The following is a 132,215-nucleotide window of genomic DNA, read 5'->3' as shown; positions in this document are numbered from 1 at the left end:
TTGCGCATATGAATCCTCCTGTAGTTCCTCCCCTTCATGTTGTCCCACCCCCTGACTCCGAATAGTGTTTAGCGTGTGCTCCAGCATGTAAATGACTGGAATCGTCATGCTGATAATGGCATTGTCAGCGCTAAACATATTTGTCGCCATGTCGAAACTGTGCAGAAGGGTGCATAGGTCCTTGATCTGAGACCACTCCATCAGGGTGATCTGCCCCACCTCTGCATCTCGTTGGCCCAGGCTATACGTCATGACGTATTGCACCAGGGCTCTGCGGTGCTGCCACAGTCGCTGTAACATGTGGAGAGTTGAATTCCAGCGTGTCGCCACATCGCATTTCAGGCGATGAACCGGCAGGCCGAAAGACTTCTGGAGCGATGCAAGTCGCTCAGCTGCGGCGCTTGAACGGCGGAAGTGAGCAGACAGTTTTCGTGCCCTGTTCAGAAGGCCATCTAGGCCGGGATAGTGTGTTAAAAATTGCTGCACGACAAGGTTCAACACGTGAGCCATACAAGGTACGTGTGTCACCTTGCCCAGGCGAAGGGCCGCACCCAGGTTTGCAGCATTGTCGCACACGGCCTTACCAGGCTGCAGGTTGAGTGGAGACAACCATTTATTAAACTCGGACCGCAGAGCTGACCACAACTCCTCAGCTGTGTGACTCTTATTACCAAGACATGTCAAGCTAAAGACCGCCTGATGCCGTTGCGCTCTGCTGCCAGCATAGTAATGAGGGGTGCGTGATTCCTGCTGCGCAGTGAGAACGCTGGTGGCCTGACCAGGCAGGCTTGGGGCGGAGGTGGAGGACCCAGATGAGGTGGAGGATGCAGAAGCAGTGGCGGAACTTGGACAGACAGAGGATTGACACACAAGTCGTGGGGACGGCAAGACTTGTGCAGCAGACCCTTCACCATCTATCACCATAGTTACCCAGTGCCCAGTCAGCGACATGTAACGTCCCTGTCCATGCTTACTGGTCCAAGTATCGGTGGTGAAATGCACCCGTTCACACACAGAGTTTCTCAAGGAAGCGGTGATGTTGTGTGCGACATGCTGGTGTAGCGCGGGCACACCTTTCTTAGAGAAGTAGTGGCGACTAGGCATCTGGTACTGGGGCACAGCGACAGACATAAGGTCTCTAAAATCCTGTGTGTCCACTAGGCGGAAAGGCAGCATTTCGGTAGCCAACAGCTTACAGAGGGATAGAGTCAACCTCTTAGCTTTGTCATGGGTCGGAGGAAGTGGCCTTTTATTTGACCACATCTGAGGGACAGAGATCTGGCTGCTGTGTGTAGACGGTGTTGAGTAGGGTGTCCCTGGAAAAATGCAGGTTTGTGAGGAAAGTGCAGGCGGAGACATGATGTTGCCTTCATCCAACGTTGGTGCTATCGATGTCTGAGAGAGCTGTACACACTCACTTGTTTCCCCTTCCAAACCAACTGACGACCTTACAAGCAAACTGCCTGTTGCGGTTACAGTGGTGGAAGTTTTGCGTGGAAAAACAGGTGTGACAGCTGTCCCCACAGTCCTAGAAGATGAAGAGCGCGCGGATGCACTGGAAGGGGCGGGCGGTGGATGGTTCGCTCCGCTAGGCCGCATTGCAGCACGGTGAGCTTCCCACCGGGACTTATGATATTTAGTCATGTGACGATTCATGGAAGAAGTTGTCAAACTGCTGAGGTTTTGACCTCTACTAACAGAATCATGACAAATGTTACATATCACATGAGTTGGGCGAGCTTTTTCGATGTGAAAAAAGGACCAGGCTAGGCAAGGCTTAGAGGCCAGGCGACCTGTTGATCCACCCCGAATAATGCTCATAGGCAGAGTGGTGGCTGAGGATGCAGTTGTAGACGTGCTACCAGTGCTCCGACTCTGTCCAGGAAGGCGCAAGGTAACTTCGTCGTCGGTTGCATCCTCCTCCACCGCCTCTGTTGACCTCCTCGAGTGCCTGACTGGGGGTTGACAGTAGGTGGGATCTAGAACGTCATCATCAATTGTTGTGTTTGCACTCCCCTCCCCCTCAGACCGAGCCTCTTCTTGCCCTGACCGAATATTTAAGTTGTCATCCCAATCGGGTATCTGCGTCTCATCTTCATCAGTATGTTCCTCATTGTCTATAACCACAGGTGTTACAGTTTGTGACAAAGGGTCAACATTATGCTCAGAAACTTGGTCCTCACGGCCTGAATCAGAGTCACAAGGGTTCTGGGCATCACTGCAGACCATTTCCTGTTCTGTACTCACTGTAGCTTGGGAGCAGACCTCTGATTCCCAGGCTATAGTGTGACTGAACAGCTCTGCAGACTCAGCCATCTCAGTTCCACCATACTGTGCAGGGCTGATGGAGACTTCAGAGCTGGGAGAAATCAAGTGTGATTGGGATGACAACTCAGAGGACTGGTGTTTTTTGGATGCGGTACTTGAAGTGGCTGAGAGGGCACTTGTTGGACCACTTGAGATCCATTCAAGCATTTTCCTTTTTTGCCCATCATCTACCTTTGTTCCTCTTGTTCGTGTCCGTAAAAAAGGGAGCACATCGGATTGTCCACAATAAGTAGTAGACATCTTACTTTTGCTAGTAGATGGTCTATCTGCAGCAGATGATAATGGAGCTTTGCCACCTTCCCCACTGACAAAACCTTTTTTGCCTTTTCCACCACGCCTCTTCCCCTTTCCACCAGCATCTGTCATTTTGCCACTCATGTTGATTGCGACAAGATTGTGGACTGAAAATGTGGTAGTAAAAATTGAGAGGTGGTGTAGATTGCAGTGGTGGTCTAGCTTTATTAACAGCAGAATAATAAAGAATAAATATCCCTGACAATGTAACTTAGTTATAATTAGTTGGAGTGTGCAACGCAGGCAGACGTGCTGCAAATGTCTTGGCACTAGTGGGACTATAGCAAAGTCCAATAGCCACGTATAGGATGCCACTAGGTACACTGAGTGTGTGCTAGTATAATGGCTTAGTTATAATTAGTTGGAGTGTGCAACGCAGGCAGATGCGCTCTGCAAATGTCTTGGCACTAGTGGGACTATAGCAAAGTCCAATAGCCACGTATAGGATGCCACTAGGTACACTGAGTGTGTGCTAGTATAATGGCTTAGTTATAATTAGTTGGAGTGTGCAACGCAGGCAGATGCGCTCTGCAAATGTCTTGGCACTAGTGGGACTATAGCAAAGTCCAATAGCCACGTATAGGATGCCACTAGGTACACTGAGTGTGTGCTAGTATAATGGCTTAGTTATAATTAGTTGGAGTGTGCAACGCAGGCAGATGCGCTCTGCAAATGTCTTGGCACTAGTGGGACTATAGCAAAGTCCAATAGCCACGTATAGGATGCCACTAGGTACACTGAGTGTGTGCTAGTATAATGGCTTAGTTATAATTAGTTGGAGTTTGCAACGCAGGCAGATGCGCTCTGCAAATGTCTTGGCACTAGTGGGACTATAGCAAAGTCCAATAGCCACGTATAGGATGCCACTAGGTACACTGAGTGTGTGCTAGTATAATGGCTTAGTTATAATTAGTTGGAGTGTGCAACGCAGGCAGATGCGCTCTGCAAATGTCTTGGCACTAGTGGGACTATAGCAAAGTCCAATAGCCACGTATAGGATGCCACTAGGTACACTGAGTGTGTGCTAGAATAATGGCTTAGTTATAATTAGTTGGAGTGTGCAACGCAGGCAGATGCGCTCTGCAAATGTCTTGGCACTAGTGGGACTATAGCAAAGTCCAATAGCCACGTATAGGATGCCACTAGGTACACTAAGTGTTTGCTAGTATAATGGCTTAGTTATAATTAGTTGGAGTGTGCAACGCAGGCAGATGCGCTCTGCAAATGTCTTGGCACTAGTGGGACTATAGCAAAGTCCAATAGCCACGTATAGGATGCCACTAGGTACACTGAGTGTGTGCTAGTATAATGGCTTAGTTATAATTAGTTGGAGTGTGCAACGCAGGCAGATGCGCTCTGCAAATGTCTTGGCACTAGTGGGACTATAGCAAAGTCCAATAGCCACGTATAGGATGCCACTAGGTACACTAAGTGTTTGCTAGTATAATGGCTTAGTTATAATTAGTTGGAGTGTGCAACGCAGGCAGATGCGCTCTGCAAATGTCTTGGCACTAGTGGGACTATAGCAAAGTCCAATAGCCACGTATAGGATGCCACTAGGTACACTGAGTGTGTGCTAGTATAATGGCTTAGTTATAATTAGTTGGAGTCTGCAACGCAGGCAGATGCGCTCTGCAAATGTCTTGGCACTAGTGGGACTATAGCAAAGTCCAATAGCCACGTATAGGATGCCACTAGGTACACTAAGTGTTTGCTAGTATAATGGCTTAGTTATAATTAGTTGGAGTGTGCAACGCAGGCAGATGCGCTCTGCAAATGTCTTGGCAGTAGTGGGACTATAGCAAAGTCCAATAGCCACGTATAGGATGCCACTAGGTACACTGAGTGTGTGCTAGTATAATGGCTTAGTTATAATTAGTTGGAGTGTGCAACGCAGGCAGATGCGCTCTGCAAATGTCTTGGCACTAGTGGGACTATAGCAAAGTCCAATAGCCACGTATAGAATGCCACTAGGTACACTAAGTGTTTGCTAGTATAATGGCTTAGTTATAATTAGTTGGAGTGTGCAACGCAGGCAGATGCGCTCTGCAAATGTCTTGGCACTAGTGGGACTATAGCAAAGTCCAATAGCCACGTATAGGATGCCACTAGGTACACTGAGTGTGTGCTAGTATAATGGCTTAGTTATAATTAGTTGGAGTGTGCAACGCAGGCAGATGCGCTCTGCAAATGTCTTGGCACTAGTGGGACTATAGCAAAGTCCAATAGCCACGTATAGGATGCCACTAGGTACACTAAGTGTTTGCTAGTATAATGGCTTAGTTATAATTAGTTGGAGTGTGCAACGCAGGCAGATGCGCTCTGCAAATGTCTTGGCACTAGTGGGACTACAGCAAAGTCCAATAGCCACGTATAGGATGCCACTAGGTACACTGAGTGTGTGCTAGTATAATGGCTTAGTTATAATTAGTTGGAGTGTGGAACGCAGGCAGATGCGCTCTGCAAATGTCTTGGCACTAGTGGGACTATAGCAAAGTCCAATAGCCACGTATAGGATGCCACTAGGTACACTGAGTGTGTGCTAGTATAATGGCTTAGTTATAATTAGTTGGAGTGTGCAACGCAGGCAGATGCGTTCTGCAAATGTCTTGGCACTAGTGGGACTAAAGCAAAGTCCAATAGCCACGTATAGGATGCCACTAGGTACACTAAGTGTTTGCTAGTATAATGGCTTAGTTATAATTAGTTGGAGTGTGCAACGCAGGCAGATGCGCTCTGCAAATGTCTTGGCACTAGTGGGACTATAGCAAAGTCCAATAGCCACGTATAGGATGCCACTAGGTACACTGAGTGTTTGCTAGTATAATGGCTTAGTTATAATTAGTTGGAGTGTGCAACGCAGGCAGATGCGCTCTGCAAATGTCTTGGCACTAGTGGGACTATAGCAAAGTCCAATAGCCACGTATAGGATGCCACTAGGTACACTGAGTGTTTGCTAGTATAATGGCTTAGTTATAATTAGTTGGAGTGTGCAACGCAGGCAGATGCGCTCTGCAAATGTCTTGGCACTAGTGGGACTATAGCAAAGTCCAATAGCCACGTATAGGATGCCACTAGGTACACTGAGTGTTTGCTAGTATAATGGCTTAGTTATAATTAGTTGTAGTGTGCAATGCAGGCAGACGTGCTCTGCAAATGTCTTTGCACTAGTGGGACTATAGCAAAGTCCAATAGCCACAGATAGGATGCCACTAGGTACACTGAGTGTTTGCTAGTATAATGGCTTAGTTATAATTAGTTGGAGTGTGCAACGCAGGCAGATGCGCTCTGCAAATGTCTTGGCACTAGTGCGACTATAGCAAAGTCCAATAGCCACGTATAGGATGCCACTAGGTACACTGAGTGTGTGCTAGTATAATGGCTTAGTTATAATTAGTTGGAGTCTGCAACGCAGGGAGATGCGCTCTGCAAATGTCTTGGCACTAGTGGGACTATAGCAAAGTCCAATAGCCACGTATAGGATGCCACTAGGTACACTAAGTGTTTGCTAGTATAATGGCTTAGTTATAATTAGTTGGAGTGTGCAACGCAGGCAGATGCGCTCTGCAAATGTCTTGGCAGTAGTGGGACTATAGCAAAGTCCAATAGCCACGTATAGGATGCCACTAGGTACACTGAGTGTGTGCTAGTATAATGGCTTAGTTATAATTAGTTGGAGTGTGCAACGCAGGCAGATGCGCTCTGCAAATGTTTTGGCACTAGTGGGACTATAGCAAAGTCCAATAGCCACGTATAGGATACCACTAGGTACACTAAGTGTTTGCTAGTATAATGGCTTAGTTATAATTAGTTGGAGTGTGCAACGCAGGCAGATGCGCTCTGCAAATGTCTTGGCACTAGTGGGACTATAGCAAAGTCCAATAGCCACGTATAGGATGCCACTAGGTACACTGAGTGTGTGCTAGTATAATGGCTTAGTTATAATTAGTTGGAGTGTGCAACGCAGGCAGATGCGCTCTGCAAATGTCTTGGCACTAGTGGGACTATAGCAAAGTCCAATAGCCACGTATAGGATGCCACTAGGTACACTAAGTGTTTGCTAGTATAATGGCTTAGTTATAATTAGTTGGAGTGTGCAACGCAGGCAGATGCGCTCTGCAAATGTCTTGGCACTAGTGGGACTATAGCAAAGTCCAATAGCCACGTATAGGATGCCACTAGGTACACTGAGTGTGTGCTAGTATAATGGCTTAGTTATAATTAGTTGGAGTGTGGAACGCAGGCAGATGCGCTCTGCAAATGTCTTGGCACTAGTGGGACTATAGCAAAGTCCAATAGCCACGTATAGGATGCCACTAGGTACACTGAGTGTGTGCTAGTATAATGGCTTAGTTATAATTAGTTGGAGTGTGCAACGCAGGCAGATGCGTTCTGCAAATGTCTTGGCACTAGTGGGACTAAAGCAAAGTCCAATAGCCACGTATAGGATGCCACTAGGTACACTAAGTGTTTGCTAGTATAATGGCTTAGTTATAATTAGTTGGAGTGTGCAACGCAGGCAGATGCGCTCTGCAAATGTCTTGGCACTAGTGGGACTATAGCAAAGTCCAATAGCCACGTATAGGATGCCACTAGGTACACTGAGTGTTTGCTAGTATAATGGCTTAGTTATAATTAGTTGGAGTGTGCAACGCAGGCAGATGCGCTCTGCAAATGTCTTGGCACTAGTGGGACTATAGCAAAGTCCAATAGCCACGTATAGGATGCCACTAGGTACACTGAGTGTTTGCTAGTATAATGGCTTAGTTATAATTAGTTGGAGTGTGCAACGCAGGCAGATGCGCTCTGCAAATGTCTTGGCACTAGTGGGACTATAGCAAAGTCCAATAGCCATGTATAGGATGCCACTAGGTACACTGAGTGTTTGCTAGTATAATGGCTTAGTTATAATTAGTTGTAGTGTGCAATGCAGGCAGACGTGCTCTGCAAATGTCTTTGCACTAGTGGGACTATAGCAAAGTCCAATAGCCACAGATAGGATGCCACTAGGTACACTGAGTGTTTGCTAGTATAATGGCTTAGTTATGAGTTGGAGTGTGCAGAGGACAAGAGGGTACAGTGGCAGGATTGTGGTGCTCTGGGTAGAGGAATGGAAGCCTGCCTTTCTATTCCCTCCTAATGGTGAAATGCAGGGAGGAAATCCCTGACCTTGGCTGCACAGACGCTGGCGCTGTTTTCAGGACCTGTCACCTTAACTCTGACCCTGCCGGTTTGAGCCCTTAAAAGGACTGCTATAAAGTGCTCTCCCTATGCTGTCTAACGCTGTGTATGCAGCGCATACAGCTGTATCAGCGATAGGACTCAAGACGGAGCTGCGACAGTGATGTCTGACACCAAAGACGCAGAAGGCAGATAATGGCGTCCGTGAAGAAAATGTCCGGTTTTATAATGCAGGGACATGTGACATGCAGATCCTATCACACATGCCGTTGCTTCTCTGGCTCAAAGTCCACTTAGCTGTGTGTGTGTCTGTGATTGGCTGACATGCTGGCCCGCCCCACAAGACGCGCGCGCTTAGGGAAGGAAGACAAGAAAAAAAAAAAAAAAATGGCGATCGCCATTATAGAAACAGCAGTGATCTGAAGGCGCTGTTCACGCACACTATACACTGAAATGTGATAATAGTTTGATTCACAGAGTGACTTACACTATTACAGCAGAAACCAAGCTATGATTTAGCTGTTTTTTGGCTGCTAGAACCGTTCTCGAACGTTTCTAGAACTATCGAGCTTTTGCAAAAAGCTCGAGTTCTAGTTCGATCTAGAACATGCCCCAAAATCACTCGAGCCTAGAACTGGAGAACCACGAACCACGAACCGCGCTCAACTCTAGTCAGCAGTGGCTGATAGTGTCAGAGTTCTCGTCATTAATTTTTTCTCCTAAAACCTGTGTTAGCTTCTTAGTGCGTCCGTGCTTGCATTTAAAAACCGCACGTGTGTGCCTGTCGGTGGCAGCGTACAGGTGCACTTGTGTGCGTTTTTACCAAACTATTATATAACGCACAAGTGTAGTGTATAATACACATCAGTCAGCAGTGGCTGATAGTGTCAGAGTTCTCGTCATTAATTTTTTCTCCTAAAACCTGTGTTAGGTTCTTAGTGCGTCCATGCTTGCATTTAAAAACCGCACGTGTGTGCCTGTCGGTGGCAGCGTACAGGTGCACTTGTGTGCGTTTCTCCCAAACTATTATATAAAGCACAAGTGTAGTGTATAATACACGTCAGTCAGCAGTGGCTGATAGTGTCAGAGTTCTCGTCATTAATTTTTTCTCCTAAAACCTGTGTTAGGTTCTTAGTGCGTCCGTGCTTGCATTTAAAAACCGCACGTGTGTGCCTGTCGGTGGCAGCGTACAGGTGCACTTGTGTGCGTTTTTACCAAACTATTATATAACGCACAAGTGTAGTGTATAATACACGTCAGTCAGCAGTGGCTGATAGTGTCAGAGTTCTCGTCATTAATTTTTTCTCCTAAAACCTGTGTTAGGTTCTTAGTGCGTCCGTGCTTGCATTTAAAAACCGCACGTGTGTGCCTGTCGGTGGCAGCGTACAGGTGCACGATTTGCACAAACTTTGATATAACGCCCAAGTCTAGTGAATACACGTCAGCACAGCATTGCAAAATGCGCAAGGGCGTTGGCAAGGAAGTGGACGTGATGGTGGTGCAGGCAGAGGCCGAGGTCGTGGGCAAGCTCTAATTTTGCCACAACAAAGGGCCACATCTAGTCGCTCGCACGTCCTGTCCCAAATTCTTGGGGACCGCAGCAGTACACCGCTCTTGAACCAAGACCAGTGTCAACAGGTTGTTAGTTGGATAGCGGATAATGCTTCCAGTCAGATTGGCACCACCACAAACACTCTGTCTTCCACACGGTCAAGTGTCAGTAGCCGTGATACTGCACCGCACATTTCAGAACCTGATCCTCCTTCCTACCACAAGGCTGAGTACACATCCTCGGACATTAATGATCCCACACTTGGACACTCGGAAGAGCTGTTCACGTTTCCATTCGCACATTCTGGCCTCTCGCCAGCTCATGTTGCAGTGGGTCATGAGGAGATCGTATGTACAGATGGCCAAATATTTGAGCAGCCACATTCTCACGAAGTTGGCAACGTGTCTCAACAAGGGGTGGACGATGATGAGACACAATTTCCAGGAAGTCAGGAGGAGGAGCAGGGTGCGGAAGAGGAAGACGACGTGGTGGATGATCCAGTAACTGACCCAACCTGGCAGGAGGATATGCAGAGCAAGGACAGCAGTGCACAGGGGGAGGGAGGTGTAGCATCCCAACAGGCAGTAAGAAGCAGGGTGGTGGCTCCAGGCAGAAGTCAGGCAACCGTTCCCCGGAACAACAACACGACACAAGGTGCCTGTACAAATGTTAGGTCTTCCCGAGTCTGGCAGTTTTTTAAGTTGGATCCAGATGATTCTAAAAAGGCCATTTGCAACACCTGCCGTGCCAGCATCAGCAGGGGTACCAAAACTAGCAGCCTGACCACCACCAGCATGATCAGGCACATGTCAGCCAAGCACCCGACTTTGTGGGAAGTACAACAGAGTCGAGGAGCAGTGCTTGCTAATGTCACTGCTACGTCTTCGCTGGTTGTGCATGCGAGCCAATCCCCTGTCCATGCTGCCTGCGAACAAGCCTCCTCCGGTCCTGCACCTGCAGTTGCCTACGCAGAAATAACACCATCATCAAGCACGTCCTTGTCCCAGCGCAGCGTTCAGTTATCCATTCAGCAAACCTTTGAACGCAGGCGCAAATACACTGCCAACACCCCACATGCCACAGTTCTAAATGCTAACATTTCGCGACTGCTTGCGCTGGAAATGTTGCCTTTTAGGCTGGTGGAGACAGAAGCATTCCGCGACCTGATGGCGGCAGCTGTCCCACGTTACTCGGTCCCCAGCCGCCACTATTTCTCCCGGTGTGCCGTCCCCGCGTTGCATAACCACGTGTCACAAAACATCACACGTGCCCTGAACAACGCTGTTTCACCCAAAGTCCACCTAACCACAGACACGTGGACAAGTGCTTGTGGGCAAGGCCGCTACATCTCGTTGACGGCACACTGGGTTAATATTGTGGAAGCTGGGACCCAGTCTGAGCGAGGGACGGAACACGTCCTTCCCACACCAAGGTTTGCAGGCCCTACCTCAGTCAGTGTTTCACCCACACTCTACAGCTCCGGAATGTCATGCTCTTCAGCCTCCTCCTCCTCCTGCGCATCCTCATCCACTGTACCCTCCACACCAGTCCCAAGCTGGAAGCACTGCAGCACTGCCTCGGCGAAGCGGCAACAGGCTGTGCTGAAGCTAATCTGCATAGGTGACAAACCCCACAATGCAGAAGAGCTGTGGACAGCTCTGAAACAGCAGGCAGATCACTGGCTCACACCTCTGAACCTAAAGCCAGGAAAGGTCATGTGTGACAATGGCCGGAACCTGGTGGCGGCTTTGAGGCGAGGCCAGCTGACACATGTTCCATGCGTGGCCCATGTGCTCAACCTCGTGGTTCAGCGGTTTATAAAGTCATACCCAGAGCTGTCTGATCTGCTGGTAAAAGTTCGCCGCCTGTCTGCACATTTTCGAAAGTCACCTACTGCTTCAGCCGGCCTTGCCGGCTTTCAGCGCAGTTTGCATCTTCCGGCTCACAGACTGGTGTGTGATGTCCCCACGCGTTGGAATTCAACTCTGCACATGTTGGTCAGGATATGTGAGCAGAAGAGGGCAGTTGTTGAGTACCTGCATCACCTAAACCGTTGGGAAATGGGTCAAACTCCACACATAACACCTGAGGAGTGGAGATGGATGTCCGACCTATGTACCATCCTCCAAAACTTTGAGGACTCCACCAACATGGTGAGTGGTGATGACGCCAATATTAGCGTCACCATACCGCTACTCTGCCTTCTAAAACGGTCTCTGCTCAAAACCAAACATGATGCATTGCAGGCGGAGCGCGATGAGTTGCAGCAAGAAACAGTAGTGGGTGTGGGTGATAACACACAGCCCAGCCTCGTCTCATCACAACGTGCAGTGGAGGACTATGACGAGGAGGAGGATGAAGACATGGAGCAAATCTCCGGCCAAATTGAGGATATCACATGCACACCAGTCATATCCTCGGTTCAGCGTGGCTGGCCAGAGGACAGGGTAGATGAGGAGGAGGAGGAGGAGGAGGAGGAGGAAGACAGCATGTTCAGTCAATGTGTTGGTCAGGCTACTGAAGTCCTGGCTGTTAAGAGTCTGGCGCACATGGCTGACTTTATGGTAAGCTGCCTGTCTCGTGACCCTCGCGTTAAGAACATCTTGGCCGACAATCATTACTGGTTGGTAACACTGTTAGACCCACGCTACAAGGAAAACTTTATGTCTCTTATTCCCGAGGCGGAGAGGTCAACCAAAATGCAGCAGTTCCGGAAGGCCATAGTCACGGAAGTAGGCAAAGCATTCCCCTCACAAAACGCTAGCGGCATAGGTCAGGAATCAGTGGACAACCAAGGCGTACAGCCGAGAGAGGCACAAGTCCAATCTGCCAGAGGTAGGGGAACAGTCTTTAAGATGTGGGACAGTTTTCTCAGCCCCTCATGTACCACAGCCCCTGAGGTGCGGGGTAGTGCCACAAGAAATCCTAAGTTTGCCCAGATGCTCAAGGAGTACCTTGCAGATCGAACAACTGTACTCCGACATTCCTCTGTGCCTTACAATTATTGGGTATCCAAGGTGGACACGTGGCATAAATTGGCTCTCTACGCCTTGGAAGTCCTGGCCTGCCCTGCCGCTAGCGTTTTGTCAGAGCGTGTTTTTAGTGCCGCAGGTGGAATCATTACAGATAAACGCACCCGCCTGTCAACTGAAAATGCTGACAGGCTGACTCTGATCAAGATGAACAAGGGTTGGATTGGGCCAGACTTCACCACACCACCAGCAAATGAGAGCGGAATTTAAAGTTTGTAACGGGAATTTGCCATGTACCTCCAGTCACCCATGGGTACACACTTCTGGACTTTGGATAATCGCTGGACTGCTCCTCCTTCTCCTCATGTGCCACCATGATGACCGTTACAAGAGTTAGGCCTTTGTTTCAGGTATACCCCCAGTGGTAAATTTTTTCGCCCATTCTTTGCAGAATGGACATTACAACGACAGGAGATCCGCTCATTTGCAATGGGAACAATGTTTTGAGGCCCTCATGCACGTCTCTATCCAGGGACAACGTGGAGCCTCCCAATTTTTGGCTGCCCTGCCAAAGGGCTATACTATAATACACCCACTTCCTGACAATGGACACTTAATGTTTTGAGGCCCTCATGCACGTCTCTATCCAGGGACAACGTGGAGCCTCCCAATTTTTGGCTGCCCTGCCAAAGGGCTATACTATAATACACCCACTTCCTGACAATGGACACTTAATGTTTTGAGGCCCTCATGCACGTCTCTATCCAGGGACAATGTGGAGCCTCCCAATTTTTGGCTGCCCTGCCAAAGGGCTATACTACAAAAGACCCACTTCCTTCCAATAGGCACTTCAGGTTTACAGGCCCTCATGCACGTCTCTATCCAGGGACAACGTGGAGCCTCCCAATTTTTGGCTGCCCTGCCAAAGGGCTATACTATAATACACCCACTTCCTGACAATGGACACTTAATGTTTTGAGGCCCTCATGCACGTCTCTATCCAGGGACAACGTGGAGCCTCCCAATTTTTGGCTGCCCTGCCAAAGGGCTATACTATAATACACCCACTTCCTGACAATGGACACTTAATGTTTTGAGGCCCTCATGCACGTCTCTATCCAGGGACAACGTGGAGCCTCCCAATTTTTGGCTGTCCTGCCAAAGGGCTATACTATAATACACCCACTTCCTGGCAATAAACACTTAATGTTTTGAGGCCCTCATGCACGTCTCTATCCAGGGACAACGTGGAGCCTCCCAATTTTTGGCTGCCCTGCCTAAGGGCTATACTACAATAGACCCACTTCCTTACAATGGGCACTTCAGGTTTACAGGCCATCATGCACGTCTGTATGCAGGGGCATTGGTGAACCTCACAATTTTGCACTGCCCTGGCAAAGGAAAATACTACAAAGACTCAGTTCCTCTAAATGGGCACATTAGACTCAGAGGCCTTTATGTACGTCTCTTCTCAGGGACATCGGAGTGCCACACAATGTTTTACGTAAAATCTTTCATGTATTGATCTCAAAAAGTAACATACATTAGCTCTATCTCACTATTGGGTATGTGCCCTTAACATTTCCGCCATGAAAATTCATTTTGGTGTCATTTTGGAAAGTTTTCTGGTGAGTACGTAAAAATGGCGTAAAACGCGGACAAAATTGTTCACAGCTGTGACTTTTGAGTGATAAATGCTTCAAGGGGTCTTCCCCATGCTGTTGGCATGTCATTTGAGCACTCTTCTGAGACTTTTGTGCCATTTTTAGGGTTTCTACATGCTGCCGGTGGTCATTTCACAAAAATACTCGGGTCTCCCATAGGATAACATTGGGCTCGTTGCTCGGGACAAGTACACGAGTATCTTGGGAGGCTCGGCCCGAGCTTCGAGCACCCAAGCTTTTTAGTACTCGCTCATCACTAATGCCTACACTTTCCTAGAAGTCCAATGCACTATCCATTGCGCCACAGAGCCTGAAACTGAAAAAAATTGTTTGGAACTTCAGTGTGGCTAAAACTAATAAGAGAAAGAATAGTAAAAATGGAAATCACTCTAAAAGCAATCTTTCAAGATTTGAGAGCAGATTTTCACAAAATATTTACATTTTAGTAAAGACAAAAATTTCAAGCCAATTTTCTGAACATATCTTATGGCATACATTATGATTTCAGGAGGCAAATAAACTTTTTTGAAAAATATTTCCTTTTTTTTCAATTCCACTTTTAAAGAATACTGAAGATAATGGATAAAGGTTTAAATTCTTTAGATACAAAACTCTTCTCCAATTAAAACAAGCCTCCAATCTTTGAATCTTTATCTTATCTAGACATTTACATTCGCCACTTTGTGCTAAAGAGTGTTTTTTAGCAGCTTCCTCTACATTCTTTTCTTTGATCATTTTAAAATCTGATTTACATTTGGAAATTCAGGTATTCTAAAATATGACATCAAGATGTTCAGTAATTTTAGAACCAGCAGAGAAAAACTCAGCGTTAGCATTTTCTCGACTCTCTCTGTGTTCTAGACACACATAACAAATCTACATGAAGAATGAATTTTAAAACAGGATGGAAAAGCAGCATTTTAAAAGTTCACAAAACTGGGTTGCCTTCTTAGTCTTCTCTAGAAAGGGGAGCCCTAGCGATTTTTGAATTCTACAAAAATGCTCTAAAGGATAATAATAAATCATATATTAGATCATTTCTTACTCTTTATTATCTTATGGGTATTATATAGGACTTTCGCATCAGACACCAAACAAAATCTGACTCTGGCGGGACTCGAACCCACAACCTTTGAATGCCTACACTTTTCTAGAAGTCCAATGCGCTATCCATTGCGCCACAGAGCCTGAAACTGAAAAAAATTGTTTGGAACTTCAGTGTGGCTAAAACTAATAAGAGAAAGAATAGTAAAAATGGAAATCACTGTAAAAGCAATCTTTCAAGATTTGAGAGCAGATTTTCACAAAATATTTACATTTTAGTAAAGACAAAAATTTCAAGCCAATTTTCTGGACATATCTTATGGCATACATTATGATTTCAGGAGGCAAATAAACTTTTTTGGAAAATATTTCCGTTTTTTTCAATTCCACTTTTAAAGAATACTGAAGATAATGGATAAAGGTTTAAATTCTTTAGATACAAAACTCTTCTCCAATTGAAACAAGCCTCCAATCTTTGAATCTTTATCTTATCTAGACATTTACATTTGCCACTTTGTGCTAAAGAGTGTTTTTTTAGCAGCTTCCTCTACATTCTTTTCTTTGATCATTTTAAAATCTGATTTACATTTGGAAATTCAAGTATTCTAAAATATAACATCAAGATGTTCAATAATTTTAGAACCAGCAGAGAAAAACTCAGCGTTAGCATTTTCTCGACTCTCTCTGTGTTCTAGACACACATAACAAATCTACATGAAGAATGAATTTCAAAACAGGATGGAAAAGCAGCATTTTAAAAGTTCACAAAACTGGGTTTCCTTCTTAGTCTTTTCTAGAAAGGGGAGCCCTAGCGATTTTTGAATTCTAAAAAAATGCTCTAAAGGATAATAATAAATCATATCTTAGATCATTTCTTACTCTTTATTATCTTATGGGTATTATATAGGACTTTCGCATCAGACACCAAACAAAAGCTGACTCTGGCGGGACTCGAACCCACAACCTTTGAATGCCTACACTTTCCTAGAAGTCCAATGCGCTATCCATTGCGCCACAGAGCCTGAAACTGAAAAAAATTGTTTGGAACTTCAGTGTGGCTAAAACTAATTAGAGAAAGAATAGTAAAAATGGAAATCACTCTAAAAGCAATCTTTCAAGATTTGAGAGGAGATTTTCACAAAATATTTACATTTTAGTAAAGACAAAAATTTCAAGCCAATTTTCTGGACATATCTTATGGCATACATTATGATTTCAGGAGGCAAATAAACTTTTTTGGAAAATATTTCCGTTTTTTTCAATTCCACTTTTAAAGAATACTGAAGATATTGGATAAAGGTTTAAATTCTTTAGATACAAAACTCTTCTCCAATTAAAACAAGCCTCCAATCTTTGAATCTTTATCTTATCTAGACATTTACATTCGCCACTTTGTGCTAAAGAGTGTTTTTTTAGCAGCTTCCTCTACATTCTTTGATCATTTTAAAATCTGATTTACATTTGGAAATTCAGGTATTCTAAAATATAACATCAAGATGTTCAATAATTTTAGAACCAGCAGAGAAAAACTCAGCGTTAGCATTTTCTCGACTCTCTCTGTGTTCTAGACACACATAACAAATCTACATGAAGAATGAATTTCAAAACAGGATGGAAAAGCAGCATTTTAAAAGTTCACAAAAATGGGTTGCCTTCTTAGTCTTTTCTAGAAAGGGGAGCCCTAGCGATTTTTGAATTCTACAAAAATGCTCTAAAGGATAATAATAAATCATATATTAGATCATTTCTTACTCTTTATTATCTTATGGGTATTATATAGGACTTGTTTATATTATATTAGGAGCTTGTTTTAATTGGAGAAGAGTTTTGTATCTAAAGAATTTAAACCTTTATCCATTATCTTCAGTATTCTTTAAAAGTGGAATTGAAAAAAACGGAAATATTTTCCAAAAAAGTTTATTTGCCTCCTGAAATCATAATGTATGCCATAAGATATGTCCAGAAAATTGGCTTGAAATTTTTGTCTTTACTAAAATGTAAATATTTTGTGAAAATCTGCTCTCAAATCTTGAAAGATTGCTTTTAGAGTGATTTCCATTTTTACTATTCTTTCTCTTATTAGTTTTAGCCACACTGAAGTTCCAAACATTTTTTTTTCAGTTTCAGGCTCTGTGGCGCAATGGATAGTGCATTGGACTTCTAGGAAAGTGTAGGCATTCAAAGGTTTGGAACCAGCAGAGAAAAACTCAGCATTAGCATTTTCTCGACTCTCTCTGTGTTCTAGACACACATAACAAATCTACATGAAGAATGAATTTCAAAACAGGATGGAAAAGCAGCATTTTAAAAGTTCACAAAACTGGGTTGCCTTCTTAGTCTTTTCTAGAAAGGGGAGCCCTAGCGATTTTTGAATTCTACAAAAATGCTCTAAAGGATAATAATAAATCATATATTAGATCATTTCTTACTCTTTATTATCTTATGGGTATTATATAGGACTTTCGCATCAGACACCAAACAAAAGCTGACTCTGGCGGGACCCGAACCCACAACCTTTGAATGCCTACACTTTCCTAGAAGTCCAATGCGCTATCCATTGCGCCACAGAGCCTGAAACTGAAAAAAATTGTTTGGAACTTCAGTGTGGCTAAAACTAATAAGAGAAAGAATAGTAAAAATGGAAATCACTCTAAAAGCAATCTTTCAAGATTTGAGAGCAGATTTTCACAAAATATTTACATTTTAGTAAAGACAAAAATTTCAAGCCAATTTTCTGGACATATCTTATGGCATACATTATGATTTCAGGAGGCAAATAAACTTTTTTGGAAAATATTTCCGTTTTTTTCAATTCCACTTTTAAAGAATACTGAAGATAATGGATAAAGGTTTAAATTCTTTAGATACAAAACTGTTCTCCAATTAAAACAAGCCTCCAGTCTTTGAATCTTTATCTTATCTAGACATTTACATTCGCCACTTTGTGCTAAATTTGGGTTTTTTTAGCAGCTTCCTCTACATTCTTTTCTTTGATCATTTTAAAATCTGATTTACATTTGGAAATTCAGGTATTCTAAAATATAACATCAAGATGTTCAATAATTTTAGAACCAGCAGAGAAAAACTCAGCGTTAGCATTTTCTCGACTCTCTCTGTGTTCTAGACACACATAACAAATCTACATGAAGAATGAATTTCAAGGATGGAAAAGCAGCATTTTAAAAGTTCACAAAACTGGGTTGCCTTCTTAGTCTTTTCTAGAAAGGGGAGCCCTAGCAATTTTTGAATTCTACAAAAATGCTCTAAAGGATAATAATAAATCATATATTAGATCATTTCTACTCTTTATTATCTTATGGGTATTATATAGGACTTTCGCATCAGACACCAAACAAAAGCTGACTCTGGCGGGACTCGAACCCACAACCTTTGAATGCCTACACTTTCCTAGAAGTCCAATGCGCTATCCATTGCGCCACAGAGCCTGAAACTGAAAAAAGTTGTTTGGAACTTCAGTGTGGCTAAAACTAATAAGAGAAAGAATAGTAAAAATGGAAATCACTCTAAAAGCAATCTTTCAAGATTTGAGAGGAGATTTTCACAAAATATTTACATTTTAATAAAGACAAAAATTTCAAGCCAATTTTCTGGACATATCTTATGGCATACATTATGATTTCAGGAGGCAAATAAACTTTTTTGGAAAATATTTCCGGTTTTTTCAATTCCACTTTTAAAGAATACTGAAGATAATGGATAAAGGTTTAAATTCTTTAGATACAAAACTCTTCTCCAATTAAAACAAGCCTCCAATCTTTGAATCTTTATCTTATCTAGACATTTACATTCGCCACTTTGTGCTAAAGAGTGTTTTTTTAGCAGCTTCTTCTACATTCTTTTCTTTGATCATTTTAAAATCTGATTTACATTTAGAAATTCAGGTATTCTAAAATATAACATCAAGATGTTCAATAATTTTAGAACCGGCAGAGAAAAACTCAGCGTTAGCATTTTCTTGACTCTCTCTGTGTTCTAGACACACATAACAAATCTACATGAAGAATGAATTTCAAAGCAGGATGGAAAAGCAGCATTTTAAAAGTTCACAAAACTGGGTTGCCTTCTTAGTCTTTTCTAGAAAGGGGAGCCCTAGCGATTTTTGAATTCTACAAAAATGCTCTAAAGGATAATAATAAATCATATATTAAATCATTTCTTACTCTTTATTATCTTATGGGTATTATATAGGACTTGTTTATATTATATTAGGAGCTTGTTTTAATTGGAGAAGAATTTTGTATCTAAAGAATTTAAACCTTTATCCATTATCTTCAGTATTCTTTAAAAGTGGAATTGAAAAAAACGGAAATATTTTCCAAAAAAGTTTATTTGCCTCCTGAAATCATAATGTATGCCATAAGATATGTCCAGAAAATTGGCTTGAAATTTTTGTCTTTACTAAAATGTAAATATTTTGTGAAAATCTGCTCTCAAATCTTGAAAGATTGCTTTTAGAGTGATTTCTATTTTTACTATTCTTTCTCTTATTAGTTTTAGCCACACTGAAGTTCCAAACATTTTTTTTTCAGTTTCAGGCTCTGTGGCGCAATGGATAGCGCATTAGACTTCTAGGAAAGTGTAGGCATTCAAAGGTTTAGAACCAGCAGAGAAAAACTCAGCATTAGCATTTTCTCGACTCTCTCTGTGTTCTAGACACACATAACAAATCTACATGAAGAATGAATTTCAAAACAGGAGGGAAAAGCAGCATTTTAAAAGTTCACAAAACTGGGTTGCCTTCTTAGTCTTTTCTAGAAAGTTGAGCCCTAGCGATTTTTGAATTCCACAAAAATGCTCTAAAGGATAATAATAAATCATATATTAGATCATTTCTTACTCTTTATTATCTTATGGGTATTATATAGGACTTTCGCATCAGACACCAAACAAAAGCTGACTCTGGCGGGACTCGAACCCACAACCTTTGAATGCCTACACTTTCCTAGAAGTCCAATGCGCTATCCATTGCGCCACAGAGCCAGAAACTGAAAAAAATTGCTTGGAACTTCAGTGTGGCTAAAACTAATAAGAGAAAGAATAGTAAAAATGGAAATCACTCTAAAAGCAATCTTTCAAGATTTGAGAGCAGATTTTCACAAAATATTTACATTTTAGTAAAGACAAAAATTTTAAGCCAAGTTTCTGGACATATCTTATGGCATACATTATGATTTCAGGAGGCAAATAAACTTTTTTGGAAAATATTTCCGTTTTTTTCAATTCCACTTTTAAAGAATACTGAAGATAATGGATAAAGGTTTAAATTCTTTAGATACAAAACTCTTCTCCAATTAAAACAAGCCTCCAATCTTTGAATCTTTATCTTATCTAGACATTTACATTCGCCACTTTGCGCTAAAGAGTGTTTTTTTAGCAGCTTCCTCTACATTCTTTTCTTTGCTCATTTTAAAATCTGATTTACATTTGGAAATTCAGGTATTCTAAAATATAACATCAAGATGTTCAATAATTTTAGAACCAGCAGAGAAAAACTCAGCGTTAGCATTTTCTCGACTCTCTCTGTGTTCTAGACACACATAACAAATCTACATGAAGAATGAATTTCAAAACAGGATGGAAAAGCAGCATTTTAAAAGTTCACAAAACTGGGTTGCCTTCTTAGTCTTTTCTAGAAAGGGGAGCCGTAGCGATTTTTGAATTCTACAAAAATGCTCTAAAGGATAATAATAAATCATATATTAGATCATTTCTTACTCTTTATTATCTTATGGGTATTATATAGGACTTTCGCATCAGACACCAAACAAAAGCTGACTCTGGCGGGACTCGAACCCACAACCTTTGAATGCCTACACTTTCCTAGAAGTCCAATGCGCTATCCATTGCGCCACAGAGCCTGAAACTGAAAAAAATTGTTTGGAACTTCAGTGTGGCCAAAACTAATAAGAGAAAGAATAGTAAAAATGGAAATCACTCTAAAAGCAATCTTTCAAGATTTGAGAGCAGATTTTCACAAAATATTTACATTTTAGTAAAGACAAAAATTTCAAGCCAAGTTTCTGGACATATCTTATGGCATACATTATGATTTCAGGAGGCAAATAAACTTTTTTGGAAAATATTTCCGTTTTTTTCAATTCTACTTTTAAAGAATACTGAAGATAATGGATAAAGGTTTAAATTCTTTAGATACAAAACTCTTCTCCAATTAAAACAAGCCTCCAATCTTTGAATCTTTATCTTATCTAGACATTTACATTCGCCACTTTGTGCTAAAGAGTGTTTTTTTAGCAGCTTCTTCTACATTCTTTTCTTTGATCATTTTAAAATCTGATTTACATTTAGAAATTCAGGTATTCTAAAATATAACATCAAGATGTTTAATAATTTTAGAACCAGCAGAGAAAAACTCAGCGTTAGCATTTTCTCGACTCTCTCTGTGTTCTAGACACACATAACAAATCTACATGAAGAATGAATTTCAAAGCAGGATGGAAAAGCAGCATTTTAAAAGTTCACAAAACTGGGTTGCCTTCTTAGTCTTTTCTAGAAAGGGTAGCCCTAGCGATTTTTGAATTCTACAAAAATGCTCTAAAGGATAATAATAAATCATATATTAAATCATTTCTTACTCTTTATTATCTTATGGGTATTATATAGGACTTGTTTATATTATATTAGGAGCTTGTTTTAATTGGAGAAGAGTTTTGTATCTAAAGAATTTAAACCTTTATCCATTATCTTCAGTATTCTTTAAAAGTGGAATTGAAAAAAACGGAAATATTTTCCAAAAAAGTTTATTTGCCTCCTGAAATCATAATGTATGCCATAAGATATGTCCAGAAAATTGGCTTGAAATTTTTGTCTTTACTAAAATGTAAATATTTTGTGAAAATCTGCTCTCAAATCTTGAAAGATTGCTTTTAGAGTGATTTCTATTTTTACTATTCTTTCTCTTATTAGTTTTAGCCACACTGAAGTTCCAAACATTTTTTTTCAGTTTCAGGCTCTGTGGCGCAATGGATAGCGCATTAGACTTCTAGGAAAGTGTAGGCATTCAAAGGTTTAGAACCAGCAGAGAAAAACTCAGCATTAGCATTTTCTCGACTCTCTCTGTGTTCTAGACACACATAACAAATCTACATGAAGAATGAATTTCAAAACAGGATGGAAAAGAAGCATTTTAAAAGTTCACAAAACTGGGTTGCCTTCTTAGTCTTTTCTAGAAAGTTGAGCCCTAGCGATTTTTGAATTCCACAAAAATGCTCTAAAGGATAATAATAAATCATATATTAGATCATTTCTTACTCTTTATTATCTTATGGGTATTATATAGGACTTTCGCATCAGACACCAAACAAAAGCTGACTCTGGCGGGACTCGAACCCACAACCTTTGAATGCCTACACTTTCCTAGAAGTCCAATGCGCTATCTATTGCGCCACAGAGCCAGAAACTGAAAAAAATTGTTTGGAACTTCAGTGTGGCTAAAACTAATAAGAGAAAGAATAGTAAAAATGGAAATCACTCTAAAAACAATCTTTCAAGATTTGAGAGCAGATTTTCACAAAATATTTACATTTTAGTAAAGACAAAAATTTCAAGCCAAGTTTCTGGACATATCTTATGGCATACATTATTATTATTATTATTATTTATTATTATAGCGCCATTTATTCCATGGCGCTTTACAAGTGAAAGAGGGTATACGTACAACAATCATTAACAGTACAAGACAGACTGGTATAGGAGGAGAGAGAACCCTGCCCGCGAGGGCTCACAGTCTACAGGGAATGGGTGATGGTACAATAGGTGAGGACAGAGCTGGTTGCGCAGTGGTCTACTGGGCTGAGGGCTATTGTAGGTTGTAGGCTTGTTGGAAGAGGTGGGTCTTGAGGTTCCTCTTGAAGCTTTCCACGGTAGGGGAGAGTCTGATGATTTCAGGAGGCAAATAAACTTTTTTGGAAAATATTTCTGTTTTTTTCAATTCCACTTTTAAAGAATACTGAAGATAATGGATAAAGGTTTAAATTCTTTAGATACAAAACTCTTCTCCAATTAAAAGAAGCCTCCAATCTTTGAATCTTTATCTTATCTAGACATTTACATTCACCACTTTGCGCTAAAGAGTGTTTTTTTAGCAGCTTCCTCTACATTCTTTTCTTTGATCATTTTAAAATCTGATTTACATTTGGAAATTCAGGTATTCTAAAATATAACATCAAGATGTTCAATAATTTTAGAACCAGCAGAGAAAAACTCAGCGTTAGCATTTTCTCGACTCTCTCTGTGTTCTAGACACACATAACAAATCTACATGAAGAATGAATTTCAAAACAGGATGGAAAAGCAGCATTTTAAAAGTTCACAAAACTGGGTTGCCTTCTTAGTCTTTTCTAGAAAGGGGAGCCCTAGTGATTTTTGAATTCTACAAAAATGCTCTAAAGAATAATAATAAATCATATATTAGATCATTTCTTACTCTTTATTATCTTATGGGTATTATATAGGACTTTCGCATCAGACACCAAACAAAAGCTGACTCTGGCGGGACTCGAACCCACAACCTTTGAATGACTACACATTCCTAGAAGTCCAATGCGCTATCCATTGCGCCACAGAGCCTGAAACTGAAAAAAATTGTTTGGAACTTCAGTGTGGCTAAAACTAATAAGAGAAAGAATAGTAAAAATGGAAATCACTCTAAAAGCAATCTTTCAAGATTTGAGAGCAGATTTTCACAAAATATTTACATTTTAGTAAAGACAAAAATTTCAAGCCAAGTTTCTGGACATATCTTATGGCATACATTATGATTTCAGGAGGCAAATAAACTTTTTTGGAAAATATTTCTGTTTTTTTCAATTCCACTTTTAAAGAATACTGAAGATAATGGATAAAGGTTTAAATTCTTTAGATACAAAACTCTTCTCCAATTAAAACAAGCCTCCAATCTTTGAATCTTTATCTTATCTAGACATTTACATTCGCCACTTTGTGCTAAAGAGTGTTTTTTTAGCAGCTTCCTCTACATTCTTTTCTTTGATCATTTTAAAATCTGATTTACATTTGGAAATTCAGGTATTCTAAAATATAACATCAAGATGTTCAATAATTTTAGAACCAGCAGAGAAAAACTCAGCGTTAGCATTTTCTCGACTCTCTCTGTGTTCTAGACACACATAACAAATCTACATGAAGAATGAATTTCAAAACAGGATGGAAAAGCAGCATTTTAAAAGTTCACAAAACTGGGTTGCCTTCTTAGTCTTTTCTAGAAAGGGGAGCCCTAGTGATTTTTGAATTCTACAAAAATGCTCTAAAGGATAATAATAAATCATATATTAGATAATTTCTTAATATTTATTATCTTATGGGTATTATATAGGATTTTCGCATCAGACACCAAACAAAAGCTGACTCTGGCAGGACTCGAACCCACAATCTTTGAATGCCTACACTTTCCTAGAATTCCAATGCGCTATCCATTGCGCCACAGAGCCTGAAACTGAAAAGAAATGTTTGGAACTTCAGTGTGGCTAAAACTAATAAGAGAAAGAATAGTAAAAATGGAAATCACTCTAAAAGCAATCTTTCAAGATTTGAGAGCAGATTTTCACAAAATATTTACATTTTAGTAAAGACAAAAATTTCAAGCCAATTTTCTGGACATATCTTATGGCATACATTATGATTTCAGGAGGCAAATACATTTTTTGGAAAATATTTCCGTTTTTTTCAATTCCACTTTTAAAGAATACTGAAGATAATGGATAAAGGTTTAAATTCTTTAGATACAAAACTCTTCTCCAATTAAAACAAGCCTCCAATCTTTGAATCTTTATCTTATCTAGACATTTACATTCGCCACTTTGTGCTAAAGAGTGTTTTTTTAGCAGCTTCCTCTACATTCTTTTCTTTGATCATTTTAAAATCTGATTTACATTTGGAAATTCAGGTATTCTAAAATATAACATCAAGATGTTCAATAATTTTAGAACCAGCAGAGAAAAACTCAGCATTAGCATTTTCTCGACTCTCTCTGTGTTCTAGACACACATAACAAATCTACATGAAGAATGAATTTCAAAACAGGATGGAAAAGCAGCATTTTAAAAGTTCACAAAACTGGGTTTCCTTCTTAGTCTTTTCTAGAAAGGGGAGCCCTAGCGATTTTTGAATTCTGCAAAAATGCTCTAAAGGATAATAATAAATCATATATTAGATCATTTCTTATTCTTTATTATCTTATGGGTATTATATAGGACTTTCGCATCAGACACCAAACAAAAGCTGACTCTGGCGGGACTCGAACCCACAACCTTTGAATGCCTACACTTTCCTAGAAGTCCAATGTGCTATCCATTGCGCCACAGAGCCTGAAACTGAAAAAAATTGTTTGGAACTTCAGTGTGGCTAAAACTAATAAGAGAAAGAATAGTAAAAATGGAAATCACTCTAAAAGCAATCTTTCAAGATTTGAGAGCAGATTTTCACAAAATATTTACATTTTAGTAAAGACAAAAATTTCAAGCCAATTTTCTGGACATATCTTATGGCATACATTATGATTTCAGGAGGCAAATAAACTTTTTTGGAAAATATTTCCGTTTTTTTCAATTCCACTTTTAAAGAATACTGAAGATAATGGATAAAGGTTTAAATTCTTTAGATACAAAACTCTTCTTCAATTAAAACAAGCCTCCAATCTTTGAATCTTTATCTTATCTAGACATTTACATTCGCCACTTTGTGCTAAAGAGTGTTTTTTTAGCAGCTTCCTCTACATTCTTTTCTTTGATCATTTTAAAATCTGATTTACATTTGGAAATTCAGGTATTCTAAAATATAACATCAAGATGTTCAATAATTTTAGAACCAGCAGAGAAAAACTCAGCGTTAGCATTTTCTCGACTCTCTCTGTGTTCTAGACACACATAATAAATCTACATGAAGAATGAATTTCAAAACAGGATGGAAAAGCAGCATTTTAAAAGTTCACAAAACTGGGTTTCCTTCTTAGTCTTTTCTAGAAAGGGGAGCCCTAGCGATTTTTGAATTCTACAAAAATGCTCTAAAGGATAATAATAAATCATATATTAGATCATTTCTTATTCTTTATTATCTTATGGGTATTATATAGGACTTTCGCATCAGACACCAAACAAAAGCTGACTCTGGCGGGACTTGAACCCACAACCTTTGAATGCCTACACTTTCCTAGAAGTCCAATGTGCTATCCATTGCGCCACAGAGCCTGAAACTGAAAAAAATTGTTTGGAACTTCAGTGTGGCTAAAACTAATAAGAGAAAGAATAGTAAAAATGGAAATCACTCTAAAAGCAATCTTTCAAGATTTGAGAGCAGATTTTCACAAAATATTTACATTTTAGTAAAGACAAAAATTTCAAGCCAATTTTCTGGACATATCTTATGGCATACATTATGATTTCAGGAGGCAAATAAACTTTTTTGGAAAATATTTCCGTTTTTTTCAATTCCACTTTTAAAGAATACTGAAGATAATGGATAAAGGTTTAAATTCTTTAGATACAAAACTCTTCTTCAATTAAAACAAGCCTCCAATCTTTGAATCTTTATCTTATCTAGACATTTACATTCGCCACTTTGTGCTAAAGAGTGTTTTTTTAGCAGCTTCCTCTACATTCTTTTCTTTGATCATTTTAAAATCTGATTTACATTTGGAAATTCAGGTATTCTAAAATATAACATCAAGATGTTCAATAATTTTAGAACCAGCAGAGAAAAACTCAGCGTTAGCATTTTCTCGACTCTCTCTGTGTTCTAGACACATAACAAATCTACATGAAGAATGAATTTCAAAACAGGATGGAAAAGCAGCATTTTAAAAGTTCACAAAACTGGGTTGCCTTCTTAGTCTTTTCTAGAAAGGGGAGCCCTAGCGATTTTTGAATTCTACAAAAATGCTCTAAAGGATAATAATAAATCATATATTAGATCATTTCTTACTCTTTATTATCTTATGGGTATTATATAGGACTTTCGCATCGGACACCAAACAAAAGCTGACTCTGGCGGGACTCGAACCCACAACCTTTGAATACCTACACTTTCCTAGAAGTCCAATGCGCTATCCATTGCGCCACAGAGCCTGAAACTGAAAAAAATTGTTTGGAACTTCAGTGTGGCTAAAACTAATAAGAGAAAGAATAGTAAAAATGGAAATCACTCTAAAAGCAATCTTTCAAGATTTGAGAGCAGATTTTCACAAAATATTTACATTTTAGTAAAGACAAAAATTTCAAGCCAATTTTCTGGACATATCTTATGGCATACATTATGATTTCAGGAGGCAAATAAACTTTTTTGGAAAATATTTCCGTTTTTTTCAATTCCACTTTTAAAGAATACTGAAGATAATGGATAAAGGTTTAAATTCTTTAGATACAAAACTCTTCTCCAATTAAAACAAGCCTCCAATCTTTGAATCTTTATCTTATCTAGACATTTACATTCGCCACTTTGTGCTAAAGAGTGTTTTTTTAGCAGCTTCCTCTACATTCTTTTCTTTGATCATTTTAAAATCTGATTTACATTTGGAAATTCAGGTATTCTAAAATATAACATCAAGATGTTCAATAATTTTAGAACCAGCAGAGAAAAACTCAGCGTTAGCATTTTCTCGACTCTCTCTGTGTTCTAGACACACATAACAAATCTACATGAAGAATGAATTTCACAACAGGATGGAAAAGCAGTATTTTAAAAGTTCACAAAACTGGGTTGCCTTCTTAGTCTTTTCTAGAAAGGGGAGCCGTAGCGATTTTTGAATTCTACAAAAATGCTCTAAAGGATAATAATAAATCATATATTAGATCATTTCTTACTCTTTATTATCTTATGGGTATTATATAGGACTTTCGCATCAGACACCAAACAAAAGCTGACTCTGGCGGGACTCGAACCCACAACCTTTGAATGCCTACACTTTCCTAGAAGTCCAATGCGCTATCCATTGCGCCACAGAGCCTGAAACTGAAAAAAATTGTTTGGAACTTCAGTGTGGCTAAAACTAATAAGAGAAAGAATAGTAAAAATGGAAATCACTCTAAAAGCAATCTTTCAAGATTTGAGAGCAGATTTTCACAAAATATTTACATTTTAGTAAAGACAAAAATTTCAAGCCAAGTTTCTGGACATATCTTATGGCATACATTATGATTTCAGGAGGCAAATAAACTTTTTTGGAAAATATTTCCGTTTTTTTCAATTCCACTTTTAAAGAATACTGAAGATAATGGATAAAGGTTTAAATTCTTTAGATACAAAACTCTTCTCCAATTAAAACAAGCCTCCAATCTTTGAATCTTTATCTTATCTAGACATTTACATTCGCCACTTTGTGCTAAAGAGTGTTTTTTTAGCAGCTTCTTCTACATTCTTTTCTTTGATCATTTTAAAATCTGATTTACATTTAGAAATTCAGGTATTCTAAAATATAACATCAAGATGTTCAATAATTTTAGAACCAGCAGAGAAAAACTCAGCGTTAGCATTTTCTCGACTCTCTCTGTGTTCTAGACACACATAACAAATCTACATGAAGAATGAATTTCAAAGCAGGATGGAAAAGCAGCATTTTAAAAGTTCACAAAACTGGGTTGCCTTCTTAGTCTTTTCTAGAAAGGGGAGCCCTAGCGATTTTTGAATTCTACAAAAATGCTCTAAAGGATAATAATAAATCATATATTAAATCATTTCTTACTCTTTATTATCTTATGGGTATTATATAGGACTTGTTTATATTATATTAGGAGCTTGTTTTAATTGGAGAAGAGTTTTGTATCTAAAGAATTTAAACCTTTATCCATTATCTTCAGTATTCTTTAAAAGTGGAATTGAAAAAAACGGAAATATTTTCCAAAAAAGTTTATTTGCCAACTGAAATCATAATGTATGCCATAAGATATGTACAGAAAATTGGCTTGAAATTTTTGTCTTTACTAAAATGTAAATATTTTGTGAAAATCTGCTCTCAAATCTTGAAAGATTGCTTTTAGAGTGATTTCTATTTTTACTATTCTTTCTCTTATTAGTTTTAGCCACACTGAAGTTCCAAACATTTTTTTTCAGTTTCAGGCTCTGTGGCGCAATGGATAGTGCATTAGACTTCTAGGAAAGTGTAGGCATTCAAAGGTTTAGAACCAGCAGAGAAAAACTCAGCATTAGCATTTTCTCGACTCTCTCTGTGTTCTAGACACACATAACAAATCTACATGAAGAATGAATTTCAAAACAGGATGGAAAAGAAGCATTTTAAAAGTTCACAAAACTGGGTTGCCTTCTTAGTCTTTTCTAGAAAGTTGAGCCCTAGCGATTTTTGAATTCCACAGAAATGCTCTAAAGGATAATAATAAATCATATATTAGATCATTTCTTACTCTTTATTATCTTATGGGTATTATATAGGACTTTCGCATCAGACACCAAACAAAAGCTGACTCTGGCGGGACTCGAACCCACAACCTTTGAATGCCTACACTTTCCTAGAAGTCCAATGCGCTATCCATTGCGCCACAGAGCCAGAAACTGAAAAAAATTGTTTGGAACTTCAGTGTGGCTAAAACTAATAAGAGAAAGAATAGTAAAAATGGAAATCACTCTAAAAGCAATCTTTCAAGATTTGAGAGCAGATTTTCACAAAATATTTACATTTTAATAAAGACAAAAATTTCAAGCCAAGTTTCTGGACATATCTTATGGCATACATTATGATTTCAGGAGGCAAATAAACTTTTTTGGAAAATATTTCTGTTTTTTTCAATTCCACTTTTAAAGAATACTGAAGATAATGGATAAAGGTTTAAATTCTTTAGATACAAAACTCTTCTCCAATTAAAACAAGCCTCCAATCTTTGAATCTTTATCTTATCTAGACATTTACATTCGCCACTTTGTGCTAAAGAGTGTTTTTTTAGCAGCTTCCTCTACATTCTTTTCTTTGATCATTTTAAAATCTGATTTACATTTGGAAATTCAGGTATTCTAAAATATAACATCAAGATGTTCAATAATTTTAGAACCAGCAGAGAAAAACTCAGCATTAGCATTTTCTCGACTCTCTCTGTGTTCTAGACACACATAACAAATCTACATGAAGAATGAATTTCAAAACAGGATGGAAAAGCAGCATTTTAAAAGTTCACAAAACTGGGTTGCCTTCTTAGTCTGTTCTAGAAAGGGGAGCCCTAGTGATTTTTGAATTCTACAAAAATGCTCTAAAGGATAATAATAAATCATATATTAGATCATTTCTTAATCTTTATTATCTTATGGGTATTATATAGGATTTTCGCATCAGACACCAAACAAAAGCTGACTCTGGCAGGACTCGAACCCACAATCTTTGAATGCCTACACTTTCCTAGAATTCCAATGCGCTATCCATTGCGCCACAGAGCCTGAAACTGAAAAGAAATGTTTGGAACTTCAGTGTGGCTAAAACTAATAAGAGAAAGAATAGTAAAAATGGAAATCACTCTAAAAGCAATCTTTCAAGATTTGAGAGCAGATTTTCACAAAATATTTACATTTTAGTAAAGACAAAAATTTCAAGCCAATTTTCTGGACATATCTTATGGCATACATTATGATTTCAGGAGGCAAATACATTTTTTGGAAAATATTTCCGTTTTTTTCAATTCCACTTTTAAAGAATACTGAAGATAATGGATAAATGTTTAAATTCTTTAGATACAAAACTCTTCTCCAATTAAAACAAGCCTCCAATCTTTGAATCTTTATCTTATCTAGACATTTACATTCGCCACTTTGTGCTAAAGAGTGTTTTTTTAGCAGCTTCCTCTACATTCTTTTCTTTGATCATTTTAAAATCTGATTTACATTTGGAAATTCAGGTATTCTAAAATATAACATCAAGATGTTCAATAATTTTAGAACCAGCAGATAAAAACTCAGCGTTAGCATTTTCTCGACTCTCTCTGTGTTCTAGACACACATAACAAATCTACATGAAGAATGAATTTCAAAACAGGATGGAAAAGCAGCATTTTAAAAGTTCACAAAACTGGGTTTCCTTCTTAGTCTTTTCTAGAAAGGGGAGCCCTAGCGATTTTTGAATTCTACAAAAATGCTCTAAAGGATAATAATAAATCATATATTAGATCATTTCTTACTCTTTATTATCTTATGGGTATTATATAGGACGTTCGCATCGGACACCAAACAAAAGCTGACTCTGGCGGGACTCGAACCCACAACCTTTGAATACCTACACTTTCCTAGAAGTCCAATGCGCTTATCCATTGCGCCACAGAGCCTGAAACTGAAAAAAATTGTTTGGAACTTCAGTGTGGCTAAAACTAATAAGAGAAAGAATAGTAAAAATGGAAATCACTCTAAAAGCAATCTTTCAAGATTTGAGAGCAGATTTTCACAAAATATTTACATTTTAGTAAAGACAAAAATTTCAAGCCAATTTTCTGGACATATCTTATGGCATACATTATGATTTCAGGAGGCAAATAAACTTTTTTGGAAAATATTTCCGTTTTTTTCAATTCCACTTTTAAAGAATACTGAAGATAATGGATAAAGGTTTAAATTCTTTAGATACAAAACTCTTCTCCAATTAAAACAAGCCTCCAATCTTTGAATCTTTATCTTATCTAGACATTTACATTCGCCACTTTGTGCTAAAGAGTGTTTTTTTAGCAGCTTCCTCTACATTCTTTTCTTTGATCATTTTAAAATCTGATTTACATTTGGAAATTCAGGTATTCTAAAATATAACATCAAGATGTTCAATAATTTTAGAACCAGCAGAGAAAAACTCAGCGTTAGCATTTTCTCGACGCTCTCTGTGTTCTAGACACACATAACAAATCTACATGAAGAATGAATTTCACAACAGGATGGAAAAGCAGTATTTTAAAAGTTCACAAAACTGGGTTGCCTTCTTAGTCTTTTCTAGAAAGGGGAGCCGTAGCGATTTTTTAATTCTACAAAAATGCTCTAAAGGATAATAATAAATCATATATTAGATCATTTCTTACTCTTTATTATCTTATGGGTATTATATAGGACTTTCGCATCAGACACCAAACAAAAGCTGACTCTGGCGGGACTCGAACCCACAACCTTTGAATGTCTACACTTTCCTAGAAGTCCAATGCGCTATCCATTGCGCCACAGAGCCTGAAACTGAAAAAAATTGTTTGGAACTTCAGTGTGGCTAAAACTAATAAGAGAAAGAATAGTAAAAATGGAAATCACTCTAAAAGCAATCTTTCAAGATTTGAGAGCAGATTTTCACAAAATATTTACATTTTAGTAAAGACAAAAATTTCAAGCCAAGTTTCTGGACATATCTTATGGCATACATTATGATTTCAGGAGGCAAATAAACTTTTTTGGAAAATATTTCCGTTTTTTTCAATTCCACTTTTAAAGAATACTGAAAATAATGGATAAAGGTTTAAATTCTTTAGATACAAAACTCTTCTCCAATTAAAACAAGCCTCCAATCTTTGAATCTTTATCTTATCTAGACATTTACATTCGCCACTTTGTGCTAAAGAGTGTTTTTTTAGCAGCTTCTTCTACATTCTTTTCTTTGATCATTTTAAAATCTGATTTACATTTAGAAATTCAGGTATTCTAAAATATAACATCAAGATGTTCAATAATTTTAGAACCAGCAGAGAAAAACTCAGCGTTAGCATTTTCTCGACTCTCTCTGTGTTCTAGACACACATAACAAATCTACATGAAGAATGAATTTCAAAGCAGGATGGAAAAGCAGCATTTTAAAAGTTCACAAAACTGGGTTGCCTTCTTAGTCTTTTCTAGAAAGGGGAGCCCTAGCGATTTTTGAATTCTACAAAAATGCTCTAAAGGATAATAATAAATCATATATTAAATCATTTCTTACTCTTTATTATCTTATGGGTATTATATAGGACTTGTTTATATTATATTAGGAGCTTGTTTTAATTGGAGAAGAGTTTTGTATCTAAAGAATTTAAACCTTTATCCATTATCTTCAGTATTCTTTAAAAGTGGAATTGAAAAAAACGGAAATATTTTCCAAAAAAGTTTATTTGCCTCCTGAAATCATAATGTATGCCATAAGATATGTCCAGAAAATTGGCTTGAAATTTTTGTCTTTACTAAAATGTAAATATTTTGTGAAAATCTGCTCTCAAATCTTGAAAGATTGCTTTTAGAGTGATTTCTATTTTTACTATTCTTTCTCTTATTAGTTTTAGCCACACTGAAGTTCCAAACATTTTTTTTTCAGTTTCAGGCTCTGTGGCGCAATGGATAGCGCATTAGACTTCTAGGAAAGTGTAGGCATTCAAAGGTTTAGAACCAGCAGAGAAAAACTCAGCATTAGCATTTTCTCGACTCTCTCTGTGTTCTAGACACACATAACAAATCTACATGAAGAATGAATTTCAAAACAGGATGGAAAAGCAGCATTTTAAAAGTTCACAAAACTGGGTTGCCTTCTTAGTCTTTTCTAGAAAGGGGAGCCCTAGTGATTTTTGAATTCTACAAAAATGCTCTAAAGGATAATAATAAATCATATATTAGATCATTTCTTAATCTTTATTATCTTATGGGTATTATATAGGATTTTCGCATCAGACACCAAACAAAAGCTGACTCTGGCAGGACTCGAACCCACAATCTTTGAATGCCTACACTTTCCTAGAATTCCAATGCGCTATCCATTGCGCCACAGAGCCTGAAACTGAAAAAAAATGTTTGGAACTTCAGTGTGGCTAAAACTAATAAGAGAAAGAATAGTAAAAATGGAAATCACTCTAAAAGCAATCTTTCAAGATTTGAGAGCAGATTTTCACAAAATATTTACATTTTAGTAAATACAAAAATTTCAAGCCAATTTTCTGGACATATCTTATGGCATACATTATGATTTCAGTAGGCAAATACATTTTTTGGAAAATATTTCCGTTTTTTTCAATTCCAATTTTAAAGAATACTGAAGATAATGGATAAAGGTTTAAATTCTTTAGATACAAAACTCTTCTCCAATTAAAACAAGCCTCCAATCTTTGAATCTTTATCTTATCTAGACATTTACATTCGCCACTTTGTGCTAAAGAGTGTTTTTTTAGCAGCTTCCTCTACATTCTTTTCTTTGATCATTTTAAAATCTGATTTACATTTGGAAATTCAGGTATTCGAAAATATAACATCAAGATGTTCAATACATTTAGAACCAGCAGAGAAAAACTCAGCGTTAGCATTTTCTCAACTCTCTCTGTGTTCTAGACACACATAACAAATCTACATGAAGAATGAATTTCAAAACAGGATGGAAAAGCAGCATTTTAAAAGTTCACAAAACTGGGTTGCCTTCTTAGTCTTTTCTAGAAAGGGGAGCCGTAGCGATTTTGGAATTCTACAAAAATGCTCTAAAGGATAATAATAAATCATATATTAGATCATTTCTTAATCTTTATTATCTTATGGGTATTTATATAGGATTTTCGCATCAGACACCAAACAAAAGCTGACTCTGGCAGGACTCGAACCCACAATCTTTGAATGCCTACACTTTCCTAGAATTCCAATGCGCTATCCATTGCGCCACAGAGCCTGAAACTGAAAAGAAATGTTTGGAACTTCAGTGTGGCTAAAACTAATAAGAGAAAGAATAGTAAAAATGGAAATCACTCTAAAAGCAATCTTTCAAGATTTGAGAGCAGATTTTCACAAAATATTTACATTTTAGTAAAGACAAAAATTTCAAGCCAAGTTTCTGGACATATCTTATGGCATACATTATGATTTCAGGAGGCAAATAAACTTTTTTGGAAAATATTTCCGTTTTTTTCAATTCCACTTTTAAAGAATACTGAAGATAATGGATAAAGGTTTAAATTCTTTAGATACAAAACTCTTTTCCAATTAAAACAAGCCTCCAATCTTTGAATCTTTATCTTATCTAGACATTTACATTCGCCACTTTGTGCTAAAGAGTGTTTTTTTAGCAGCTTCCTCTACATTCTTTTCTTTGATCATTTTAAAATCTGATTTACATTTGGAAATTCAGGTATTCTAAAATATAACATCAAGATGTTCAATAATTTTAGAACCAGCAGAGAAAAACTCAGCGTTAGCATTTTCTCGACTCTCTCTGTGTTCTAGACACACATAACAAATCTACATGAAGAATGAATTTCAAAACAGGATGGAAAAGCAGCATTTTAAAAGTTCACAAAACTGGGTTGCCTTCTTAGTCTTTTCTAGAAAGGGGAGCCCTAGTGATTTTTGAATTCTACAAAAATGCTCTAAAGGATAATAATAAATCATATATTAGATCATTTCTTAATCTTTATTATCTTATGGGTATTATATAGGATTTTCGCATCAGACACCAAACAAAAGCTGACTCTGGCAGGACTCGAACCCACAATCTTTGAATGCCTACACTTTCCTAGAATTCCAATGCGCTATTCATTGCGCCACAGAGCCTGAAACTGAAAAGAAATGTTTGGAACTTCAGTGTGGCTAAAACTAATAAGAGAAAGAATAGTAAAAATGGAAATCACTCTAAAAGCAATCTTTCAAGATTTGAGAGCAGATTTTCACAAAATATTTACATTTTAGTAAAGACAAAAATTTCAAGCCAATTTTCTGGACATATCTTATGGCATACATTATGATTTCAGGAGGCAAATACATTTTTTGGAAAATATTTCCGTTTTTTTCAATTCCACTTTTAAAGAATACTGAAGATAATGGATAAAGGTTTAAATTCTTTAGATACAAAACTCTTCTCCAATTAAAACAAGCCTCCAATCTTTGAATCTTTATCTTATCTAGACATTTACATTCGCCACTTTGTGCTAAAGAGTGTTTTTTTAGCAGCTTCCTCTACATTCTTTTCTTTGATCATTTTAAAATCTGATTTACATTTGGAAATTCAGGTATTCTAAAATATAACATCAAGATGTTCAATAATTTTAGAACCAGCAGAGAAAAACTCAGCGTTACCATTTTCTCGACTCTCTCTGTGTTCTAGACACACATAACAAATCTACATGAAGAATGAATTTCAAAACAGGATGGAAAAGCAGCATTTTAAAAGTTCACAAAACTGGGTTGCCTTCTTAGTCTTTTCTAGAAAGGGGAGCCCTAGCGATTTTTGAATTCTACAAAAATGCTCTAAAGGATAATAATAAATCATATATTAGATCATTTCTTATTCTTTATTATCTTATGGGTATTATATAGGACTTTCGCATCAGACACCAAACAAAAGCTGACTCTGGCGGGACTCGAACCCACAACCTTTGAATGCCTACACTTTCCTAGAAGTCCAATGTGCTTTCCATTGCGCCACAGAGCCTGAAACTGAAAAAAATTGTTTGGAACTTCAGTGTGGCTAAAACTAATAAGAGAAAGAATAGTAAAAATGGAAATCACTCTAAATGCAATCTTTCAAGATTTGAGAGCAGATTTTCACAAAATATTTACATTTTAGTAAAGACAAAAATTTCAAGCCAATTTTCTGGACATATCTTATGGCATACATTATGATTTCAGGAGGCAAATAAACTTTTTTGGAAAATATTTCCGTTTTTTTCAATTCCACTTTTAAAGAATACTGAAGATAATGGATAAAGGTTTAAATTCTTTAGATACAAAACTCTTCTCCAATTAAAACAAGCCTCCAATCTTTGAATCTTTATCTTATCTAGACATTTACATTCGCCACTTTGTGCTAAAGAGTGTTTTTTTAGCAGCTTCCTCTACATTCTTTTCTTTGATCATTTTAAAATCTGATTTACATTTGGAAATTCAGGTATTCTAAAATATAACATCAAGATGTTCAATAATTTTAGAACCAGCAGAGAAAAACTCAGCGTTAGCATTTTCTCGACTCTCTCTGTGTTCTAGACACACATAACAAATCTACATGAAGAATGAATTTCAAAACAGGATGGAAAAGCAGCATTTTAAAAGTTCACAAAACTGGGTTGCCTTCTTAGTCTTTTCTAGAAAGGGGAGCCCTAGCGATTTTTGAATTCTACAAAAATGCTCTAAAGGATAATAATAAATCATATATTAGATCATTTCTTACTCTTTATTATCTTATGGGTATTATATAGGACTTTCGCATCAGACACCAAACAAAAGCTGACTCTGGCGGGACTCGAACCCACAACCTTTGAATACCTACACTTTCCTAGAAGTCCAATGCGCTATCCATTGCGCCACAGAGCCTGAAACTGAAAAAAATTGTTTGGAACTTCAGTGTGGCTAAAACTAATAAGAGAAAGAATAGTAAAAATGGAAATCACTCTAAAAGCAATCTTTCAAGATTTGAGAGCAGATTTTCACAAAATATTTACATTTTAGTAAAGACAAAAATTTCAAGCCAATTTTCTGGACATATCTTATGGCATACATTATGATTTCAGGAGGCAAATAAACTTTTTTGGAAAATATTTCCGTTTTTTTCAATTCCACTTTTAAAGAATACTGAAGATAATGGATAAAGGTTTAAATTCTTTAGATACAAAACTCTTCTCCAATTAAAACAAGCCTCCAATCTTTGAATCTTTATCTTATCTAGACATTTACATTCGCCACTTTGTGCTAAAGAGTGTTTTTTTAGCAGCTTCCTCTACATTCTTTTCTTTGATCATTTTAAAATCTGATTTACATTTGGAAATTCAGGTATTCTAAAATATAACATCAAGATGTTCAATAATTTTAGAACCAGCAGAGAAAAACTCAGCGTTAGCATTTTCTTGACTCTCTCTGTGTTCTAGACACACATAACAAATCTACATGAAGAATGAATTTCAAAACAGGATGGAAAAGCAGCATTTTAAAAGTTCACAAAACTGGGTTTCCTTCTTAGTCTTTTCTAGAAAGGGGAGCCCTAGCGATTTTTGAATTCTACAAAAATGCTCTAAAGGATAATAATAAATCATATATTAGATCATTTCTTATTCTTTATTATCTTACGGGTATTATATAGGACTTTCGCATCAGACACCAAACAAAAGCTGACTCTGGCGGGACTCGAACCCACAACCTTTGAATGCCTACACTTTCCTAGAAGTCCAATGTGCTATCCATTGCGCCACAGAGCCTGAAACTGAAAAAAATTGTTTGGAACTTCAGTGTGGCTAAAACTAATAAGAGAAAGAATAGTAAAAATGGAAATCACTCTAAAAGCAATCTTTCAAGATTTGAGAGCAGATTTTCACAAAATATTTACATTTTAGTAAAGACAAAAATTTCAAGCCAATTTTCTGGACATATCTTATGGCATACATTATGATTTCAGGAGGCAAATAAACTTTTTTGGAAAATATTTCCGTTTTTTTCAATTCCACTTTTAAAGAATACTGAAGATAATGGATAAAGGTTTAAATTCTTTAGATACAAAACTCTTCTCCAATTAAAACAAGCCTCCAATCTTTGAATCTTTATCTTATCTAGACATTTACATTCGCCACTTTGTGCTAAAGAGTGTTTTTTTAGCAGCTTCCTCTACATTCTTTTCTTTGATCATTTTAAAATCTGATTTACATTTGGAAATTCAGGTATTCTAAAATATAACATCAAGATGTTCAATAATTTTAGAACCAGCAGAGAAAAACTCAGCGTTAGCATTTTCTCGACTCTCTCTGTGTTCTAGACACACATAACAAATCTACATGAAGAATGAATTTCAAAACAGGATGGAAAAGCAGCATTTTAAAAGTTCACAAAACTGGGTTGCCTTCTTAGTCTTTTCTAGAAAGGGGAGCCCTAGCGATTTTTGAATTCTACAAAAATGCTCTAAAGGATAATAATAAATCATATATTAGATCATTTCTTACTCTTTATTATCTTATGGGTATTATATAGGACTTTCGCATCAGACACCAAACAAAAGCTGACTCTGGCGGGACTCGAACCCACAACCTTTGAATACCTACACTTTCCTAGAAGTCCAATGCGCTATCCATTGCGCCACAGAGCCTGAAACTGAAAAAAATTGTTTGGAACTTCAGTGTGGCTAAAACTAATAAGAGAAAGAATAGTAAAAATGGAAATCACTCTAAAAGCAATCTTTCAAGATTTGAGAGCAGATTTTCACAAAATATTTACATTTTAGTAAAGACAAAAATTTCAAGCCAATTTTCTGGACATATCTTATGGCATACATTATGATTTCAGGAGGCAAATAAACTTTTTTGGAAAATATTTCCGTTTTTTTCAATTCCACTTTTAAAGAATACTGAAGATAATGGATAAAGGTTTAAATTCTTTAGATACAAAACTCTTCTCCAATTAAAACAAGCCTCCAATCTTTGAATCTTTATCTTATCTAGACATTTACATTCGCCACTTTGTGCTAAAGAGTGTTTTTTTAGCAGCTTCCTCTACATTCTTTTCTTTGATCATTTTAAAATCTGATTTACATTTGGAAATTTAGGTATTCTAAAATATAACATCAAGATGTTCAATAATTTTAGAACCAGCAGAGAAAAACTCAGCGTTAGCATTTTCTTGACTCTCTCTGTGTTCTAGACACACATAACAAATCTACATGAAGAATGAATTTCAAAACAGGATGGAAAAGCAGCATTTTAAAAGTTCACAAAACTGGGTTTCCTTCTTAGTCTTTTCTAGAAAGGGGAGCCCTAGCGATTTTTGAATTCTACAAAAATGCTCTAAAGGATAATAATAAATCATATATTAGATCATTTCTTATTCTTTATTATCTTATGGGTATTATATAGGACTTTCGCATCAGACACCAAACAAAAGCTGACTCTGGCGGGACTCGAACCCACAACCTTTGAATGCCTACACTTTCCTAGAAGTACAATGTGCTATCCATTGCGCCACAGAGCCTGAAACTGAAAAAAATTGTTTGGAACTTCAGTGTGGCTAAAACTAATAAGAGAAAGAATAGTAAAAATGGAAATCACTCTAAAAGCAATCTTTCAAGATTTGAGAGCAGATTTTCACAAAATATTTACATTTTAGTAAAGACAAAAATTTCAAGCCAATTTTCTGGACATATCTTATGGCATACATTATGATTTCAGGAGGCAAATAAACTTTTTTGGAAAATATTTCCGTTTTTTTCAATTCCACTTTTAAAGAATACTGAAGATAATGGATAAAGGTTTAAATTCTTTAGATACAAAACTCTTCTCCAATTAAAACAAGCCTCCAATCTTTGAATCTTTATCTTATCTAGACATTTACATTCGCCACTTTGTGCTAAAGAGTGTTTTTTTAGCAGCTTCCTCTACATTCTTTTCTTTGATCATTTTAAAATCTGATTTACATTTGGAAATTCAGGTATTCTAAAATATAACATCAATATGTTCAATAATTTTAGAACCAGCAGAGAAAAACTCAGCGTTAGCATTTTCTCGACTCTCTCTGTGTTCTAGACACACATAACAAATCTACATGAAGAATGAATTTCAAAACAGGATGGAAAAGCAGCATTTTAAAAGTTCACAAAACTGGGTTGCCTTCTTAGTCTTTTCTAGAAAGGGGAGCCCTAGCGATTTTTGAATTCTACAAAAATGCTCTAAAGGATAATAATAAATCATATATTAGATCATTTCTTACTCTTTATTATCTTATGGGTATTATATAGGACTTTCGCATCAGACACCAAACAAAAGCTGACTCTGGCGGGACTCGAACCCACAACCTTTGAATACCTACACTTTCCTAGAAGTCCAATGCGCTATCCTTTGCGCCACAGAGCCTGAAACTGAAAAAAATTGTTTGGAACTTCAGTGTGGCTAAAACTAATAAGAGAAAGAATAGTAAAAATGGAAATCACTCTAAAAGCAATCTTTCAAGATTTGAGAGCAGATTTTCACAAAATATTTACATTTTAGTAAAGACAAAAATTTCAAGCCAATTTTCTGGACATATCTTATGGCATACATTATGATTTCAGGAGGCAAATAAACTTTTTTGGAAAATATTTCCGTTTTTTTCAATTCCACTTTTAAAGAATACTGAAGATAATGGATAAAGGTTTAAATTCTTTAGATACAAAACTCTTCTCCAATTAAAACAAGCCTCCAATCTTTGAATCTTTATCTTATCTAGACATTTACATTCGCCACTTTGTGCTAAAGAGTGTTTTTTTAGCAGCTTCCTCTACATTCTTTTCTTTGATCATTTTAAAATCTGATTTACATTTGGAAATTCAGGTATTCTAAAATATAACATCAAGATGTTCAATAATTTTAGAACCAGCAGAGAAAAACTCAGCGTTAGCATTTTCTCGACTCTCTCTGTGTTCTAGACACACATAACAAATCTACATGAAGAATGAATTTCAAAACAGGATGGAAAAGCAGCATTTTAAAAGTTCACAAAACTGGGTTGCCTTCTTAGTCTTTTCTAGAAAGGGGAGCCCTAGCGATTTTTGAATTCTAGAAAAATGCTCTAAAGGATAATAATAAATCATATATTAGATCATTTCTTACTCTTTATTATCTTATAGGTATTATATAGGACTTTCGCATCAGACACCAAACAAAAGCTGACTCTGGCGGGACTCGAACCCACAACCTTTGAATGCCTACACTTTCCTAGAAGTCCAATGCGCTATCCATTGCGCCACAGAGCCTGAAACTGAGAAAAATTGTTTGGAACTTCAGTGTGGCTAAAACTAATAAGAGAAAGAATAGTAAAAATTGAAATCACTCTAAAAGCAATCTTTCAAGATTTGAGAGCAGATTTTCACAAAATATTTACATTTTAGTAAAGACAAAAATTTCAAGCCAATTTTCTGGACATATCTCATGGCATACATTATGATTTCAGGAGGCAAATAAACTTTTTTGGAAAATATTTCCGTTTTTTTCAATTCCACTTTTAAAGAATACTGAAGATAATGGATAAAGGTTTAAATTCTTTAGATACAAAACTCTTCTCCAATTAAAACAAGCCTCCAATCTTTGAATCTTTATCTTATCTAGACATTTACATTCGCCACTTTGTGCTAAAGAGTGTTTTTTAGCAGCTTCCTCTACATTCTTTTCTTTGATCATTTTAAAATCTGATTTACATTTGGAAATTCAGGTATGCTAAAATATAACATCAAGATGTTCAATAATTTTAGAACCAGCAGAGGAAAAACTCAGCGTTAGCATTTTCTCGACTCTCTCTGTGTTCTAGACACACATAACAAACCTACATGAAGAATGAATTTCAAAACAGGATGGAAAAGCAGCATTTTAAAAGTTCACAAAACTGGGTTGCCTTCTTAGTCTTTTCTAGAAAGGGGAGCCCTAGCGATTTTTTAATTCTACAAAAATGCTCTAAAGGATAATAATAAATCATATATTAGATCATTTCTTACTCTTTATTATCTTTTGGGTATTATATAGGACTTTCGCATCAGACACCAAACAAAAGCTGACTCTGGCGGGACTCAAACCCACAACCTTTGAATGCCTACACTTTCCTAGAAGTCCAATGCGCTATCCATTGCGCCACAGAGCCTGAAACTGAAAAAAATTGTTTGGAACTTCAGTGTGGCTAAAACTAATAAGAGAAAGAATAGTAAAAATGGAAATCACTCTAAAAGCAATCTTTCAAGATTTGAGAGCAGATTTTCACAAAATATTTACATTTTAGTAAAGACAAAAATTTCAAGCCAATTTTCTGGACATATCTTATGGCATACATTATGATTTCAGGAGGCAAATAAACTTTTTTGGAAAATATTTCCGTTTTTTTCAATTCCACTTTTAAAGAATACTGAAGATAATGGATAAAGGTTTAAATTCTTTAGATACAAAACTCTTCTCCAATTAAAACAAGCCTCCAATCTTTGAATCTTTATCTTATCTAGACATTTACATTCGCCACTTTGTGCTAAAGAGTGTTTTTTTAGCAGCTTCCTCTACATTCTTTTCTTTGATCATTTTAAAATCTGATTTACATTTGGAAATTCAGGTATTCTAAAATATAACATCAAGATGTTCAATAATTTTAGAACCAGCAGAGAAAAACTCAGCGTTAGCATTTTCTCGACTCTCTCTGTGTTCTAGACACACATAACAAATCTACATGAAGAATGAATTTCAAAACAGGATGGAAAAGCAGCATTTTAAAAGTTCACAAAACTGGGTTGCCTTCTTAGTCTTTTCTAGAAAGGGGAGCCCTAGCGATTTTTGAATTCTAGAAAAATGCTCTAAAGGATAATAATAAATCATATATTAGATCATTTCTTACTCTTTATTATCTTATAGGTATTATATAGGACTTTCGCATCAGACACCAAACAAAAGCTGACTCTGGCGGGACTCGAACCCACAACCTTTGAATGCCTACACTTTCCTAGAAGTCCAATGCGCTATCCATTGCGCCACAGAGCCTGAAACTGAAAAAAATTGTTTGGAACTTCAGTGTGGCTAAAACTAATAAGAGAAAGAATAGTAAAAATTGAAATCACTCTAAAAGCAATCTTTCAAGATTTGAGAGCAGATTTTCACAAAATATTTACATTTTAGTAAAGACAAAAATTTCAAGCCAATTTTCTGGACATATCTCATGGCATACATTATGATTTCAGGAGGCAAATAAACTTTTTTGGAAAATATTTCCGTTTTTTTCAATTCCACTTTTAAAGAATACTGAAGATAATGGATAAAGGTTTAAATTCTTTAGATACAAAACTCTTCTCCAATTAAAACAAGCCTCCAATCTTTGAATCTTTATCTTATCTAGACATTTACATTCGCCACTTTGTGCTAAAGAGTGTTTTTTAGCAGCTTCCTCTACATTCTTTTCTTTGATCATTTTAAAATCTGATTTACATTTGGAAATTCAGGTATTCTAAAATATAACATCAAGATGTTCAATAATTTTAGAACCAGCAGAGGAAAAACTCAGCGTTAGCATTTTCTCGACTCTCTCTGTGTTCTAGACACACATAACAAACCTACATGAAGAATGAATTTCAAAACAGGATGGAAAAGCAGCATTTTAAAAGTTCACAAAACTGGGTTGCCTTCTTAGTCTTTTCTAGAAAGGGGAGCCCTAGCGATTTTTTAATTCTACAAAAATGCTCTAAAGGATAATAATAAATCATATATTAGATCATTTCTTACTCTTTATTATCTTTTGGGTATTATATAGGACTTTCGCATCAGACACCAAACAAAAGCTGACTCTGGTGGGACTCGAACCCACAACCTTTGAATGCCTACACTTACCTAGAAGTCCAATGCGCTATCCATTGCGCCACAGAGGCTAAAACTGAAAAAAAATTGTTTGGAACTTCAGTGTGGCTAAAACTAATAAGAGAAAGAATAGTAAAAATGGAAATCACTCTAAAAGCAATCTTTCAAGATTTGAGAGCAGATTTTCACAAAATATTTACATTTTAGTAAATACAAAAATTTCAAGCCAATTTTCTGGACATATCTTATGGCATACATTATAATTTCAGGAGGCAAATACATTTTTTGGAAAATATTTCCGTTTTTTTCAATTCCACTTTTAAAGAATACTGAAGATATTGGATAAAGGTTTAAATTCTTTAGATACAAAACTCTTCTCCAATTAAAACAAGCCTCCAATCTTTGAATATTTATCTTATCTAGACATTTACATTCGCCACTTTGTGCTAAAGAGTGTTTTTTTAGCAGCTTCCTCTACATTCTTTTCTTTGATCATTTTAAAATCTGATTTACATTTGGAAATTCAGGTATTCTAAAATATAACATCAAGATGTTCAATACATTTAGAACCAGCAGAGAAAAACTCAGCGTTAGCATTTTCTCGACTCTCTCTGTGTTCTAGACACACATAACAAATCTACATGAAGAATGAATTTCAAAACAGGATGGAAAAGCAGTATTTTAAAAGTTCACAAAACTGGGTTGCCTTCTTAGTCTTTTCTAAAAAGGGGAGCCGTAGCGATTTTTGAATTCTACAAAAATGCTCTAAAGGATAATAATAAATCATATATTAGATCATTTCTTACTCTTTATTATCTTATGGGTATTATATAGGACTTTCGCATCAGACACCAAACAAAAGCTGACTCTGGCGGGACTCGAACCCACAACCTTTGAATGCCTACACTTTCCTAGAAGTCCAATGCGCTATCCATTGCCCCACAGAGTGTGAAACTGAAAAAAATTGTTTGGAACTTCAGTGTGGCTAAAACTAATAACAGAAAGAATAGTAAAAATGGAAATCACTCTAAAAGCAATCTTTCAAGATTTGAGAGCAGATTTTCACAAAATATTTACATTTTAGTAAAGACAAAAATTTCAAGCCAATTTTCTGGATATATCTTTTGGCATACATTATGATTTCAGGAGGCAAATAAAATTTTTTGGAAAATATTTCCGTTTTTTTCAATTCCACTTTTAAAGAATACTGAAGATAATGGATAAAGGTTTAAATTCTTTAGATACAAAACTCTTCTCCAATTAAAACAAGCCTCCAATCTTTGAATCTTTATCTTATCTAGACATTTACATTCGCCACTTTGTGCTAAAGAGTGTTTTTTTAGCAGCTTCCTCTACATTCTTTTCTTTGATCATTTTAAAATCTGATTTACATTTGGAAATTCAGGTATTCTGAAATATAACATCAAGATGTTCAATAAATTTAGAACCAGCAGAGAAAAACTCAGCGTTAGCATTTTCTCGACTCTCTCTGTGTTCTAGACACACATAACAAATCTACATGAAGAATGAATTTCAAAACAGGATGGAAAAGCAGCATTTTAAAAGTTCACAAAACTGGGTTGCCTTCTTAGTCTTTTCTAGAAAGGGGAGCCCTAGCGATTTTTGAATTCCACAAAAATGCTCTAAAGGATAATAATAAATCATATATTAGATCATTTCTTACTCTTTATTATCTTATGGGTATTATATAGGACTTTCGCATCAGACACCAAACAAAAGCTGACTCTGGCGGGACTCGAACCCACAACCTTTGAATGCCTACACTTTCCTAGAAGTCCAATGCGCTATCCATTGCGCCACAGAGCCTGAAACTGAAAAAAATTGTTTGGAACTTCAGTGTGGCTAAAACTAATAAGAGAAAGAATAGTAAAAATGGAAATCACTCTAAAAGCAATCTTTCAAGATTTGAGAGCAGATTTTCACAAAATATTTACATTTTAGTAAAGACAAAAATTTCAAGCCAAGTTTCTGGACATATCTTATGGCATACATTATGATTTCAGGAGGCAAATAAACTTTTTTGGAAAATATTTCCTTTTTTTTTCAATTCCACTTTTAAAGAATACTGAAGATAATGGATAAAGGTTTAAATTCTTTAGATACAAAACTCTTCTCCAATTAAAACAAGCCTCCAATCTTTGAATCTTTATCTTATCTAGACATTTACATTCGCCACTTTGTGCTAAAGAGTGTTTTTTTATCAGCTTCCTCTACATTCTTTTCTTTGATCATTTTAAAATCTGATTTACATTTGGAAATTCAGGTATTCTAAAATATAACATCAAGATGTTCAATAATTTTAGAACCAGCAGAGAAAAACTCAGCGTTAGCATTTTCTCGACTCTCTCTGTATTCTAGACACACATAACAAATCTACATGAAGAATGAATTTCAAAACAGGATGGAAAAGCAGCATTTTAAAAGTTCACAAAACTGGGTTGCCTTCTTAGTCTTTTCTAGAAAGGGGAGCCCTAGTGATTTTTGAATTCTACAAAAATGCTCTAAAGGATAATAATAAATCATATATTAGATCATTTCTTATACTTTATTATCTTATGGGTATTATATAGGACTTTTGCATCAGACACCAAACAAAAGCTGACTCTGGCGGGACTCGAACCCACAACCTTTGAATGCCTACACTTTCCTAGAAGTCCAATGCGCTATCCATTGCGCCACAGAGCCTGAAACTGAAAATAATTGTTTGGAACTTCAGTATGGCTAAAACTAATAAGAGAAAGAATAGTAAAAATGGAAATCACTCTAAAAGCAATCTTTCAAGATTTGAGAGCAGATTTTCACAAAATATTTACATTTTAGTAAAGACAAAAATTTCAAGCCAATTTTCTGGACATATCTTATGGCATACATTATGATTTCAGGAGGCAAATACAATTTTTTGGAAAATATTTCCGTTTTTTTCAATTCCACTTTTAAAGAATACTGAAGATAATGGATAAAGGTTTAAATTCTTTAGATACAAAACTCTTCTCCAATTAAAACAAGCCTGCAATCTTTGAATCTTTATCTTATCTAGACATTTACATTCGCCACTTTGTGCTAAAGAGTGTTTTTTTAGCAGCTTCCTCTACATTCTTTTCTTTGATCATTTTAAAATCTGATTTACATTTGGAAATTCAGGTATTCTAAAATATAACATCAAGATGTTCAATAATTTTAGAACCAGCAGAGAAAAACTCAGCGTTAGCATTTTCTCGACTCTCTCTGTATTCTAGACACACATAACAAATCTACATGAAGAATGAATTTCAAAACAGGATGGAAAAGCAGCATTTTAAAAGTTCACAAAACTGGGTTGCCTTCTTAGTCTTTTCTAGAAAGGGGAGCCCTAGTGATTTTTGAATTCTACAAAAATGCTCTAAAGGATAATAATAAATCATATATTAGATCATTTCTTATTCTTTATTATCTTATGGGTATTATATAGGACTTTTGCATCAGACACCAAAAAAAAGCTGACTCTGGCGGGACTCGAACCCACAACCTTTGAATGCCTACACTTTCCTAGAAGTCCAATGCGCTATCCATTGCGCCACAGAGCCTGAAGCTGAAAAAAATTGTTTGGAACTTCAGTGTGGCTAAAACTAATAAGAGAAAGAATAGTAAAAATGGAAATCACTCTAAAAGCAATCTTTCAAGATTTGAGAGCAGATTTTCACAAAATATTTATATTTTAGTAAAGACAAAAATTTCAAGCCAATTTTCTGGACATATCTTATGGCATACATTATGATTTCAGGAGGCAAATAAACTTTTTTGGAAAATATTTCCGTTTTTTTTCAATTCCACTTTTAAAGAATACTTAAGATAATGGATAAAGGTTTAAATTCTTTAGATACAAAACTCTTCTCCAATTAAAACAAGCCTCCAATCTTTGAATCTTTATCTTATCTAGACATTTACATTCGCCACTTTGTGCTAAAGAGTGTTTTTTTAGCAGCTTCCTCTACATTCTTTTCTTTGATCATTTTAAAATCTGATTTACATTTGGAAATTCAGGTATTCTAAAATATAACATCAAGATGTTAAATAATTTTAGAACCAGCAGAGAAAAACTCAGCGTTAGCATTTTCTCGACTCTCTCTGTGTTCTAGACACACATAACAAATCTACATGAAGAATGAATTTCAAAACAGGATGGAAAAGCAGCATTTTAAAAGTTCACAAAACTGGGTTGCCTTCTTAGTCTTTTCTAGAAAGGGGAGCCCTAGTGATTTTTGAATTCTACAAAAATGCTCTAAAGGATAATAATAAATCATATATTAGATCATTTCTTATTCTTTATTATCTTATGGGTATTATATAGGACTTTCGCATCAGACACCAAACAAAAGCTGCCTCTGGCGGGACTCGAACCCACAACCTTTGAATGCCTACACTTTCCTAGAAGTCCAATGCGCTATCCATTGCGCCACAGAGCCTGAAACTGAAAAAAGTTGTTTGGAACTTCAGTGTGGCTAAAACTAATAAGAGAAAGAATAGTAAAAATGGAAATCACTCTAAAAGCAATCTTTCAAGATTTGAGAGCAGATTTTCACAAAATATTTACATTTTAGTAAAGACAAAAATTTCAAGCCAAGTTTCTGGACATATCTTATGGCATACATTATGATTTCAGGAGGCAAATAAACTTTTTTGGAAAATATTTCCGTTTTTTTCAATTCCACTTTTAAAGAATACTGATGATAATGGATAAAGGTTTAAATTCTTTAGATACAAAACTCTTCTCCAATTAAAACAAGCCTCCAATCTTTGAATCTTTATCTTATCTAGACATTTACATTCGCCACTTTGTGCTAAAGAGTGTTTTTTTAGCAGCTTCCTCTACATTCTTTTCTTTGATCATTTTAAAATCTGATTTACATTTCGAAATTCAGGTATTCTAAAATATAACATCAAGATGTTCAATAATTTTAGAACCAGCAGAGAAAAAACTCAGCGTTAGCATTTTCTCGACTCTCTCTGGGTTCTAGACACACGTAACAAATCTACATGAAGAATGAATTTCAAAACAGGATGGAAAAGCAACATTTTAAAAGTTCACAAAACTGGGTTGCCTTCTTAGTCTTTTCTAGAAAGGGGAGCCCTAGCGATTTTTGAATTCTACAAAAATGCTCTAAAGGATAATAATAAATCATATATTAGATCATTTCTTCCTCTTTATTATCTTACGGTTATTATATAGGACTTTCGCATCAGACACCAAACAAAAGCTGACTCTGGCGGGACTCGAACCCACAACCTTTGAATGCCTACACTTTCCTAGAAGTCCAATGCGCTATCCATTGCGCCACAGAGCCTGAAACTGAAAAAAATTGTTTGGAACTTCAGTGTGGCTAAAACTAATAAGAGAAAGAATAGTAAAAATGGAAATCACTTTAAAAGCAATCTTTCAAGATTTGAGAGCAGATTTTCACAAAATATTTACATTTTAGTAAAGACAAAAATTTCAAGCCAATTTTCTGGACATATCTTATGGCATACATTATGATTTCAGGAGGCAAATAAACTTTTTTGGAAAATATTTTCGTTTTTTTCAATTCCACTTTTAAAGAATACTGAAGATAATGGATAAAGGTTTAAATTCTTTAGATACAAAACTCTTCTCCAATTAAAACAAGCCTCCAATCTTTGAATCTTTATCTTATCTAGATATTTACATTCGCCACTTTGTGCTAAAGAGTGTTTTTTTAGCAGCTTCCTCTACATTCTTTTCTTTGATCATTTTAAAATCTGATTTACATTTGGAAATTCAGGTATTCTAAAATATAACATCAAGATGTTCAATAATTTTAGAACCAGCAGAGAAAAACTCAGCGTTAGCATTTTCTCGACTCTCTCTGTGTTCTAGACACACATAACAAATCTACATGAAGAATGAATTTCAAAACAGGATGGAAAAGCAGCATTTTAAAAGTTCACAAAACTGGGTTGCCTTCTTAGTCTTTTCTAGAAAGGGGAGCCCTAGTGATTTTTGAATTCTACAAAAATGCTCTAAAGGATAATAATAAATCATATATTAGATCATTTCTTATTCTTTATTATCTTATGGGTATTATATAGGACTTTCGCATCAGACACCAAACAAAAGCTGACTCTGGCGGGATTCGAACCCACAACCTTTGAATGCCTACACTTTCCTAGAAGTCCAATGCGCTATCCATTGCGCCACAGAGCCTGAAACTGAAAAAAGTTGTTTGGAACTTCAGTGTGGCTAAAACTAATAAGAGAAAGAATAGTAAAAATGGAAATCACTCTAAAAGCAATCTTTCAAGATTTGAGAGCAGATTTTCACAAAATATTTACATTTTAGTAAAGACAAAAATTTCAAGCCAATTTTCTGGACATATCTTATGGCATACATTATGATTTCAGGAGGCAAATAAACTTTTTTGGAAAATATTTCCGTTTTTTTCAATTCTACTTTTAAAGAATACTGAAGATAATGGATAAAGGTTTAAATTCTTTAGATACAAAACTCTTCTCCAATTAAAACAAGCCTCCAATCTTTGAATCTTTATCTTATCTAGACATTTACATTCGCCACTTTGTGCTAAAGAGTGTTTTTTTAGCAGCTTCCTCTACATTCTTTTCTTTGATCATTTTAAAATCTGATTTACATTTCGAAATTCAGGTATTCTAAAATATAACATCAAGATGTTCAATAATTTTAGAACCAGCAGAGAAAAACTCAGCGTTAGCATTTTCTCGACTCTCTCTGTGTTCTAGACACACATAACAAATCTACATGAAGAATGAATTTCAAAACAGGATGGAAAAGCAGCATTTTAAAAGTTCACAAAACTGGGTTGCCTTCTTAGTCTTTTCTAGAAAGGGGAGCCCTAGCGATTTTTGAATTCTACAAAAATGCTCTAAAGGATAATAATAAATCATATATTAGATCATTTCTTACTCTTTATTATCTTATGGGTATTATATAGGACTTTCGCATCAGACACCAAACAAAAGCTGACTCTGGCGGGACTCGAACCCACAACTTTTGAATGCCTACACTTTCCTAGAAGTCCAATGCGCTATCCATTGCGCCACAGAGCCTGAAACTGAAAAAAATTGTTTGGAACTTCAGTGTGGCTAAAACTAATAAGAGAAAGAATAGTAAAAATGGAAATCACTCTAAAAGCAATCTTTCAAGATTTGAGAGCAGATTTTCACAAAATATTTACATTTTAGTAAAGACAAAAATTTCAAGCCAATTTTCTGGACATATCTTATGGCATACATTATGATTTCAGGAGGCAAATAAACTTTTTTGGAAAATATTTTCGTTTTTTTCAATTCCACTTTTAAAGAATACTGAAGATAATGGATAAAGGTTTAAATTCTTTAGATACAAAACTCTTCTACAATTAAAACAAGCCTCCAATCTTTGAATCTTTATCTTATCTAGACATTTACATTCGCCACTTTGTGCTAAAGAGTGTTTTTTTAGCAGCTTCCTCTACATTCTTTTCTTTGATCATTTTAAAATCTGATTTACATTTGGAAATTCAGGTATTCTAAAATATAACATCAAGATGTTCAAAAATTTTAGAACCAGCAGAGAAAAACTCAGCGTTAGCATTTTCTCGACTCTCTCTGTGTTCTAGACACACATAACAAATCTACATGAAGAATGAATTTCAAAACAGGATGGAAAAGCAGCATTTTAAAAGTTCACAAAACTGGGTTGCCTTCTTAGTCTTTTCTAGAAAGGGGAGCCCTAGCGATTTTTGAATTCTACAAAAATGCTCTAAAGGATAATAATAAATCATATATTAGATCATTTCTTACTCTTTATTATCTTATGGGTATTATATATAGGACTTTCGCATCAGACACCAAACAAAAGCTGACTCTGGCGGGACTCGAACCCACAACCTTTGAATGCCTACACTTTCCTAGAAGTCCAATGCGCTATCCATTGCGCCACAGAGTCTGAAACTGAAAAAAATTGTTTGGAACTTCAGTGTGGCTAAAACTAATAAGAGAAAGAATAGTAAAAATGGAAATCACTCTAAAAGCAATCTTTCAAGATTTGAGAGCAGATTTTCACAAATTATTTACATTTTAGTAAAGACAAAAATTTCAAGCCAATTTTCTGGACATATCTTATGGCATACATTATGATTTCAGGAGGCAAATAAACTTTTTTGGAAAATATTTTCGTTTTTTTCAATTCCACTTTTAAAGAATACTGAAGATAATGGATAAAGGTTTAAATTCTTTAGATACAAAACTCTTCTCCAATTAAAACAAGCCTCCAATCTTTGAATCTTTATCTTATCTAGACATTTACATTCGCCACTTTGTGCTAAAGAGTGTTTTTTTTAGCAGCTTCCTCTACATTCTTTTCTTTGATCATTTTAAAATCTGATTTACATTTGGAAATTCAGGTATTCTAAAATATAACATCAAGATGTTCAATAATTTTAGAACCAGCAGAGAAAAACTCAGCGTTAGCATTTTCTCGACTCTCTCTGTGTTCTAGACACACATAACAAATCTACATGAAGAATGAATTTCAAAACAGGATGGAAAAGCAGCATTTTAAAAGTTCACAAAACTGGGTTGCCTTCTTAGTCTTTTCTAGAAAGGGGAGCCCTAGCGATTTTTTAATTCTACAAAAATGCTCTAAAGGATAATAATAAATCATATATTAGATCATTTCTTATTCTTTATTATCTTATGGGTATTATATAGGACTTTCGCATCAGACACCAAACAAAAGCTGACTCTGGCGGGACTCGAACCCACAACCTTTGAATGCCTACACTTTCCTAGAAGTCCAATGCGCTATCCATTGCGCCACAGAGCCTGAAACTGAAAAAAATTGTTTGGAACTTCAGTGTGGCTAAAACTAATAAGAGAAAGAATAGTAAAAATGGAAATCACTCTAAAAGCAATCTTTCAAGATTTGAGAGCAGATTTTCACAAAATATTTACATTTTAGTAAAGACAAAAATTTCAAGCCAATTTTCTGGACATATCTTATGGCATACATTATGATTTCAGGAGGCAAATAAACTTTTTTGGAAAATATTTCCGTTTTTTTTCAATTCCACTTTTAAAGAATACTGAAGATAATGGATAAAGGTTTAAATTCTTTAGATACAAAACTCTTCTCCAATTAAAACAAGCCTCCAATCTTTGAATCTTTATCTTATCTAGACATTTACATTCGCCACTTTGTGCTAAAGAGTGTTTTTTTAGCAGCTTCCTCTACATTCTTTTCTTTGATCATTTTAAAATCTGATTTACATTTGGAAATTCAGGTATTCTAAAATATAACATCAAGATGTTCAATAATTTTAGAACCAGCAGAGAAAAACTCAGCGTTAGCATTTTCTCGACTCTCTCTGTGTTCTAGACACACATAACAAATCTACATGAAGAATGAATTTCAAAACAGGATGGAAAAGCAGCATTTTAAAAGTTCACAAAACTGGGTTGCCTTCTTAGTCTTTTCTAGAAAGGGGAGCCCTAGCGATTTTTGAATTCTACAAAAATGCTCTAAAGGATAATAATAAATCATATATTAGATCATTTCTTACTCTTTATTATCTTATGGGTATTTCATAGGACTTTCGCATCAGACACCAAACAAAAGCTGACTCTGGCGGGACTCGAACCCACAACCTTTGAATGCCTACACTTTCCTAGAAGTCCAATGCGCTATCCATTGCGCCACAGAGCCTGAAACTGAAAAAAATTGTTTGGAACTTCAGTGTGGCTAAAACTAATAAGAGAAAGAATAGTAAAAATGGACATCACTCTAAAAGCAATCTTTCAAGATTTGAGAGCAGATTTTCACAAAATATTTACATTTTAGTAAAGACAAAAATTTCAAGCCAATTTTCTGGACATATCTTATGGCATACATTATGATTTCAGGAGGCAAATAAACTTTTTTGGAAAATATTTCCGTTTTTTTCAATTCCACTTTTAAAGAATACTGAAGATAATGGATAATGGTTTAAATTCTTTAGATACAAAACTCTTCTCCAATTAAAACAAGCCTCCAATCTTTGAATCTTTATCTTATCTAGACAATTACATTTACCACTTTGTGCTGAAGAGTGTTTTTTTAGCAGCTTCCTCTACATTCTTTTCTTTGATCATTTTAAAATCTGATTTATATTTGGAAATTCAGGTATTCTAAAATATAACATCAAGATGTTCAATAATTTTAGAACCAGCAGAGAAAAACTCAGCGTTAGCATTTTCTCGACTCTCTCTGTGTTCTAGACACACATAACAAATCTACATGAAGAATGAATTTCAAAACAGGATGGAAAAGCAGCATTTTAAAAGTTCACAAAACTGGGTTGCCTTCTTAGTCTTTTCTAGAAAGGGGAGCCCTAGCGATTTTTGAATTCTACAAAAATGCTCTAATGGATAATAATAAATCATATATTAGATCATTTCTTACTCTTTATTATCTTATGGGTATTATAAAGGACTTTCGCATCAGACACCAAACAAAAGCTGACTCTGGCGGGATTCGAACCCACAACCTTTGAATGCCTACACTTTCCTAGAAGTCCAATGCGCTATCCATTGCGCCACGGAGACTAAAACTGAAAAAAATTGTTTGGAACTTCAGTGTGGCTAAAACTAATAAGAGAAAGAATAGTAAAAATGGAAATCACTCTAAAAGCAATCTTTCAAGATTTGAGAGCAGATTTTCACAAAATATCTACATTTTAGTAAAGACAAAAATTTCAAGCCAATTTTGTGGACATATCTTATGGCATACATTATGATTTCAGGAGGCAAATAAACTTTTTTGGAAAATATTTCCGTTTTTTTCAGTTCCACTTTTAAAGAATACTGAAGATAATGGATAAAGGTTTAAATTCTTTAGATACAAAACTCTTCTCCAATTAAAACAAGCCTCCAATCTTTGAATCTTTATCTTATCTAGACATTTACATTCGCCACTTTGTGCTAAAGAGTGTTTTTTTAGCAGCTTCCTCTACATTCTTTTCTTTGATCATTTTAAAATCTGATTTACATTTGGAAATTCAGGTATTCTAAAATATAACATCAAGATGTTCAATAATTTTAGAACCAGCAGAGAAAAACTCAGCGTTAGCATTTTCTCGACTCTCTCTGTGTTCTAGACACACATAACAAATCTACATGAAGAATGAATTTCAAAACAGGATGGAAAAGCAGCATTTTAAAAGTTCACAAAACTGGGTTGCCTTCTTAGTCTTTTCTAGAAAGGGGAGCCCTAGCGATTTTTGAATTCTACAAAAATGCTCTAAAGGATAATAATAAATCATATATTAGATCATTTCTTACTCTTTATTATCTTATGGGTATTATATAGGACTTTAGCATCAGACACCAAACAAAAGCTGACTCTGGCGGGACTTGAACCCACAACCTTTGAATGCCTACACTTTCCTAGAAGTCCAATGCGCTATCCATTGCGCCACAGAGACTGAAACTGAAAAATATTGTTTGGAACTTCAGTGTGGCTAAAACTAATAAGAGAAAGAATAGTAAAAATGGAAATCACTCTAAAAGCAATCTTTCAAGATTTGAGAGCAGATTTTCACAAAATATCTACATTTTAGTAAAGACAAAAATTTCAAGCCAATTTTCTGGACATATCTTATGGCATACATTATGATTTCAGGAGGCAAATAAACTTTTTTGGAAAATATTTCCGTTTTTTTCAATTCCAATTTTAAAGAATACTGAAGATAATGGATAAAGGTTTAAATTCTTTAGATACAAAACTCTTCTCCAATTAAAACAAGCCTCCAATCTTTGAATCTTTATCTTATCTAGACATTTACATTCGCCACTTTGTGCTAAAGAGTGTTTTTTTAGCATGCTTCCTCTACATTCTTTTCTTTGATCATTTTAAAATCTGATTTACATTTGGAAATTCAGGTATTCTAAAATATAACATCAAGATGTTCAATAATTTTAGAACCAGCAGAGAAAAACTCAGCGTTAGCATTTTCTCGACTCTCTCTGTGTTCTAGACACACATAACAAATCTACATGAAGAATGAATTTCAAAACAGGATGGAAAAGCAGCATTTTAAAAGTTCACAAAACTGGGTTGCCTTCTTAGTCTTTTCTAGAAAGGGGAGCCCTAGCGATTTTTGAATTCTACAAAAATGCTCTAAAGGATAATAATAAATCATATATTAGATCATTTCTTACTCTTTATTATCTTATGGGTATTATATAGGACTTTAGCATCAGACACCAAACAAAAGCTGACTCTGGCGGGACTCGAACCTACAACCTTTGAATGCCTACACTTTCCTAGAAGTCCAATGCGCTATCCATTGCGCCACAGAGCCTGAAACTGAAAAATATTGTTTGGAACTTCAGTGTGGCTAAAACTAATAAGAGTAGTAAAAATGGAAATCACTCTAAAAGCAATCTTTCAAGATTTGAGAGCAGATTTTCACAAAATATTTACATTTTAGTAAAGACAAAAATTTCAAGCCAATTTTCTGGACATATCTTATGGCATACATTATGATTTCAGGAGGCAAATAAACTTTTTTGGAAAATATTTCCGTTTTTTTCAATTCCACTTTTAAAGAATACTGAAGATAATGGATAAAGGTTTAAATTCTTTAGATACAAAACTCTTCTCCAATAAAAACAAGCCTCTAATCTTTGAATCTTTATCTTATCTAGACATTTACATTCGCCACTTTGTGCTAAAGAGTGTTTTTTTAGCAGCTTCCTCTACATTCTTTTCTTTGATCATTTTAAAATCTGATTTACATTTGGAAATTCAGGTATTCTAAAATATAACATCAAGATGTTCAATAAATTTAGAACCAGCAGAGAAAAACTCAGCGTTAGCATTTTCTCGACTCTCTCTGTGTTCTAGACACACATAACAAATCTACATGAAGAATGAATTTCAAAACAGGATGGAAAAGCAGTATTTTAAAAGTTCACAAAACTGGGTTGCCTTCTTAGTCTTTTATAGAAAGGGGAGCCCTAGCGATTTTTGAATTCTACAAACATGCTCTAAAGGATAATAATAAATCATATATTAGATCATTTCTTACTCTTTATTATCTTATGGGTATTATATAGGACTTTCGCATCAGACACCAAACAAAAGCTGACTCTGGCGGGACTCGAACCCACAACCTTTGAATGCCTACACATTGCTAGAAGTCCAATGCGCTATCCATTGCGCCACAGAGCCTTAAACTGAAAAACATTGTTTGGAACTTCAGTGTGGCTAAAACTAATAAGAGAAAGAATAGTAAAAATGGAAATCACTCTAAAAGCAATCTTTCAAGATTTGAGAGCAGATTTTCACAAAAAATTTACATTTTAGTAAAGACAAAAATTTCAAGCCAATTTTCTGGAGATATCTTATGGCATACATTATGATTTCAGGAGGCAAATAAACTTTTTTGGAAAATATTTCCGTTTTTTTCAATTCCACTTTTAAAGAATACTGATGATAATGGATAAAGGTTTAAATTCTTTAGATACAAAACTCTTCTCCAATTAAAACAAGCCTCCAATCTTTGAATCTTTATCTTAGCTAGACATTTACATTCGCCACTTTGTGCTAAAGAGTGTTTTTTTAGCAGCTACCTCTACATTCTTTTCTTTGATCATTTTAAAATCTGATTTACATTTGGAAATTCAGGTATTCTAAAATATAACATCAAGATGTTCAATAATTTTAGAACCAGCAGAGAAAAACTCAGCGTTAACATTTTCTCGACTCTCTCTGTGTTCTAGACACACATAACAAATCTACATGAAGAATGAATTTCAAAACAGGATGGAAAAGCAGCATTTTAAAAGTTCACAAAACTGGGTTGCCTTCTTAGTCTTTTCTAGATAGGGGAGCCCTAGCGATTTTTTAATTCTACAAAAATGCTCTAAAGGATAATAATAAATCATATATTAGATCATTTATTACTCTTTATTATCTTATGGGTATTATATAGGACTTTCGCATCAGACACCAAACAAAAGCTGACTCTGGCGGGACTCGAACCCACAACCTTTGAATGCCTACACTTTCCTAGAAGTCCAATGCGCTAGCCATTGCCCCACAGAGCCTGAAACTGAAAAAAATTGTTTGGAACTTCAGTGTGGCTAAAACTAATAAGAGAAAGAATAGTAAAAATGGAAATCACTCTAAAAGCAATCTTTCAAGATTTGAGAGCAGATTTTCACAAAATATTTACATTTTAGTAAAGACAAAAATTTCAAGCCAATTTTCTGGACATATCTTATGGCATACATTATGATTTCAGGAGGCAAATAAACTTTTTTGGAAAATATTTCCGTTTTTTTTCAATTCCACTTTTAAAGAATACTGAAGATAATGGATAAAGGTTTAAATTCTTTAGATACAAAACTCTTCTCCAATTAAAACAAGCCTCCAATCTTTGAATCTTTATCTTATCTAGACATTTACATTTGCCACTTTGTGCTAAAGAGTGTTTTTTTAGCAGCTTCCTCTACATTCTTTTCTTTGATCATTTTAAAATCTGATTTACATTTGGAAATTCAGGTATTCTAAAATATAACATCAAGATGTTCAATAATTTTAGAACCAGCAGAGAAAAACTCAGTGTTAGCATTTTCTCGACTCTCTCTGTGTTCTAGACACACATAACAAATCTACGTGAAGAATGAATTTCAAAACAGGATGGAAAAGCAGCATTTTAAAAGTTCACAAAACTGGGTTGCCTTCTTAGTCTTTTCTAGAAAGGGGAGCCCTAGCGATTTTTGAATTCTACAAAAATGCTCTAAAGGATAATAATAAATCATATATTAGATCATTTATTACTCTTTATTATCTTATGGGTATTATATAGGACTTTCGCATCAGACACCAAACAAAAGCTGACTCTGGCGGGATTCGAACCCACAACCTTTGAATGCCTACACTTTCCTAGAAGTCCAATGTGCTATCCATTGCGCCACATATCCTGAAACTGAAAAAAATTGTTTGGAACTTCAGTGTGGCTAAAACTAATAAGAGAAAGAATAGTAAAAATGGAAATCACTCTAAAAGCAATCTTTCAAGATTTGAGAGCAGATTTTCACAAAATATTTACATTTTAGTAAAGACAAAAATTTCAAGCCAATTTTCTGGACATATCTTATGGCATACATTATGATTTCAGGAGGCAAATAAACTTTTTTGGAAAATATTTCCGTTTTTTTCAATTCCACTTTTAAAGAATACTGAAGATAATGGATAAAGGTTTAAATTCTTTAGATACAAAACTCTTCTCCAATTAAAACAAGCCTCCAATCTTAGAATCTTTATCTTATCTAGACATTTACATTCGCCACTTTGTGCTAAAGAGTGTTTTTTTAGCAGCTTCCTCTACATTCTTTTCTTTGATCATTTTAAAATCTGATTTACATTTGGAAATTCAGGTATTCTAAAATATAACATCAAGATGTTCAATAATTTTAGAACCAGCAGAGAAAAACTCAGCGTTAGCATTTTCTCGACTCTCTCTATGTTCTAGACACACATAACAAATCTACATGAAGAATGAATTTCAAAACAGGATGGAAAAGCAGCATTTTAAAAGTTCACAAAACTGGGTTGCCTTCTTGGTCTTTTCTAGAAAGGGGAGCCCTAGCGATTTTTGAATTCTACAAAAATGCTCTAAAGGATAATAATAAATCATATATTAGATAATTTCTTACTCTTTATTATCTTATGGGTATTATATAGGACTTTCGCATCAGACAGCAAACAAAAGCTGACTCTGGCGGGATTCGAACCCACAACCTTTGAATGCCTACACTTTCCTAGAAGTCCAATGCGCTATCCATTGCGCCACAGAGCCTGAAACTGAAAAAAATTGTTTGGAACTTCAGTGTGGCTAAAACTAATAAGAGAAAGAATAGTAAAAATGGAAATCACTCTAAAAGCAATCTTTCAAGATTTGAGAGCAGATTTTCACAAAATATTTACATTTTAGTAAAGACAAAAATTTCAAGCCAATTTTCTGGACATATCTTATGGCATACATTATGATTTCAGGAGGCAAATAAACTTTTTTGGAAAATATTTCCGTTTTTTTCAATTCCACTTTTAAAGAATACTGAAGATAATGGATAAAGGTTTAAATTCTTTAGATACAAAACTCTTCTCCAATTAAAACAAGCCTCCAATCTTTGAATCTTTATCTTATCTAGACATTTACATTTGCCACTTTGTGCTAAAGAGTGTTTTTTTAGCAGCTTCCTCTACATTCTTTTCTTTGATCATTTTAAAATCTGATTTATATTTGGAAATTCAGGTATTCTAAAATATAACATCAAGATGTTCAATAATTTTAGAACCAGCAGAGAAAAACTCAGCGTTAGCATTTTCTCGACTCTCTCTGTGTTCTAGACACACATAACAAATCTACATGAAGCATGAATTTCAAAACAGGATGGAAAAGCAGCAATTTAAAAGTTCACAAAACTGGGTTGCCTTCTTAGTCTTTTCTAGAAAGGGGAGCCCTAGCGATTTTTGAATTCTACAAAAATGCTCTAATGGATAATAATAAATCATATATTAGATCATTTCTTACTCTTTATTATCTTATGGGTATTATAAAGGACTTTCGCATCAGACACCAAACAAAAGCTGACTCTGGCGGGATTCGAACCCACAACCTTTGAATGCCTACACTTTTCTAGAAGTCCAATGCGCTATCCATTGCGCCACGGAGCCTAAAACTGAAAAAAATTGTTTGGAACTTCAGTGTGGCTAAAACTAATAAGAGAAAGAATAGTAAAAATGGAAATCACTCTAAAAGCAATCTTTCAAGATTTGAGAGCAGATTTTCACAAAATATCTACATTTTAGTAAAGACAAAAATTTCAAGCCAATTTTCTGGACATATCTTATGGCATACATTATGATTTCAGGAGGCAAATAAACTTTTTTGGAAAATATTTCCGTTTTTTTCAATTCCACTTTTAAAGAATACTGAAGATAATGGATAAAGGTTTAAATTCTTTAGATACAAAACTCTTCTCCAATTAAAACAAGCCTCCAATCTTTGAATCTTTATCTTATCTAGACATTTACATTTGCCACTTTGTGCTAAAGAGTGTTTTTTTAGCAGCTTCCTCTACATTCTTTTCTTTGATCATTTTAAAATCTGATTTACATTTGGAAATTCAGGTATTCTAAAATATAACATCAAGATGTTCAATAATTTTAGAACCAGCAGAGAAAAACTCAGCGTTAGCATTTTCTCGACTCTCTCTGTGTTCTAGACACACATAACAAATCTACGTGAAGAATGAATTTCAAAACAGGATGGAAAAGCAGCATTTTAAAAGTTCACAAAACTGGGTTGCCTTCTTAGTCTTTTCTAGAAAGGGGAGCCCTAGCGATTTTTGAATTCTACAAAAATGCTCTAAAGGATAATAATAAATCATATATTAGATCATTTCTTACTCTTTATTATCTTATGGGTATTTCATAGGACTTTCGCATCAGACACCAAACAAAAGCTGACTCTGGCGGGACTTAAACCCACAACCTTTGAATGCCTACACTTTCCTAGAAGTCCAATGCGCTATCCATTGCGCCACAGAGCCTGAAACTAAAAAAATTGTTTGGAACTTCAGTGTGGCTAAAACTAATAAGAGAAAGAATAGTAAAAATGGAAATCACTCTAAAAGCAATCTTTCAAGATTTGAGAGCAGATTTTCACAAAATATTTACATTTTAGTAAAGACAAAAATTTCAAGCCAATTTTCTGGACATATCTTATGGCATACATTATGATTTCAGGAGGCAAATAAACTTTTTTGGAAAATATTTCCGTTTTTTTCAATTCCACTTTTAAAGAATACTGAAGATAATGGATAAAGGTTTAAATTCTTTAGATACAAAACTCTTCTCCAATTAAAACAAGCCTCCAATCTTTGAATCTTTATCTTATCTAGACATTTACATTCGCCACTTTGTGCTAAAGAGTGTTTTTTTAGCAGCTTCCTCTACATTCTTTTCTTTGATCATTTTAAAATCTGATTTACATTTGGAAATTCAGGTATTCCAAAATATAACATCAAGATGTTCAATAATTTTAGAACCAGCAGAGAAAAACTCAGCATTAGCATTTTCTCGACTCTCTCTGTGTTCTAGACACACATAACAAATCTACATGAAGAATGAATTTCAAAACAGGATGGAAAAGCAGCATTTTAAAAGTTCACAAAACTGGGTTGCCTTCTTAGTCTTTTCTAGAAAGGGGAGCCCTAGCGATTTTTGAATTCTACAAAAATGCTCTAAAGGATAATAATAAATCATATATTAGATCATTTCTTACTCTTTATTATCTTATGGGTATTTCATAGGACTTTCGCATCAGACACCAAACAAAAGCTGACTCTGGCGGGACTCGAACCCACAACCTTTGAATGCCTACACTTTCCTAGAAGTCCAATGCGCTATCCATTGCGCCACAGAGCCTGAAACTGAAAAAAATTGTTTGGAACTTCAGTGTGGCTAAAACTAATAAGAGAAAGAATAGTAAAAATGGACATCACTCTAAAAGCAATCTTTCAAGATTTGAGAGCAGATTTTCACAAAATATTTACATTTTAGTAAAGACAAAAATTTCAAGCCAATTTTCTGGACATATCTTATGGCATACATTATGATTTCAGGAGGCAAATAAACTTTTTTGGAAAATATTTCCGTTTTTTTCAATTCCACTTTTAAAGAATACTGAAGATAATGGATAATGGTTTAAATTCTTTAGATACAAAACTCTTCTCCAATTAAAACAAGCCTCCAATCTTTGAATCTTTATCTTATCTAGACATTTACATTTGCCACTTTGTGCTGAAGAGTGTTTTTTAGCAGCTTCCTCTACATTCTTTTCTTTGATCATTTTAAAATCTGATTTATATTTGGAAATTCAGGTATTCTAAAATATAACATCAAGATGTTCAATAATTTTAGAACCAGCAGAGAAAAACTCAGCGTTAGCATTTTCTCGACTCTCTCTGTGTTCTAGACACACATAACAAATCTACATGAAGAATGAATTTCAAAACAGGATGGAAAAGCAGCATTTTAAAAGTTCACAAAACTGGGTTGCCTTCTTAGTCTTTTCTAGAAAGGGGAGCCCTAGCGATTTTTGAATTCTACAAAAATGCTCTAAAGGATAATAATAAATCATATATTAGATCATTTCTTACTCTTTATTATCTTATGGGTATTTCATAGGACTTTCGCATCAGACACCAAACAAAAGCTGACTCTGGCGGGACTCGAACCCACAACCTTTGAATGCCTACACTTTCCTAGAAGTCCAATGCGCTATCCATTGCGCCACAGAGCCTGAAACTGAAAAAAATTGTTTGGAACTTCAGTGTGGCTAAAACTAATAAGAGAAAGAATAGTAAAAATGGACATCACTCTAAAAGCAATCTTTCAAGATTTGAGAGCAGATTTTCACAAAATATTTACATTTTAGTAAAGACAAAAATTTCAAGCCAATTTTCTGGACATATCTTATGGCATACATTATGATTTCAGGAGGCAAATAAACTTTTTTGGAAAATATTTCCGTTTTTTTCAATTCCACTTTTAAAGAATACTGAAGATAATGGATAATGGTTTAAATTCTTTAGATACAAAACTCTTCTCCAATTAAAACAAGCCTCCAATCTTTGAATCTTTATCTTATCTAGACATTTACATTTGCCACTTTGTGCTGAAGAGTGTTTTTTTAGCAGCTTCCTCTACATTCTTTTCTTTGATCATTTTAAAATCTGATTTATATTTGGAAATTCAGGTATTCTAAAATATAACATCAAGATGTTCAATAATTTTAGAACCAGCAGAGAAAAACTCAGCATTAGCATTTTCTCGACTCTCTCTGTGTTCTAGACACACATAACAAATCTACATGAAGAATGAATTTCAAAACAGGATGGAAAAGCAGCATTTTAAAAGTTCACAAAACTGGGTTGCCTTCTTAGTCTTTTCTAGAAAGGGGAGCCCTAGCGATTTTTGAATTCTACAAAAATGCTCTAATGGATAATAATAAATCATATATTAGATCATTTCTTACTCTTTATTATCTTATGGGTATTATAAAGGACTTTCGCATCAGACACCAAACAAAAGCTGACTCTGGCGGGATTCGAACCCACAACCTTTGAATGCCTACACTTTCCTAGAAGTCCAATGCGCTATCCATTGCGCCACGGAGCCTAAAACTGAAAAAAATTGTTTGGAACTTCAGTGTGGCTAAAACTAATAAGAGAAAGAATAGTAAAAATGGAAATCACTCTAAAAGCAATCTTTCAAGATTTGAGAGCAGATTTTCACAAAATATCTACATTTTAGTAAAGACAAAAATTTCAAGCCAATTTTCTGGACATATCTTATGGCATACATTATGATTTCAGGAGGCAAATAAACTTTTTTGGAAAATATTTCCGTTTTTTTCAATTCCAATTTTAAAGAATACTGAAGATAATGGATAAAGGTTTAAATTCTTTAGATACAAAACTCTTCTCCAATTAAAACAAGCCTCCAATCTTTGAATCTTTATCTTATCTAGACATTTACATTCGCCACTTTGTGCTAAAGAGTGTTTTTTTAGCATGCTTCCTCTACATTCTTTTCTTTGATCATTTTAAAATCTGATTTACATTTGGAAATTCAGGTATTCTAAAATATAACATCAAGATGTTCAATAATTTTAGAACCAGCAGAGAAAAACTCAGCGTTAGCATTTTCTCGACTCTCTCTGTGTTCTAGACACACATAACAAATCTACATGAAGAATGAATTTCAAAACAGGATGGAAAAGCAGCATTTTAAAAGTTCACAAAACTGGGTTGCCTTCTTAGTCTTTTCTAGAAAGGGGAGCCCTAGCGATTTTTGAATTCTACAAAAATGCTCTAAAGGATAATAATAAATCATATATTAGATCATTTCTTACTCTTTATTATCTTACTAGAAGGTGGCCCGATTCTACGCATCGGGTTTCTAGAATTTATGTATTGTGTAGTTCATGTATGATTTTTGTTATATATATATATATATATATATATATATATAGATGTTGTTGTGTGTAGTTACCAAGTGTTTGTGTAGGGCGCTGTACATGTTCTGAGTGTCGCGGGGGGTGAGAGCGGTGTTGTATGTGTGTTGCGTGTGTTGCGTTGTTTGTGGAGCGCTGTGTGTCTGTAGCGTTGTGTGTGTGTGTGTTGTGCGGTTTGTGTGGGTGTGGTGTGTTTTGGGGGGAGGTATGTTTTGAGCAATGTGTGTGTTGTGCAGTATGTGCATATATTTGTGTGTGCAGCGTTGTCTGTGTGTGTGGGTGTCTGTGTAGGGCGTTGTTTGTGATTCCTAGTGTGTGTGTGTTGTGCAGTGCGCGTGTGTGTGTGTGTTGGGGGGAGGTGTGCACCTCTCATCGTGCTCCATCCTCCATGCTGCGCACCCCCCATCGTGCTGCATCCCCCATGCTGCGCACTCCCAAACGTGCTCCATCCGCCATGCTGCGCACTCCCAAACGTGGTCCATCCGCCATGCTGCGCACTCCCAAACGTGCTCCATCCGCCATACTGCGCACTCCCCATCGTGCTGCATCCCCCATGCTGCGCACTCCCAAACGTGCTCCATCCGCCATGCTGCGCACTCCCCATCGTGCTCTATCCGCCATGCTGCACACTCCCAAACGTGCTCCATCCGCCATGCTGCGCACCCCCTATCATGCTCCATCCGCCATGCTGCGCACTCCTAAACGTGCTCCACCCGCCATGCTGCGCACTCCCAAACGTGCTCCATCCGCCATGCTGCGCACTCCCAAACGTGCTCCATCCGCCATGCTGCGCACTCCCAAACGTGGTCCATCCGCCATGCTGCGCACTCCCAAACGTGCTCCATCCGCCATGCTGCGCACTCCCAAACGTGCTCCATCCGCCATACTGCGCACTCCTCATCGTGCACCATCCGGCATGCTGCGCACTCCCAAACGTGCTCCATCCGCAATGCTGCGCACTCCCAAACGTGCTCCATCCGCCATGCTGCGCAGTCCCAAACGTGCTCCATCCGCCATGCTGCGCACTCCCAAACGTGCTCCATCCGCCATGCTGCGCACTCCCAAACGTGCTCCATCCGCCATGCTGCGCACTCCCAAACGTGCTCCATCCGCCATGCTGCGCACTCCCAAACGTGGTCCATCCGCCATGCTGCACACTCCCAAACGTGCTCCATCCGCCATGCTGCGCACTCCCAAACGTGCTCCATCCGCCATACTGCGCACTCCCAAACGTGCTCCATCCGCCATACTGCGCACTCCCCATCGTGCACCATCCGGCATGCTGCGCACTCCCAAACGAGCTCCATCCGTCATGCTGCGCACTCCCAAACGTGCTCCATCCATCATGCTGCGCACTCCCAAACGTGCTCCATCCGCCATGCTGCGCACTCCCAAACGTGCTCCATCCGCCATGCTGCGCACCCCCCATCATGCTCCATCCGCTTGGGAGTGCGCAGCATGCCGGATGGTGCACGATGGGGAGTGCGCAGTATGGCGGATGGAGCACGTTTGGGAGTGCGCAGTATGGCGGATGGAGCACGTTTGGGAGTGCGCAGCATGGCGGATGGGCCACGTTTGGGAGTACGCAGCATGGCGGATGGACCACGTTTGGGAGTGCGCAGCATGGCGGATGGACCACGTTTGGGAGTGCGCAGCATGGGGGATGCAGCATGATGGGGAGTGCGCAGTATGGCGGATGGAGCACGTTTGCTCAGCCTCTCTCCTTCCAGCCTCCCTCAGCATCAGCCTCCCCCTCCCAGCCTTCCCCAAGATCAGCCTCTCTGCTCCCAGCCTCCTCCAGCACGCCGTGCTCCTCTGCCGACACTCACCCACACCCGATCGCATCCACTCACCCACACAACCGATCGCATCCACTCACACACACCCGATCGCATACACTCACACACACAGACACTGACGATATTGCACATACGCGCTGATACTCACAACATCCGGGGATATCACATGCTTCTGGCCATGTGATCCTCCCTCAGGTCCTGGAAGCTCACAGCACAATATCGCCGCCGAGAAGCAAGCGATATCCCAGGATGTTGTGAGTATTTGGATGCGATGTGATGTGTGTGTGTGAGTGAGTGTGATCTGATTTGTGTGTGTATGTGTGTGTGTGTTGTTATGTTATGTATGTTCCGCAGCTGCAGGACCTTGATGTGTGGATGCGATGTGATGTGTGTGTGATGTGTGAGTGAGTGTGAGCCGGTGTACACTGGTAACTATGATACACATCGGGTAACTAAGGGACCTTAGTTACCCGATGTGTATAATGGTTACCAGCTTTCACGGCCTCCGTGAAGATCCCAGCATCGCAAGGTTATGTCTGGCGCTGCCGGGATCCTGACGGAGCCGGTGTAGAAGCAAGCGATATCCCAGCATGTTGTGATGTGTGGATGTGATGTGTGAGGTGTGTGTGAGAGTGAGTGTGATCTGATGTGTGTGTACTCACCTGGGAATCGGAGCCCCGTGTCAGTTGGGCCACAGCGAGCGTGCATTGCGTGAGGGGGGCGGGGCCTGCAGAGAGCCGGGGCGAGAGGCCAATCCGTGTGGGGGGGCGGGGCCATGGCGAGCCCAGCGGCCAATCAGCTTTGTGTCACCGTAAGGACACAATTTCGGAGCATGACAGACAGACAGACAGACAGACAGACAGACAGACAGACAGACAGACAGACAGACAGACAGACAGACAGACAGACAGACAGACAGACAGACAGACAGACAGACAGACAGACAGACAGACAGACAGAATAAGGCAATTATATATATAGATGGGTATTATATAGGACTTTAGCATCAGACACCAAACAAAAGCTGACTCTGGCGGGACTCGAACCCACAACCTTTGAATGCCTACACTTTCCTAGAAGTCCAATGCGCTATCCATTGCGCCACAGAGCCTGAAACTGAAAAATATTGTTTGGAACTTCAGTGTGGCTAAAACTAATAAGAGAAAGAATAGTAAAAATAGAAATCACTCTAAAAGCAATCTTTCAAGATTTGAGAGCAGATTTTCACAAAATATCTACATTTTAGTAAAGACAAAAATTTCAAGCCAATTTTCTGGACATATCTTATGGCATACATTATGATTTCAGGAGGCAAATAAACTTTTTTGGAAAATATTTCCGTTTTTTTCAATTCCAATTTTAAAGAATACTGAAGATAATGGATAAAGGTTTAAATTCTTTAGATACAAAACTCTTCTCCAATTAAAACAAGCCTCCAATCTTTGAATCTTTATCTTATCTAGACATTTACATTCGCCACTTTGTGCTAAAGAGTGTTTTTTTAGCATGCTTCCTCTACATTCTTTTCTTTGATCATTTTAAAATCTGATTTACATTTGGAAATTCAGGTATTCTAAAATATAACATCAAGATGTTCAATAATTTTAGAACCAGCAGAGAAAAACTCAGCGTTAGCATTTTCTCGACTCTCTCTGTGTTCTAGACACACATAACAAATCTACATGAAGAATGAATTTCAAAACAGGACGGAAAAGCAGCATTTTAAAAGTTCACAAAACTGAGTTGCCTTCTTAGTCTTTTCTAGAAAGGGGAGCCCTAGCGATTTTTGAATTCTACAAAAATGCTCTAAAGGATAATAATAAATCATATATTAGATCATTTCTTACTCTTTATTATCTTATGGGTATTATATAGGACTTTAGCATCAGACACCAAACAAAAGCTGACTCTGGCGGGACTCGAACCTACAACCTTTGAATGCCTACACTTTCCTAGAAGTCCAATGCGCTATCCATTGCGCCACAGAGCCTGAAACTGAAAAATATTGTTTGGAACTTCAGTGTGGCTAAAACTAATAAGAGTAGTAAAAATGGAAATCACTCTAAAAGCAATCTTTCAAGATTTGAGAGCAGATTTTCACAAAATATTTACATTTTAGTAAAGACAAAAATTTCAAGCCAATTTTCTGGACATATCTTATGGCATACATTATGATTTCAGGAGGCAAATAAACTTTTTTGGAAAATATTTCCGTTTTTTTCAATTCCACTTTTAAAGAATACTGAAGATAATGGATAAAGGTTTAAATTCTTTAGATACAAAACTCTTCTCCAATAAAAACAAGCCTCCAATCTTTGAATCTTTATCTTATCTAGACATTTACATTCGCCACTTTGTGCTAAAGAGTGTTTTTTTAGCAGCTTCCTCTACATTCTTTTCTTTGATCATTTTAAAATCTGATTTACATTTGGAAATTCAGGTATTCTAAAATATAACATCAAGATGTTCAATAAATTTAGAACCAGCAGAGAAAAACTCAGCGTTAGCATTTTCTCGACTCTCTCTGTGTTCTAGACACACATAACAAATCTACATGAAGAATGAATTTCAAAACAGGATGGAAAAGCAGTATTTTAAAAGTTCACAAAACTGGGTTGCCTTCTTAGTCTTTTATAGAAAGGGGAGCCCTAGCGATTTTTGAATTCTACAAACATGCTCTAAAGGATAATAATAAATCATATATTAGATCATTTCTTACTCTTTATTATCTTATGGGTATTATATAGGACTTTCGCATCAGACACCAAACAAAAGCTGACTCTGGCGGGACTCGAACCCACAACCTTTGAATGCCTACACTTTGCTAGAAGTCCAATGCGCTATCCATTGCGCCACAGAGCCTGAAACTGAAAAAAATTGTTTGGAACTTCAGTGTGGCTAAAACTAATAAGAGAAAGAATAGTAAAAATGGAAATCACTCTAAAAGCAATCTTTCAAGATTTGAGAGCAGATTTTCACAAAATATTTACATTTTAGTAAAGACAAAAATTTCAAGCCAATTTTCTGGAGATATCTTATGGCATACATTATGATTTCAGGAGGCAAATAAACTTTTTTGGAAAATATTTCCGTTTTTTTCAATTCCACTTTTAAAGAATACTGATGATAATGGATAAAGGTTTAAATTCTTTAGATACAAAACTCTTCTCCAATTAAAACAAGCCTCCAATCTTTGAATCTTTATCTTAGCTAGACATTTACATTCGCCACTTTGTGCTAAAGAGTGTTTTTTTAGCAGCTACCTCTACATTCTTTTCTTTGATCATTTTAAAATCTGATTTACATTTGGAAATTCAGGTATTCTAAAATATAACATCAAGATGTTCAATAATTTTAGAACCAGCAGAGAAAAACTCAGCGTTAACATTTTCTCGACTCTCTCTGTGTTCTAGACACACATAACAAATCTACATGAAGAATGAATTTCAAAACAGGATGGAAAAGCAGCATTTTAAAAGTTCACAAAACTGGGTTGCCTTCTTAGTCTTTTCTAGAAAGGGGAGCCCTAGCGATTTTTTAATTCTACAAAAATGCTCTAAAGGATAATAATAAATCATATATTAGATCATTTCTTACTCTTTATTATCTTATGGGTATTATATAGGACTTTTGCATCAGACACCAAACAAAAGCTGACTCTGGCGGGACTCGAACCCACAGCCTTTGAATGCCTACACTTTCCTAGAAGTCCAATGCGCTAGCCATTGCGCCACAGAGCCTGAAACTGAAAAAAATTGTTTGGAACTTCAGTGTGGCTAAAACTAATAAGAGAAAGAATAGTAAAAATGGAAATCACTCTAAAAGCAATCTTTCAAGATTTGAGAGCAGATTTTCACAAAATATTTACATTTTAGTAAAGACAAAAATTTCAAGCCAATTTTCTGGACATATCTTATGGCATACATTATGATTTCAGGAGGCAAATAAACTTTTTTGGAAAATATTTCCGGTTTTTTTCAATTCCACTTTTAAAGAATACTGAAGATAATGGATAAAGGTTTAAATTCTTTAGATACAAAACTCTTCTCCAATTAAAACAAGCCTCCAATCTTTGAATCTTTATCTTATCTAGACATTTACATTCGCCACTTTGTGCTAAAGAGTGTTTTTTTAGCAGCTTCCTCTACATTTTTTTCTTTGATCATTTTAAAATCTGATTTACATTTGGAAATTCAGGTATTCTAAAATATAACATCAAGATGTTCAATAATTTTAGAACCAGCAGAGAAAAACTCAGCATTAGCATTTTCTCGACTCTCTCTGTGTTCTAGACACAAATAACAAATCTACATGAAGAATGAATTTCAAAACAGGATGGAAAAGCAGCATTTTAAAAGTTCACAAAACTGGGTTGCCTTCTTAGTCTTTTCTAGAAAGGGGAGCCCTAGCGATTTTTTAATTCTACAAAAATGCTCTAAAGGATAATAATAAATCATATATTAGATCATTTCTTACTCTTTATTATCTTTTGGGTATTATATAGGACTTTTGCATCAGACACCAAACAAAAGCTGACTCTGGCGGGACTCGAACCCACAGCCTTTGAATGCCTACACTTTCCTAGAAGTCCAATGCGCTAGCCATTGCGCCACAGAGCCTGAAACTGAAAAAAATTGTTTGGAACTTCAGTGTGGCTAAAACTAATAAGAGAAAGAATAGTAAAAATGGAAATCACTCTAAAAGCAATCTTTCAAGATTTGAGAGCAGATTTTCACAAAATATTTACATTTTAGTAAAGACAAAAATTTCAAGCCAATTTTCTGGACATATCTTATGGCATACATTATGATTTCAGGAGGCAAATAAACTTTTTTGGAAAATATTTCCGGTTTTTTTCAATTCCACTTTTAAAGAATACTGAAGATAATGGATAAAGGTTTAAATTCTTTAGATACAAAACTCTTCTCCAATTAAAACAAGCCTCCAATCTTTGAATCTTTATCTTATCTAGACATTTACATTCGCCACTTTGTGCTAAAGAGTGTTTTTTTAGCAGCTTCCTCTACATTTTTTTCTTTGATCATTTTAAAATCTGATTTACATTTGGAAATTCAGGTATTCTAAAATATAACATCAAGATGTTCAATAATTTTAGAACCAGCAGAGAAAAACTCAGCATTAGCATTTTCTCGACTCTCTCTGTGTTCTAGACACAAATAACAAATCTACATGAAGAATGAATTTCAAAACAGGATGGAAAAGCAGCATTTTAAAAGTTCACAAAACTGGGTTGCCTTCTTAGTCTTTTCTAGAAAGGGGAGCCCTAGTGATTTTTGAATTCTACAAAAATGCTCTAAAGGATAATAATAAATCATATATTAGATCATTTCTTACTCTTTATTATCTTATGGGTATTATATAGGACTTTCGCATCAGACACCAAACAAAAGCTGACTCTGGCGGGACTCGAACCCACAACCTTTGAATGCCTACACTTTCCTAGAAGTCCAAAGCGCTATCCATTGCGCCACAGAGCCTGAAACTGAAAAAAATTGTTTGGAACTTCAGTGTGGCTAAAACTAATAAGAGAAAGACTAGAAAAAATGGAAATCACTCTAAAAGCAATCTTTCAAGATTTGAGAGCAGATTTTCACAAAATATTTACATTTTAGTAAAGACAAAAATTTCAAGCCGATTTTCTGGACATATCTTATGGCATACATTATGATTTCAGGAGGCAAATAAACTTTTTTGGAAAATATTTCTGTTTTTTTCAATTCCACTTTTAAAGAATACTGAAGATAATGGATAAAGGTTTAAATTCTTTAGATACAAAACTCTTCTCCAATTAAAACAAGCCTCCAATCTTTGAATCTTTATCTTATCTAGACATTTACATTCGCCACTTTGTGCTAAAGAGTGTTTTTTTAGCAGCTTCCTCTACATTCTTTTCTTTGATCATTTTAAAATCTGATTTACATTTGGAAATTCAGGTATTCTAAAATATAACATCAAGATGTTCAATAATTTTAGAACCAGCAGAGAAAAACTCAGCGTTAGCATTTTCTCGACTCTCTCTGTGTTCTAGACACAAATAACAAATCTACATGAAGAATGAATTTCAAAACAGGATGGAAAAGCAGCATTTTAAAAGTTCACAAAACTGGGTTGCCTTCTTAGTCTTTTCTAGAAAGGGGAGCCCTAGTGATTTTTGAATTCTACAAAAATGCTCTAAAGGATAATAATAAATCATATATTAGATCATTTCTTACTCTTTATTATCTTATGGGTATTATATAGGACTTTCGCATCAGACACCAAACAAAAGCTGACTCTGGCGGGACTCGAACCCACAAGCTTTGAATGCCTACACTTTCCTAGAAGTCCAATGCGCTATCCATTGTGCCACAGAGCCTGAAACTGAAACAAATTGTTTGGAACTTCAGTGTGGCTAAAACTAATAAGAGAAAGAATAGTAAAAATGGAAATCACTCTAAAAGCAATCTTTCAAGATTTGAGAGCAGATTTTCACAAAATATTTACATTTTAGTAAAGACAAAAATTTTAAGCCAATTTTCTGGACATATCTTATGGCATACATTATGATTTCAGGACGCAAATAAACTTTTTTGGAAAATATTTCCGTTTTTTTCAATTCCACTTTTAAAGAATACTGAAGATAATGGATAAAGGTTTAAATTCTTTAGATACAAAACTCTTCTCCAATTAAAACAAGCCTCCAATCTTTGAATCTTTATCTTATCTAGACATTTACATTCGCCACTTTGTGCTAAAGAGTGTTTTTTTAGCAGCTTCCTCTACATTCTTTTCTTTGATCATTTTAAAATCTTATTTACATTTGGAAATTCAGGTATTCTAAAATATAACATCAAGATGTTCAATAATTTTAGAACCAGCAGAGAAAAACTCAGCGTTAGCATTTTCTCGACTCTCTCTGTGTTCTAGACACACATAACAAACCTACATGAAGAATGAATTTCAAAACAGGATGGAAAAGCAGCATTTTAAAAGTTCACAAAACTGGGTTGCCTTCTTAGTCTTTTCTAGAAAGGGGAGCCCTAGCGATTTTTGAATTCTACAAAAATGCTCTAAAGGATAATAATAAATCATATATTAGATCATTTCTTACTCTTTATTATCTTATGGGTATTATATAGGACTTTCGCATCAGACACCAAACAAAAGCTGACTCTGGCGGGACTCGAACCCACAACCTTTGAATGCCTACACTTTCCTAGAAGTCCAATGTGCTATCCATTGCGCCACAAAGCCTGAAACTGAAAAAAATTGTTTGGAACTTCAGTGTGGCTAAAACTAATAAGAGAAAGAATAGTAAAAATGGAAATCACTCTAAAAGCAATCTTTCAAGATTTGAGAGCAGATTTTCACAAAATATTTACATTTTAGTAAAGACAAAAATTTCAAGCCAATTTTCTGGACATATCTTATGGCATACATTATGATTTCAGGAGGCAAATAAACTTTTTTGGAAAATATTTCCGTTTTTTTCAATTCCACTTTTAAAGAATACTGAAGATAATGGATAAAGGTTTAAATTCTTTAGATACAAAACTCTTCTCCAATTAAAACAAGCCTCCAATCTTTGAATCTTTATCTTATCTAGACATTTACTCTCACCACTTTGTGCTAAAGAGTGTTTTTTTAGCAGCTTCCTCTACATTCTTTTCTTTGATCATTTTAAAATCTGATTTACATTTGGAAATTCAGGTATTCTAAAATATAACATCAAGATGTTCAATAATTTTAGAACCAGCAGAGAAAAACTCAGCGTTAGCATATTCTCGACTCTCTCTATGTTCTAGACACACATAACAAATCTACATGAAGAATGAATTTCAAAACAGGATGGAAAAGCAGCATTTTAAAAGTTCACAAAACTGGGTTGCCTTCTTAGTCTTTTCTAGAAAGGGGAGCCCTAGCGATTTTTGAATTCTACAAAAATGCTCTTAAGGATAATAATAAATCATATATTAGATCATTTCTTACTCTTTATTATCTTATGGGTATTATATAGGACTTTCGCATCAGACACCAAACAAAAGCTGACTCTGGCGGGACTCGAACCCACAACCTTTGAATGCCTACACTTTCCTAGAAGTCCAATGCGCTATGCATTGCGCCACAGAGCCTGAAACTGAAAAAAATTGTTTGGAACTTCAGTGTGGCTAAAACTAATAAGAGAAAGAATAATAAAAATGGAAATCACTCTAAATGCAATCTTTCAAGATTTGAGAGCAGATTTTCACAAAATATTTACATTTTAGTAAAGACAAAAATTTCAAGCCAATTTTCTGGACATATCTTATGGCATACATTATGATTTCAGGAGGCAAATAAACTTTTTTGGAAAATATTTCCGTTTTTTTCAATTCCACTTTTAAAGAATACTGAAGATAATGGATAAAGGTTTAAATTCTTTAGATACAAAACTCTTCTCCAATTAAAACAAGCCTCCAAACTTTGAATCTTTATCTTATCTAGACATTTACATTCGCCACTTTGTGCTAAAGAGTGTTTTTTTAGCAGCTTCCTCTACATTCTTTTCTTTGATCATTTTAAAATCTGATTTACATTTGGAAATTCAGGTATTCTAAAATATAACATCAAGATGTTCAATAATTTTAGAACCAGCAGAGAAAAACTCAGCGTTAGCATTTTCTCGACTCTCTCTGTGTTCTAGACACACATAACAAATCTACATGAAGAATGAATTTCAAAACAGGATGGAAAAGCAGCATTTTAAAAGTTCACAAAACTGGGTTGCCTTCTTAGTCTTTTCTAGAAAGGGGAGCCCTAGCAATTTTTTAATTTAACAAAAATGCTCTAAAGGATAATAATAAATCATATATTACATCATTTCTTACTCTTTATTATCTTATGGGTATTATATAGGACTTTCGCATCAGACACCAAACAAAAGCTGACTCTGGCGGGACTCGAACCCACAACCTTTGAATGCCTACATTTTCCTAGAAGTCCAATGCGCTATCCATTGCGCCACAGAGCCTGAAACTGAAAAAAATTGTTTGGAACTTCAGTGTGGCTAAAACTAATAAGAGAAAGAATAGTAAAAATGGAAATCACTCTAAAAGCAATCTTTCAAGATTTGAGAGCAGATTTTCACAAAATATTTACATTTTAGTAAAGACAAGAATTTCAAGCCAATTTTCTGGACATATCTTATGGCATACATTATGATTTCAGGAGGCAAATAAACTTTTTTGGAAAATATTTCCGTTTTTTTTCACTTTTAAAGAATACTGAAGATAATGGATAAAGGTTTAAATTCTTTAGATACAAAACTCTTCTCCAATTAAAACAAGCCTCCAAACTTTGAATCTTTATCTTATCTAGACATTTACATTCGCCACTTTGTGCTAAAGAGTGTTTTTTTAGCAGCTTCCTCTACATTCTTTTCTTTGATCATTTTAAAATCTGATTTACATTTGGAAATTCAGGTATTCTAAAATATAACATCAAGATGTTCAATAATTTTAGAACCAGCAGAGAAAAACTCAGCGTTAGCATATTCTCGACTCTCTCTATGTTCTAGACACACATAACAAATCTACATGAAGAATGAATTTCAAAACAGGATGGAAAAGCAGCATTTTAAAAGTTCACAAAACTGGGTTGCCTTCTTAGTCTTTTCTAGAAAGGGGAGCCCTAGCGATTTTTTAATTCTACAAAAATGCTCTAAAGGATAATAATAAATCATATATTAGATCATTTCTTACTCTTTATTATCTTATGGGTATTATATAGGACTTTCGCATCAGACACCAAACAAAAGCTGACTCTGGCGGGACTCGAACCCACAACCTTTGAATGCCTACACTTTGCTAGAAGTCCAATGCGCTATCCATTGCGCCACAGAGCCTGAAACTGAAAAAACTTGTTTGGAACTTCAGTGTGGCTAAAACTAATAAGAGAAAGAATAGTAAAAATGGAAATCACTCTAAAAGCAATCTTTCAAGATTTGAGAGCAGATTTTCACAAAATATTAACATTTTAGTAAAGACAAAAATTTCAAGCCAATTTTCTGGACATATCTTATGGCATACATTATGATTTCAGGAGGCAAATAAACTTTTTTGGAAAATATTTCCGTTTTTTTCACTTTTAAAGAATACTGAAGATAATGGATAAAGGTTTAAATTCTTTAGATACAAAACTCTTCTCCAATTAAAACAAGCCTCCAAACTTTGAATCTTTATCTTATCTAGACATTTACATTCGCCACTTTGTGCTAAAGAGTGTTTTTTTAGCAGCTTCCTCTACATTATTTTCTTTGATCATTTTAAAATCTGATTTACATTTGGAAATTCAGGTATTCTAAAATATAACATCAAGATGTTCAATAATTTTAGAACCAGCAGAGAAAAACTCAGCGTTAGCATTTTCTCGACTCTCTCTGTGTTCTAGACACACATAACAAATCTACATGAAGAATGAATTTCAAAACAGGATGGAAAAGCAGCATTTTAAAAGTTCACAAAACTGGGTTGCCTTCTTAGTCTTTTCTAGAAAGGGGAGCCCTAGCGATTTTTGAATTCTACAAAAATGCTCTAAAGGATAATAATAAATCATATATTAGATCATTTCTTACTCTTTATAATCTTATGGGTATTATATAGGACTTTCGCATCAGACACCAAACAAAAGCTGACTCTGGCGGGACTCGAACCCACAAGCTTTGAATGCCTACACTTTCCTAGAAGTCCAATGCGCTATCCATTGCGCCACAGAGCCTGAAACTGAAACAAATTGTTTGGAACTTCAGTGTGGCTAAAACTAATAAGAGAAAGAATAGTAAAAATGGAAATCACTCTAAAAGCAATCTTTCAAGATTTGAGAGCAGATTTTCACAAAATATTTACATTTTAGTAAAGACAAAAATTTTAAGCCAATTTTCTGGACATATCTTATGGCATACATTATGATTTCAGGAGGCAAATAAACTTTTTTGGAAAATATTTCCGTTTTTTTCAATTCCACTTTTAAAGAATACTGAAGATAATGGATAAAGGTTTAAATTCTTTAGATACAAAACTCTTCTCCAATTAAAACAAGCCTCCAATCTTTGAATCTTTATCTTATCTAGACATTTACATTCGCCACTTTGTGCTAAAGAGTGTTTTTTTAGCAGCTTCCTCTACATTCTTTTCTTTGATCATTTTAAAATCTTATTTACATTTGGAAATTCAGGTATTCTAAAATATAACATCAAGATGTTCAATAATTTTAGAACCAGCAGAGAAAAACTCAGCGTTAGCATTTTCTCGACTCTCTCTGTGTTCTAGACACACATAACAAATCTACATGAAGAATGAATTTCAAAACAGGATGGAAAAGCAGCATTTTAAAAGTTCACAAAACTGGGTTGCCTTCTTAGTCTTTTCTAGAAAGGGGAGCCCTAGCGATTTTTGAATTCTACAAAAATGCTCTAAAGGATAATAATAAATCATATATTAGATCATTTCTTACTCTTTATTATCTTATGGGTATTATATAGGACTTTCGCATCAGACACCAAACAAAAGCTGACTCTGGCGGGACTCGAACCCACAAGCTTTGAATGCCTACACTTTCCTAGAAGTCCAATGCGCTATCCATTGCGCCACAGAGCCTGAAACTGAAACAAATTGTTTGGAACTTCAGTGTGGCTAAAACTAATAAGAGAAAGAATAGTAAAAATGGAAATCACTCTAAAAGCAATCTTTCAAGATTTGAGAGCAGATTTTCACAAAATATTTACATTTTAGTAAAGACAAAAATTTTAAGCCAATTTTCTGGACATATCTTATGGCATACATTATGATTTCAGGAGGCAAATAAACTTTTTTGGAAAATATTTCCGTTTTTTTCAATTCCACTTTTAAAGAATACTGAAGATAATGGATAAAGGTTTAAATTCTTTAGATACAAAACTCTTCTCCAATTAAAACAAGCCTCCAATCTTTGAATCTTTATCTTATCTAGACATTTACATTCGCCACTTTGTGCTAAAGAGTGTTTTTTTAGCAGCTTCCTCTACATTCTTTTCTTTGATCATTTTAAAATCTTATTTACATTTGGAAATTCAGGTATTCTAAAATATAACATCAAGATGTTCAATAATTTTAGAACCAGCAGAGAAAAACTCAGCGTTAGCATTTTCTCGACTCTCTCTGTGTTCTAGACACACATAACAAATCTACATGAAGAATGAATTTCAAAACAGGATGGAAAAGCAGCATTTTAAAAGTTCACAAAACTGGGTTGCCTTCTTAGTCTTTTCTAGAAAGGGGAGCCCTAGCGATTTTTGAATTCTACAAAAATGCTCTAAAGGATAATAATAAATCATATATTAGATCATTTCTTACTCTTTATTATCTTATGGGTATTATATAGGACTTTCGCATCAGACACCAAACAAAAGCTGACTCTGGCGGGACTCGAACCCACAACCTTTGAATGCCTACACTTTCCTAGAAGTCCAATGCGCTATCCATTGCGCCACAAAGCCTGAAACTGAAAAAAATTGTTTGGAACTTCAGTGTGGCTAAAACTAATAAGAGAAAGAATAGTAAAAATGGAAATCACTCTAAAAGCAATCTTTCAAGATTTGAGAGCAGATTTTCACAAAATATTTACATTTTAGTAAAGACAAAAATTTCAAGCCAATTTTCTGGACATATCTTATGGCATACATTATGATTTCAGGAGGCAAATAAACTTTTTTGGAAAATATTTCCGTTTTTTTCAATTCCACTTTTAAAGAATACTGAAGATAATGGATAAAGGTTTAAATTCTTTAGATACAAAACTCTTCTCCAATTAAAACAAGCCTCCAATCTTTGAATCTTTATCTTATCTAGACATTTACTCTCGCCACTTTGTGCTAAAGAGTGTTTTTTTAGCAGCTTCCTCTACATTCTTTTCTTTGATCATTTTAAAATCTGATTTACATTTGGAAATTCAGGTATTCTAAAATATAACATCAAGATGTTCAATAATTTTAGAACCAGCAGAGAAAAACTCAGCGTTAGCATATTCTCGACTCTCTCTATGTTCTAGACACACATAACAAATCTACATGAAGAATGAATTTCAAAACAGGATGGAAAAGCAGCATTTTAAAAGTTCACAAAACTGGGTTGCCTTCTTAGTCTTTTCTAGAAAGGGGAGCCCTAGCGATTTTTGAATTCTACAAAAATGCTCTTAAGGATAATAATAAATCATATATTAGATCATTTCTTACTCTTTATTATCTTATGGGTATTATATAGGACTTTCGCATCAGACACCAAACAAAAGCTGACTCTGGCGGGACTCGAACCCACAACCTTTGAATGCCTACACTTTCCTAGAAGTCCAATGCGCTATGCATTGCGCCACAGAGCCTGAAACTGAAAAAAATTGTTTGGAACTTCAGTGTGGCTAAAACTAATAAGAGAAAGAATAGTAAAAATGGAAATAACTCTAAATGCAATCTTTCAAGATTTGAGAGCAGATTTTCACAAAATATTTACATTTTAGTAAAGACAAAAATTTCAAGCCAATTTTCTGGACATATCTTATGGCATACATTATGATTTCAGGAGGCAAATAAACTTTTTTGGAAAATATTTCCGTTTTTTTCAATTCCACTTTTAAAGAATACTGAAGATAATGGATAAAGGTTTAAATTCTTTAGATACAAAACTCTTCTCCAATTAAAACAAGCCTCCAAACTTTGAATCTTTATCTTATCTAGACATTTACATTTGCCACTTTGTGCTAAAGAGTGTTTTTTTAGCAGCTTCCTCTACATTCTTTTCTTTGATCATTTTAAAATCTGATTTACATTTGGAAATTCAGGTATTCTAAAATATAACATCAAGATGTTCAGTAATTTTAGAACCAGCAGAGAAAAACTCAGCGTTAGCATTTTCTCGACTCTCTCTGTGTTCTAGACACACATAACAAATCTACATGAAGAATGAATTTCAAAACAGGATGGAAAAGCAGCATTTTAAAAGTTCACAAAACTGGGTTGCCTTCTTAGTCTTTTCTAGAAAGGGGAGCCCTAGCGATTTTTTAATTTAACAAAAATGCTCTAAAGGATAATAATAAATCATATATTACATCATTTCTTACTCTTTATTATCTTATGGGTATTATATAGGACTTTCGCATCAGACACCAAACAAAAGCTGACTCTGGCGGGACTCGAACCCACAACCTTTGAATGCCTACACTTTCCTAGAAGTCCAATGCGCTATCCATTGCGCCACAGAGCCTGAAACTGAAAAAAATTGTTTGGAACTTCAGTGTGGCTAAAACTAATAAGAGAAAGAATAGTAAAAATGGAAATCACTCTAAAAGCAATCTTTCAAGATTTGAGAGCAGATTTTCACAAAATATTTACATTTTAGTAAAGACAAGAATTTCAAGCCAATTTTCTGGACATATCTTATGGCATACATTATGATTTCAGGAGACAAATAAACTTTTTTGGAAAATATTTCCGTTTTTTTTCACTTTTAAAGAATACTGAAGATAATGGATAAAGGTTTAAATTCTTTAGATACAAAACTCTTCTCCAATTAAAACAAGCCTCCAAACTTTGAATCTTTATCTTATCTAGACATTTACATTCGCCACTTTGTGCTAAAGAGTGTTTTTTTAGCAGCTTCCTCTACATTCTTTTCTTTGATCATTTTAAAATCTGATTTACATTTGGAAATTCAGGTATTCTAAAATATAACATCAAGATGTTCAATAATTTTAGAACCAGCAGAGAAAAACTCAGCGTTAGCATTTTCTCGACTCTCTCTGTGTTCTAGACACACATAACAAATCTACATGAAGAATGAATTTCAAAACAGGATGGAAAAGCAGCATTTTAAAAGTTCACAAAACTGGGTTGCCTTCTTAGTCTTTTCTAGAAAGGGGAGCCCTAGCGATTTTTTAATTCTACAAAAATGCTCTAAAGGATAATAATAAATCATATATTAGATCATTTCTTACTCTTTATTATCTTATGGGTATTATATAGGACTTTCGCATCAGACACCAAACAAAAGCTGACTCTGGCGGGACTCGAACCCACAACCTTTGAATGCCTACACTTTGCTAGAAGTCCAATGCGCTATCCATTGCGCCACAGAGCCTGAAACTGAAAAAAATTGTTTGGAACTTCAGTGTGGCTAAAACTAATAAGAGAAAGAATAGTAAAAATGGAAATCACTCTAAAAGCAATCTTTCAAGATTTGAGAGCAGATTTTCACAAAATATTAACATTTTAGTAAAGACAAAAATTTCAAGCCAATTTTCTGGACATATCTTATGGCATACATTATGATTTCAGGAGGCAAATAAACTTTTTTGGAAAATATTTCCGTTTTTTTCACTTTTAAAGAATACTGAAGATAATGGATAAAGGTTTAAATTCTTTAGATACAAAACTCTTCTCCAATTAAAACAAGCCTCCAAACTTTGAATCTTTATCTTATCTAGACATTTACATTCGCCACTTTGTGCTAAAGAGTGTTTTTTTAGCAGCTTCCTCTACATTCTTTTCTTTGATCATTTTAAAATCTGATTTACATTTGGAAATTCAGGTATTCTAAAATATAACATCAAGATGTTCAATAATTTTAGAACCAGCAGAGAAAAACTCAGCGTTAGCATTTTCTCGACTCTCTCTGTGTTCTAGACACACATAACAAATCTACATGAAGAATGAATTTCAAAACAGGATGGAAAAGCAGCATTTTAAAAGTTCACAAAACTGGGTTGCCTTCTTAGTCTTTTCTAGAAAGGGGAGCCCTAGCGATTTTTTAATTCTACAAAAATGCTCTAAAGGATAATAATAAATCATATATTAAATCATTTCTTACTCTTTATTATCTTATGGGTATTATATAGGACTTTCGCATCAGACACCAAACAAAAGCTGACTCTGGCGGGACTCGAACCCACAACCTTTGAATACCTACACTTTCCTAGAAGTCCAATGCGCTATCCATTGCGCCACAGAGCCTGAAACTGAAAAAAATTGTTTGGAACTTCAGTGTGGCTAAAACTAATAAGAGAAAGAATAGTAAAAATGGAAATCACTCTAAAAGCAATCTTTCAAGATTTGAGAGCAGATTTTCACAAAATATTTACATTTTAGTAAAGACAAGAATTTCAAGCCAATTTTCTGGACATATCTTATGGCATACATTATGATTTCAGGAGGCAAATAAACTTTTTTGGAAAATATTTCCGTTTTTTTTCACTTTTAAAGAATACTGAAGATAATGGATAAAGGTTTAAATTCTTTAGATACAAAACTCTTCTCCAATTAAAACAAGCCTCCAATCTTTGAATCTTTATCTTATCTAGACATTTACATTCGCCACTTTGTGCTAAAGAGTGTTTTTTTAGCAGCTTCCTCTACATTCTTTTCTTTGATCATTTTAAAATCTGATTTACATTTGGAAATTCAGGTATTCTAAAATATAACATCAAGATGTTCAATAATTTTAGAACCAGCAGAGAAAAACTCAGCGTTAGCATTTTCTCAACTCTCTCTGTGTTTTAGACACACATAACAAATCTACATGAAGAATGAATTTCAAAACAGGATGGAAAAGCAGCATTTTAAAAGTTCACAAAACTGGGTTGCCTTCTTAGTCTTTTCTAGAAAGGGGAGCCCTAGCGATTTTTGAATTCTACAAAAATGCTCTAAAGGATAATAATAAATCATATATTAAATCATTTCTTACTCTTTATTATCTTATGGGTATTATATAGGACTTTCGCATCAGACACCAAACAAAAGCTGACTCTGGCGGGACTCGAACCCACAACCTTTGAATGCCTACTAGTGATGAGCGAGTACTAAAAAGCTCGGGTGCTCGAAGCTCGGGCCGAGCATCCCAAGATACTCGTGTACTCGGGCCGAGCAACGAGCCCAATGTTATCCTATGGGAGACCCGAGTATTTTTGTGAAATGACCCCCCGGCAGCATGGAGAAACCCTAAAAATGTCACAAAAGTCTCAGAAGAGTGCTCAAATGACATGGCAACAGCATGGGGAAGACCCCTTGAAGCATTTATCACTGAAAAGTCACAGCTGTGAACAATTTTGTCCGCGTTTTACGCCATTTTTACGGACTCACCAGAAAACCTTCCAAAATGACCCCAAAATGATTTTTCATGGCGGAAATATTAAGGGCACATACCCAATAGTGAGATAGAGCTGGTGTATGTTACTTTTTGAGATTAATACATGAAAGATTTTACGTGAAAACATTGTGTGGCACTCCGATGTCCCTGAGAAGAGACGTACATGAAGGCCTCTTGAGTCTAATGTGCCCATTTTGAGGAAGTGAGTCTTTGTAGTATTTTCCTTTGCCAGGGCAGTCCAAAATTGTGAGGTTCACCAATGCCCCTGCATACAGACGTGCATGAGGGCCTGTAAACCTGAAGTGCCCATTGGAAGGAAGTGGGTCTATTGTAGTATAGCCCTTAGGCAGGGCAGCCAAAAATTGGGAGGCTCCACGTTGTCCCTGGGTAGAGACGTGCATGAGGGCCTTTAAACCTGAAGTGCCCATTGTAAGGAAGTGGGTCTATTTCAGTATAGCCCTTTGCCAGGGCAGCCAAAAATTGGGAGGCTCCACATTGTCCCTGGGTAGAGACGTGCATGAGGGCCTCAAAACATTAAGTGTCCATTTTAAGGAAGTGGGTGTATTATAGTATAGCCCTTAGGCAGGGCAGCCAAAAATTGGGAGGCTCCACGTTGTCCCTGGGTAGAGACGTGCATGAGGGCCTCAAAACATTAAGTGTCCATTTTAAGGAAGTGGGTGTATTATAGTATAGCCCTTAGGCAGGGCAGCCAAAAATTGGGAGGCTCCACGTTGTCCCTGGGTAGAGACGTGCATGAGGGCCTCAAAACATTAAGTGTCCATTTTAAGGAAGTGGGTGTATTATAGTATAGCCCTTAGGCAGGGCAGCCAAAAATTGGGAGGCTCCACGTTGTCCCTGGGTAGAGACGTGCATGAGGGCCTCAAAACATTAAGTGTCCATTTTAAGGAAGTGGGTGTATTATAGTATAGCCCTTAGGCAGGGCAGCCAAAAATTGGGAGGCTCCACGTTGTCCCTGGGTAGAGACGTGCATGAGGGCCTCAAAACATTAAGTGTCCATTTTAAGGAAGTGGGTGTATTATAGTATAGCCCTTAGGCAGGGCAGCCAAAAATTGGGAGGCTCCACGTTGTCCCTGGGTAGAGACGTGCATGAGGGCCTCAAAACATTAAGTGTCCATTTTAAGGAAGTGGGTGTATTATAGTATAGCCCTTAGGCAGGGCAGCCAAAAATTGGGAGGCTCCACGTTGTCCCTGGGTTGAGACGTGCATGAGGGCCTCAAAACATTAAGTGTCCATTTTAAGGAAGTGGGTGTATTATAGTATAGCCCTTAGGCAGGGCAGCCAAAAATTGGGAGGCTCCACGTTGTCCCTGGGTAGAGACGTGCATGAGGGCCTCAAAACATTAAGTGTCCATTTTAAGGAAGTGGGTGTATTATAGTATAGCCCTTAGGCAGGGCAGCCAAAAATTGGGAGGCTCCACGTTGTCCCTGGGTAGAGACGTGCATGAGGGTCTCAAAACATTGTTCCCATTGCAAAGGAGCGGGTCTCCTGTCGTTGTAATGTCCATTCTGCAAAGAATGGGCGAAAAAATTTACCACTGGGGGTATACCTGAAACAAAGGCCTAAGTATTGCAATTTGTAACGGTCATCATCATGGTGGCGCATGAGGAGAAGGAGGAGGAGTCCAGCGATTATCCAAAGTCCAGAAGTGTGTACCCATGGGTGAGTGGAGGTACATGGCAAAATTTAAATTCCGCTCTCATTTGCTGGTGGTGTGGTGAAGTCTGGCCCAATCCAACCCTTGTTCATCTTGATCAGAGTCAGCCTGTCAGCATTTTCAGTTGACAGGCGGGTGCGTTTATCTGTAATGATTCCACCTGCGGCACTAAAAACACGCTCTGACAAAATGCTAGCAGCAGGGCAGGCCAGGACTTCCAAGGCGTAGAGAGCCAATTCATGCCACGTGTCCAGCTTGGATACCCAATAATTATAAGGCACAGAGGAATGTCGGAGTACTGTTGTTCGATCTGCAAGGTACTCCTTCAGCATCTGGGCAAACTTAGGATTTCTTGTGGCACTACCCCGCACCTCAGGGGCTGTGGTACGTGAGGGGCTGAGAAAACTGTCCCACATCTTAAAGACTGTTCCCCTACCTCTGGCGGATTGGACTTGTGCCTCTCTCAGCTGTACGCCTCGGTTGTCCACTGATTCATGACCTATGCCGCTAGCGTTTTGTGAGGGGAATGCTTTGCCTACTTCCGTGAGTATGGCCTTCCGAAACTGCTGCATTTTGGTTGACCTCTCCTCCACGGGAATAAGAGACAAAAAGTTCTCCTTGTAGCGTGGGTCTAACAGTGTTACCAACCAGTAATGATTGTCGGCCAAGATGTTCTTAACGCGAGGGTCACGAGACAGGCAGCTTACCATAAAGTCAGCCATGTGCGCCAGACTCTTAACAGCCAGGACTTCAGTAGCCTGACCAACAAGATGACTGAACATGCTGTCCTCCTCCTCCTCCTCATCTACCCTGTCCTCTGGCCAGCCACGCTGAACCGAGGATATGACTGGTGTGCATGTCATATCCTCAATTTGGCCGGAGAGTTGCTCCATGTCTTCATCCTCCTCCTCGTCATAGTCCTCCACTGCACGTTGTGATGAGACGAGGCTGGGCTGTGTGTTATCACCCACACCCACTACTGTTTCTTGCTGCAACTCATCGCGCTCCGCCTGCAATGCATCATGTTTGTTTTTCAGCAGAGACCGTTTTAGAAGGCAGAGTAGCGGTATGGTGACGCTAATAATGGCGTCATCACCACTCACCATCTTGGTGGAGTCCTCAAAGTTTTGGAGGATGGTACATAGGTCTGACATCCATCTCCACTCCTCAGGTGTTATGTGTGGAGTTTGACCCATTTCCCGACGGCTTAGGTGATGCAGGTACTCAACAACTGCACTCTTCTGCTCACATATCCTGACCAACATGTGCAGAGTTGAATTCCAACGCGTGGGGACATCACACACCAGTCTGTGAGCTGGAAGATGCAAACGGCGCTGAAAGCTGGCAAGGCCGGCTGAAGCAGTAGGTGACTTTCGAAAATGTGCAGACAGGCGGCGAACTTTTACCAGTAGATCAGACAGCTCTGGGTATGACTTTATAAACCGCTGAACCACGAGGTTGAGCACATGGGCCACGCATGGAACATGTGTCAGCTGGCCTCGCCTCAAAGCCGCCACCAGGTTCCGGCCATTGTCACACACGACCTTTCCTGGCTTTAGGGTCAGAGGTGTGAGCCAGTGATCTGCCTGCTGTTTCAGAGCTGTCCACAGCTCTTCTGCATTGTGGGGTTTGTCACCTATGCAGATTAGCTTCAGCACAGCCTGTTGCCGCTTCGCCGAGGCAGCGCTGCAGTGCTTCCAGCTTGTGACTGGTGTGGAGGGCACAGTGGATGAGGATGCGCAGGAGGAGGAGGAGGCTGAAGAGCATGACATTCCGGAGCTGTAGAGTGTGGGTGAAACACTGACTGAGGTAGGGCCTGCAAACCTTGGTGTGGGAAGGACGTGTTCCGTCCCTCGCTCAGACTGGGTCCCAGCTTCCACAATATTAACCCAGTGTGCCGTCAACGAGATGTAGCGGCCTTGCCCACAAGCACTTGTCCACGTGTCTGTGGTTAGGTGGACCTTGGGTGAAACAGCGTTGTTCAGGGCACGTGTGATGTTTTGTGACACGTGGTTATGCAACGCGGGGACGGCACACCGGGAGAAATAGTGGCGGCTGGGGACCGAGTAACGTGGGACAGCTGCCGCCATCAGGTCACGGAATGCTTCAGTCTCCACCAGCCTAAAAGGCAACATTTCCAGCGCAAGCAGTCGCGAAATGTTAGCATTTAGAACTGTGGCATGTGGGGTGTTGGCAGTGTATTTGCGCCTGCGTTCAAAGGTTTGCTGAATGGATAACTGAACGCTGCGCTGGGACAAGGACGTGCTTGATGATGGTGTTCTTTCTGCGTAGGCAACTGCAGGTGCAGGAGTGGAGGAGGCTTGTTCGCAGGCAGCATGGACAGAGGATTGGCTCGCATGCACAACCAGCGAAGACGTAGCAGTGACATCAGCAAGCACTGCTCCTCAACTCTGTTGTACTTCCCACAAAGTCGGGTGCTTGGCTGACATGTGCCTGATCATGCTGGTGGTGGTCAGGCTGCTAGTTTTGGTACCCCTGCTGATGCTGGCACGGCAGGTGTTGCAAATGGCCTTTTTTGAATCATCTGGATCCAACTTAAAAAACTGCCAGACTCGGGAAGACCTAACATTTGTACAGGCACCTTGTGTCGTCGTGTTGTTCCGGGGAACGGTTGCCTGACTTCTGCCTGGGGCCACCACCCTGCTTCTTACTGCCTGTTGTGATGCTACGCCTCCCTCCCCCTGTGCACTGCTGTCCTCGCTCTGCATATCCTCCTGCCAGGTTGGGTCAGTTACTGGATCATCCACCACGTCGTCTTCCTCTTCCGCACCCTGCTCCTCCTCCTGACTTGCTGACAATTGTGTCTCATCATCGTCCACCACTTGTTGAGACACGTTGCCAACTTCGTGAGAACGTGGCTGCTCAAATATTTGGCCATCTGTACAGACGATCTCCTCATGACCCACTTCAATATGAGCTGGCGAGAGGCCAGAATGTGTGAATGGAAACGTGAACAGCTCTTCCGAGTGTCCAAGTGTGGGATCATTAATGTCCGAGGAGGACGTGTACTCAGCCTTGTGGTAGGAAGGAGGATCAGGTTCAGAAATGTGCGGTGCAGTATCACGGCTACTGACACTTGACCGTGTGGAAGACAGAGTGTTTGTGGTGGTGCCAATCTGACTGGAAGCATTATCTGCTATCCAACTAACAACCTGTTGACACTGGTCTTGGTTCAAGAGCGGTGTACTGCTGCGGTCCCCAAGAATTTGGGACAGGACGTGCGACCGACTAGATGTGGCCCTTTGTTGTGGCGAAATTAGAGCTTGCCCACGACCTCGGCCTCTGCCTGCACCACCATCACGTCCACTTCCTTGTTCCTTGCCAATGCCCTTGCGCATTTTGCAATGCTGTGCACTGCTGACGTGTATATTCACACTACTTGTGCGTTATATCAAAGTGTGTGGAAATTGCACACAAGTGCACCTGTACGCTGCCACCAACAGGCACACACGTGCGGTTTTAAAAACCAAGCACGGACGCAATAATAACCTAACAGGTTTTTTTGGGGAGCGACAATTACAGACAAGTCAGACACTATCTGGACTGTTTTACACTGTGTACACCAGCCCCAGATATGATGAAGGCTGGTATACGGTCACCACTACCCTGCCTGCCTGCCTGTATACTGGTACAATAGTCCTGACAAGGACTCTTTTGGTCACTAGCCTGTATTCAGACCTGGCTATACCCTGCCTGTATATAGCAACAGTAGTCCTGAGAAGGACTCTGCTACTGTACTCCGACCTGGCTATACCCTGCCTGCCTGTATACAACTAGAATAGTCCTGAGAAGGACTTTTGGTCACACTGTTTGCAGCCCTGCAACTGAAAAAGCTATAAAGGGCCGCAAAGCTTTCCCTGAATCAGCGACACTCTCCCTGCACTCACTGTCTGGATAGCTGTGAGCAGAGCACAGCGCGCCGGCCGATATAAAGGCTCGGTCACGCTGTGCAGGCCGGCCAATCACTGCAATTCCACAACTAACAGGGCTGTGGCATTGCAGTGGTCTGCCAGCCAATCCCTGCATGAGGGCTGGCTCTCAAAAGAGCGCCAACATGCAGAAATGAAGACCACGAGTACAGCACGAGTATCGCGAGATTACTCGGTCCCCGCCGAGCAGCCCGAGTACAGCGATACTCGTGCGAGTACCAAGTAGTGACAAGCATGCTCGCTCATCACTAATGCCTACACTTTCCTAGAAGTCCAATGCGCTATCCATTGCGCCACAGAGCCTGAAACTGAAAAAAATTGTTTGGAACTTCAGTGTGGCTAAAACTAATAAGAGAAAGAATAGTAAAAATGGAAATCACTCTAAAAGCAATCTTTCAAGATTTGAGAGCAGATTTTCACAAAATATTTACATTTTAGTAAAGACAAGATTTTCAAGCCAATTTTCTGGACATATCTTATGGCATACATTATGATTTCAGGAGGCAAATAAACTTTTTTGGAAAATATTTCCGTTTTTTTCACTTTTAAAGAATACTGAAGATAATGGATAAAGGTTTAAATTCTTTAGATACAAAACTCTTCTCCAATTAAAACAAGCCTCCAATCTTTGAATCTTTATCTTATCTAGACATTTACATTCGCCACTTTGTGCTAAAGAGTGTTTTTTTAGCAGCTTCCTCTACATTCTTTTCTTTGATCATTTTAAAATCTGATTTACATTTGGAAATTCAGGTATTCTAAAATATAACATCAAGATGTTCAATAATTTTAGAACCAGCAGAGAAAAACTCAGCGTTAGCATTTTCTCAACTCTCTCTGTTTTTTAGACACACATAACAAATCTACATGAAGAATGAATTTCAAAACAGGATGGAAAAGCAGCATTTTAAAAGTTCACAAAACTGGGTTGCCTTCTTAGTCTTTTCTAGAAAGGGGAGCCCTAGCGATTTTTGAATTCTACAAAAATGCTCTAAAGGATAATAATAAATCATATATTAAATCATTTCTTACTCTTTATTATCTTATGGGTATTATATAGGACTTTCGCATCAGACACCAAACAAAAGCTGACTCTGGCGGGACTCGAACCCACAACCTTTGAATGCCTACACTTTCCTAGAAGTCCAATGCGCTATCCATTGCGCCACAGAGCCTGAAACTGAAAAAAATTGTTTGGAACTTCAGTGTGGCTAAAACTAATAAGAGAAAGAATAGTAAAAATGGAAATCACTCTAAAAGCAATCTTTCAAGATTTGAGAGCAGATTTTCACAAAATATTTACATTTTAGTAAAGACAAGAATTTCAAGCCAATTTTCTGGACATATCTTATGGCATACATTATGATTTCAGGAGGCAAATAAACTTTTTTGGAAAATATTTCCGTTTTTTTCACTTTTAAAGAATACTGAAGATAATGGATAAAGGTTTAAATTCTTTAGATACAAAACTCTTCTCCAATTAAAACAAGCCTCCAATCTTTGAATCTTTATCTTATCTAGACATTTACATTCGCCACTTTGTGCTAAAGAGTGTTTTTTTAGCAGCTTCCTCTACATTCTTTTCTTTGATCATTTTAAAATCTGATTTACATTTGGAAATTCAGGTATTCTAAAATATAACATCAAGATGTTCAATAATTTTAGAACCAGCAGAGAAAAACTCAGCGTTAGCATTTTCTCAACTCTCTCTGTGTTTTAGACACACATAACAAATCTACATGAAGAATGAATTTCAAAACAGGATGGAAAAGCAGCATTTTAAAAGTTCACAAAACTGGGTTGCCTTCTTAGTCTTTTCTAGAAAGGGGAGCCCTAGCGATTTTTGAATTCTACAAAAATGCTCTAAAGGATAATAATAAATCATATATTAAATCATTTCTTACTCTTTATTATCTTATGGGTATTATATAGGACTTTCGCATCAGACACCAAACAAAAGCTGACTCTGGCGGGACTCGAACCCACAACCTTTGAATGCCTACACTTTCCTAGAAGTCCAATGCGCTATCCATTGCGCCACAGAGCCTGAAACTGAAAAAAATTGTTTGGAACTTCAGTGTGGCTAAAACTAATAAGAGAAAGAATAGTAAAAATGGAAATCACTCTAAAAGCAATCTTTCAAGATTTGAGAGCAGATTTTCACAAAATATTTACATTTTAGTAAAGACAAGAATTTCAAGCCAATTTTCTGGACATATCTTATGGCATACATTATGATTTCAGGAGGCAAATAAACTTTTTGGAAAATATTTCCGTTTTTTCACTTTTAAAGAATACTGAAGATAATGGATAAAGGTTTAAATTCTTTAGATACAAAACTCTTCTCCAATTAAAACAAGCCTCCAATCTTTAAATCTTTATCTTATCTAGACATTTACATTCGCCACTTTGTGCTAAAGAGTGTTTTTTTAGCAGCTTCCTCTACATTCTTTTCTTTGATCATTTTAAAATCTGATTTACATTTGGAAATTCAGGTATTCTAAAATATAACATCAAGATGTTCAATAATTTTAGAACCAGCAGAGAAAAACTCAGCGTTAGCATTTTCTCAACTCTCTCTGTGTTTTAGACACACATAACAAATCTACATGAAGAATGAATTTCAAAACAGGATGGAAAAGCAGCATTTTAAAAGTTCACAAAACTGGGTTGCCTTCTTAGTCTTTTCTAGAAAGGGGAGCCCTAGCGATTTTTGAATTCTACAAAAATGCTCTAAAGTATAATAATAAATCATATATTAAATCATTTGTTACTCTTTATTATCTTATGGGTATTATATAGGACTTTCGCATCAGACACCAAACAAAAGCTGACTCTGGCGGGACTCGAACCCACAACCTTTGAATGCCTACACTTTCCTAGAAGTCCAATGCGCTATCCATTGCGCCACAGAGCCTGAAACTGAAAAAAATTGTTTGGAACTTCAGTGTGGCTAAAACTAATAAGAGAAAGAATAGTAAAAATGGAAATCACTCTAAAAGCAATCTTTCAAGATTTGAGAGCAGATTTTCACAAAATATTTACATTTTAGTAAAGACAAGAATTTCAAGCCAATTTTCTAGACATATCTTATGGCATACATTATGATTTCAGGAGGCAAATAAACGTTTTTGGAAAATATTTCCGTTTTTTTCACTTTTAAAGAATACTGAAGATAATGGATAAAGGTTTAAATTCTTTAGATACAAAACTCTTCTCCAATTAAAACAAGCCTCCAATCTTTGAATCTTTATCTTATCTAGACATTTACATTCGCCACTTTGTGCTAAAGAGTGTTTTTTTAGCAGCTTCCTCTACATTCTTTTCTTTGATCATTTTAAAATCTGATTTACACTTGGAAATTCAGGTATTCTAAAATATAACATCAAGATGTTCAATAATTTTAGAACCAGCAGAGAAAAACTCAGCGTTAGCATTTTCTCAACTCTCTCTGTGTTTTAGACACACATAACAAATCTACATGAAGAATGAATTTCAAAACAGGATGGAAAAGCAGCATTTTAAAAGTTCACAAAACTGGGTTGCCTTCTTAGTCTTTTCTAGAAAGGGGAGCACTAGCGATTTTTGAATTCTACAAAAATGCTCTAAAGGATAATAATAAATCATATATTAAATCATTTCTTACTCTTTATTATCTTATGGGTATTATATAGGACTTTCGCATCAGACACCAAACAAAAGCTGACTCTGGCGGGACTCGAACCCACAACCTTTGAATGCCTACACTTTCCTAGAAGTCCAATGCGCTATCCATTGCGCCACAGAGCCTGAAACTGAAAAAAATTGTTTGGAACTTCAGTGTGGCTAAAACTAATAAGAGAAAGAATAGTAAAAATGGAAATCACTCTAAAAGCAATCTTTCAAGATTTGAGAGCAGATTTTCACAAAATATTTACATTTTAGTAAAGACAAGAATTTCAAGCCAATTTTCTGGACATATCTTATGGCATACATTATGATTTCAGGAGGCAAATAAACTTTTTTGGAAAATATTTCCGTTTTTTTCACTTTTAAAGAATACTGAAGATAATGGATAAAGGTTTAAATTCTTTAGATACAAAACTCTTCTCCAATTAAAACAAGCCTCCAATCTTTGAATCTTTATCTTATCTAGACATTTACATTCGCCACTTTGTGCTAAAGAGTGTTTTTTTAGCAGCTTCCTCTACATTCTTTTCTTTGATCATTTTAAAATCTGATTTACATTTGGAAATTCAGGTATTCTAAAATATAACATCAAGATGTTCAATAATTTTAGAACCAGCAGAGAAAAACTCAGCGTTAGCATTTTCTCAACTCTCTCTGTGTTTTAGACACACATAACAAATCTACATGAAGAATGAATTTCAAAACAGGATGGAAAAGCAGCATTTTAAAAGTTCACAAAACTGGGTTGCCTTCTTAGTCTTTTCTAGAAAGGGGAGCCCTAGCGATTTTTGAATTCTACAAAAATGCTCTAAAGGATAGTAATAAATCATATATTAAATCATTTCTTACTCTTTATTATCTTATGGGTATTATATAGGACTTTCGCATCAGACACCAAACAAAAGCTGGCTCTGGCGGGACTCGAACCCACAACCTTTGAATGCCTACACTTTCCTAGAAGTCCAATGCGCTATCCATTGCGCCACAGAGCCTGAAACTGAAAAAAATTGTTTGGAACTTCAGTGTGGCTAAAACTAATAAGAGAAAGAATAGTAAAAATGGAAATCACTCTAAAAGCAATCTTTCAAGATTTGAGAGCAGATTTTCACAAAATATTTACATTTTAGTAAAGACAAGAATTTCAAGCCAATTTTCTGGACATATCTTATGGCATACATTATGATTTCAGGAGGCAAATAAACTTTTTGGAAAATATTTCCGTTTTTTCACTTTTAAAGAATACTGAAGATAATGGATAAAGGTTTAAATTCTTTAGATACAAAACTCTTCTCCAATTAAAACAAGCCTCCAATCTTTGAATCTTTATCTTATCTAGACATTTACATTCGCCACTTTGTGCTAAAGAGTGTTTTTTTAGCAGCTTCCTCTACATTCTTTTCTTTGATCATTTTAAAATCTGATTTACATTTGGAAATTCAGGTATTCTAAAATATAACATCAAGATGTTCAATAATTTTAGAACAAGCAGAGAAAAACTCAGCGTTAGCATTTTCTCAACTCTCTCTGTGTTTTAGACACACATAACAAATCTACATGAAGAATGAATTTCAAAACAGGATGGAAAAGCAGCATTTTAAAAGTTCACAAAACTGGGTTGCCTTCTTAGTCTTTTCTAGAAAGGGGAGCCCTAGCGATTTTTGAATTCTACAAAAATGCTCTAAAGGATAATAATAAATCATATATTAAATAATTTCTTACTCTTTATTATCTTATGGGTATTATATAGGACTTTCGCATCAGACACCAAACAAAAGCTGACTCTGGCGGTATTCGAACCCACAACCTTTGAATGCCTACACTTTCCTAGAAGTCCAATGCGCTATCCATTGCGCCACAGAGCCTGAAACTGAAAAAAATTGTTTGGAACTTCAGTGTGGCTAAAACTAATAAGAGAAAGAATAGTAAAAATGGAAATCACTCTAAAAGCAATCTTTCAAGATTTGAGAGCAGATTTTCACAAAATATTTACATTTTAGTAAAGACAAGAATTTCAAGCCAATTTTCTGGACATATCTTATGGCATACATTATGATTATAGGAGGCAAATAAACTTTTTTGGAAAATATTTCCGTTTTTTTAACTTTTAAAGAATACTGAAGATAATGGATAAAGGTTTAAATTCTTTAGATACAAAACTCTTCTCCAATTAAAACAAGCCTCCAATCTTTGAATCTTTATCTTATCTAGACATTTACATTCGCCACTTTGTGCTAAAGAGTGTTTTTTTAGCAGCTTCCTCTACATTCTTTTCTTTGATCATTTTAAAATCTGATTTACACTTGGAAATTCAGGTATTCTAAAATATAACATCAAGATGTTCAATAATTTTAGAACCAGCAGAGAAAAACTCAGCGTTAGCATTTTCTCAACTCTCTCTGTGTTTTAGACACACATAACAAATCTACATGAAGAATGAATTTCAAAACAGGATGGAAAAGCAGCATTTTAAAAGTTCACAAAACTGGGTTGCCTTCTTAGTCTTTTCTAGAAAGGGGAGCCCTAGCGATTTTTGAATTCTACAAAAATGCTCTAAAGGATAATAATAAATCATATATTAAATAATTTCTTACTCTTTATTATCTTATGGGTATTATATAGGACTTTCGCATCAGACACCAAACAAAAGCTGACTCTGGCGGGATTCGAACCCACAACCTTTGAATGCCTACACTTTCCTAGAAGTCCAATGCGCTATCCATTGCGCCACAGAGCCTGAAACTGAAAAAAATTGTTTGGAACTTCAGTGTGGCTAAAACTAATAAGAGAAAGAATAGTAAAAATGGAAATCACTCTAAAAGCAATCTTTCAAGATTTGAGAGCAGATTTTCACAAAATATTTACATTTTAGTAAAGACAAGAATTTCAAGCCAATTTTCTGGACATATCTTATGGCATACATTATGATTTCAGGAGGCAAATAAACTTTTTTGGAAAATATTTCCGTTTTTTTCACTTTTAAAGAATACTGAAGATAATGGATAAAGGTTTAAATTCTTTAGATACAAAACTCTTCTCCAATTAAAACAAGCCTCCAATCTTTGAATCTTTATCTTATCTAGACATTTACATTCGCCACTTTGTGCTAAAGAGTGTTTTTTTAGCAGCTTCCTCTACATTCTTTTCTTTGATCATTTTAAAATCTGATTTACACTTGGAAATTCAGGTATTCTAAAATATAACATCAAGATGTTCAATAATTTTAGAACCAGCAGAGAAAAACTCAGCGTTAGCATTTTCTCAACTCTCTCTGTGTTTTAGACACACATAACAAATCTACATGAAGAATGAATTTCAAAACAGGATGGAAAAGCAGCATTTTAAAAGTTCACAAAACTGGGTTGCCTTCTTAGTCTTTTCTAGAAAGGGGAGCCCTAGCGATTTTTGAATTCTACAAAAATGCTCTAAAGGATAATAATAAATCATATATTAAATAATTTCTTACTCTTTATTATCTTATGGGTATTATATAGGACTTTCGCATCAGACACCAAACAAAAGCTGACTCTGGCGGGATTCGAACCCACAACCTTTGAATGCCTACACTTTCCTAGAAGTCCAATGCGCTATCCATTGCGCCACAGAGCCTGAAACTGAAAAAAATTGTTTGGAACTTCAGTGTGGCTAAAACTAATAAGAGAAAGAATAGTAAAAATGGAAATCACTCTAAAAGCAATCTTTCAAGATTTGAGAGCAGATTTTCACAAAATATTTACATTTTAGTAAAGACAAGAATTTCAAGCCAATTTTCTGGACATATCTTATGGCATACATTATGATTTCAGGAGGCAAATAAACTTTTTTGGAAAATATTTCCGTTTTTTTCACTTTTAAAGAATACTGAAGATAATGGATAAAGGTTTAAATTCTTTAGATACAAAACTCTTCTCCAATTAAAACAAGCCTCCAATCTTTGAATCTTTATCTTATCTAGACATTTACATTCGCCACTTTGTGCTAAAGAGTGTTTTTTTAGCAGCTTCCTCTACATTCTTTTCTTTGATCATTTTAAAATCTGATTTACACTTGGAAATTCAGGTATTCTAAAATATAACATCAAGATGTTCAATAATTTTAGAACCAGCAGAGAAAAACTCAGCGTTAGCATTTTCTCAACTCTCTCTGTTTTAGACACACATAACAAATCTACATGAAGAATGAATTTCAAAACAGGATGGAAAAGCAGCATTTTAAAAGTTCACAAAACTGGGTTGCCTTCTTAGTCTTTTCTAGAAAGGGGAGCCCTAGCGATTTTTGAATTCTACAAAAATGCTCTAAAGGATAATAATAAATCATATATTAAATCATTTCTTACTCTTTATTATCTTATGGGTATTATATAGGACTTTCGCATCAGAAACCAAACAAAAGCTGACTCTGGTGGGACTCGAACCCACAACCTTTGAATGCCTACACGTTCCTAGAAGTCCAATGCACTATCCATTGCGCCACAGAGCCTGAAACTGAAAAAAATTGTTTGGAACTTCAGTGTGGCTAAAACTAATAAGAGAAAGAATAGTAAAAATGGAAATCACTCTAAAAGCAATCTTTCAAGATTTGAGAGCAGATTTTCACAAAATATTTACATTTTAGTAAAGACAAGAATTTCAAGCCAATTTTCTGGACATATCTTATGGCATACATTATGATTTCAGGAGGCAAATAAACTTTTTTGGAAAATATTTCCGTTTTTTTCACTTTTAAAGAATACTGAAGATAATGGATAAAGGTTTAAATTCTTTAGATACAAAACTCTTCTCCAATTAAAACAAGCCTCCAATCTTTGAATCTTTATCTTATCTAGACATTTACATTCGCCACTTTGTGCTAAAGAGTGTTTTTTTAGCAGCTTCCTCTACATTGTTTTCTTTGATCATTTTAAAATCTGATTTACATTTGGAAATTCAGGTATTCTAAAATATAACATCAAGATGTTCAATAATTTTAGAACCAGCAGAGAAAAACTCAGCGTTAGCATTTTCTCAACTCTCTCTGTGATTTAGACACACATAACAAATCTACATGAAGAATGAATTTCAAAACAGGATGGAAAAGCAGCATTTTAAAAGTTCACAAAACTGGGTTGCCTTCTTAGTCTTTTCTAGAAAGGGGAGCCCTAGCGATTTTTGAATTCTACAAAAATGCTCTAAAGGATAATAATAAATCATATATTAAATCATTTCTTACTCTTTATTATCTTATGGGTATTATATAGGACTTTCGCATCAGACACCAAACAAAAGCTGACTCTGGCGGGACTCGAACCCACAACCTTTGAATGCCTACACTTTCCTAGAAGTCCAATGCGCTATCCATTGCGCCACAGAGCCTGAAACTGAAAAAAATTGTTTGGAACTTCAGTGTGGCTAAAACTAATAAGAGAAAGAATAGTAAAAATGGAAATCACTCTAAAAGCAATCTTTCAAGATTTGAGAGCAGATTTTCACAAAATATTTACATTTTAGTAAAGACAAGAATTTCAAGCCAATTTTCTGGACATATCTTATGGCATACATTATGATTTCAGGAGGCAAATAAACTTTTTTGGAAAATATTTCCGTTTTTTTCACTTTTAAAGAATACTGAAGATAATGGATAAAGGTTTAAATTCTTTAGATACAAAACTCTTCTCCAATTAAAACAAGCCTCCAATCTTTGAATCTTTATCTTATCTAGACATTTACATTCGCCACTTTGTGCTAAAGAGTGTTTTTTTAGCAGCTTCCTCTACATTCTTTTCTTTGATCATTTTAAAATCTGATTTACATTTGGAAATTCAGGTATTCTAAAATATAACATTAAGATGTTCAATAATTTTAGAACCAGCAGAGAAAAACTCAGCGTTAGCATTTTCTCAACTCTCTGTGTGTTTTAGACACACATAACAAATCTACATGAAGAATGAATTTCAAAACAGGATGGAAAAGCAGCATTTTAAAAGTTCACAAAACTGGGTTGCCTTCTTAGTCTTTTCTAGAAAGGGGAGCCCTAGCGATTTTTGAATTCTACAAAAATGCTCTAAAGGATAATAATAAATCATATATTAAATCATTTCTTACTCTTTATTATCTTATGGGTATTATATAGGACTTTCGCATCAGACACCAAACAAAAGCTGACTCTGGCGGGACTCGAACCCACAACCTTTGAATGCCTACACTTTCCTAGAAGTCCAATGCGCTATCCATTGCGCCACAGAGCCTGAAACTGAAAAAAATTGTTTGGAACTTCAGTGTGGCTAAAACTAATAAGAGAAAGAATAGTAAAAATGGAAATCACTCTAAAAGCAATCTTTCAAGATTTGAGAGCAGATTTTCACAAAATATTTACATTTTAGTAAAGACAAGAATTTCAAGCCAATTTTCTGGACATATCTTATGGCATACATTATGATTTCAGGAGGCAAATAAACTTTTTTGGAAAATATTTCCGTTTTTTTCACTTTTAAAGAATACTGAAGATAATGGATAAAGGTTTAAATTCTTTAGATACAAAACTCTTCTCCAAATAAAACAAGCCTCCAATCTTTGAATCTTTATCTTATCTAGACATTTACATTTGCCACTTTGTGCTAAAGAGTGTTTTTTTAGCAGCTTCCTCTACATTCTTTTATTTGATCATTTTAAAATCTGATTTACATTTGGAAATTCAGGTATTCTAAAATATAACATCAAGATGTTCAATAATTTTAGAACCAGCAGAGAAAAACTCAGCGTTAGCATTTTCTCAACTCTCTCTGTGTTTTAGACACACATAACAAATCTACATGAAGAATGAATTTCAAAACAGGATGGAAAAGCAGCATTTTCAAAGTTCACAAAACTGGGTTGCCTTCTTAGTCTTTTCTAGAAAGGGGAGCCCTAGCGATTTTTGAATTCTACAAAAATGCTCTAAAGGATAATAATAAATCATATATTAAATCATTTCTTACTCTTTATTATCTTATGGGTATTATATAGGACTTTCGCATCAGACACCAAACAAAAGCTGACTCTGGCGGGACTCGAACCCACAACCTTTGAATGCCTACACTTTCCTAGAAGTCCAATGCGCTATCCATTGCGCCACAGAGCCTGAAACTGAAAAAAATTGTTTGGAACTTCAGTGTGGCTAAAACTAATAAGAGAAAGAATAGTAAAAATGGAAATCACTCTAAAAGCAATCTTTCAAGATTTGAGAGCAGATTTTCACAAAATATTTACATTTTAGTAAAGACAAGAATTTCAAGCCAATTTTCTGGACATATCTTATGGCATACATTATGATTTCAGGAGGCAAATAAACTTTTTTGGAAAATATTTCCGTTTTTTTCACTTTTAAAGAATACTGAAGATAATGGATAAAGGTTTAAATTCTTTAGATACAAAACTCTTCTCAAATTAAAACAAGCCTCCAATCTTTGAATCTTTATCTTATCTAGACATTTACATTCGCCACTTTGTGCTAAAGAGTGTTTTTTTAGCAGCTTCCTCTACATTCTTTTCTTTGATCATTTTAAAATCTGATTTACATTTGGAAATTCAGGTATTCTAAAATATAACATTAAGATGTTCAATAATTTTAGAACCAGCAGAGAAAAACTCAGCGTTAGCATTTTCTCAACTCTCTGTGTGTTTTAGACACACATAACAAATCTACATGAAGAATGAATTTCAAAACAGGATGGAAAAGCAGCATTTTAAAAGTTCACAAAACTGGGTTGCCTTCTTAGTCTTTTCTAGAAAGGGGAGCCCTAGCGATTTTTGAATTCTACAAAAATGCTCTAAAGGATAATAATAAATCATATATTAAATCATTTCTTACTCTTTATTATCTTATGGGTATTATATAGGACTTTCGCATCAGACACCAAACAAAAGCTGACTCTGGCGGGACTCGAACCCACAACCTTTGAATGCCTACACTTTCCTAGAAGTCCAATGCGCTATCCATTGCGCCACAGAGCCTGAAACTGAAAAAAATTGTTTGGAACTTCAGTGTGGCTAAAACTAATAAGAGAAAGAATAGTAAAAATGGAAATCACTCTAAAAGCAATCTTTCAAGATTTGAGAGCAGATTTTCACAAAATATTTACATTTTAGTAAAGACAAGAATTTCAAGCCAATTTTCTGGACATATCTTATGGCATACATTATGATTTCAGGAGGCAAATAAACTTTTTTGGAAAATATTTCCGTTTTTTTCACTTTTAAAGAATACTGAAGATAATGGATAAAGGTTTAAATTCTTTAGATACAAAACTCTTCTCCAAATAAAACAAGCCTCCAATCTTTGAATCTTTATCTTATCTAGACATTTACATTTGCCACTTTGTGCTAAAGAGTGTTTTTTTAGCAGCTTCCTCTACATTCTTTTATTTGATCATTTTAAAATCTGATTTACATTTGGAAATTCAGGTATTCTAAAATATAACATCAAGATGTTCAATAATTTTAGAACCAGCAGAGAAAAACTCAGCGTTAGCATTTTCTCAACTCTCTCTGTGTTTTAGACACACATAACAAATCTACATGAAGAATGAATTTCAAAACAGGATGGAAAAGCAGCATTTTCAAAGTTCACAAAACTGGGTTGCCTTCTTAGTCTTTTCTAGAAAGGGGAGCCCTAGCAATTTTTGAATTCTACAAAAATGCTCTAAAGGATAATAATAAATCATATATTAAATCATTTCTTACTCTTTATTATCTTATGGGTATTATATAGGACTTTCGCATCAGACACCAAACAAAAGCTGACTCTGGCGGGACTCGAACCCACAACCTTTGAATGCCTACACTTTCCTAGAAGTCCAATGCGCTATCCATTGCGCCACAGAGCCTGAAACTGAAAAAAATTGTTTGGAACTTCAGTGTGGCTAAAACTAATAAGAGAAAGAATAGTAAAAATGGAAATCACTCTAAAAGCAATCTTTCAAGATTTGAGAGCAGATTTTCACAAAATATTTACATTTTAGTAAAGACAAGAATTTCAAGCCAATTTTCTGGACATATCTTATGGCATACATTATGATTTCAGGAGGCAAATAAACTTTTTTGGAAAATATTTCCGTTTTTTTCACTTTTAAAGAATACTGAAGATAATGGATAAAGGTTTAAATTCTTTAGATACAAAACTCTTCTCCAATTAAAACAAGCCTCCAATCTTTGAATCTTTATCTTATCTAGACATTTACATTCGCCACTTTGTGCTAAAGAGTGTTTTTTTAGCAGCTTCCTCTACATTCTTTTCTTTGATCATTTTAAAATCTGATTTACATTTGGAAATTCAGGTATTCTAAAATATAACATCAAGATGTTCAATAATTTTAGAACCAGCAGAGAAAAACTCAGCGTTAGCATTTTCTCAACTCTCTCTGTGTTTTAGACACACATAACAAATCTACATGAAGAATGAATTTCAAAACAGGATGGAAAAGCAGCATTTTAAAAGTTCACAAAACTGGGTTGCCTTCTTAGTCTTTTCTAGAAAGGGGAGCCCTAGCGATTTTTGAATTCTACAAAAATGCTCTAAAGGATAATAATAAATCATATATTAAATCATTTCTTACTCTTTATTATCTTATGGGTATTATATAGGACTTTCGCATCAGACACCAAACAAAAGCTGACTCTGGCAGGACTCGAACCCACAACCTTTGAATGCCTACACTTTCCTAGAAGTCCAATGCGCTATCCATTGCGCCACAGAGACTGAAACTGAAAAAAGTTGTTTGGAACTTCAGTGTGGCTAAAACTAATAAGAGAAAGAATAGTAAAAATGGAAATCACTCTAAAAGCAATCTTTCAAGATTTGAGAGCAGATTTTCACAAAATATTTACATTTTAGTAAAGACAAGAATTTCAAGCCAATTTTCTGGACATATCTTATGGCATACATTATGATTTCAGGAGGCAAATAAACTTTTTTGGAAAATATTTCCGTTTTTTTCACTTTTAAAGAATACTGAAGATAATGGATAAAGGTTTAAATTCTTTAGATACAAAACTCTTCTCCAATTAAAACAAGCCTCCAATCTTTGAATCTTTATCTTATCTAGACATTTACATTCGCCACTTTGTGCTAAAGAGTGTTTTTTTAGCAGCTTCCTCTACATTCTTTTCTTTGATCATTTTAAAATCTGATTTACATTTGGAAATTCAGGTATTCTAAAATATAACATCAAGATGTTCAATAATTTTAGAACCAGCAGAGAAAAACTCAGCGTTAGCATTTTCTCAACTCTCTCTGTGTTTTAGACACACATAACAAATCTACATGAAGAATGAATTTCAAAACATGATGGAAAAGCAGCATTTTAAAAGTTCACAAAACTGGGTTGCCTTCTTAGTCTTTTCTAGAAAGGGGAGCCCTAGCGATTTTTGAATTCTACAAAAATGCTCTAAAGGATAATAATAAATCATATATTAAATCATTTCTTACTCTTTATTATCTTATGGGTATTATATAGGACTTTCGCATCAGACACCAAACAAAAGCTGACTCTGGCGGGATTCGAACCCACAACCTTTGAATGCCTACACTTTCCTAGAAGTCCAATGCGCTGTCCATTGCGCCACAGAGCCTGAAACTGAAAAAAATTGTTTGGAACTTCAGTGTGGCTAAAACTAATAAGAGAAAGAATAGTAAAAATGGAAATCACTCTAAAAGCAATCTTTCAAGATTTGAGAGCAGATTTTCACAAAATATTTACATTTTAGTAAAGACAAGAATTTCAAGCCAATTTTCTGGACATATCTTATGGCATATATTATGATTTCAGGAGGCAAATAAACTTTTTTGGAAAATATTTCCGTTTTTTTCACTTTTAAAGAATACTGAAGATAATGGATAAAGGTTTAAATTCTTTAGATACAAAACTCTTCTCCAATTAAAACAAGCCTCCAATCTTTGAATCTTTATCTTATCTAGACGTTTACATTCGCCACTTTGTGCTAAAGAGTGTTTTTTTAGCAGCTTCCTCTACATTCTTTTCTTTGATCATTTTAAAATCTGATTTACATTTGGAAATTCAGGTATTCTAAAATATAACATCAAGATGTTCAATAATTTTAGAACCAGCACAGAAAAACTCAGCGTTAGCATTTTCTCAACTCTCTCTGTGTTTTAGACACACATAACAAATCTACATGAAGAATAAATTTCAAAACAGGATGGAAAAGCAGCATTTTAAAAGTTCACAAAACTGGGTTGCCTTCTTAGTCTTTTCTAGAAAGGGGAGCCCTAGCGATTTTTGAATTCTACAAAAATGCTCTAAAGGATAATAATAAATCATATATTAAATCATTTCTTACTCTTTATTATCTTATGGGTATTATATAGGACTTTCGCATCAGACACCAAACAAAAGCTGACTCTGGCGGGACTCGAACCCACAACCTTTGAATGCCTACACTTTCCTAGAAGTCCAATGCGCTATCCATTGCGCCACAGAGCCTGAAACTGAAAAAAATTGTTTGGAACTTCAGTGTGGCTAAAACTAATAAGAGAAAGAATAGTAAAAATGGAAATCACTTCAAAAGCAATCTTTCAAGATTTGAGAGCAGATTTTCACAAAATATTTACATTTTAGTAAAGACAAGAATTTCAAGCCAATTTTCTGGACATATCTTATGGCATACATTATGATTTCAGGAGGCAAAGAAACTTTTTTGGAAAATATTTCCGTTTTTTTCACTTTTAAAGAATACTGAAGATAATGGATAAAGGTTTAAATTCTTTAGATACAAAACTCTTCTCCAATTAAAACAAGCCTCCAATCTTTGAATCTTTATCTTATCTAGACATTTACATTCGCCACTTTGTGCTAAAGAGTGTTTTTTTAGCAGCTTCCTCTACATTCTTTTCTTTGATCATTTTAAAATCTGATTTACATTTGGAAATTCAGGTATTCTAAAATATAACATCAAGATGTTCAATAATTTTAGAACCAGCAGAGAAAAACTCAGCGTTAGCATTTTCTCAACTCTCTCTGTGTTTTAGACACACATAACAAATCTACATGAAGAATGAATTTTAAAACAGGATGGAAAAGCAGCATTTTAAAAGTTCACAAAACTGGGTTGCCTTCTTAGTCTTTTCTAGAAAGGGGAGCCCTAGCGATTTTTGAATTCTACAAAAATGCTCTAAAGGATAATAATAAATCATATATTAAATCATTTCTTACTCTTTATTATCTTATGGGTATTGTATAGGACTTTCGCATCAGACACCAAACAAAAGCTGACTCTGGCGGGACTCGAACCCACAACCTTTGAATGCCTACACTTTCCTAGAAGTCCAATGCGCTATCCATTGCGCCACAGAGCCTGAAACTGAAAAAAATTGTTTGGAACTTCAGTGTGGCTAAAACTAATAAGAGAAAGAATAGTAAAAATGGAAATCACTCTAAAAGCAATCTTTCAAGATTTGAGAGCAGATTTTCACAAAATATTTACATTTTAGTAAAGACAAGAATTTCAAGCCAATTTTCTGGACATATCTTATGGCATACATTATGATTTCAGGAGGCAAATAAACTTTTTGGGAAAATATTTCCGTTTTTTTCACTTTTAAAGAATACTGAAGATAATGGATAAAGGTTTAAATTCTTTAGATACAAAACTCTTCTCCAATTAAAACAAGCCTCCAATCTTTGAATCTTTATCTTATCTAGACATTTACATTCGCCACTTTGTGCTAAAGAGTGTTTTTTTAGCAGCTTCCTCTACATTCTTTTCTTTGATCATTTTAAAATCTGATTTACATTTGGAAATTCAGGTATTCTAAAATATAACATCAAGATGTTCAATAATTTTAGAACCAGCAGAGAAAAACTCAGCGTTAGCATTTTCTCAACTCTCTCTGTGTTTTAGACACACATAACAAATCTACATGAAGAATGAATTTCAAAACAGGATGGAAAAGCAGCATTTTAAAAGTTCACAAAACTGGGTTGCCTTCTTAGTCTTTTCTAGAAAGGGGAGCCCTAGCGATTTTTGAATTCTACAAAAATGCTCTAAAGGATAATAATAAATCATATATTAAATCATTTCTTACTCTTTATTATCTTATGGGTATTATATGGGACTTTCGCATCAGACACCAAACAAAAGCTGACTCTGGCGGGACTCGAACCCACAACCTTTGAATGCCTACACTTTCCTAGAAGTCCAATGCGCTATCCATTGCGCCACAGAGCCTGAAACTGAAAAAGATTGTTTGGAACTTCAGTGTGGCTAAAACTAATAAGAGAAAGAATAGTAAAAATGGAAATCACTCTAAAAGCAATCTTTCAAGATTTGAGAGCAGATTTTCACAAAATATTTACATTTTAGTAAAGACAAGAATTTCAAGCCAATTTTCTGGACATATCTTATGGCATACATTATGATTTCAGGAGGCAAATAAACTTTTTTGGAAAATATTTCCGTTTTTTTCACTTTTAAAGAATACTGAAGATAATGGATAAAGGTTTAAATTCTTTAGATACAAAACTCTTCTCCAATTAAAACAAGCCTCCAATCTTTGAATCTTTATCTTATCTAGACATTTACATTCGCCACTTTGTGCTAAAGAGTGTTTTTTTAGCAGCTTCCTCTACATTCTTTTCTTTGATCATTTTAAAATCTGATTTACATTTGGAAATTCAGGTATTCTAAAATATAACATCAAGATGTTCAATAATTTTAGAACCAGCAGAGAAAAACTCAGCGTTAGCATTTTCTCAACTCTCTCTGTGTTTTAGACACACATAACAAATCTACATGAAGAATGAATTTCAAAACAGGATGGAAAAGCAGCATTTTAAAAGTTCACAAAACTGGGTTGCCTTCTTAGTCTTTTCTAGAAAGGGGAGCCCTAGCGATTTTTGAATTCTACAAAAATGCTCTAAAGGATAATAATAAATCATATATTAAATCATTTCTTACTCTTTATTATCTTATGGGTATTATATAGGACTTTCGCATCAGACACCAAACAAAAGCTGACTCTGGCGGGACTCGAACCCACAAACTTGGAATGCCTACACTTTCCTAGAAGTCCAATGCGCTATCCATTGCGCCACAGAGCCTGAAACTGAAAAAAATTGTTTGGAACTTCAGTGTGGCTAAAACTAATAAGAGAAAGAATAGTAAAAATGGAAATCACTCTAAAAGCAATCTTTCAAGATTTGAGAGCAGATTTTCACAAAATATTTACATTTTATTAAAGACAAGAATTTCAAGCCAATTTTCTGGACATATCTTATGGCATACATTATGATTTCAGGAGGCAAATAAACTTTTTTGGAAAATATTTCCATTTTTTTCACTTTTAAAGAATACTGAAGATAATGGATAAAGGTTTAAATTCTTTAGATACAAAACTCTTCTCCAATTAAAACAAGCCTCCAATCTTTGAATCTTTATCTTATCTAGACATTTACATTCGCCACTTTGTGCTAAAGAGTGTTTTTTTAGCAGCTTCCTCTACATTCTTTTCTTTGATCATTTTAAAATCTGATTTACATTTGGAAATTCAGGTATTCTAAAATATAACATCAAGATGTTCAATAATTTTAGAACCAGCAGAGAAAAACTCAGCGTTAGCATTTTCTCAACTCTCTCTGTGTTTTAGACACACATAACAAATCTACATGAAGAATGAATTTCAAAACAGGATGGAAAAGCAGCATTTTAAAAGTTCCCAAAACTGGGTTGCCTTCTTAGTCTTTTCTAGAAAGGGGAGCCCTAGCGATTTTTGAATTCTACAAAAATGCTCTAAAGGATAATAATAAATCATATATTAAATCATTTCTTACTCTTTATTATCTTATGGGTATTATATAGGACTTTCGCATCAGACACCAAACAAAAGCTGACTCTGGCGGGACTCGAACCCACAACCTTTGAATGCCTACACTTTCCTAGAAGTCCAATGCGCTATCCATTGCGCCACAGAGCCTGAAACTGAAAAAAATTGTTTGGAACTTCAGTGTGGCTAAAACTAATAAGAGAAAGAATAGTAAAAATGGAAATCACTCTAAAAGCAATCTTTCAAGATTTGAGAGCAGATTTTCACAAAATATTTACATTTTAGTAAAGACAAGAATTTCAAGCCAATTTTCTGGACATATCTTATGGCATACATTATGATTTCAGGAGGCAAATAAACTTTTTTGGAAAATATTTCAGTTTTTTTCACTTTTAAAGAATACTGAAGATAATGGATAAAGGTTTAAATTCTTTAGATACAAAACTCTTCTCCAATTAAAACAAGCCTCCAATCTTTGAATCTTTATCTTATCTAGACATTTACATTCACCACTTTGTGCTAAAGAGTGTTTTTTTAGCAGCTTCCTCTACATTCTTTTCTTTGATCATTTTAAAATCTGATTTACATTTGGAAATTCAGGTATTCTAAAATATAACATCAAGATGTTCAATAATTTTAGAACCAGCAGAGAAAAACTCAGCGTTAGCATTTTCTCAACTCTCTCTGTGTTTTAGACACACATAACAAATCTACATGAAGAATGAATTTCAAAACAGGATGGAAAAGCAGCATTTTAAAAGTTCACAAAACTGGGTTGCCTTCTTAGTCTTTTCTAGAAAGGGGAGCCCTAGCGATTTTTGAATTCTACAAAAATGCTCTAAAGGATAATAATAAATCATATATTAAATCATTTCTTACTCTTTATTATCTTATGGGTATTATATAGGACTTTCGCATCAGACACCAAACAAAAGCTGACTCTGGCGGGACTCGAACCCACAACCTTTGAATGCCTACACTTTCCTAGAAGTCCAATGCGCTATCCATTGCGCCACAGAGCCTGAAACTGAAAAAAATTGTTTGGAACTTCAGTGTGGCTAAAACTAATAAGAGAAAGAATAGTAAAAATGGAAATCACTCTAAGGCCTCTTTCACACGTCAGTATTTTGCATCAGTGTTTCGTCAGTGTGTCATCAGTATTTGGATGCCAAAACCAGGAGTGGAACTTACTAGAACAACTATAATTGAAAGACTGACACGTGTTCTGTGTTTTGGAGACATTCCTGGTTTTGGCATCCAAATACTGATGACACACTGATGAAACACTGATGCAAAATACTGACGTGTGAAAGAGGCCTAAAAGCAATCTTTCAAGATTTGAGAGCAGATTTTCACAAAATATTTACATTTTAGTAAAGACAAGAATTTCAAGCCAATTTTCTGGACATATCTTATGGCATACATTATGATTTCAGGAGGCAAATAAACTTTTTTGGAAAATATTTCAGTTTTTTTCACTTTTAAAGAATACTGAAGATAATGGATAAAGGTTTAAATTCTTTAGATACAAAACTCTTCTCCAATTAAAACAAGCCTCCAATCTTTGAATCTTTATCTTATCTAGACATTTACATTCGCCACTTTGTGCTAAAGAGTGTTTTTTTAGCAGCTTCCTCTACATTCTTTTCTTTGATCATTTTAAAATCTGATTTACATTTGGAAATTCAGGTATTCTAAAATATAACATCAAGATGTTCAATAATTTTAGAACCAGCAGAGAAAAACTCAGCGTTAGCATTTTCTCAACTCTCTCTGTGTTTTAGACACACATAACAAATCTACATGAAGAATGAATTTCAAAACAGGATGGAAAAGCAGCATTTTAAAAGTTCACAAAACTGGGTTGCCTTCTTAGTCTTTTCTAGAAAGGGGAGCCCTAGCGATTTTTGAATTCTACAAAAATGCTCTAAAGGATAATAATAAATCATATATTAAATCATTTCTTACTCTTTATTATCTTATGGGTATTATATAGGACTTTCGCATCAGACACCAAACAAAAGCTGTCTCTGGCGGGACTCGAACCCACAACCTTTGAATGCCTACACTTTCCTAGAAGTCCAATGCGCTATCCATTGCGCCACAGAGCCTGAAACTGAAAAAAATTGTTTGGAACTTCAGTGTGGCTAAAACTAATAAGAGAAAGAATAGTAAAAATGGAAATCACTCTAAAAGCAATCTTTCAAGATTTGAGAGCAGATTTTCACAAAATATTTACATTTTAGTAAAGACAAGAATTTCAAGCCAATTTTCTGGACATATCTTATGGCATACATTATGATTTCAGGAGGCAAATAAACTTTTTTGGAAAATATTTCAGTTTTTTTCACTTTTAAAGAATACTGAAGATAATGGATAAAGGTTTAAATTCTTTAGATACAAAACTCTTCTCCAATTAAAACAAGCCTCCAATCTTTGAATCTTTATCTTATCTAGACATTTACATTCGCCACTTTGTGCTAAAGAGTGTTTTTTTAGCAGCTTCCTCTACATTCTTTTCTTTGATCATTTTAAAATCTGATTTACATTTGGAAATTCAGGTATTCTAAAATATAACATCAAGATGTTCAATAATTTTAGAACCAGCAGAGAAAAACTCAGCGTTAGCATTTTCTCAACTCTCTCTGTGTTTTAGACACACATAACAAATCTACATGAAGAATGAATTTCAAAACAGGATGGAAAAGCAGCATTTTAAAAGTTCACAAAACTGGGTTGCCTTCTTAGTCTTTTCTAGAAAGGGGAGCCCTAGCGATTTTTGAATTCTACAAAAATGCTCTAAAGGATAATAATAAATCATATATTAAATCATTTCTTACTCTTTATTATCTTATGGGTATTATATAGGACTTTCGCATCAGACACCAAACAAAAGCTGACTCTGGCGGGACTCGAACCCACAACCTTTGAATGCCTACACTTTCCTAGAAGTCCAATGCGCTATCCATTGCGCCACAGAGCCTGAAACTGAAAAAAATTGTTTGGAACTTCAGTGTGGCTAAAACTAATAAGAGAAAGAATAGTAAAAATGGAAATCACTCTAAAAGCAATCTTTCAAGATTTGAGAGCAGATTTTCACAAAATATTTACATTTTAGTAAAGACAAGAATTTCAAGCCAATTTTCTGGACATATCTTATGGCTTACATTATGATTTCAGGAGGCAAATAAACTTTTTTGGAAAATATTTCCATTTTTTTCACTTTTAAAGAATACTGAAGATAATGGATAAATGTTTAAATTCTTTAGATACAAAACTCTTCTCCAATTAAAACAAGCCTCCAATCTTTGAATCTTTATCTTATCTAGACATATACATTCGCCACTTTGTGCTAAAGAGTGTTTTTTTAGCAGCTTCCTCTACATTCTTTTCTTTGATCATTTTAAAATCTGATTTACATTTGGAAATTCAGGTATTCTAAAATATAACATCAAGATGTTCAATAATTTTAGAACCAGCAGAGAAAAACTCAGCGTTAGCATTTTCTCAACTCTCTCTGTGTTTTAGACACACATAACAAATCTACATGAAGAATGAATTTCACAACAGGATGGAAAAGCAGCATTTTAAAAGTTCACAAAACTGGGTTGCCTTCTTAGTCTTTTCTAGAAAGGGGAGCCCTAGCGCTTTTTGAATTCTACAAAAATGCTCTAAAGGATAATAATAAATCATATATTAAATCATTTCTTACTCTTTATTATCTTATGGGTATTATATAGGACTTTCGCATCAGACACCAAACAAAAGCTGACTCTGGCGGGACTCGAACCCACAACCTTTGAATGCCTACACTTTCCTAGAAGTCCAATGCGCTATCCATTGCGCCACAGAGCCTGAAACTGAAAAAAATTGTTTGGAACTTCAGTGTGGCTAAAACTAATAAGAGAAAGAATAGTAAAAATGGAAATCACTCTAAAAGCAATCTTTCAAGATTTGAGAGCAGATTTTCACAAAATATTTACATTTTAATAAAGACAAGAATTTCAAGCCAATTTTCTGGACATATCTTATGGCATACATTATGATTTCAGGAGGCAAATAAACTTTTTTGGAAAATATTTCAGTTTTTTTCACTTTTAAAGAATACTGAAGATAATGGATAAAGGTTTAAATTCTTTAGATACAAAACTCTTCTCCAATTAAAACAAGCCTCCAATCTTTGAATCTTTATCTTATCTAGACATTTACATTCGCCACTTTGTGCTAAAGAGTGTTTTTTTAGCAGCTTCCTCTACATTCTTTTCTTTGATCATTTTAAAATCTGATTTACATTTGGAAATTCAGGTATTCTAAAATATAACATCAAGATGTTCAATAATTTTAGAACCAGCAGAGAAAAACTCAGCGTTAGCATTTTCTCAACTCTCTCTGTGTTTTAGACACACATAACAAATCTACATGAAGAATGAATTTCAAAACAGGATGGAAAAGCAGCATTTTAAAAGTTCACAAAACTGGGTTGCCTTCTTAGTCTTTTCTAGAAAGGGGAGCCCTAGCGATTTTTGAATTCTACAAAAATGCTCTAAAGGATAATAATAAATCATATATTAAATCATTTCTTACTCTTTATTATCTTATGGGTATTATATAGGACTTTCGCATCAGACACCAAACAAAAGCTGACTCTGGCGGGACTCGAACCCACAACCTTTGAATGCCTACACTTTCCTAGAAGTCCAATGTGCTATCCATTGCGCCACAGAGCCTGAAACTGAAAAAAATTGTTTGGAACTTCAGTGTGGCTAAAACTAATAAGAGAAAGAATAGTAAAAATGGAAATCACTCTAAGGCCTCTTTCACACGTCAGTATTTTGCATCAGTGTTTCGTCAGTGTGTCATCAGTATTTGGATGCCAAAACCAGGAGTGGAACTTACTAGAACAACTATAATTGAAAGACTGACACGTGTTCTGTGTTTTGGAGACATTCCTGGTTTTGGCATCCAAATACTGATGACACACTGATGAAACACTGATGCAAATTACTGACGTGTGAAAGAGGCCTAAAAGCAATCTTTCAAGATTTGAGAGCAGATTTTCACAAAATATTTACATTTTAGTAAAGACAAGAATTTCAAGCCAATTTTCTGGACATATCTTATGGCATACATTATGATTTCAGGAGGCAAATAAACTTTTTTGGAAAATATTTCAGTTTTTTTCACTTTTAAAGAATACTGAAGATAATGGATAAAGGTTTAAATTCTTTAGATACAAAACTCTTCTCCAATTAAAACAATAAGAGAAAGAATAGTAAAAATGGAAATCACTCTAAAAGCAATCTTTCAAGATTTGAGAGCAGATTTTCACAAAATATTTACATTTTAGTAAAGACAAGAATTTCAAGCCAATTTTCTGGACATATCTTATGGCATACATTATGATTTCAGGAGGCAAATAAACTTTTTTGGAAAATATTTCAGTTTTTTTCACTTTTAAAGAATACTGAAGATAATGGATAAAGGTTTAAATTCTTTAGATACAAAACTCTTCTCCAATTAAAACAAGCCTCCAATCTTTGAATCTTTATCTTATCTAGACATTTACATTCGCCACTTTGTGCTAAAGAGTGTTTTTTTAGCAGCTTCCTCTACATTCTTTTCTTTGATCATTTTAAAATCTGATTTACATTTGGAAATTCAGGTATTCTAAAATATAACATCAAGATGTTCAATAATTTTAGAACCAGCAGAGAAAAACTCAGCGTTAGCATTTTCTCAACTCTCTCTGTGTTTTAGACACACATAACAAATCTACATGAAGAATGAATTTCAAAACAGGATGGAAAAGCAGCATTTTAAAAGTTCACAAAACTGGGTTGCCTTCTTAGTCTTTTCTAGAAAGGGGAGCCCTAGCGATTTTTGAATTCTACAAAAATGCTCTAAAGGATAATAATAAATCATATATTAAATCATTTCTTACTCTTTATTATCTTATGGGTATTATATAGGACTTTCGCATCAGACACCAAACAAAAGCTGACTCTGGCGGGACTCGAACCCACAACCTTTGAATGCCTACACTTTCCTAGAAGTCCAATGCGCTATCCATTGCGCCACAGAGCCTGAAACTGAAAAAAATTGTTTGGAACTTCAGTGTGGCTAAAACTAATAAGAGAAAGAATAGTAAAAATGGAAATCACTCTAAAAGCAATCTTTCAAGATTTGAGAGCAGATTTTCACAAAATATTTACATTTTAGTAAAGACAAGAATTTCAAGCCAATTTTCTGGACATATCTTATGGCATACATTATGATTTCAGGAGGCAAATAAACTTTTTTGGAAAATATTTCCGTTTTTTTCACTTTTAAAGAATACTGAAGATAATGGATAAAGGTTTAAATTCTTTAGATACAAAACTCTTCTCCAATTAAAACAAGCCTCCAATCTTTGAATCTTTATCTTATCTAGACATTTACATTCGCCACTTTGTGCTAAAGAGTGTTTTTTAGCAGCTTCCTCTACATTCTTTTCTTTGATCATTTTAAAATCTGATTTACATTTGGAAATTCAGGTATTCTAAAATATAACATCAAGATGTTCAATAATTTTAGAACCAGCAGAGAAAAACTCAGCGTTAGCATTTTCTCAACTCTCTCTGTGTTTTAGACACACATAACAAATCTACATGAAGAATGAATTTCAAAACAGGATGGAAAAGCAGCATTTTAAAAGTTCACAAAACTGGGTTGCCTTCTTAGTCTTTTCTAGAAAGGGGAGCCCTAGCGATTTTTGAATTCTACAAAAATGCTCTAAAGGATAATAATAAATCATATATTAAATCATTTCTTACTCTTTATTATCTTATGGGTATTATATAGGACTTTCGCATCAGACACCAAACAAAAGCTGACTCTGGCAGGACTCGAACCCACAACCTTTGAATGCCTACACTTTCCTAGAAGTCCAATGCGCTATCCATTGCGCCACAGAGCCTGAAACTGAAAAAAATTGTTTGGAACTTCAGTGTGGCTAAAACTAATAAAAGAATAGTAAAAATAGAAATCACTCTAAAAGCAATCTTTCAAGATTTGAGAGCAGATTTTCACAAAATATTTACATTTTAGTAAAGACAAGAATTTCAAGTCAATTTTCTGGACATATCTTATGGCATACATTATGATTTCAGGAGGCAAATAAACTTTTTTGGAAAATATTTCCGTTTTTTTCACTTTTAAAGAATACTGAAGATAATGGATAAAGGTTTAAATTCTTTAGATACAAAACTCTTCTCCAATTAAAACAAGCCTCCAATCTTTGAATCTTTATCTTATCTAGACATTTACATTCGCCACTTTGTGCTAAAGAGTGTTTTTTTAGCAGCTTCCTCTACATTCTTTTCTTTGATCATTTTAAAATCTGATTTACATTTGGAAATTCAGGTATTCTAAAATATAACATCAAGATGTTCAATAATTTTAGAACCAGCAGAGAAAAACTCAGCGTTAGCATTTTCTCAACTCTCTCTGTGTTTTAGACACACATAACAAATCTACATGAAGAATGAATTTCAAAACAGGATGGAAAAGCAGCATTTTAAAAGTTCACAAAACTGGGTTGCCTTCTTAGTCTTTTCTAGAAAGGGGAGCCCTAGCGATTTTTGAATTCTACAAAAATGCTCTAAAGGATAATAATAAATCATATATTAAATAATTTCTTACTCTTTATTATCTTATGGGTATTATATAGGACTTTCGCATCAGACACCAAACAAAAGCTGACTCTGGCGGGACTCGAACCCACAACCTTTGAATGCCTACACTTTCCTAGAAGTCCAATGCGCTATCCATTGCGCCACAGAGCCTGAAACTGAAAAAAATTGTTTGGAACTTCAGTGTGGCTAAAATTAATAAGAGAAAGAATAGTAAAAATGGAAATCACTCTAAAAGCAATCTTTCAAGATTTGAGAGCAGATTTTCACAAAATATTTACATTTTAGTAAAGACAAGAATTTCAAGCCAATTTTCTGGACATATCTTATGGCATACATTATGATTTCAGGAGGCAAATAAACTTTTTTGGAAAATATTTCCGTTTTTTTCACTTTTAAAGAATACTGAAGATAATGGATAAAGGTTTAAATTCTTTAGATACAAAACTCTTCTCCAATTAAAACAAGCCTCCAATCTTTGAATCTTTATCTTATCTAGACACTTACATTCGCCACTTTGTGCTAAAGAGTGTTTTTTTAGCAGCTTCCTCTACATTCTTTTCTTTGATCATTTTAAAATCTGATTTACATTTGGAAATTCAGGTATTCTAAAATATAACATCAAGATGTTCAATAATTTTAGAACCAGCAGAGAAAAACTCAGCGTTAGCATTTTCTCAACTCTCTCTGTGTTTTAGACACACATAACAAATCTACATGAAGAATGAATTTCAAAACAGGATGGAAAAGCAGCATTTTAAAAGTTCACAAAACTGGGTTGCCTTCTTAGTCTTTTCTAGAAAGGGGAGCCCTAGCGATTTTTGAATTCTACAAAAATGCTCTAAAGGATAATAATAAATCATATATTAGATCATTTCTTACTCTTTATTATCTTATGGGTATTATATAGGACTTTCGCATCAGACACCAAACAAAAGCTGACTCTGGCAGGACTCGAACCCACAACCTTTGAATGCCTACACTTTCCTAGAAGTCCAATGCGCTATCTATTGCGCCACAGGGCCTGAAACTGAAAAAAATTGTTTGGAACTTCAGTGTGTCTAAAACTAATAAGAGAAAGAATAGTAAAAATGGAAATCACTCTAAAAGCAATCTTTCAAGATTTAAGAGCAGATTTTCACAAAATATTTATATTTTAGTAAAGACAAAAATTTCAAGCCAATTTTCTGGACATATCTTATGGCATACATTATGATTTCAGGAGGCAAATAAACTTTTTTGGAAAATATTTCCGTTTTTTTCAATTCCACTTTTAAAGAATACTGAAGATAATAGATAAAGGTTTAAATTCTTTAGATACAAAACTCTTCTCCAATTAAAACAAGCCTCCAATCTTTGAATCTTTATCTTATCTAGACATTTACATTCGCCACTTTGTGCTAAAGAGTGTATTTTTAGCAGCTTCTTCTACATTCTTTTCTTTGATCATTTTAAAATCTGATTTACATTTGGAAATTCAGGTATTCTAAAATATAACATCAAGATGTTCAATAATTTTAGAACCAGCAGAGAAAAACTCAGCGTTAGCATTTTCTCGACTCTCTCTGTGTTCTAGACACACATAACATATCTACATGAAGAATGAATTTCAAAACAGGATGGAAAAGCAGCATTTTAAAAGTTCACAAAACTGGGTTGCCTTCTTAGTCTTTTCTAGAAAGGGGAGCCCTAGCGATTTTTGAATTCTACAAAAATGCTCTAAAGGATAATAATAAATCATATATTAGATCATTTCTTACTCTTTATTATCTTATGGGTATTATATGGGACTTTCGCATAAGACACCAAACAAAAGTTGACTCTGGCGGGACTCGAACACACAACCTTTGAATGCCTACACTTTCCTAAAAGTCCAATGCACTATCCATTGCACCACAGAGCCTGAAACTGAATCAAATTGTTTGGAACTTCAGTGTGGCTAAAACTAATAAGAGAAAGAATAGTAAAAATGGAAATCACTCTAAAAGCAATCTTTCAAGATTTGAGAGCAGATTTTCACAAAATATTTACATTTTAGTAAAGACAAAAATTTCAAGCAAATTTTCTGGACATATCTTATGGCATACATTATGATTTCAGGAGGCAAATAAACTTTTTTGGAAAATATTTCCGTTTTTTACAATTCCACTTTTAAAGAATACTGAAGATAACGGATAAAGGTTTAAATTCTTTAGATACAAAACTCTTCTCCAATTAAAACAAGCCTCCAATCTTTAAATCTTTATCTTATCTAGACATTTACATTCGCCACTTTGTGCTAAAGAGTGTTTTTTTAGCAGCTTCCTCAACATTCTTTTCTTTGATCATTTTAAAATCTGATTTACATTTGGAAATTCAGGTATTCTAAAATATAACATCAAGATGTTCAATAATTTTAGAACCAGCAGAGAAAAACTCAGCGTTAGCATTTTCTCGACTCTCTCTGTGTTCTAGACACACATAACAAATCTACATGAAGAATGAATTTCAAAACAGGATGGAAAAGCAGCATTTTAAAAGTTCACAAAACTGGGTTGCCTTCTTAGTCTTTTCTAGAAAGGGGAGCCCTAGCGATTTTTGAATTCTACAAAAATGCTCTAAAGGATAATAATAAATCATATATTAGATCATTTCTTACTCTTTATTATCTTATGGGTATTATATAGGACTTTCGCATCAGACACCAAACAAAAGCTGACTCTGACGGGACTCGAACCCACAACCTTTGAATGCCTACACTTTCCTAGAAGTCCAATGCGCTATCCCTTGCGCCACAGAGCCTGAAACTGAAAAAAATTGTTTGGAGTTCAGTGTGGATAAAACTAATAAGAGAAAGAACAGTAAAGATGGAAATCACTCTAAAAGCAATATTTCAAGGTTTGAGAGCAGATTTTCACAAAATATTTACATTTTAGTAAAGACAAAAATTTCAAGCAAATTTTCTGGACATATCTTATGGCATACATTATGATTTCAGGAGGCAAATAAACTTTTTTAGAAAATATTTCCGTTTTTTACAATTCCGCTTTTAAAGAATACTGAAGATAACGGATAAAGGTTTAAATTCTTTAGATACAAAACTCTTCTCCAATTAAAACAAGCCTCCAATCTTTGAATCTTGATCTTATCTAGACATTTACATTCGCCACTTTGTGCTAAAGAGTGTTTTTTTAGCAGCTTCCTCAACATTCTTTTCTTTGATCATTTTAAAATCTGATTTACATTTGGAAATTCAGGTATTCTAAAATATAACATCAAGATGTTCAATAATTTTAGAACCAGCAGAGAAAAGCTCAGCGTTAGCATTTTCTCGACTCTCTCTGTGTTCTAGACACACACAACAAATCTACATGAAGAATGAATTTCAAAACAGGATGGAAAAGCAGCATTTTAAAAGTTCACAAAACTGGGTTGCCTTCTTAGGGTATGTGCGCACGTTGCTTTTTACCTGCTTTTTACCTGCTTTTTTGCTGCTTTTTCTTCTGCGCTGTTTAATGCCAAAATGGATGTGTTCTTCTATTCAAGCAAAGTCTATGGGAATTTGGGTTTCTTGTTCACACTATGTTGTTCAAAATGCTGCCTTTTTGTGGCAGAACTTTGGTCAAAAACTCAGCTTTGCAGTGCAAAACCCAAATGGCAAAAACAATTGACATGTTGCTTCTTTGAAAAGCTGAGTTTTTGACCACAGTTCTGCCACAAAAAGGCAGCATTTTGAACAACATAGTGTGAACAAGAAACCCAAATTCCCATAGACTTTGCTTGAATAGAAGAACACATCCATTTTGGCATTAAACAGCGCAGAAGAAAAAGCAGCAAAAAAGCAGGTAAAAAGCAGGTAAAAAGCAACGTGCGCACATACCCTTAGTCTTTTCTAGAAAGGGGAGCCCTAGTGATTTTTGGATTCTACAAAAATGCTCTAAAGGATAATAATAAATCATATATTAGATCATTTCTTACTCTTTATTATCTTATGGGTATTATATAGGACTTTCGCTTCAGACACCAAACAAAAGCTGACTCTGGCGGGACTCGAACCCACAACCTTTGAATGCCTACACTTTGCTAGAAGTCCAATGCGCTATCCATTGCGCCACAGAGCCTGAAACTGAAAAAAATTGTTTGGAACTTCAGTGTGGCTAAAACTAATAAGAGAAAGAATAGTAAAAATGGAAATCACTCTAAAAGCAATCTTTCAAGATTTGAGAGCAGATTTTCACAAAATATTTACATTTTAGTAAAGACAAAAAATTCAAGCCAATTTTCGGGACATATCTTATGGCATACATTATGATTTCAGGAGGCAAATAAACTTTTTTGGAAAATATTTCCGTTTTTTTCAATTCCACTTTTAAAGAATACTGAAGATAATGGATAAAGGTTTAAATTCTTTAGATACAAAACTCTTCTCCAAATAAAACAAGCCTCCAATCTTTGAATCTTGATCTTATCTAGACATTCACATTCGCCACTTTGTGCTAAAGTGTTTTTTTAGCAGCTTCCTCTACATTCTTTTCTTTGATCATTTTAAAATCTGATTTACATTTGGAAATTCAGGTATTCTAAAATATAACATCAAGATGTTCAATAATTTTAGAACCAGCAGAGAAAAACTCAGCGTTAGCATTTTCTCGACTCTCTCTGTGTTCTAGACACACATAACAAATCTACATGAAGAATGAATTTCAAAACATGATGGAAAAGCAGCATTTTAAAAGTTCACAAAACTGGGTTGCCTTCTTAGTCTTTTCTAGAAAGGGGAGCCCTAGCGATTTTTGAATTCTACAAAAATGCTCTAAAGGATAATAATAAATCATATATTAGATCATTTCTTACTCTTTATTATCTTATGGGTATTATATAGGACTTTCGCATCAGACACCAAACAAAAGCTGACTCTGGCGGGACTCAAACCCACAACCTTTGAATGCCTACACTTTCCTAAAAGTCCAATGCACTATCCATTGCGCCACAGAGCCTGAAACTGAATCAAATTGTTTGGAACTTCAGTGTGGCTAAAACTAATAAGAGAAAGAATAGTAAAAATGGAAATCACTCTAAAAGCAATCTTTCAAGATTTGAGAGCAGATTTTCACAAAATATTTACATTTTAGTAAAGACAAAAATTTCAAGCAAATTTTCTGGACATATCTTATGGCATACATTATGATTTCAGGAGGCAAATAAACTTTTTTGGAAAATATTTCCGTTTTTTACAATTCCACTTTTAAAGAATACTGAAGATAACGGATAAAGGTTTAAATTCTTTAGATACAAAACTCTTCTCCAATTAAAACAAGCCTCCAATCTTTGAATCTTTATCTTATCTAGACATTTACATTCGCCACTTTGTGCTAAAGAGTGTTTTTTTTAGCAGCTTCCTCAACATTCTTTTCTTTGATCATTTTAAAATCTGATTTACATTTGGAAATTCAGGTATTCTAAAATATAACATCAAGATGTTCAATAATTTTAGAACCAGCAGAGAAAAACTCAGCGTTAGCATTTTCTCGACTCTCTCTGTGTTCTAGACACACATAACAAATCTACATGAAGAATGAATTTCAAAACAGGATGGAAAAGCAGCATTTTAAAAGTTCACAAAACTGGGTTGCCTTCTTAGTCTTTTCTAGAAAGGGGAGCCCTAGTGATTTTTGGATTCTACAAAAATGCTCTAAAGGATAATAATAAATCATATATTAGATCATTTCTTACTCTTTATTATCTTATGGGTATTATATAGGACTTTCGCATCAGACACCAAACAAAAGCTGACTCTGGCGGGACTCGAACCCACAACCTTTGAATGCCTACACTTTGCTAGAAGTCCAATGCGCTATCCATTGCGCCACAGAGCCTGAAACTGAAAAAAATTGTTTGGAACTTCAGTGTGGCTAAAACTAATAAGAGAAAGAATAGTAAAAATGGAAATCACTCTAAAAGCAATCTTTCAAGATTTGAGAGCAGATTTTCACAAAATATTTACATTTTAGTAAAGACAAAAAATTCAAGCCAATTTTCGGGACATATCTTATGGCATACATTATGATTTCAGGAGGCAAATAAACTTTTTTGGAAAATATTTCCGTTTTTTACAATTCCACTTTTAAAGAATACTGAAGATAACGGATAAAGGTTTAAATTCTTTAGATACAAAACTCTTCTCCAATTAAAACAAGCCTCCAATCTTTGAATCTTGATCTTATCTAGACATTTACATTCGCCACTTTGTGCTAAAGAGTAGAGATGAGCGAACCGGTCGCGGTTCGGCTCGAGGTTGGTTCGCCGAACGGACCTCCCGTTCGAGTTCGGTTCGTCGAACGTTCGACGAACCGAACTCGAACTGCATAGGAAACAATGGCAGGCAATCACAAACACAGAAAAACACCTAGAAAACACCCTCAAAGGTGTCCAAAAGGTCACAAACAACTCACAACACATGGGAAAGTGACAAGGACATATACTCATGCGAAAACAAAAGAGCTGGACAAGGAAAAAGAGGAGGACACACAGATATATGAGTATATGCAAGGAAACATGCCATTATTGTGCAACTTGAGCCCTGCTCATTCTTGGCTTCCAATCTTGATAAATTGCCTGAGCTCGCCACGTACGTCTTGGGGATCTTGTCGTGTCCTGCAGCCAGCGTTCTCTCGGAACCTGTCTTCAGTGCTGCTGTGGGTCTGCTGGCAGATAAGCACACGTGTCTGTCCACTGACAATGTGGACATGGCTCTCAGAGGACTTTTCTTCCCCGGGGTCAGCCAGGGGACGGGAAAGGCATGCGTATTTTTGAGAGTGCTTCATGCAAAGCATCTTTTTCTTTTTCAAAAGGGGGCTCAACCGATGCCAGTCAAGTGGGGTGTGTGTGGCCCAGTGAGTGGCAACGAGGGAGACTGTGGTTGGAGTCCCCTCGCTGTGTTTCTAAAAGAACCAAGATGAACAAGTCATGGCTCTCAGAGGACTTTTCTTCCCCGGGGTCAGCCAGGGGACGGGAAAGGCACGCGTATTTTTGAGAGTGCTTCATGCAAAGCATCTTTTTCTTTTTCAAAAGGGGGCTCAACCGATGCCAGTCAAGTGGGGTGTGTGTGGCCCAGTGAGTGGCAACGAGGGAGACTGTGGTTGGAGTCCCCTCGCTGTGTTTCTAAAAGAACCAAGATGAACAAGTCATGGCTCTCAGAGGACTTTTCTTCCCCGGGGTCAGCCAGGGGACGGGAAAGGCACGCGTATTTTTGAGAGTGCTTCATGCAAAGCATCTTTTTCTTTTTCAAAAGGGGGCTCAACCGATGCCAGTCAAGTGGGGTGTGTGTGGCCCAGTGAGTGGCAACGAGGGAGACTGTGGTTGGAGTCCCCTCGCTGTGTTTCTAAAAGAACCAAGATGAACAAGTCATGGCTCTCAGAGGACTTTTCTTCCCCGGGGTCAGCCAGGGGACAGGAAAGGCACGCGTATTTTTGAGAGTGCTTCATGCAAAGCATCTTTTTCTTTTTCAAAAGGGGGCTCAACCGATGCCAGTCAAGTGGGGTGTGTTTGGCCCAGTGAGTGGCAACGAGGGAGACTGTGGTTGGAGTCCCCTCGCTGTGTTTCTAAAAGAACCAAGATGAACAAGTCATGGCTCTCAGAGGACTTTTCTTCCCCGGGGTCAGCCAGGGGACGGGAAAGGCACGCGTATTTTTGAGAGTGCTTCATGCAAAGCATCTTTTTCTTTTTCAAAAGGGGGCTCAATCGATGCCAGTCAAGTGGGGTGTGTGTGGCCCAGTGAGTGGCAACGAGGGAGACTGTGGTTGGAGTCCCCTCGCTGTGTTTTTAAAAGAACCAAGATGAACAAGTCATGGCTCTCAGAGGACTTTTCTTCCCCGGGGTCAGCCAGGGGACGGGAAAGGCACGCGTATTTTTGAGAGTGCTTCATGCAAAGCATCTTTTTCTTTTTCAAAAGGGGGCTCAACCGATGCCAGTCAAGTGGGGTGTGTGTGGCCCAGTGAGTGGCAACGAGGGAGACTGTGGTTGGAGTCCCCTCGCTGTGTTTCTAAAAGAACCAAGATGAACAAGTCATGGCTCTCAGAGGACTTTTCTTCCCCGGGGTCAGCCAGGGGACGGGAAAGGCACGCGTATTTTTGAGAGTGCTTCATGCAAAGCATCTTTTTCTTTTTCAAAAGGGGGCTCAACCGATGCCAGTCAAGTGGGGTGTGTGTGGCCCAGTGAGTGGCAACGAGGGAGACTGTGGTTGGAGTCCCCTCGCTGTGTTTCTAAAAGAACCAAGATGAACAAGTCATGGCTCTCAGAGGACTTTTCTTCCCCGGGGTCAGCCAGGGGACGGGAAAGGCACGCGTATTTTTGAGAGTGCTTCATGCAAAGCATCTTTTTCTTTTTCAAAAGGGGGCTCAACCGATGCCAGTCAAGTGGGGTGTGTGTGGCCCAGTGAGTGGCAACGAGGGAGACTGTGGTTGGAGTCCCCTCGCTGTGTTTCTAAAAGAACCAAGATGAACAAGTCATGGCTCTCAGAGGACTTTTCTTCCCCGGGGTCAGCCAGGGGACGGGAAAGGCACGCGTATTTTTGAGAGTGCTTCATGCAAAGCATCTTTTTCTTTTTCAAAAGGGGGCTCAACCGATGCCAGTCAAGTGGGGTGTGTGTGGCCCAGTGAGTGGCAAAGAGGGAGACTGTGGTTGGAGTCCCCTCGCTGTGTTTCTAAAAGAACCAAGATGAACAAGTCATGGCTCTCAGAGGACTTTTCTTCCCCGGGGTCAGCCAGGGGACGGGAAAGGCACGCGTATCTTTGAGAGTGCTTCATGCAAAGCATCTTTTTCTTTTTCAAAAGGGGGCTCAACCGATGCCAGTCAAGTGGGGTGTGTGTGGCCCAGTGAGTGGCAACGAGGGAGACTGTGGTTGGAGTCCCCTCGCTGTGTTTCTAAAAGAACCAAGATGAACAAGTCATGGCTCTCAGAGGACTTTTCTTCCCCGGGGTCAGCCAGGGGACGGGAAAGGCACGCGTATTTTTGAGAGTGCTTCATGCAAAGCATCTTTTTCTTTTTCAAAAGGGGGCTCAACCGATGCCAGTCAAGTGGGGTGTGTGTGGCCCAGTGAGTGGCAACGAGGGAGACTGTGGTTGGAGTCCCCTCGCTGTGTTTCTAAAAGAACCAAGATGAACAAGTCATGGCTCTCAGAGGACTTTTCTTCCCCGGGGTCAGCCAGGGGACGGGAAAGGCACGCGTATTTTTGAGAGTGCTTCATGCAAAGCATCTTTTTCTTTTTCAAAAGGGGGCTCAACCGATGCCAGTCAAGTGGGGTGTGTGTGGCCCAGTGAGTGGCAACGAGGGAGACTGTGGTTGGAGTCCCCTCGCTGTGTTTCTAAAAGAACCAAGATGAACAAGTCATGGCTCTCAGAGGACTTTTCTTCCCCGGGGTCAGCCAGGGGACGGGAAAGGCACGCGTATTTTTGAGAGTGCTTCATGCAAAGCATCTTTTTCTTTTTCAAAAGGGGGCTCAACCGATGCCAGTCAAGTGGGGTGTGTGTGGCCCAGTGAGTGGCAACGAGGGAGACTGTGGTTGGAGTCCCCTCGCTGTGTTATACATGCTTTTAGAAGGGCATGACATGGCTTGGAGGTTGACTTTCATAAAATGCAAACTGTTGGCTACCAAAATGCTGCCTTTCCAACAACTGTGGTTATAGGCAATGAGGAACATACTGATGAAGATGAGACGCAGATACCCGATTGGGATGACAACTTAAATATTCGGTCAGGGCAAGAAGAAACTCGGTCTGAGGGGGAGGGGAGTGCAAACACAACAATTGATGATGAAGTTCTAGATCCCACCTACTGTCAACCCACAGTCAGACACTCGAGGAGGTCAATAGAGGCGGTGGAGGAGGATGCAACCGACGTCGAAGTAACCTGGCGCCTTCCTGGACACAGTCGGAGCACTGGTAGCACGTCTACAACTGCATCCTCAGCCACCACTCTGCCTCTGAGCATTATTCGGGGTGGATCAACAGGTCGCATGGCCTCTAAGCCTTGCCTAGCCTGGTCCTTTTTTGACATAAAAAAAGATCGGCCAAATTATGTGATCTGTAACATTTGCCATGGTTATCTTAGTAGAGGTCAAAACCTCAGCAGTTTGACAACTTCTTCCATGAATCGTCACATGAATAAATATCATATGGCCTGGTGGGAAGCTCACCATGCTGCAATGCGGCCTAGTGTAGCCAACCATCCACCGCCTGCCCCTTCCAGGGCATCCGCACGCTCGTCATCTTCTAGGACTGTGGGGACAGCTGTCACACCTGTTTTTCCACCCACAACTTCCACCACTGTAACCGCAACAGGCAGTTTGCTTGGTAGGTCATCAGTTGGTTTGGAAGGGGAAACAAGTGAGTGTGTACAGCTCTCTCAGACATCGATAGCACCAACTTTGGATGAAGGCAACATCATGTCTCCGCCTGCACTTTCCTCCCAAAGCTGCATTTTTCCAGGGACACCCTACTCAACACCGTCTACACACAGCAGCCAGATCTCTGTCCCTCAGATGTGGTCAAATAAAAGGCCACTTCCTTCGACCCATGACAAAGCGAAGAGGTTGACTCTATCCCTCTGTAAGCTGTTGGCTACAGAAATGCTGCCTTTCCGCCTAGTGGACACACAGGATTTTAGAGACCTTATATCTGTCGCTGTGCCCCAGTACCAGATGCCTAGTCGCCACTACTTCTCTAAGAAAGGTGTGCCCGCGCTACACCAGCATGTCGCACACAATATCACCGCTTCCTTGAGAAACTCTGTGTGTGAACGGGTGAATTTCAGCACCGATACTTGGACCAGTAAGCATGGACAGGGACGTTACATGTCGCTGACTGGGCACTGGGTAACTATGGTGATAGATGGTGAAGGGTCTGCTGCACAAGTCTTGCCGTCCCCACGACTTGTGTGTCCATCCTCTGTCTGTCCAAGTTCCGCCACTGCTTCTGCATCCTCCACCTCATCTGGGTCCTCCACCTCCGCCCCAAGCCTGCCTGGTCAGGCCACCAGCGTTCTCACTGCGCAGAAGGAATCACGCACCCCTCATTACTATGCTGGCAGCAGAGCGCAACGGCATCAGGCGGTCTTTAGCTTGACATGTCTTGGGAATAAGAGTCACACAGCTGAGGAGTTGTGGTCAGCTCTGCGGTCCGAGTTTAATAAATGGTTGTCTCCACTCAACCTGCAGCCTGGTAAGGCCGTGTGCGACAATGCTGCAAACCTGGGTGCGGCCCTTCGCCTGGGCAAGGTGACACACGTGCCTTGTATGGCTCACGTGTTGAACCTTGTTGTCCAGCAATTTTTAACACACTATCCCGGCCTAGATGGCCTTCTGACCAGGGCACGGAAACTGTCTGCAGTGCTCACTTCCGCCGTTCAAGCGCCGCAGCTGAACGACTTGCATCGCTCCAGAAGTCTTTCGGCCTGCCGGTTCATCGCCTGAAATGCGATGTGGCGACACGCTGGAATTCAACTCTCCACATGTTACAGCGACTGTGGCAGCACCGCAGAGCCCTGGTGCAATACGTCATGACGTATAGCCTGGGCCAACGAGATGCAGAGGTGGGGCAGATCACCCTGATGGAGTGATCTCAGATCACGGACCTATGCACCCTTCTGCACAGTTTCGACATGGCGACGAATATGTTTAGCGCTGACAATGCCATTATCAGCATGACGATTACAGTCATTTACATGCTGGAGCACACGCTAAACACTATTCGGAGTCAGGGGGTGGGACAACAGGAAGGGGAGGAACTACAGGAGGATTCATATGCGCAAGACACAACAACATCACCAAGGTCCAGACGTTCATCATCACCAACGCGGCAGGCATGGGACCATGGGGGACAGGGATCAACAAGGGCGCATGGTAGCAGGCGAGATGTTGAGGAAGGTGCAGGAGGACATGAAGATATGGAGGACGAACTGTCCATGGACATGGAAGACTCAGCTGATGAGGGGGACCTTGGTCAAATTTAAGTTGAAAGAGGTTGGGGGGAGATGACAGAGGAAGAAAGAATGGTTATCACCTCTATGCCACAAACACAGCGTGGACTTGGTCCGCATGGCTGCGCAAGACACATGAGTGCCTTCTTGTTGCACTACCTCCAACATGACCCTCGTATTGTCAAAATTAGAAGTGATGATGACTACTGGCTTGCCACACTATTAGATCCCCGGGACAAGTCCAAATTTTGTGACATAATTCCACCCATAGAAAGGGACGCACGTATGCAGGAGTATCAGCAGAAGCTGTTACTCGATCTTAGCTCGGCTTTTCCACCAAACAACCGTGCAGGTGAAGGGAGTGATTCTCCCAGTTGTAACTTGACAAACATGGGACGGCCTCGTCATCTTCAACAGTCTACCCGTACCAGTAGGACCGTATCTGGTGCTGGTAACAGCAATTTTATGGAATCTTTTCATAATTTTTTTAGACCCTCCTTTGCAAGGCCACCAGAGACATCAAGTGTGTCACATAGTCAACGGATGGAGAGGATGATACAGGAGTATCTCCAAATGAACATCGATGCAATGACTTTGCAAATGGAGCCTTGCTCCTTTTGTGCTTCAAATCTAGAAAAATGTCAAGAGCTCTCCAGTTACGCCTTGAAGATTTTGTCGTGTCCAGCTGCCAGCGTTGTCTCTGAACGTGTCTTCAGTGCTGCTGGGTGTGTGCTGACAGATAAGCGCACGCGTCTGTCCAGTGACAATGTGGACAGACTGACGTTCATCAAAATGAACAAGTCATGGATCCAGAAGGAATTTACTACCCCTGTGTCATCCTGGGGAGAGTAAATGCTTGTGGATTTGGAATGTGCTTGATGCAAATCAAAACATCCTGTTTGCAACTAGGGCACAAGTCCTGCCACTGATGGGGTGTCTGTGTGCCCAATTTGGGGAAAAAAGGTAGACTCCGCTTGGAGTAACCCTTGCTTGCTGTGTTTTTTAAAAATGATACAAGATGAACAGATCTGAAGGCAAGATGAAGGCAACATCATGTCTCCGCCTGCACTTTTCTCACAAACCTGCATTTTTCCAGGGACACCCTACTCAACACCGTCTACAGACAGCAGCCAGATCTCTGTCCCTCAGATGTGGTCAAATAAAAGGCCACTTACTGCGACCCATGACAAAGCTAAGTGGTTGACTCTATCCCTCTGTAAGCTGTTGGCTACCGAAATGCTGCCTTTACGCGTAGTGGACACACAGGATTTTACAGACCTTATGTCTGTCGCTGTGCCCCAGTACCAGATGCCCAATCACCACTGCTTCTCCAAGAAAAGCATGCCCGCGCTACACCAGCATGTCGCACACAACATCACCACTTCCTTGAGAAAATCTGTGTGCGACAGGGTGCATTTCAACACAGATACTTGGACCAGTAAGCATAGACAGGGTCATTACATGTCACTGACTGGGCACTGGCAAACTATGGTGAGAGATGGAGAAGGGTCTGCTGTACAAGTCTTGCCGTCCCCACGAGTTGTTTCAATCCTTGTTCTGTATGTAGAAGTTAATACACTGCTTCTGCCTCTTCAACCTCGTGTGGGTCCTCTACCTTGGCGCAAACCCTGTGTGGTCAGGCCACCCTTCCTTGCAACTGCGCACAAGGACTACCACACACCTCCTTACTATGCTGGCAGCAGAGCTCAATGCCATCAGGCGGTCAAAGTTTTACTTTGAAATGTATGGGAAATGTGAGTCACACCGCTATTACAGAGAATAGTAGTCAGGCAGGGTCAAAACATTAATTGAGGAACAGGAACAGAATGGGACGGCCAGGAAAGAATCAGAAAACAAGCAGAGGTGAAATGCGTATCGGCCAACAAGGTACATAAACAGCAAGCAGGAAAAGTAGTCAGGTAACAAGCACACAAAATCATAAAACTGAACTGGGGGTAAAATTAACCAGAGGTTCATAGCTATGTCTGGCAGTGGTCTGCAGACAGGATGGGCATAAAAAAGGGTGTGGTGTCTTCCCATTGGTTGTAGCTGAATGATGGTATTTCATCTGTGAGATACCCACCAGCTACATTCAGCCAGAGATTCTGCATCTGTCAAGGTAATGCAGCCCAGTGGGTGAGCATAACCTGCGTCCACCTGCGCCGCTGGCATCGACTACTCTCCCATCATCAGCACTATTCATGAAAGGAACACGTTGTCACCTGGCGACCGGAGTACAAATTGACGGAGCGGACTCCGTTGGTGACTTAACAGCCGTGTGCGGCAATGATGCAAACCTGGCTGCGGGCCATCCTCAGGGCAATGTGACACACGTGCCTTTTAGGGCTCACGTGTTGAACCGAATTCGCCAGCAATTTTTAAAACACCATCACGGCCTACATGGCCTTGTGCAGTGGGCACGCTCGCTATGTGCTCACTTCCATCGTGCGCACACAGCAGCTCAACAACTTTCATCACTCCGGAAGTCTTAGGGTCTGGCAGTTAAACGCCGTAAATGCGATGTTTCGACACGCAGGAATTGGAATCTGCACATGTTGCAGCGTGTGTGGCAGCACCGCAGAGCCCTGCTGAAATACGGTAAGACATATAGCCTGGGATAACTTGATCCAGAGGTGGTGCAGATCACGCTGCTGGAGTGGTGTCAGATCAAGGACCTATGCACCCTGCTACACAGTTTTGAAATGTCGACGAAGATGTTTAGCACTGGCAATGTCATTCTCAGCGTGACAATTCTGGTCATCTACATGATGGAGCACACTGTAATTATTATTCGGAGTCAGGTGTTGGGACAAGAGGAAGGGGAGGAAGTACAGGAGGAGTCATATGCGGAAGGGATAACAAGATCTACGAGGTACAGATGGTCAGCGGCACCTATGCGGCAGTCATGGTGAGGGAGAGGGATTAACAAGGGCGCATAGTATCAGCAAAAAGTGTTGATGAAAGTGCAGGAGCCCATGAAGAAATGGAGGACGAACTGGCGATGGGCATGGAAGACTCAGCAGATGAGTGAGAGCTTGCTCACATTTTGGTTGTGCGAGGTTGGGGGGAGAGGGCAGAGGAAGGATGCACGATTCTCACCTCTCTGCCACCAACACACCAAGGACTTGGTCCTCCTGGATGCACAAGACACATGAGCGCCTTCTTGCTGCACTACCTACATGACCCTCGGATTGTATGAATTTGAACTAATCCTGAATACTGGGTTGCCACACTGTTAGATCCCCGGTACAAGACAAAATTTGGTGAACTAATTCCTGCCATAGAAATAGACGCACGTATACAGGAGTATCTGCAGAATGTGGTACGCAATCTTAGATCTACTTGTCCACTAAACACCAGTGCTGCACAGAGTGAATCTCAACGCTTTGTCATGGATAGGAGGAAATGGTCTTTTACTTGTCCACATCGGAGGGACCGAGGGATGGCTGCTGTGCTGAGATGGCGTTGAGTACGGTGTCCCTGCACAGTTGCACTTTTGGTCATATCCCAAAATGAGTTGAAAAAGGACAGATGCTGTTGGAAAGGGGAACAGGTGTGTTGGAAAGGGGAAAAAAGTTTTGGTCCGTGGATTTGGTGGTTAAGCAACTGTAACATTTGCTGAAGAAACAACATCTGTTACAGTGGGACTGGCAGATTTGGATAAAGTGTTATATAATCTGTGACCGCTATATAACGAAAATTAATAAGAAAAGAAAGAGAAAGGTATATATCCCCATCAGCAGTCAGTGTCCACCGTGCTCCCAGTTGGAAAAGGAGAGGTTGGCAACTTGAAGGTTTGGTGGAGGATACAGAGCTGTGTGGCTATGAAACTAATAGTAGCCTGAACCGAGTTAGACGCCATTCGGATCTGGAGACTGTGAGCCCTGTTAGCGTCACAGGGTCCACATGCCCACCCAGCCCAGGAACTCCCTGTTAACAACACAGGGGCCATTGAGTACGCTGACCGTGTGCGTAGGGGCCACACCTGTGGACAGCAGGCGCATCAGCAGCAGCAGGCCTGTTAATGCCACTGGGCTGCACAAGCAGGACTGTTAGGACAGGAGCTGGTCTTAACCGTTCTGCGTTACCAACTGTGGTGGTGGCCTGCATCCACCACCCGATCCCTGCCTACCTCTGGCCTAAAGCCGCAATGGGTTCAACACATGGAGGTGTGCTCTTTCGGAGCATAATAGAAGACTGCGCACCTCCTTGTTGGCTCCAGCCCC

General features: G+C 36.7%; 95 non-coding genes across 95 annotated transcripts; all 95 read right to left on the bottom strand.

Annotated features, from left to right (window-relative positions):
- Positions 1–15,093: 15,093 nt before the first annotated feature.
- On the bottom strand, positions 15,094–15,179 carry TRNAR-UCU (transfer RNA arginine (anticodon UCU)). Its single transcript is given in 2 exon segments — positions 15,094–15,129; positions 15,143–15,179. It is a non-coding gene; the product is annotated as a tRNA-Arg (tRNA).
- Positions 15,180–15,971: 792 nt separating this feature from the next.
- Positions 15,972–16,057, bottom strand: TRNAR-UCU (transfer RNA arginine (anticodon UCU)). Its single transcript is given in 2 exon segments — positions 15,972–16,007; positions 16,021–16,057. It is a non-coding gene; the product is annotated as a tRNA-Arg (tRNA).
- A 1,464-nt stretch (positions 16,058–17,521) lies between these two features.
- TRNAR-UCU (transfer RNA arginine (anticodon UCU)) lies at positions 17,522–17,607 on the bottom strand. Its single transcript is given in 2 exon segments — positions 17,522–17,557; positions 17,571–17,607. It is a non-coding gene; the product is annotated as a tRNA-Arg (tRNA).
- A 788-nt stretch (positions 17,608–18,395) lies between these two features.
- Positions 18,396–18,481, bottom strand: TRNAR-UCU (transfer RNA arginine (anticodon UCU)). Its single transcript is given in 2 exon segments — positions 18,396–18,431; positions 18,445–18,481. It is a non-coding gene; the product is annotated as a tRNA-Arg (tRNA).
- Positions 18,482–19,950: 1,469 nt separating this feature from the next.
- TRNAR-UCU (transfer RNA arginine (anticodon UCU)) lies at positions 19,951–20,036 on the bottom strand. The gene is given in 2 exon segments: positions 19,951–19,986; positions 20,000–20,036. It is a non-coding gene; the product is annotated as a tRNA-Arg (tRNA).
- Positions 20,037–20,828: 792 nt separating this feature from the next.
- TRNAR-UCU (transfer RNA arginine (anticodon UCU)) lies at positions 20,829–20,914 on the bottom strand. The gene is given in 2 exon segments: positions 20,829–20,864; positions 20,878–20,914. It is a non-coding gene; the product is annotated as a tRNA-Arg (tRNA).
- A 1,468-nt stretch (positions 20,915–22,382) lies between these two features.
- TRNAR-UCU (transfer RNA arginine (anticodon UCU)) lies at positions 22,383–22,468 on the bottom strand. Its single transcript is given in 2 exon segments — positions 22,383–22,418; positions 22,432–22,468. It is a non-coding gene; the product is annotated as a tRNA-Arg (tRNA).
- Positions 22,469–23,556: 1,088 nt separating this feature from the next.
- On the bottom strand, positions 23,557–23,642 carry TRNAR-UCU (transfer RNA arginine (anticodon UCU)). Its single transcript is given in 2 exon segments — positions 23,557–23,592; positions 23,606–23,642. It is a non-coding gene; the product is annotated as a tRNA-Arg (tRNA).
- Positions 23,643–25,311: 1,669 nt separating this feature from the next.
- TRNAR-UCU (transfer RNA arginine (anticodon UCU)) lies at positions 25,312–25,397 on the bottom strand. Its single transcript is given in 2 exon segments — positions 25,312–25,347; positions 25,361–25,397. It is a non-coding gene; the product is annotated as a tRNA-Arg (tRNA).
- Positions 25,398–26,189: 792 nt separating this feature from the next.
- On the bottom strand, positions 26,190–26,275 carry TRNAR-UCU (transfer RNA arginine (anticodon UCU)). The gene is given in 2 exon segments: positions 26,190–26,225; positions 26,239–26,275. It is a non-coding gene; the product is annotated as a tRNA-Arg (tRNA).
- A 790-nt stretch (positions 26,276–27,065) lies between these two features.
- TRNAR-UCU (transfer RNA arginine (anticodon UCU)) lies at positions 27,066–27,151 on the bottom strand. Its single transcript is given in 2 exon segments — positions 27,066–27,101; positions 27,115–27,151. It is a non-coding gene; the product is annotated as a tRNA-Arg (tRNA).
- A 792-nt stretch (positions 27,152–27,943) lies between these two features.
- On the bottom strand, positions 27,944–28,029 carry TRNAR-UCU (transfer RNA arginine (anticodon UCU)). The gene is given in 2 exon segments: positions 27,944–27,979; positions 27,993–28,029. It is a non-coding gene; the product is annotated as a tRNA-Arg (tRNA).
- Positions 28,030–29,497: 1,468 nt separating this feature from the next.
- TRNAR-UCU (transfer RNA arginine (anticodon UCU)) lies at positions 29,498–29,583 on the bottom strand. Its single transcript is given in 2 exon segments — positions 29,498–29,533; positions 29,547–29,583. It is a non-coding gene; the product is annotated as a tRNA-Arg (tRNA).
- Positions 29,584–31,252: 1,669 nt separating this feature from the next.
- Positions 31,253–31,339, bottom strand: TRNAR-UCU (transfer RNA arginine (anticodon UCU)). Its single transcript is given in 2 exon segments — positions 31,253–31,288; positions 31,302–31,339. It is a non-coding gene; the product is annotated as a tRNA-Arg (tRNA).
- A 792-nt stretch (positions 31,340–32,131) lies between these two features.
- Positions 32,132–32,217, bottom strand: TRNAR-UCU (transfer RNA arginine (anticodon UCU)). The gene is given in 2 exon segments: positions 32,132–32,167; positions 32,181–32,217. It is a non-coding gene; the product is annotated as a tRNA-Arg (tRNA).
- Positions 32,218–36,319: 4,102 nt separating this feature from the next.
- On the bottom strand, positions 36,320–36,405 carry TRNAR-UCU (transfer RNA arginine (anticodon UCU)). Its single transcript is given in 2 exon segments — positions 36,320–36,355; positions 36,369–36,405. It is a non-coding gene; the product is annotated as a tRNA-Arg (tRNA).
- A 792-nt stretch (positions 36,406–37,197) lies between these two features.
- On the bottom strand, positions 37,198–37,283 carry TRNAR-UCU (transfer RNA arginine (anticodon UCU)). Its single transcript is given in 2 exon segments — positions 37,198–37,233; positions 37,247–37,283. It is a non-coding gene; the product is annotated as a tRNA-Arg (tRNA).
- A 792-nt stretch (positions 37,284–38,075) lies between these two features.
- Positions 38,076–38,161, bottom strand: TRNAR-UCU (transfer RNA arginine (anticodon UCU)). The gene is given in 2 exon segments: positions 38,076–38,111; positions 38,125–38,161. It is a non-coding gene; the product is annotated as a tRNA-Arg (tRNA).
- A 792-nt stretch (positions 38,162–38,953) lies between these two features.
- TRNAR-UCU (transfer RNA arginine (anticodon UCU)) lies at positions 38,954–39,039 on the bottom strand. Its single transcript is given in 2 exon segments — positions 38,954–38,989; positions 39,003–39,039. It is a non-coding gene; the product is annotated as a tRNA-Arg (tRNA).
- Positions 39,040–40,709: 1,670 nt separating this feature from the next.
- Positions 40,710–40,795, bottom strand: TRNAR-UCU (transfer RNA arginine (anticodon UCU)). The gene is given in 2 exon segments: positions 40,710–40,745; positions 40,759–40,795. It is a non-coding gene; the product is annotated as a tRNA-Arg (tRNA).
- A 792-nt stretch (positions 40,796–41,587) lies between these two features.
- On the bottom strand, positions 41,588–41,673 carry TRNAR-UCU (transfer RNA arginine (anticodon UCU)). Its single transcript is given in 2 exon segments — positions 41,588–41,623; positions 41,637–41,673. It is a non-coding gene; the product is annotated as a tRNA-Arg (tRNA).
- A 792-nt stretch (positions 41,674–42,465) lies between these two features.
- On the bottom strand, positions 42,466–42,551 carry TRNAR-UCU (transfer RNA arginine (anticodon UCU)). The gene is given in 2 exon segments: positions 42,466–42,501; positions 42,515–42,551. It is a non-coding gene; the product is annotated as a tRNA-Arg (tRNA).
- Positions 42,552–43,343: 792 nt separating this feature from the next.
- TRNAR-UCU (transfer RNA arginine (anticodon UCU)) lies at positions 43,344–43,429 on the bottom strand. The gene is given in 2 exon segments: positions 43,344–43,379; positions 43,393–43,429. It is a non-coding gene; the product is annotated as a tRNA-Arg (tRNA).
- A 792-nt stretch (positions 43,430–44,221) lies between these two features.
- TRNAR-UCU (transfer RNA arginine (anticodon UCU)) lies at positions 44,222–44,307 on the bottom strand. The gene is given in 2 exon segments: positions 44,222–44,257; positions 44,271–44,307. It is a non-coding gene; the product is annotated as a tRNA-Arg (tRNA).
- A 1,670-nt stretch (positions 44,308–45,977) lies between these two features.
- Positions 45,978–46,063, bottom strand: TRNAR-UCU (transfer RNA arginine (anticodon UCU)). The gene is given in 2 exon segments: positions 45,978–46,013; positions 46,027–46,063. It is a non-coding gene; the product is annotated as a tRNA-Arg (tRNA).
- Positions 46,064–46,856: 793 nt separating this feature from the next.
- On the bottom strand, positions 46,857–46,942 carry TRNAR-UCU (transfer RNA arginine (anticodon UCU)). Its single transcript is given in 2 exon segments — positions 46,857–46,892; positions 46,906–46,942. It is a non-coding gene; the product is annotated as a tRNA-Arg (tRNA).
- A 792-nt stretch (positions 46,943–47,734) lies between these two features.
- TRNAR-UCU (transfer RNA arginine (anticodon UCU)) lies at positions 47,735–47,820 on the bottom strand. Its single transcript is given in 2 exon segments — positions 47,735–47,770; positions 47,784–47,820. It is a non-coding gene; the product is annotated as a tRNA-Arg (tRNA).
- A 793-nt stretch (positions 47,821–48,613) lies between these two features.
- Positions 48,614–48,699, bottom strand: TRNAR-UCU (transfer RNA arginine (anticodon UCU)). Its single transcript is given in 2 exon segments — positions 48,614–48,649; positions 48,663–48,699. It is a non-coding gene; the product is annotated as a tRNA-Arg (tRNA).
- A 793-nt stretch (positions 48,700–49,492) lies between these two features.
- Positions 49,493–49,578, bottom strand: TRNAR-UCU (transfer RNA arginine (anticodon UCU)). The gene is given in 2 exon segments: positions 49,493–49,528; positions 49,542–49,578. It is a non-coding gene; the product is annotated as a tRNA-Arg (tRNA).
- Positions 49,579–50,370: 792 nt separating this feature from the next.
- On the bottom strand, positions 50,371–50,456 carry TRNAR-UCU (transfer RNA arginine (anticodon UCU)). The gene is given in 2 exon segments: positions 50,371–50,406; positions 50,420–50,456. It is a non-coding gene; the product is annotated as a tRNA-Arg (tRNA).
- A 792-nt stretch (positions 50,457–51,248) lies between these two features.
- Positions 51,249–51,334, bottom strand: TRNAR-UCU (transfer RNA arginine (anticodon UCU)). The gene is given in 2 exon segments: positions 51,249–51,284; positions 51,298–51,334. It is a non-coding gene; the product is annotated as a tRNA-Arg (tRNA).
- A 794-nt stretch (positions 51,335–52,128) lies between these two features.
- Positions 52,129–52,214, bottom strand: TRNAR-UCU (transfer RNA arginine (anticodon UCU)). Its single transcript is given in 2 exon segments — positions 52,129–52,164; positions 52,178–52,214. It is a non-coding gene; the product is annotated as a tRNA-Arg (tRNA).
- A 793-nt stretch (positions 52,215–53,007) lies between these two features.
- TRNAR-UCU (transfer RNA arginine (anticodon UCU)) lies at positions 53,008–53,093 on the bottom strand. The gene is given in 2 exon segments: positions 53,008–53,043; positions 53,057–53,093. It is a non-coding gene; the product is annotated as a tRNA-Arg (tRNA).
- A 793-nt stretch (positions 53,094–53,886) lies between these two features.
- On the bottom strand, positions 53,887–53,972 carry TRNAR-UCU (transfer RNA arginine (anticodon UCU)). The gene is given in 2 exon segments: positions 53,887–53,922; positions 53,936–53,972. It is a non-coding gene; the product is annotated as a tRNA-Arg (tRNA).
- A 1,670-nt stretch (positions 53,973–55,642) lies between these two features.
- On the bottom strand, positions 55,643–55,728 carry TRNAR-UCU (transfer RNA arginine (anticodon UCU)). The gene is given in 2 exon segments: positions 55,643–55,678; positions 55,692–55,728. It is a non-coding gene; the product is annotated as a tRNA-Arg (tRNA).
- Positions 55,729–56,521: 793 nt separating this feature from the next.
- Positions 56,522–56,607, bottom strand: TRNAR-UCU (transfer RNA arginine (anticodon UCU)). The gene is given in 2 exon segments: positions 56,522–56,557; positions 56,571–56,607. It is a non-coding gene; the product is annotated as a tRNA-Arg (tRNA).
- Positions 56,608–57,393: 786 nt separating this feature from the next.
- TRNAR-UCU (transfer RNA arginine (anticodon UCU)) lies at positions 57,394–57,479 on the bottom strand. The gene is given in 2 exon segments: positions 57,394–57,429; positions 57,443–57,479. It is a non-coding gene; the product is annotated as a tRNA-Arg (tRNA).
- Positions 57,480–58,271: 792 nt separating this feature from the next.
- TRNAR-UCU (transfer RNA arginine (anticodon UCU)) lies at positions 58,272–58,357 on the bottom strand. Its single transcript is given in 2 exon segments — positions 58,272–58,307; positions 58,321–58,357. It is a non-coding gene; the product is annotated as a tRNA-Arg (tRNA).
- A 1,671-nt stretch (positions 58,358–60,028) lies between these two features.
- Positions 60,029–60,114, bottom strand: TRNAR-UCU (transfer RNA arginine (anticodon UCU)). Its single transcript is given in 2 exon segments — positions 60,029–60,064; positions 60,078–60,114. It is a non-coding gene; the product is annotated as a tRNA-Arg (tRNA).
- Positions 60,115–60,906: 792 nt separating this feature from the next.
- Positions 60,907–60,992, bottom strand: TRNAR-UCU (transfer RNA arginine (anticodon UCU)). The gene is given in 2 exon segments: positions 60,907–60,942; positions 60,956–60,992. It is a non-coding gene; the product is annotated as a tRNA-Arg (tRNA).
- A 792-nt stretch (positions 60,993–61,784) lies between these two features.
- TRNAR-UCU (transfer RNA arginine (anticodon UCU)) lies at positions 61,785–61,870 on the bottom strand. The gene is given in 2 exon segments: positions 61,785–61,820; positions 61,834–61,870. It is a non-coding gene; the product is annotated as a tRNA-Arg (tRNA).
- Positions 61,871–62,661: 791 nt separating this feature from the next.
- TRNAR-UCU (transfer RNA arginine (anticodon UCU)) lies at positions 62,662–62,747 on the bottom strand. Its single transcript is given in 2 exon segments — positions 62,662–62,697; positions 62,711–62,747. It is a non-coding gene; the product is annotated as a tRNA-Arg (tRNA).
- Positions 62,748–63,538: 791 nt separating this feature from the next.
- TRNAR-UCU (transfer RNA arginine (anticodon UCU)) lies at positions 63,539–63,624 on the bottom strand. The gene is given in 2 exon segments: positions 63,539–63,574; positions 63,588–63,624. It is a non-coding gene; the product is annotated as a tRNA-Arg (tRNA).
- Positions 63,625–64,416: 792 nt separating this feature from the next.
- Positions 64,417–64,502, bottom strand: TRNAR-UCU (transfer RNA arginine (anticodon UCU)). Its single transcript is given in 2 exon segments — positions 64,417–64,452; positions 64,466–64,502. It is a non-coding gene; the product is annotated as a tRNA-Arg (tRNA).
- A 3,662-nt stretch (positions 64,503–68,164) lies between these two features.
- On the bottom strand, positions 68,165–68,250 carry TRNAR-UCU (transfer RNA arginine (anticodon UCU)). Its single transcript is given in 2 exon segments — positions 68,165–68,200; positions 68,214–68,250. It is a non-coding gene; the product is annotated as a tRNA-Arg (tRNA).
- A 793-nt stretch (positions 68,251–69,043) lies between these two features.
- Positions 69,044–69,129, bottom strand: TRNAR-UCU (transfer RNA arginine (anticodon UCU)). The gene is given in 2 exon segments: positions 69,044–69,079; positions 69,093–69,129. It is a non-coding gene; the product is annotated as a tRNA-Arg (tRNA).
- A 786-nt stretch (positions 69,130–69,915) lies between these two features.
- TRNAR-UCU (transfer RNA arginine (anticodon UCU)) lies at positions 69,916–70,001 on the bottom strand. The gene is given in 2 exon segments: positions 69,916–69,951; positions 69,965–70,001. It is a non-coding gene; the product is annotated as a tRNA-Arg (tRNA).
- Positions 70,002–70,793: 792 nt separating this feature from the next.
- Positions 70,794–70,879, bottom strand: TRNAR-UCU (transfer RNA arginine (anticodon UCU)). Its single transcript is given in 2 exon segments — positions 70,794–70,829; positions 70,843–70,879. It is a non-coding gene; the product is annotated as a tRNA-Arg (tRNA).
- Positions 70,880–71,672: 793 nt separating this feature from the next.
- On the bottom strand, positions 71,673–71,758 carry TRNAR-UCU (transfer RNA arginine (anticodon UCU)). The gene is given in 2 exon segments: positions 71,673–71,708; positions 71,722–71,758. It is a non-coding gene; the product is annotated as a tRNA-Arg (tRNA).
- A 793-nt stretch (positions 71,759–72,551) lies between these two features.
- On the bottom strand, positions 72,552–72,637 carry TRNAR-UCU (transfer RNA arginine (anticodon UCU)). Its single transcript is given in 2 exon segments — positions 72,552–72,587; positions 72,601–72,637. It is a non-coding gene; the product is annotated as a tRNA-Arg (tRNA).
- Positions 72,638–73,429: 792 nt separating this feature from the next.
- Positions 73,430–73,515, bottom strand: TRNAR-UCU (transfer RNA arginine (anticodon UCU)). The gene is given in 2 exon segments: positions 73,430–73,465; positions 73,479–73,515. It is a non-coding gene; the product is annotated as a tRNA-Arg (tRNA).
- A 792-nt stretch (positions 73,516–74,307) lies between these two features.
- On the bottom strand, positions 74,308–74,393 carry TRNAR-UCU (transfer RNA arginine (anticodon UCU)). Its single transcript is given in 2 exon segments — positions 74,308–74,343; positions 74,357–74,393. It is a non-coding gene; the product is annotated as a tRNA-Arg (tRNA).
- Positions 74,394–75,185: 792 nt separating this feature from the next.
- On the bottom strand, positions 75,186–75,271 carry TRNAR-UCU (transfer RNA arginine (anticodon UCU)). The gene is given in 2 exon segments: positions 75,186–75,221; positions 75,235–75,271. It is a non-coding gene; the product is annotated as a tRNA-Arg (tRNA).
- Positions 75,272–76,063: 792 nt separating this feature from the next.
- Positions 76,064–76,149, bottom strand: TRNAR-UCU (transfer RNA arginine (anticodon UCU)). Its single transcript is given in 2 exon segments — positions 76,064–76,099; positions 76,113–76,149. It is a non-coding gene; the product is annotated as a tRNA-Arg (tRNA).
- Positions 76,150–76,936: 787 nt separating this feature from the next.
- Positions 76,937–77,022, bottom strand: TRNAR-UCU (transfer RNA arginine (anticodon UCU)). The gene is given in 2 exon segments: positions 76,937–76,972; positions 76,986–77,022. It is a non-coding gene; the product is annotated as a tRNA-Arg (tRNA).
- Positions 77,023–77,808: 786 nt separating this feature from the next.
- Positions 77,809–77,894, bottom strand: TRNAR-UCU (transfer RNA arginine (anticodon UCU)). Its single transcript is given in 2 exon segments — positions 77,809–77,844; positions 77,858–77,894. It is a non-coding gene; the product is annotated as a tRNA-Arg (tRNA).
- Positions 77,895–78,686: 792 nt separating this feature from the next.
- On the bottom strand, positions 78,687–78,772 carry TRNAR-UCU (transfer RNA arginine (anticodon UCU)). Its single transcript is given in 2 exon segments — positions 78,687–78,722; positions 78,736–78,772. It is a non-coding gene; the product is annotated as a tRNA-Arg (tRNA).
- Positions 78,773–79,564: 792 nt separating this feature from the next.
- Positions 79,565–79,650, bottom strand: TRNAR-UCU (transfer RNA arginine (anticodon UCU)). The gene is given in 2 exon segments: positions 79,565–79,600; positions 79,614–79,650. It is a non-coding gene; the product is annotated as a tRNA-Arg (tRNA).
- Positions 79,651–80,442: 792 nt separating this feature from the next.
- Positions 80,443–80,528, bottom strand: TRNAR-UCU (transfer RNA arginine (anticodon UCU)). Its single transcript is given in 2 exon segments — positions 80,443–80,478; positions 80,492–80,528. It is a non-coding gene; the product is annotated as a tRNA-Arg (tRNA).
- Positions 80,529–81,320: 792 nt separating this feature from the next.
- On the bottom strand, positions 81,321–81,406 carry TRNAR-UCU (transfer RNA arginine (anticodon UCU)). Its single transcript is given in 2 exon segments — positions 81,321–81,356; positions 81,370–81,406. It is a non-coding gene; the product is annotated as a tRNA-Arg (tRNA).
- A 787-nt stretch (positions 81,407–82,193) lies between these two features.
- TRNAR-UCU (transfer RNA arginine (anticodon UCU)) lies at positions 82,194–82,279 on the bottom strand. The gene is given in 2 exon segments: positions 82,194–82,229; positions 82,243–82,279. It is a non-coding gene; the product is annotated as a tRNA-Arg (tRNA).
- Positions 82,280–83,065: 786 nt separating this feature from the next.
- Positions 83,066–83,151, bottom strand: TRNAR-UCU (transfer RNA arginine (anticodon UCU)). The gene is given in 2 exon segments: positions 83,066–83,101; positions 83,115–83,151. It is a non-coding gene; the product is annotated as a tRNA-Arg (tRNA).
- A 7,846-nt stretch (positions 83,152–90,997) lies between these two features.
- On the bottom strand, positions 90,998–91,083 carry TRNAR-UCU (transfer RNA arginine (anticodon UCU)). Its single transcript is given in 2 exon segments — positions 90,998–91,033; positions 91,047–91,083. It is a non-coding gene; the product is annotated as a tRNA-Arg (tRNA).
- Positions 91,084–91,869: 786 nt separating this feature from the next.
- TRNAR-UCU (transfer RNA arginine (anticodon UCU)) lies at positions 91,870–91,955 on the bottom strand. Its single transcript is given in 2 exon segments — positions 91,870–91,905; positions 91,919–91,955. It is a non-coding gene; the product is annotated as a tRNA-Arg (tRNA).
- A 784-nt stretch (positions 91,956–92,739) lies between these two features.
- Positions 92,740–92,825, bottom strand: TRNAR-UCU (transfer RNA arginine (anticodon UCU)). The gene is given in 2 exon segments: positions 92,740–92,775; positions 92,789–92,825. It is a non-coding gene; the product is annotated as a tRNA-Arg (tRNA).
- Positions 92,826–93,611: 786 nt separating this feature from the next.
- Positions 93,612–93,697, bottom strand: TRNAR-UCU (transfer RNA arginine (anticodon UCU)). Its single transcript is given in 2 exon segments — positions 93,612–93,647; positions 93,661–93,697. It is a non-coding gene; the product is annotated as a tRNA-Arg (tRNA).
- Positions 93,698–94,483: 786 nt separating this feature from the next.
- Positions 94,484–94,569, bottom strand: TRNAR-UCU (transfer RNA arginine (anticodon UCU)). Its single transcript is given in 2 exon segments — positions 94,484–94,519; positions 94,533–94,569. It is a non-coding gene; the product is annotated as a tRNA-Arg (tRNA).
- A 784-nt stretch (positions 94,570–95,353) lies between these two features.
- Positions 95,354–95,439, bottom strand: TRNAR-UCU (transfer RNA arginine (anticodon UCU)). The gene is given in 2 exon segments: positions 95,354–95,389; positions 95,403–95,439. It is a non-coding gene; the product is annotated as a tRNA-Arg (tRNA).
- Positions 95,440–96,225: 786 nt separating this feature from the next.
- On the bottom strand, positions 96,226–96,311 carry TRNAR-UCU (transfer RNA arginine (anticodon UCU)). Its single transcript is given in 2 exon segments — positions 96,226–96,261; positions 96,275–96,311. It is a non-coding gene; the product is annotated as a tRNA-Arg (tRNA).
- A 786-nt stretch (positions 96,312–97,097) lies between these two features.
- TRNAR-UCU (transfer RNA arginine (anticodon UCU)) lies at positions 97,098–97,183 on the bottom strand. The gene is given in 2 exon segments: positions 97,098–97,133; positions 97,147–97,183. It is a non-coding gene; the product is annotated as a tRNA-Arg (tRNA).
- Positions 97,184–97,967: 784 nt separating this feature from the next.
- On the bottom strand, positions 97,968–98,053 carry TRNAR-UCU (transfer RNA arginine (anticodon UCU)). The gene is given in 2 exon segments: positions 97,968–98,003; positions 98,017–98,053. It is a non-coding gene; the product is annotated as a tRNA-Arg (tRNA).
- A 786-nt stretch (positions 98,054–98,839) lies between these two features.
- Positions 98,840–98,925, bottom strand: TRNAR-UCU (transfer RNA arginine (anticodon UCU)). Its single transcript is given in 2 exon segments — positions 98,840–98,875; positions 98,889–98,925. It is a non-coding gene; the product is annotated as a tRNA-Arg (tRNA).
- A 786-nt stretch (positions 98,926–99,711) lies between these two features.
- Positions 99,712–99,797, bottom strand: TRNAR-UCU (transfer RNA arginine (anticodon UCU)). The gene is given in 2 exon segments: positions 99,712–99,747; positions 99,761–99,797. It is a non-coding gene; the product is annotated as a tRNA-Arg (tRNA).
- A 786-nt stretch (positions 99,798–100,583) lies between these two features.
- TRNAR-UCU (transfer RNA arginine (anticodon UCU)) lies at positions 100,584–100,669 on the bottom strand. The gene is given in 2 exon segments: positions 100,584–100,619; positions 100,633–100,669. It is a non-coding gene; the product is annotated as a tRNA-Arg (tRNA).
- A 786-nt stretch (positions 100,670–101,455) lies between these two features.
- TRNAR-UCU (transfer RNA arginine (anticodon UCU)) lies at positions 101,456–101,541 on the bottom strand. The gene is given in 2 exon segments: positions 101,456–101,491; positions 101,505–101,541. It is a non-coding gene; the product is annotated as a tRNA-Arg (tRNA).
- A 786-nt stretch (positions 101,542–102,327) lies between these two features.
- TRNAR-UCU (transfer RNA arginine (anticodon UCU)) lies at positions 102,328–102,413 on the bottom strand. The gene is given in 2 exon segments: positions 102,328–102,363; positions 102,377–102,413. It is a non-coding gene; the product is annotated as a tRNA-Arg (tRNA).
- Positions 102,414–103,199: 786 nt separating this feature from the next.
- Positions 103,200–103,285, bottom strand: TRNAR-UCU (transfer RNA arginine (anticodon UCU)). The gene is given in 2 exon segments: positions 103,200–103,235; positions 103,249–103,285. It is a non-coding gene; the product is annotated as a tRNA-Arg (tRNA).
- Positions 103,286–104,071: 786 nt separating this feature from the next.
- TRNAR-UCU (transfer RNA arginine (anticodon UCU)) lies at positions 104,072–104,157 on the bottom strand. Its single transcript is given in 2 exon segments — positions 104,072–104,107; positions 104,121–104,157. It is a non-coding gene; the product is annotated as a tRNA-Arg (tRNA).
- Positions 104,158–104,943: 786 nt separating this feature from the next.
- Positions 104,944–105,029, bottom strand: TRNAR-UCU (transfer RNA arginine (anticodon UCU)). The gene is given in 2 exon segments: positions 104,944–104,979; positions 104,993–105,029. It is a non-coding gene; the product is annotated as a tRNA-Arg (tRNA).
- Positions 105,030–105,815: 786 nt separating this feature from the next.
- Positions 105,816–105,901, bottom strand: TRNAR-UCU (transfer RNA arginine (anticodon UCU)). Its single transcript is given in 2 exon segments — positions 105,816–105,851; positions 105,865–105,901. It is a non-coding gene; the product is annotated as a tRNA-Arg (tRNA).
- A 786-nt stretch (positions 105,902–106,687) lies between these two features.
- Positions 106,688–106,773, bottom strand: TRNAR-UCU (transfer RNA arginine (anticodon UCU)). Its single transcript is given in 2 exon segments — positions 106,688–106,723; positions 106,737–106,773. It is a non-coding gene; the product is annotated as a tRNA-Arg (tRNA).
- A 786-nt stretch (positions 106,774–107,559) lies between these two features.
- TRNAR-UCU (transfer RNA arginine (anticodon UCU)) lies at positions 107,560–107,645 on the bottom strand. Its single transcript is given in 2 exon segments — positions 107,560–107,594; positions 107,609–107,645. It is a non-coding gene; the product is annotated as a tRNA-Arg (tRNA).
- Positions 107,646–108,431: 786 nt separating this feature from the next.
- Positions 108,432–108,517, bottom strand: TRNAR-UCU (transfer RNA arginine (anticodon UCU)). Its single transcript is given in 2 exon segments — positions 108,432–108,467; positions 108,481–108,517. It is a non-coding gene; the product is annotated as a tRNA-Arg (tRNA).
- Positions 108,518–109,303: 786 nt separating this feature from the next.
- On the bottom strand, positions 109,304–109,389 carry TRNAR-UCU (transfer RNA arginine (anticodon UCU)). The gene is given in 2 exon segments: positions 109,304–109,339; positions 109,353–109,389. It is a non-coding gene; the product is annotated as a tRNA-Arg (tRNA).
- A 1,003-nt stretch (positions 109,390–110,392) lies between these two features.
- Positions 110,393–110,478, bottom strand: TRNAR-UCU (transfer RNA arginine (anticodon UCU)). The gene is given in 2 exon segments: positions 110,393–110,428; positions 110,442–110,478. It is a non-coding gene; the product is annotated as a tRNA-Arg (tRNA).
- A 786-nt stretch (positions 110,479–111,264) lies between these two features.
- On the bottom strand, positions 111,265–111,350 carry TRNAR-UCU (transfer RNA arginine (anticodon UCU)). Its single transcript is given in 2 exon segments — positions 111,265–111,300; positions 111,314–111,350. It is a non-coding gene; the product is annotated as a tRNA-Arg (tRNA).
- A 786-nt stretch (positions 111,351–112,136) lies between these two features.
- Positions 112,137–112,222, bottom strand: TRNAR-UCU (transfer RNA arginine (anticodon UCU)). The gene is given in 2 exon segments: positions 112,137–112,172; positions 112,186–112,222. It is a non-coding gene; the product is annotated as a tRNA-Arg (tRNA).
- A 786-nt stretch (positions 112,223–113,008) lies between these two features.
- Positions 113,009–113,094, bottom strand: TRNAR-UCU (transfer RNA arginine (anticodon UCU)). The gene is given in 2 exon segments: positions 113,009–113,044; positions 113,058–113,094. It is a non-coding gene; the product is annotated as a tRNA-Arg (tRNA).
- Positions 113,095–114,365: 1,271 nt separating this feature from the next.
- TRNAR-UCU (transfer RNA arginine (anticodon UCU)) lies at positions 114,366–114,451 on the bottom strand. The gene is given in 2 exon segments: positions 114,366–114,401; positions 114,415–114,451. It is a non-coding gene; the product is annotated as a tRNA-Arg (tRNA).
- Positions 114,452–115,236: 785 nt separating this feature from the next.
- Positions 115,237–115,322, bottom strand: TRNAR-UCU (transfer RNA arginine (anticodon UCU)). Its single transcript is given in 2 exon segments — positions 115,237–115,272; positions 115,286–115,322. It is a non-coding gene; the product is annotated as a tRNA-Arg (tRNA).
- Positions 115,323–116,104: 782 nt separating this feature from the next.
- TRNAR-UCU (transfer RNA arginine (anticodon UCU)) lies at positions 116,105–116,190 on the bottom strand. Its single transcript is given in 2 exon segments — positions 116,105–116,140; positions 116,154–116,190. It is a non-coding gene; the product is annotated as a tRNA-Arg (tRNA).
- Positions 116,191–118,732: 2,542 nt separating this feature from the next.
- Positions 118,733–118,818, bottom strand: TRNAR-UCU (transfer RNA arginine (anticodon UCU)). The gene is given in 2 exon segments: positions 118,733–118,768; positions 118,782–118,818. It is a non-coding gene; the product is annotated as a tRNA-Arg (tRNA).
- Positions 118,819–120,051: 1,233 nt separating this feature from the next.
- TRNAR-UCU (transfer RNA arginine (anticodon UCU)) lies at positions 120,052–120,137 on the bottom strand. Its single transcript is given in 2 exon segments — positions 120,052–120,087; positions 120,101–120,137. It is a non-coding gene; the product is annotated as a tRNA-Arg (tRNA).
- Positions 120,138–120,927: 790 nt separating this feature from the next.
- Positions 120,928–121,013, bottom strand: TRNAK-UUU (transfer RNA lysine (anticodon UUU)). Its single transcript is given in 2 exon segments — positions 120,928–120,963; positions 120,977–121,013. It is a non-coding gene; the product is annotated as a tRNA-Lys (tRNA).
- Positions 121,014–121,806: 793 nt separating this feature from the next.
- Positions 121,807–121,892, bottom strand: TRNAR-UCU (transfer RNA arginine (anticodon UCU)). Its single transcript is given in 2 exon segments — positions 121,807–121,842; positions 121,856–121,892. It is a non-coding gene; the product is annotated as a tRNA-Arg (tRNA).
- Between the last annotated feature and the right edge of the window lie 10,323 nt (positions 121,893–132,215).

The sequence above is a fragment of the Anomaloglossus baeobatrachus genome, chromosome 3 (assembly GCF_048569485.1).
Source record: "Anomaloglossus baeobatrachus isolate aAnoBae1 chromosome 3, aAnoBae1.hap1, whole genome shotgun sequence".
NCBI classification, from domain to species: domain Eukaryota; kingdom Metazoa; phylum Chordata; class Amphibia; order Anura; family Aromobatidae; genus Anomaloglossus; species Anomaloglossus baeobatrachus.
Note: the sequence above shows the minus strand (reverse complement) of the source record. Positions and strands in the feature narration are given on the sequence as shown.